This window comes from Phyllobates terribilis, unplaced genomic scaffold (genome assembly GCF_046119375.1).
Source record: "Phyllobates terribilis strain yellow unplaced genomic scaffold, ASM4611937v1 Scaffold_13__5_contigs__length_258822181, whole genome shotgun sequence".
Lineage (NCBI taxonomy): Eukaryota > Metazoa > Chordata > Amphibia > Anura > Dendrobatidae > Phyllobates > Phyllobates terribilis.
Genome location: NW_027362773.1, coordinates 76,075,610 through 76,219,788, shown reverse-complemented (window position 1 = coordinate 76,219,788; position 144,179 = coordinate 76,075,610). Strand labels below are relative to the sequence as shown.

At 47.7% G+C, this 144,179-nt stretch overlaps 2 protein-coding genes across 2 annotated transcripts; one reads left to right on the top strand and one right to left on the bottom strand.

Moving 5' to 3' along the window:
* Window positions 1–34,622: 34,622 nt before the first annotated feature.
* Window positions 34,623–95,983, bottom strand: PDHX (pyruvate dehydrogenase complex component X). Its single transcript, XM_073658130.1, has 11 exons — window positions 95,798–95,983; window positions 84,797–84,880; window positions 82,992–83,092; window positions 71,339–71,529; window positions 66,972–67,070; window positions 55,189–55,360; window positions 54,764–54,911; window positions 48,571–48,629; window positions 45,152–45,310; window positions 35,801–35,865; window positions 34,623–34,998 (listed from the first exon to the last, which is right to left on the bottom strand). The coding sequence occupies exons 1-11, from the start codon at window positions 95,922–95,924 to the stop codon at window positions 34,734–34,736; spliced, it is 1,470 nt and encodes a 489-aa protein (XP_073514231.1). The 5' UTR covers window positions 95,925–95,983; the 3' UTR covers window positions 34,623–34,733.
* Window positions 95,984–96,258: 275 nt separating this feature from the next.
* Window positions 96,259–126,685, top strand: APIP (APAF1 interacting protein). The gene is made up of 7 exons (XM_073658131.1): window positions 96,259–96,426; window positions 112,391–112,491; window positions 112,643–112,691; window positions 124,717–124,834; window positions 125,717–125,852; window positions 125,930–126,097; window positions 126,337–126,685. The coding sequence occupies exons 1-7, from the start codon at window positions 96,379–96,381 to the stop codon at window positions 126,434–126,436; spliced, it is 720 nt and encodes a 239-aa protein (XP_073514232.1). The 5' UTR covers window positions 96,259–96,378; the 3' UTR covers window positions 126,437–126,685.
* The last annotated feature ends 17,494 nt before the right edge of the window (window positions 126,686–144,179 follow it).

The following is a 144,179-nucleotide window of genomic DNA, read 5'->3' as shown; positions in this document are numbered from 1 at the left end:
GCACTTGTACTCGGTGCCTCCCACCTCAATCCACCTAATATTGGGGTTATGGCGAATTGATGAGAGCAGGTGCTCCGTCACTAGGATGTATAAGAGAGGGGACAGAGGACATCCCTGCCTTGTCCCATTGGTGATTGTGAAAGGTGATGAAAATGTTCTGATGCACCCCCTGGGCCTTGGGACACCCGGAGCCGGACCCTTTTTGGTGGATGCTGGTGGTTGTAGTCTTCGTGGCGGCGACCCTGTTCCGTGGCTCAGGGTGGTCAAACCAGTGGCGGAACTATTTATGTGGTTTTGATGTTTAAATGTCCGACTACGCCACCCGTGGATTGCGGTCAGAGTGAATCGCCGCTGCAGGGCAGACCGCTGAGGCTGGTGTTGTGGGTGCAGCAGAGCGTAGCATAACTTCCCACGGGAGGAGTATAGCCTCAGGGCAGTGTATGCGGAGGATGGGGGTGATGGTGCAGGGCAGCAGCAGTAACGACACGGAGTCAGTGATGCAGTCCAGGGCCTTTACTCACAGTTCTTATTATCCAGACCATGTCTGCAGGTAACAGCTGCCCACTTCGTACTGTGCTCACCAGGTGAGGGGCTCAGACAACTCCCAGATAACTTTGGAGCGCTTCACAGGACCCCCTTTGTGTGTCCTTTGTCTGGCCTTTCTTACCAACCCTTCTGTCTGACTGCCTCGGGCCTCCTCTTGGTAAACTTGGCGCCAGTTTCCCTGACCCTATGTGGTGTCTTCCTAGCGGGTGTAGCGAGGGGCTGCGCCACATAAAATGTCAGAGCCTCCGGTTTCTAGCTGAGGGTCGTTTCCTGCCTCCACTAGTTTCGGGGACCGGTCTCCCCCTTTGGCCTGACCCCTCCACGCAGGTGGATTCGGGCGTGCGGTGGCGACTCGCCCGTCCGCACCCCTGGGATCCCTTCATTCCTCGTTCCTGGAGCCTTCTCCGCTCCTCTTTCTTCCTTCTCCCTCTTCCAGGCCTGGGCCTCTGTTACTAGGCCCGCTTCCGGAGCAGAGCTCTTGCAGAGCCCCTGCTCCCTGCCACTTCTGCTCAGACTTCTCTGCACTGAACTAAGATGGTGCCCACCTTTTATACTCCCTTCTCAATGCACCCAGGAACTGCTTCCTCCCTGCTCCTGCACTACAGGGTTCCCCTTCCTCAGTGTTCCCTCCCCCCACTCCAGCCAGGGATAGGGACTGTCGTGCCCATCTCAGAGGCATATTGGTCGCCCTGCCCCACGGCAATGTGGTGTAATGCATGCAGGTGTCGGGTCCTGATCCACACTCCATCCTTACCTGAGAGTGAGATATCACACCTCTGGGTGAGGTGCAATACCTCTGTAGCAACCGAGCCCTCAGGGTGCTACAGTTCCATTTATCTTCAGCCTAGGTGACGTATTGTGATACAGGGCCGTGATTTTGGCTATAAAAGGGTCCCCTAGACCCCTACCCCAAGCTTTTTAAGAGAATCATATATGGCGTGCCAGGAGACTCTATGGAATGCTTTCTTAGCATCCAACGAGAGTATCTAATTACAAATTTTTAACTGCATCTAGCCCAGGAAATACTTTGTGCCTAGTAGCAGTGTCTGCTAGTCAGCGGATTATCCCGGCTGTTAAGCAAGCTACACCACCTGTAGTTTGGACACTTAATTTTTTCAAAGGAAATGCTTCGGGACCACGGGATACTCAGTGAAGAGCATCAGGAGGCACCCCAAGGCATAGGGGCTGGGACTGGCAGTAGGATGCCTTGCGGTGGACAGCCGAGCTCGATCCTTATAAAAGCTTTTTAACTGCAGCAGCTTTAGTGGACGCTACTGGAGCTGGAATTATGCGGCTGCTGGCATGAGACTTGCCCTCCAATAGATCCTTGTAAATGGATTTAAAGTGTATTCATTCAAATTAGAGAGACAATTTAAATTAAAAAGCTTAGAGCTGCCTCCACCACAGGGGGGCTCGCTCGACCCACCAGCGGACAGGCACCAGTATTGGGAGAGGGGGGCTGGCCGTCAGGGTTCACCGCGGCTCTGGCACAAACCCGGCGACATGGAGGTGGCACGGGCAGGAGCGGACTGAACGTGTCGGCTTCTCACTTTTTGGATTTTAGAAGGGCATGACATGCCTATATTTGTGTCTCCCCCTCCTTTTACTCCTCCACCTCTTTTCTTTTCGCATGACTATATGTACTTGTCACTTTTCCATGTGTTAGTTGTGTCTTCTGAGCAGTTTGTCAGCTTTTGGACACCTTTGAAGGTGTTTTCTATGTGTTTCTATGTGTTTTTGTTTGCCTGCCATTGGTTTTAACGGTGTTCGAAGGTGTTCGACGAACAGTTCGACGAACAGTTCGGCGAACACACGGGTGTTCGACGAACCGAACCGAACTCGAACACTACGGGGGTGGCTCAACACTAATCGCCAGTAATGGCTTACCCGTGCCGCAGATGGGGTTCAAGGAGATGACCATTAAAATTGGTAAAGTTGAACTGCCGGCACAGGGAGTAATTATTGTGGACATTGATCGTCGTGAAAGTCACCCTAAAATAACTGTGGGTACTAACGTAATTGAAAATTGTCTTTCAGAGGTAATTGTAATCTTACAACAGGTGGCGGTGAATGCTAGTTCCAGCCAACAGAGAGTCCTCAACAAGGAGATAAAAGCCCTGATGAGACGGCAGCAGGTAGAACTGTCTGGTGGTGAGATCAGTAGCGTAAGACTGAGTGACCCATTCCCCATTTCCATGCCTCCCAAAAGTGAAATGATGATCTGGTGTCGGACTGCAATCGGGTTGAGAGGTAGAGACTACCAAGCTATGGTAGAACCCGTGTACTCAGACAGCAGGCCCACCATTTTGACAGCCCGGGGGGTGGTTGATGTCCGTCATGGGAGGGTGCCCGTCCGCATCCTCAACATTGGGGAGAGGGAAGTACACTTACCCAGGTACGCTACACTCGCCAAACTGTTTGTTGTCGAACACAAAGCTATCAGGGCCGTGGAACCCTTGCCTCCATCTCCTCAGGCGGAGGGTAATGGCTCCCAGAAACAAAAGGAGGACTGGTGCCAGAAACTCCATGTGGGTGCTGACTCCACTCCCCTGCACCAAAAACAAGGAGTCTACCGGGTGGTACAGGAGTACGAGAGAGTCTTTAGTAAGCACCCGCTAGACTTCGGCAGAGTAAAGGGGATAGAACACCACATCCCCACAGGGAGCCACCCACCGATAAAAGAAAGACACCGACCTGTACCCCCTGCACATTATCAGAACGCAAAGGGCATGCTAAGAGAAATGAAAGAAGCTGGGGTCATTAGAGATAGCTGTAGCCCCTGGGCAGCCCCCTTGGTTCTGGTCAAAAAGAAAGACGGCACCATGAGAATGTGCGTGGACTATAGACAAATCAACCGTATCACCCACAAAGACGCATATCCGCTGCCTAGAATAGAGGAGTCTTTAGCTGCACTAAAATCAGCTAACTTCTTTTCTACTTTGGACCTTACAAGCGGGTACTGGCAGGTTCCTGTGGCAGAGGCTGACAAGGAGAAGACCGCCTTCACCACCCCGATGGGACTGAGTGAGTTCAACTGTATGCCGTTCGGGCTCTGCAACGCACCAGGGACCTTCCAGCGGCTGATGGAATGCTGTCTAGGGCACCGAAACTTCGAGACGGTCCTCCTTTACCTGGACGACGTGATCGTCTATTCGAAAACCTACGAGGACCATCTAAAGCACCTGGCCGAGGTGTTCGAAGCCCTGGCAGGCTACGGCCTGAAGGTGAAACCATCGAAGTGTCACCTGTTGAAACCAAAGGTCCAGTACCTAGGGCACGTGGTAAGCGCGGAAGGAGTGGCCCCCGACCCTGACAAGGTCACGGCAATCAAGAGCTGGCCAAGCCCCTCGAACATCAAAGAGGTGAGACAGTTTCTCGGGTTGGTAGGCTACTACCGAAGATTCATCCCCGGGTTTACCAAGATGGCAGCTCCAATGCAGGACCTCCTGATCGGACAGTCTAAGTCCAGAAGTCAAAAGCCACCCTTCAAGTGGGATAAACCGGAAGAGGAGTCCTTCCGCCAGCTAAAGATGGCCCTCACGGGGGAAGAGATCCTGGCCTACCCTGATTATGGCCAGCCTTTCATTCTCCACACAGACGCCAGTAATGTGGGACTGGGAGCCGTACTGTCCCAAAACCAACAGGGCAGAGAAAGGGTGATCGCGTACGCCAGCCGGAAGCTGAGGCCCACCGAGAGGAACCCGGAGAATTACAGCTCCTTCAAGCTAGAATTCTTGGCGGTGGTGTGGGCCGTGACGGAACGCTTCAAGCATTACCTGGCCTCCGCAAAGTTCACCGTGTACACGGACAACAACCCGTTGACACACCTGGACAATGCAAGACTGGGTGCCCTAGAACAGCGGTGGATGGCCCGTCTCTCCAACTATGACTTCGTGATCAAGTACCGGGCCGGCAAAACCAATGCCAATGCTGACGCCCTATCGAGGATGCCTCACTTACCTGAAGGTGACGAAGACCCAGAAGAGCTGGAGGAGGTAGAACTCCCCGCGTTTCACCGGTATGGAGCCGCTCAATACTCCCACCGCGTGAAGGAGGAGGATCTAACAACCGTGATGATAAATCCCCTACCTCACCACAGCTGGGCCGAGACCCAAGATAGTGACCCTGCAGTCTGCCTGGTGAAAGATCTGCTGACCCGGGAAGACGCCCGCATGGATCCGGATGCCCCAGAGGAAGCCAAGCAGCTATGGAAAGAGAAGAGCAAGCTGTTCCTCTACGAAGGCAAGTTGTGCAGAAGGATTGTCAACCACCGGACGCACGAGCTGACCTGGCAAGTCGTGGTCCCAAGGCGGGATGCAGCTATGGTCCTGGGGGCTTACCATGACAGAGCGGGGCACTTCGGTTGGAAGAAACTGGAGTTCCTGCTAAGAGGAAGGTTCTTTTGGGTCGGCATGAGAGGAGCTGTAGAAAAATGGTGCAGAGACTGTGGCCCTTGTCACCTGAGGAGGAAGGACCGCACCAGCCAGAAGACACCCTTGAGGCCCATCGTCACCACGCAGCCTCTTGAGCTGGTAGCTCTGGACCACGTCAAATTGGCTCCAAGCCGGTCTGGATACATCTATGCCCTGACAATCGTGGATCACTATTCCCGTTTTCTAATGGTGGTCCCGGTAAAGGACTTAACAGCCCAAACAGCGGCCAGAGCCTTCCAGCAATACTTCTGCCATCCACACGGGTATCCGGAACAGGTCCTGACAGACCAGGGTCCAGCGTTCGAGGCTGAAATCTTCCAGGAGTTCTGCAACCTCTATGGCTGTAAGAAGATTCGGACAACGCCTTACCACCCCCAAACCAACGGGATGTGTGAGAAGATGAACAATATAGTTATTGATCTCTTGAAGACGTTGCCCCTGGAGGAACGCAGCCTGTGGCCAGAAAAACTGCCGGACCTGATAGACCTATACAACAATATCCCGGTGAATGCTACAAACTGCACCCCGGCTTACCTGATGCGAGCTAGACCAGGTAAGCTGCCCGTAGACCTGGAGATGGGAGTTCTAATACCTGAGGACACCTCCCCGGATGCGGACTGGGATACGGAAAGGCAACTGCAGTACAAGAAGGTACAGGAGAGTGGGGAGAAGAGCCTGGCCCAGGTGAGAGAGAGGCAAGAAAAACTCTTCAATCAACACGCCCCTGCTGGTCCCCTAGAACCTGTTGAGCAAGTCCTGAAGCGGAAGAGAAGGCTACATAAGTTGGACGACCAGTGGGAAAGGGAACCCTACACCGTACTGCAGTCTGACCACGACAACCCAAAGGTGTGCGTGATCACCAAGGACGGAGGAGAAACCACTAGCACCGTCTCCAGAGACCACCTCAAAAGGTGCCCCGAGCAACTCCGTAGTGCAGAAGAGGATCAGAGTGACCTTGAACCCGCAGAGGACAAGGAAGAAATGATCAGCACCGTTCTCGGAGAGTTCCCTCAGTCCTGGACTCGCATAAATGATGCCATAGTGGTACCTGTCCTGCATTTCCTGCAACCGGCACAGCAACAACCAACACCAGAGCCGGAAGGTGAAGAGGAGCAAGCGGTTCCAGAGGCAGAAGAGCCTGTACCAGCAGCCCAGGAGAGTCAACCCTCTGCTGACAGTGAGCCTGCCATGCCTGCGGTAAGCCAAAGGACCCGCAGACAGCTGCCTGCCCTACCTGTACACCCAGCTGGTAGCTGTACCCCTAACGCTAGTGGGGAAAGCCAGGTTGGTCCACTACCAGACAGTGGGTTAAGGAGGTCAACCAGGAGCACAAAAGGGCAGATACCCGCTCGCTGGAGAATATAGGATGCACTAAATTGTAAATAACCCTGTTGCCAAATGTTGAATCGTTTGCAAAGTTACATGCATGTTTGGTAATACTCTGTTTCAGTTTCTTGCAGCTACCGTAAGGACTCAAAGGTTATGGACTTTTTATAACCGGGACCTTGTATGGACTGCGTTCGGAGCCTAACCCAGGAATGAACTAAGACTGTAAAGGACTTGGGGTAGGACAGACCCCCACCTGGTTAAGGCTCCCCGTTGTGCTGGTGATATGGACACCCGGTCACAGGCCACACTGTGACCTTAAGAACTCAATTTGTGCGTCGTCTGTCTATTAATGTTTTATTGTTATGCATATTGTCTTTGTTTATTGTTTAGTGTCGGAGTACTAAATTTCACTAGGGGGGAATGTGTCACCCTGGCCTGGATGCCACAAAATGTAATAAAGCTGTGTCTGAGAGCAATGGGGAGGTTCTCTAGTCAGGGGAACATTATCATGCAATGCCTCCTGTCTCAGGCCAGTAGGGGGAGCAGGCTGCCCCTATAAAAGCTGGTGCTGGGGGCAGGGTTAGAGAGAACTGGATTGCCTGTCTCAGCATTGAGACTTGTCCCAGAGCTGAACAGGGACAGACAGTTGCACTGCACCTAAGAGGAAGTGTGGCAGGAGGAGAGCCACAAGCCAGAGACAAGAGGCGAAGAGAGCCTGTCTTGGCAGATAAAAGACTTACTTTACCAGACTTTGGTGTCTGAGGCTGAGAGGATTCTACATCCTCCAGCAGATAACCAGTCCGCAAGGGACTGTATATTCCTTGGCCTAAGAAGCCTGGAGGCCCTGCCACAACCGAAGGGACCAGTAAAGCCGTACAAGGCTGGGAGCAGAAAGGAACCCACGTCGCAGGCCATACAGGCGAGAATACACGGAAAGCTCGGAAACGTGGGCTGTTACCCTATAACGAGGAGATAGCCAGAAGGAGCACAGAAAGCACGGTAGGCCTACACCCTCACCCTGACCAGGGCCAATTTCCCCGTTGCTCTCAGACATCCAGGTCCCCTCCTAGCCGGGACTGTTTATGGGTCAGTTTACCTGTTTTAGTAAAGACCCTGGACTGCAACCTGTTGTCTGTGTGCTCCTTGCTCCTCCAGCACTATCAGCACTGGGACTCTCACTACCATCACTCCCAACATCCATTATACTGCCCTGGGGCCGCACTCTTCCCGTGGGGAGTCACACTATCCTAGCTGCACACCTCATCAGCCCCAGCGGTCTGCATGCAGCGGCGGTTCCTAATAACCGCAATCCACGGGTGGCGTAGTCGGACATAATCATCAACACACAACGGACTACCACTGGCCTGACCACCCTGAGCCACGGAACCGGGTTGCCACTACTACTCCCATCGTTCCCCTATTGCCCGGATCCGAGTGCCCCACGGCCCAGGGGGCGAGTCATATATGCACCACTGGCCACCAGGGAATCATGTATATACAGCAATGGCCACCAGGGAATCATGTATATACAGCAATGGCCACCAGGGAATCATGTATATACAACGATGGCCACCAGGGATTCATGTACTGTATATGTACCTACCACTGGCCACCAGGGAATCATATATATGCACCACTGGCCACCAGGGAATCATGTACTGTATATGTATCTACCACTGGCCACCAGGGAATCATGTATATGCACCACTGGCCACCAGGGAATCATGTATATACAGCAATGGCCACCAGGGAATCATGTATATACAGCAATGGCCACCAGGGAATCATGTATATACAACGATGGCCACCAGGGATTCATGTACTGTATATGTACCTACCACTGGCCACCAGGGAATCATATATATGCACCACTGGCCACCAGGGAATCATGTACTGTATATGTATCTACCACTGGCCACCAGGGAATCATGTATATGCACCACTGGCCACCAGGGAATCATGTATATACAGCAATGGCCACCAGGGAATCATGTATATACAGCAATGGCCACCAGGGAATCATGTATATACAGCAATGGCCACCAGGGAATCATGTATATACAGCAATGGCCACCAGGGATTCATGTACTGTATATGTACCACTGGCCACCCGGGATTAGTGTGTATACCTTTTACCACCTTATAGAAATGCACATGCCTCTGGCCACCAGGGAGTCATGCACAAGCCACTGACCACCAGAGATTCATTATTATACTATTGACCACCAGGTATTTATGTATATAACTCTGATGACTAGTAATTCATATTTATGGCACTGAATACCTGGGATTCATTTTCTGCGCAGGTGTGGATATAATGCTGCAGGAAGAAGCTTCCTACATAAAAGAGTTAATAGTTTATTGTTATCATTTAACAAAATGAAAAGAAAATGAACAGAAGAAAAATCTAAATCCCATCAATTATTGGTGACTGACCATCTCCATCACCTGGTCGCCTCCGTCATCAGTATCTGGTGACCGCCTGTCACCTCCATCATCAGTGTCTGGTGACCGCCCGTCCCCTCCGTCATCAGTAGCTGGTGACCGCCCGTCACCTCCATCATCAGTGTCTGGTGACCGCCCGTCCCATCCATCATCAGTATCTGGTGACCGCCCGTCACCTCCATCATCAGTATCTGGTGACCGCCGGTCCCGTCCATCATCAGTATCTGGTGACCGCCCGTCACCTCCATCATTAGTATCTGGTGACCGCCGGTCCCATCCATCATCAGTATCTGGTGACCGCCCGTCACCTCCATCATCAGTATCTGGTGACCGCCCGTCCCATCCATCATCAGTATCTGGTGACCGCCTGTCGCCTCCATCATCAGTATCTGGTGACCGCCGGTCCCATCCATCATCAGTATCTGGTGACCGCCCGTCACCTCCATCATCAGTATCTGGTGACCGCCGGTCCCATCCATCATCAGTATCTGGTGACCGCCTGTCGCCTCCATCATCAGTATCTGGTGACTGCCTGTTGCCTCCATCATCAGCATCTGGTGACCGCCTGTCGCCTCCATCATCAGTATCTGGTGACCGCCCGTCCCATCCATCATCAGTATCTGGTGACCGCCCGTCACCTCCATCATCAGTATCTGGTGACCGCCCATCACCTCCATCATCAGTATCTGCTAGTTTCCCAGTGTAATTGTGCTCAGTGAGCAAACGGTCAGTGATAATAATTTACTTGATTATTACTCATAATTTATGATCATGGTGGGTCGGTAGTACATCCATTCAGATATAAAGCAAAGAGTTTTGTAAAAATGATTGAGGGGCTGTGATACCTGTCAATCATGTCAGGAGGAGGAGCAGCCAGCATGACTCTTCAGATGAGCAGCTCCACCCCCTTGACTCCTTACAGGTCATTAGAATGCCGCTCCTGCTGTTTTCTATTCACTCTTTCTATCTTATGTTGCATTGAGTAGAATTTACAAGGAAACCGCGGTCAATCTGTTACCGTTCCGGATCTGGATGATTTGGAGGCACAAACTATACAGACTGCGCAGAAGATTGGGGGCTCTGTATCCGGTGTGCGGTGGATCAGCGCTAATTGCTGATTGGTTGTTGTGATTGGGAGTTAGTAAATAAATCCCGTAGTAGTTATATCTCATCTACGACATTTCGTTCAGGGCCAGGACACAATTTCCCAACTCATAATTAGCCGCAGTCTGCAGAGAGAAGCAGCAGCTCCGACATAATTACAGGCTGCCGCCGCTCACATGTCGGGGGTCACATGAGAATAATCCGTCAACAGCAGAAACGCAAAGACCGAGCCTTGCTGATGACAAATAGGAGTAATTAGCAGCATTGGGTAATTGGATGGAGCAGCAGCGATTAGGGCAGAGCGGCGCTCCTATGGAAGGAAACTGACGACTGCTCCTTTATCTGGAGCGCGGTCCAGGATCAATTAGATTTTTTGCTGATTGTGCCTGAAACCCGGCGGCTGGAGATCGGAGGCCTCGTCACGATCAATCATAATTTACAGAAGTCGATAAAGTTCTAGATTGACCTAGACTGTCTCCTGGATTAGGTCACAATCTGCGGTTAGACAAAAAGATTTGCAGGATTCGCCAAAATTTTGGGTCATGTACAGTGTCAGACTGAAGCCCACCAGAGGATTTGATTCTGGGGGCCCACCTTTTTACCCCACTAAAGAGCCCCATAGTAGCTGCAAGGTTTGCACTATGAACTCTCCTGAAGGAGGAGCCAGGGCCCACCGGAGGATTCTCCGGTTCTCCGGTGGGCCAGTCCAACCCTGGTCATGTAAACTACTTGTGCCAACATTCGAATACTGGTATCATGGGCTCCTCTGGCATTTACAAGACCACGTGACACATCATGCCATTGTTGGGGGACTTGTAGATGCCTGGCTCCTCTTGGCGCTGGTGTTTTCTGGTCTTCATAAAAGTTGCCGTCCTCTTCTCACTCTTGGTTCACTCTGTGCCGGAGTTTTCTGCGCTGTGTAGCCTTGGCTGACGCACGTCATAAAGTCTCGACATCAATACATCCCAACGTGCATCATCCAAGGTGATGACTTGGGTCATCAATTCAGCAAACTGGCAGCCGTCTGGAAAAAAAGTCAATCACAAAAAATGTCAGTTGGATAGGCTTATTTCCAATGTGCACTGTTTGGCGGTCTTTTCGCTAGGTGGAACGGCTATTTAGGATATTATTTAGGCACTTTGTAGCATTGTCGTTTAATTGACTAAATGGTAGTACTATTTGGCCAGTGTATGGCACTGTTATTTGGACTCTGTATGGCGCTTATAATAGGGCACTGAATGGTTTTAGTGATGAGCGAGCATGCTCGTTACTCGAGATTTACGAGCATGCTCGGGTGCTCACCGAGTATCTTCAGCGTACTCGGGTGTATTGTTTTAGTCACTCTGTGCTCATGATGTGCGACTGTTTGACAGCTTTAATACATGTGAGGAATGTCTAAGAAAAAGGCCTTCCTCACATATATTAAAGCTGTCAAACAGTTGTAAATCATGAGCACAGAGTGACTAAAACATAACACCCGCACACGCCGAAGATACTCGGAAAACACCCGAGCATGCTCGTAAATCTCGAGTAACGAGCATGCTCGCTCATCACTAGTCTTTAATAATAGGGGGGCCCTGGAGCAGCTGCAAACCTTGCACACGCCGTAGTCACAGCCAAGGTATTACTATTTGGGCACCACACTGTATGACGCTTATAATTCAGCACTGTATGTAATACATATTTGCACTATATGACCAAACTCCACAGTGAACCCAGATTATTAATATTGTAAGGTATCATGAACCATCGTGCAACTTTAATCTAAAAATACGATGCAAAAAAAACCCCCACAAAAATAATAATTTTACCAAAAAATAAATACATTCTAAAAGAAAATTATTAGTAAATCCATTCCTTCTCTCAAAGCAAAACCCACATTGACTTAAAAGGTAAAACATTGAGATGAATCAAATAAACACTTAATTATTTGGAGGGTTTTACAGAGCGAGAACGAGGGGAAGGTTGCAGCTGCTGCGTTTTGAATGTTCTCGTATAAAAGCCCGGAGATCAATGGATTGATGATTTTGCCCTTTTTTCCCAGGGAAAAGCTGGCAGATTTCAGACATCTCCAGAATCCTGGCAGATATTCAAGATCTATTATTATATCTCTTCTTCTTCTTTTTTTTTTGAGGTCTGCCATTTCTGCAGAAGAATCTGGCAAGAAAAATGCGCGAATGTTCCAGACCCCCCAGAGGAGCAGCCTTTATACTGGCTTCAGAGGCACGAAGCCCGGGCCTGGGATCTATTAGCTGTTTTCACTGATGTAGAACACAAATGAGAGTTACATGAGGGTGCGAGGAGAAAACAAACATCCACTGTCTCCTGACCAAGACCAGCAGGGGCCACAGAGGTGTCCTTTTTATGTCCATATTGTGCTGTAAAAATCCGTTAACCATCATCTGATAATCCAGGACTTCACTTAGGTATTGTAGAGTCTGGTCCGTATTAACAGATTACCAAACCCCATAATTCATTCCGGACGTTCTACCTTCCAAGTGTTCCCCTTTACATCCCATTATTTAACTTCCAGTTTTCCCATTAAAAATTCAGCTTATATGTCACGGGTGTGTCAGGTTTAACAGACAGTCATACTGGATCCGGCTGTAGAAGGTCACTGCGCTTGGCCTTGCAAACACCTTCTTGATCCTTTCATCATCCCTCCCTCTCTAGGACCCAGTGGTGATCCTCACCTTGCTTGGGGATTAGACCTTTAGGACTCAGCGGATCTCCACCTTCTGCTGCTAATTAACACACCCTTGCTGGATCTTTAAATACACTCAGTTTCTCCAGAGAGTTGCTGGTGATAGAGTTAATTCCTCTGTTCAGGTCTGGAATTCTAGTAGTCAGCTAGATTCTCCTTGGAGCTCCTTTGTGGATTGTAGTCATGATCTCTCTGGTGTCTTCTCAAAGCTAAGTGTATCCCCTTGTCTGTTTCCCTTGTTTGTCTTCAGTTGCAGTGGGGCTGACTAGGCTCACCCCTTCGCCTCCCTACCTAGGGCCTAGCTTTAGGTTCAGCCAGGGCTAAGGTATCCTGCTCGGCGATAGGTGCAGAACCTATTTAGGGATGATAGGGGAGTCAGGGTGTCGCTACATCTGCTTAAGGGTCTCCACTCTCCCTTTCCCTAGTTGCTGGGCTTCCCCCCCTTTTCCTGACATTGTACGCTGGGTTCTTCCCATACCTAGCATGACATTATATAACCCAACCAATATACCAAGAAAGAATGGAGGCGTCCATTGAGCTCCAAAAATCTGGCGACCATGAAATTGAACTCATACTGCAGTTTTACCCCCAGCTGTCACCATAAACCACCACTAATTTACCAAACAAGTTCTAGGTCTAGAGTCCAAAGATTGCCAAACCAAGAATTTGGGTGGTTCCATACCCCAACATTATTCCCCCCAACCACCAACTCCAAGGACCCCCACTTCCCAAAGCAGCTATGACTCATGAAATACGTGGGCCCTAAGCATTGCAGTCTGATGCTGTCCCTGGGGACAGGCGCTGATGCTTGCGTGTGACTGTATCGGACAATATACAGTATGTGTCGATACAGCTTTATAGGTGATCGCGTCTTTTCTTTTAGACGCTAGATTTCTACACTCTGACAATTGGGGTATTTTTACCTTGTTGACACATAGTTCAGAATAAAAGACGCAGAAGTTTTTAGAAAACCACAAGTCAGAGGAAGTTGAAATTGATCACCTCTGTACAAAACTTCCTCCGCTACAAACCTACAGACCTCGTTGCAATAGCAAACATTCACCCAAATGCACTGAGCAAATATGTACATATCTGCTTTGTATCGACTTCCCTAGTTACCTCCTGCTCCAATCTTTTATAGAAAACCATAGTGAAAAGTGTAAAATGAGCAATGGTATCAGGAGGCAGATAAGAAAGAAACACGTACACGCTGATGGGCTGATTGGACTTGGTAGGGTAGCCACAGCGGAGAGACCCTAAAAAAAAGCAGATGCCACTAAAATGGACTTGGTGGGACCATAGAAAGGCCAATGGCAGAAATCACTTTCCTGATAACTTGCTACAATGTATCAGTATTTACAAACAAGTTTCAGTGTAAATACAAAGTATCAGACAGGTCCAAGCTGCTGAGCCCACAGAGGAATATGGAGACTGGATACAATTTTAGCAAGTTGTCAGCTATGAAAAGGATTAGGTCTGTAAAGTGTTCTCTATTTGGATGTGAATGGTAAGGAATTGAAATAAGACTGAAGAAAATATCATTATACAAAATTCCTCTACTGCGTTTTGAGTGTTCTCGTATAAAAGCCCAGAGATCAATAGATTGATGATTTTGCCCTTTTTTTTCCCAGGGAAAAGCTGGCAGATTTCAGACATCTCCAGAATCTGAAAAGGATTTTTCCACTTTATGGCAGAAAACTGCTGTTAAATAGTCACAAATTTTACAAATTTTTGCATTTTTTTGCACAAAATGTCGATGTCTGTTTGAGCTAATGAGTTTGTCGCCTCTTACGCCAGCGGAGTCTGGATCAAGACTAGCACATAAAAGGCCAATCTTGAATAATTCCCCCCATGTATATGTAAAAATGCCACAAATGGAGACCCCAACTTTTTGGGCTTCTTTATCCCCCATTTAGCAAGTAATGATAGCCGACGGAGTCCTGTACACAGCAGGAGATCAAATGAAGAAATTGCACAATTCAATTATTACTTCTCCATAGCAGCAGATCCTGAGGATAACTTCTGTGATCAGCTCCTAGAGTTCTGCATTTTGTCACTCCTCTGTTATTCCTCCTGTCAATGTGTAGTTTTCCTGCACACTGTGACACTAACCAGTCAGAATCGACTGCAAACTTTGTAGGGACATACCCTATTAATAAAGGGAATAGTAATACTTATCACTGTATTCGTACATTTCCAGGAGTAGTAATAGAGGGGAAACAAAGTAGAAATAAGAGATGCACCAGAATTGTCATTTTATGCAAAATACTAGTAATTCCTTAATGATTTGTGCATTAAACCGTGCGCTCGGCTGCCGAGGTTTGGATGTATTTGCACAGTGTATTCAGCAGCCATGTGACCGAGCATTGCTCACACTAATAAAATCAAGTGTCTCGCCTGTTTATGAGCGCCAAATGCAGTAAAGCATCTGAAATCCTACTATTAATACTGACACTGATTCTGTCCAGAGTCTGGAATCAAGGAAATAAGTCCCGCAGATTACAGAGATCTCTGCTGGCGGGAGCTGTGGCTAAAATGAAGAATACAAGCACAATCCCTTTAATCTGGCACTTTGGGACCTGCTAGGTCGCAGATTATCAGATTGACAAATAATGAAGCTTATAAAAGTTATCACTTGTGCTGAATTCTAAGACTTTTACCCCTTTTATATGTCACCAGTGGATGAGCCCCAATGAAAGGGCGCACATCCCCCGAATGTTGGCATCCGGAATCCTATAAGGAGGCAAAAGACGGTTATAAAGAGCGGAAAACACATTTCATCATCTCATATCTATTCCTGTTCTGCTCCTGGGAGGAACGCAGGTAAAATAATCCCACGTATAACTAATGAGGCATGTAATATTACAGGACAGCTCCATTATAGGTGTAATATTACAGGACGGCTCCATTATAGGTGTAATATTACAGGACGGCTCCATTATAGGTGTAATATTACAGGACGACTCCATTACAGGTGTAATATTACAGGACGGCTCCATTATAGGTGTAATATTACAGGACGGCTCCATTATAGGTGTAATATTACAGGACGACTCCATTATAGCCGTAATATTACAGGACGGCTCCATTATAGGTGTAATATTACAGGACGGCTCCATTATATATGTAATATAACAGGACGGCTCCATTATAGGTGTAATATTACAGGACAGCTCCATCATAGGTGTAATATTACAGGACGACTCCATTATAGGTGTTATATTACAGGACGGCTCCATTATAGGTGTAATATTACAGGACGACTCCATTATAGGTGTAATATTACAGGACGGCTCCATTATAGGTGTAATATTACAGGACGACTCCATTATAGGTGTAATATTACAGGACGGCTCCATTATAGGTGTAATATTACAGGACGACTCCATTATAGGTGTAATATTACAGGACGGCTCCATTATAGGTGTAATATTACAGGACGGCTCCATTATAGATGTAATATAACAGGACGGCTCCATTATAGGTGTAATATTACAGGACGGCTCCATTATAGATGTAATATTACAGGACGGCTCCATTATAGGTGTAATATTACAGGACGGCTCCACTATAGGTGTAATATAACAGGACGGCTCCATTATAGGTGTAATATTACAGGACGGCTCAATTATAGGTGTAATATTACAGGATGGCTCCATTATATATGTAATTTAACAGGACGGCTCCATTATAGGTGTAATATAACAGGACGGCTCTATTATACATGTAATATTACAGGACGGCTCGTGTTTGCGTGGGTTTCCTCCGGGTTCTCCGGTTTCCTCCCACACTCCAAAGACTGATAGGGAATGTAGATTGTGAGCCCCAATGGGGACAGTGATGAGAATGTGTGTAAAGCGCTGTGGAATATGTTGGCGCTATATAAAAATAAAGATTATTATTATTATTATTAATATTCCAAGACGGCTCCATTATAGGTGTAATATTACATTTTGGCTTTTTGGGGTCCCTTTTAGAAATTTACCATCCACTGACATTAGTCTTCAGAACTTCCCTACCTGCTCAGGGGCCCTGGGCCCTTCTGTATGAGACATAAAATAAGACGGTAAAGTCGGGTTATTTTCTGCTCGTTACTTGTTCTGTTGGTGCTTTATGTTCAGAACCTGGGATCAAAACAAAATGAGCCAATCCCTTGCAGTAAGTAAAGAATAATACTGCATGTAAGTAACATAGGGGACTAAGTTGACACTATTTGAGCAAAAATGCTTAAAAGCCATTCCACCACGACAAGGTGACCCAATCAGGATACCAGTCTATTTTGAGGTCTGCTGGTATATAGAGAGGTGAACTACAAGAATAAGGGACCATCCTGATTGGGTCACCTTGTCGTGGTGGAATGGCTTTTAAGCTTTTATGATCAAATAGTGTCAGCTAAGTCCCCTATGTTACTTAAATGCACTATTACTATTTACTTGCTGCAGGGGATTTGCTCATTTTGTTTTTATCCCAGTTTCTGTCTGTTAATGTCCACAGTGTGAACGTGTACCTATACTTTGCACTTATACCAACATGTGTTCCGGCTCATTTCTTTGGTTTTGGTGATTTATGTTGTTGGACTCAGTTTTTTTCATATCTGAATATGACGTCTCCAGCAAATCTATAATTATGTAGAAAGTAATAATATCAGTGAAATCAGACAGCTATAAGGACAGCGCGGTGATGTGGGAGAGTCTGCTCCATCCCGGGGACGGCTGAGTAATTACATGTGGGAGAGAAATGATGCAGTGTAATTGCTGGTTAAGAGCAAAGAACTCACAAAGTCCATGTAAGTAAGAAGCCGAAATCTCCCGGAGGGATAGAGGAGCTCCCTGCTGTCGTCTGGAGTCTCATAGGGTGCTGACTATATCATGGAGGTCTGCACATTAGAGGGGATGTGTCATCAGAAAATGAGCTTTTCGAAATCAGGTTTTTCTGTTAAATGTATTTTTTTTTTTTTCATTTTTGCCATTTTTTTACGTCACAATCTGTATAAAAAAATACACGTTACAATTCTCAGTCTGACTATGGGGACTTTTCTAGATTCTAACTTCAGGAAATCCACAAGTACATTAGCAGCAATGAGCAGACACATATCAGACATTGTCCAGGAGGGGGAGGAGGTGAGCTGTGACATCACCTATTGTGAATGGTGGATCCTCTGTTATCTACTGTATATAGAGGTGTTATCAGTCATTGTACAGGAGGAGGAGGAGGTGAGCTGTGACATCACCTATTGTGAATGGTGGATCCTGTGTTATCTGCTGTATATAGAGATGTTATCAGTCATTGTACAGGAGGAGGAGGAGAGCTGTGACATCACCTATTGTGAATGGTGGATCCTGTGTTAACTACTGTATATAGAGGTGTTCTCAGTCATTGTACAGGAGGAGGGGGTGAGCTGTGACATCACCTATTGTGAATGGTGGATCCTGTGTCATCTACTGTATATAGAGGTGTTATCAGTCATTGTACAGGAGGAGGAGGTGAGCTGTGACATCACCTATTGTGGATGGTGGATCCTCTGTTATCTACTGTATATAGAGGTGTTATCAGTCATTGTACAGGAGGAGGAGGTGAGCTGTGACATCACCTATTGTGAATGATGGATCCTGTGTTATCTACTGTATATAGAGGTGTTATCAGTCACTGTACAGGAGGAAGAGGTGAGCTGTGACATCACCTATTGTGAATGATGGATCCTGTGTTATCTACTGTATATAGAGGTGTTATCAGACATTGTACAGGAGGAGGAGGAGGAGGTGAGCTGTGACATCACCTATTGTGAATGGTGGATCCTCTGTTATCTACTGTATATAGAGGTGTTATCAGTCATTGTACAGAAGGAGGAGGAGGTGAGCTGTGACATAATCTATTGTGAATGGTGGATCCTCTGTTATCTACGGTATATAGAGGTGTTATCAGCAGCCATTTTTGTGGTCTTAAAGGGAAAATTTATTAACACATAAACAGAATGTCCCAGCCACCCAGGTGTATATTGTCATCAACAGGGGGCAGTACTGGAGCAATGAAAGGTAATGAAGTAAATATATGGAAATTAATACAGATTGTATGAGCCTGGCAAGTAAAACATTTTTTAACACACACGGAAGTTGTCATTTCCCATCCCTTACTACTTTTAGTTAAGTGTTTTGCAAGTGTAAGACTTAACAGGAAGGTAGGGGGCGCCAATGGGCATATGAGAATTGTTCCTCCAGGGCAAAGAAAGAGGTGTAGAGTTTGTGGGTGCAGAAGTTGGAGTCACACACAGGCTATAGGGCCGTCTGCTGAATCGCGATGCTCTGTACAATCAGTTCAGAGTCGGTTTACTGCTCCCCGCCATGTGTCTCCGCAGAAAAGTGGTTACACACATCCTCCCCGAACATCACTTCTGTACAATCTACTTTCAAAAACATTGAAACCAACATTACAAAAACATTTCTCTGTTTCTATATGTTATTCTTTGTTCTCGTCTCCGTTCCTCTGTTGTTCCTACTGGAAATATATTAAAAAAAAACGTAACGCCAAAATACAGAGAGCTAAGAAAAGAATCCAAAGATGCATCTGTTCAATGGATGGGGCAGATGAAGAATATCTTGCAGCGAGCGCCTCCAAGACTGAAATCATTTTAACTTTCCGTTGGTAGTTTCCATTCTTTGCGGCCACCATATTTCTTTTCCGCAATGACGGGATTGTTTTCAGTGGGTTTAATAGATTTTCTATACCTTCCCCTCCCCCTCCTGCAATAACAGGTCAGGTGTATTCCTATGTGTGTCACTTATATAACAACACGGAATATTGGCGATGTATCCTGACGGCGAGGAGGGGGCTGGAACTATATGATGCCCTTATGGATGAATCTTTAATGTATGACCTGAATCTTGAGTGCATGTCTGGTAATAGGCAGAAGATCAACATAAAGATCTGTATAACATATACAATATCGAGATGACAGGGAGCTGAAGCTGGCCAAACAAGGGAAGGGCAAGGGTCCGAAGGCAAAGCGTACCCCAAATGTGAGGTCAACTTTTCCATTTCACCTCTTCCTGATTCCAGTATCATAAACTAAGACATTTTACTCCATGCTCATGATCAGTGATGGCCCCAGGGGTTGGATCCATTAGTCATGATCCCAATGATTGCAACCCTACTTTGATGGCCAATGAAGGTCCTAGTGGATGGACACCAACTCACGAAATCATTGGGAGTCCAAGTGGTTGAACTCCTATACTTGTGATCAGTAGAGGTCCCATTGGTTGCCCCTGCATTCTCATGATCATGAGAATGCAGGTCCAACCACTAAGATCCTCACCTCACTCCATTCTTGTTAGTCGAGATCTTGGAGGTATGACCACCAACTCATGATTGTAGTTGGTGAGGAAACCAGTGGTAGCAACCCCATTCTCATAATTGATTAGGATCCCAGTGATTGGACTCCAATTTCTATTATTGCTACAGTTGTAACCCCAATCTTGTAATTGGGGAGGATCCCAGTGGATCCTCACCACTGGGATCCACTTGCAATTGGTGAGGATCCTAGTGATTGGACTCCAACTTCCATGATCACTACAGTTGTACCTCATTCTTGTAACTGGAGAGGATCCCAGTGATTGGACTCCCATGTCCATGATCACTGCAATTGTACCCCATTCTTGTAACTGGGGAGGATTCCAGTGATTGGACTCCCATGTCCATGATCACTACAGTTGTACCCCATTCTTGTAACTGGGGAGGATCCCAGTGATTGGACTCCCATGTCCATGATCACTACAGTTGTATCCCATTCTTGTAACTTGGGAGGATCCCAGTGATTGGACTCCCATTTCCATGATCACTACAGTTGTACCTCATTCTTGTAACTGGAGAGGATCCCAGTGATTGGACTTTCATTTCCATGATCGCTATGCTTGTACCCCATTCTTGTAACTGGGGAGGATCCCAGTGATTGGACTTCCATTTCCATGATTGCTAAGCTTGTACCCCATTCTTGTAACTGGGGAGGATCCCAGTGATTGGACTCCCATTTCCATGATCGCTATGGTTGTACTCCATTATTGTAATTGGTGAGGATCCCGGAGATTGGAACTCTATGAACAACCCTTACAGAATTACAAAAATGATCGGTGGTAGCCCCAATTCTTGGACCTCCCTTCACAGGATTGTCATGGGTCTCAGTAAGTTCTAATGATCGATGGGGGGTCCCACATTCTTCTAATTTATTGGAGGGGTTCTAGTACTCAGACCTAATTTATATAATTGGTAAGGTTACCAAAGTTTGGACTAAATATTAAAGGGGTGTTAAACTTTTTATGATCCTATTCATAGGTCCGGCAATCACGGATTACGGAAGAGACTGCTGGACCAGAATCTTGCAAATCCTTTTGCTTAACTATTAAGAAAGTAATGACGTCCTAGAGACTCAGGACCAAGCCTGTCCCACCCCTCATTCATGCTTTATGTGGACACAGCCTATTCATTTCATGAGAGATCATGTTTTGATGATGGATAGGCTGCTTCCCCCTTCCATCAATCTATGATCAGTGGAGTCCCCCTTTAAATTTCTAAAATGTTTATTATTTGTATGGTTTAGTGTCCGTTTTTCTTCAGAATTTCGATGACACCATAAGGGGTGTTGTCAATAACCCCTGGCGGAGAGGGCTCAAAATGTGACTAATTAATCGCTCCGTATGGCCGACACATTTCCTAATAACGGATTGCTTTCATATCCGTCCTGATTAGTTTCTGCCTTGGTGACCTTACAGCGGTGATCAATGACTCTGGTCAATACTGAGAAATGTCAGACGGATAATTACAGCGAACAGAGAGATGCGCTATAACTCCAAATGAGGATCCATGAGTCTAATGTGTCCTACTATGGTAACATTACAGGGAAATTAGGCTTTTTATTTATTTAATTATTGATCAGTCTCTTCAATACTTCCCCTTCCCCTCCCCCATTCTCGCAGAGGGTTTGTAAATAGTGTTTGACTATAGATTATTGACAAAGCTGCAGATCAAAACAGCTTCTAACACAGCACGAAACTCAGCAGCTAAAACAGAACTTATTATTCATAACTTTGCAAAGGCTGATCAATAATTAAATGTCTCAGAACGTTTTTTTTTATTTAAAGGGGTTGCTCACTTTGTTAGAAGAGTCCATCAAAAATAATTGATTCACAAGTTCCCACACTGCAGGCACACCTTAGCGATTAAGTAAGTGTTTAATTCTCCTGCAGTGCCTCCATAGGTGAGATTAAGCATTACACAGTCCCAACTGAACGCAGAGGGCTGTCCATGTAATGCCCAGAAGTGAAGGGTCCTCCAGGAAAAGACAGTTGCTCTTTGTTTTAGCTAATCAGGGGCTAACGATCGTGTTGTGACTGCACCCGGCCGGTGCTGGAGGGGAGCCCAGGATGGGGAACATGTATTACTGTAAGGGACTCAAAATGGGGAACATTATACCAGGATGCGGGGACATATATTAATGAAAGGGACCCAGGATGGAGGATATTATACCAGGAAGGGACTCAGAATGGGGAACATTATACCAGGATGCGGGGACATATATTAATGAAAGGGACCCAGGATGGAGGATATTATACCAGGAAGGGGCTCAGAATGGGGAACATTATACCAGGATGCAGGGACATATATTAATGAAAGGGACCCAGGATGGAGGACATTATACCAGGAAGGGGCTCAGAATGGAGGACATTATACCAGGATGGGGGGACATATATTAATGAAAGGGGCCAAGGATGGAGGACATTATACCAGTAAGGGGCTCAGAATGGAGGACATTATACCAGAATGCGGGGACATATATTAATGAAAGGGACCCAGGATGGAGGACATTATACCAGGAAGGGGCTCAGAATGGGGAACATTATACTAGGATGTGGGGACATATATTAATGAAAGGGACCCACAATGGAGGACATTATACCAGGAAGGGGCTCAGAATGGAGGACATTATACCTGGAAGGGGCCAGGATGGAGGACATTATATCTGGAAGGTGCCAGGATGGAGGACATTATACCTTGAAGGGGCCATGATGGAGGACATTATACCAGGAAGGGGCCCAAGATGGAGACATTATACCAGGATGGGGGACATTATACCAGGAAAAGGCACAGGATGATAGACATTATAACTGGAAGGGGCCAGGATTGGTGACATAATTCCAGGAAGGGGCCAGAATTGAGGACATTATTATAGGAAAGGGGTCAGGATTGAGAACATTATTACAGGATGGGGGACATTGTTACATGAGAGGGGGCGAACATGTATATCTTCACAGGATCTGGAACACTACAAGGGCCCATACATCCAATGAACATGCAGATGGGGGCCAGATCCAAATCTTACACTGAGGACTCTACTTACACCACTGTAGCTAATGATTGGTGATCCCGAGTAAGGGAATTTCATTAACTCCGAATATCCTTCTACGATATACATTGTATAACTTTATCCTGGACTGGCCTAGCCTATAGGCCAGAGCTACAATTACAATTCTGCAGGCTTCAGAGCTGAACTTTGAACATTCTTTTCTGGTTCAATATTTGCAAGGAGCTTTGGAAATTAGCAACCTTTAGGATATTAGGGGGTGTGGCTGTCATCAAGCTTGTTGACTGTTTCCAGTAGCACCCAGCAGAATTGTAAATACAGCTCTGGAATATAATACAGCGTGCCAAATTCTGCTTTCTCAGACAGAAGTAATTTGCTTGTAACTTGAACACTGATCCTTCTAACCTCTGCCTATAAGGACTGAGGAGGAATATGTTGAAATTTTAGTATGGGTGGAATCGGCCTCATATTCTGGAAAACGTACTCACTTATTACTGTCATTATTTTGAATTATGGGTATTAATTACTGTACAGAAGTAATGGAGTCAATTGGGAAATATGAGTGTCCCTGGGTGTAGTCCTCCTCAAAAATACTGTGGTGCACAGGTCCATGTGTGTATGTGGCTGTCCTAAGAAAATCAAGGTCTCCTATCAAGCTCACAAGAGCAGCAAGATGGCTAAATAGGGGCTTTTATTAGGTCCACGGCTGCCATCAGCACCCTCTGTCCTGGTTGTGGGGGAGAAGGGTACCTGAATGGCATTTAAGCGTTTTACTGGCAGTGACCGGAGCCAGGTCTGGTTGCTGCTCTTAGTGGTAGGTTCTGAATGTATAATATATCTGGTGCCTGCTCTGTACAGAGCGGGTTCAGCTCCTGAGCCCGCTCTATACATCCACATCTAACATTGGATGTAATAGTGCATTGGGAAGGAGTTGATGTAAGTCTCCCAAAATTGGCAAGTATGCCATCACCCGACCACTGGCTCAACTAAATTTACTTCCCGATACGTTGACTATACCTTATCTTCTTTTTTCTCCATGCTGCCCCTCTCAGATCTTTTTGAGTGTCTACATTTGTCATTGCTCGTAGTAATCTACGATTCCCACATGGTCTCGTTTTACTCCTAATAGTCATTATCCAGGGAATCATTGACCAGATCACTTTCAGGGTACCTTAGTCTTGAGGCCAGAAGAATACCTTGACCCTAACAAAAGTATTGGGCAGGGTGCAATAGGTTGGTTCTTGCAGGAATGAAACTGTTCCAGGCACCAAATAAATATGAATGGAGCCTTAACAACCATATCTGAGTGTCTGTATTTCGGCTGCAAAATCCGGACCCAATGGGGTAACTTGAAGCTTATGGACCCCAATGCAAAGTTTCCAACAGAGCCCCCATGTATTGAATAGTATTGGTCTTATCATATGGGCCAAAGGGATTTTTTGGGCTCTCTATGGCTCCAGGGCTCGGACGCCACTTCTTCACCCAATATAGCTGCGCCCCTGACCGAACAAATGAACGGGTGATCTGAGGAGGGAAAGGAGATAAGGCCATTAAGAGTTGCCGTCCAAGACCCTACACTCAATGGCAATCTTGGAGTATTTTTTTCTATACAACCTTCGCATATTATTTGCACCAGAAAAATCTGATTATACTTTGTGCAATGGACCAAAGATACAAACAAGACTCGTCCCAAAAGCTGACAATCCGGCTCTGTCTGTGCTAAATGGTCTGATGGCAAATTATTGATTCAGGGGAGATAAAAGCTCATTGACTGTGACGACGTCCAACAGTAAGACAAACACACGGGTAGGGGAATTCATGGGATTCCTCGGGCGCAGTTATATATCGTGGAGGTATTATTAGGAGGTCGTCGTTGTATAAGCAGCGGTACGAAAGGAATGGGGTGAGCGTCAGGGCTGTGGACGCCTGCACCCCATCACTACTGGGATGCCTGCCATCTATTAATGCTGATGGTATGCAGAGATGATGTAGTACTGGGCCCGCAGGAGGATGACGGGTCCGTATTGTCCCCCGGCGATGATCTTACTGTATACAGTGGATCCCGTCGTTCTATGATGTAAAACCGCATAACAAAGAAATGTTTTAAAACTGGAAACCGTATCCAAGGAAGCGAAACTCCGCAGCCGTGAGATGAGTCGACTCTGAGCTGGAACATGTGCTGGCTAAGACTCTCGGGGGTTTCCTCCTCTGACCACAGCTGTCTGCATCATTAGTGCAAGATATGGGCTTTATATAGGATGGGGTGGGAGATCGGAGAGCAGCTGGTTATGGTGTGTCATGTAGGGGCGCCTCAGACAGCTGTGAGAGACAGAAGGAGCAGAATATCAAAGAAATATTAAAGGAGAATCAATAACTGCACATATACGTGCAATGTCGACAGTTTTACAGTATTTAAGGGTATGTTCACATGCAGGGTTTTTTAACTTTTTTTTTTTTTAATGTGGATTTTGGTGTAGAATAGACTCAAAAATCCACATAAAAAAGATCTAAATGTGACTACAGAATCAATGGAAGCACGAAAAGCATACATCTAAAAAATATTTTTTAAATTGTTTTCGGCTGAAAATGACACATAAAAAAAATGCTCCAAGAACATAACCTAGCGGCTGTGCAGAAGTATTTTTCAGGTGGGAAGAAGAAGCTTTAAGAAACTAGGGTTTCTTTTCTTAAAACATCTTTTTTAGCGTTTTTTTGTTTGTCATTTTCTGAGCGTTTTTTGGCCATTTTTTTTTTCCTTTTTAGTTTTTTTTCTAGCTTCTTTTTACTGGTGTTTTCTGGATGTTCATATTTAACTCAATTGAACAGGTAAGATACCGTTAGCAGTTTTTGAAGCAAAATTGCTGTAAAAACGTTCAGTAAGACACCCGGGCGTATTTCGAGCCTTCCCATTGACTTGTATTATAAAGTATAGAGCATCTTCAGAGCGGAAAAAGTCTGAAGCATGGTCAGGTCACTTCTTTTAGCCTTTTCAGGTTTTCTAAGTCATCAAGTGGTTAAAAGGCGCTCAAAAAAATGAACATATGCATTTCGCCGTAAAAACAAACCAAAGTGCTGTTCATTCTTTTGGGCATTTTCTGAGCGTAATCCGCCTAAAGAAGATATTCACACAAACCCTAATATTTCTTCAGAGGTCAAATTTGGAGATTTTTTTTTGCACAATGTCTCAAGAATGGACATGTTGCTTCTCTTTCCACTTTTTTCACCCTGACAATTCAAGCTTACAAGCTGGTAGGAGCGTCGTACAAGCTGTTTCTGTACAGGTTGGTCGAGAGGACTCAGGTTATTTCATTTGCATGTTGCCCACAGTTTTTTACCCCTATGGGGGTCATGTACTGGGTCTAATAACATCGTTTGTTGCGTCCTCTTATTCAGCCATTGTCCAGCCCTTGGAGCTATGTTGGCCACCAGTACTTGGGTATATCTCCACTGGATTGATCTGTACAACCAACCCTGTCTCTCATCAGTGAAAAAAAAAATTGGCATTGTCTTACCCACTGCAAGTTCCTTCCTGAGCCACGGGGTTACTCCGGTTCACTTCATCCAAAATCCATATTTAATGAAGTCCATTGATACACAGAGATCTTATCATGCAACATGACCCGACCCGCGTATTACTTAAGTGCAATTAGCGGGTAGAACACGAGTCGGTCGTGGAACCGGTTCTATCACTTTTGCGTTGGCGAGGATTATCCAGCTATTGTTTTAAGAAGGTTCATTATCTTCTATCAATTACCCCGACACAACGTAAACGAAAGGGAATCTGTCAGGATGATTTTGCTCCTGAACCTATTTGTACAGCTATGTAGATCATAGAAAAACAATACTAATGATACTTGTATTAATCCGGTGTGCCAATGTTGAGAAATTGAGCTTGAAAACGACATGCAAATTAGCTTGTAAGTGCATTGGGGGTGTGTTGATACAGAGTGCGTGGACCCACCCCCAATGCACCTCAGGTTCATTTGCATGTAAATTTAAAGCTAAATTTCTCAGTGCTGGCACATCGGATTACTACAAGACATATTATTTTTATTGTTCTGCAACCTACACAGCTTTACCACTAATTTCAGCAGCAAAATCGTCTGGATAGTTTCATTCCTTATCAAGTGAATTTTGTAACTAATAGGCAGTAAAAGCAGCTCCTTATGGGACTTTAATGCAAAATACACCATAAGTAATGCATATTTTCCAACATTCTCTTTCCCCGGGACTACCCCTAAGCATTTACTTTTGGGAAGAATTTGCATAAACCCAATCTGGTTTTGGTGTTGGACTGCAGGATTATCCAAGCAAAATTGGGACTGTTGGCAAGTATGGTAAAGAAAAAATAATTCACATTTCATTGCAACGCATCCCTGCTGGTTAAAGGGGTCTTCAACAATCACAGCCTATAATATACTGTGGTGGTCTGACCAGCCAATCTGCACAATCAAGGGGCAAATCTATAGTACCAGGCCCAGTCACTTATTCAAGTATGGTTCTGCAATCTTAATCCACATCTGACCCCTTCCTGCTGGTTAAAGGGGTCTTCTGGGACTTTAGCAATGTGGGCCTACACTAAACAGTGGTGGTCTGACGTCTATCACCCTCATCGATCCGAACAATGGAGGGGTTGGTAGTTCAGCCTTAATCAAGCTGCAGTGCCAGGCACAGTCACCAATGCAGGCGAGCTGCGGTGCCTAAATGAGCAATGAACGGGACAACAGGATCACTGATGGCTAATGGTCCTAAATGTCAGAGAACATCTATTAAATATTGTTTTTTTTTAATTCTAAGGATAGTCCCTGGGTGCCAGATGTAAAAAGCAAGTTCTGCTGCAGTGCATTGCGGCAGGTGTAGTGTTCACACTGGCATTGTATAGTCAGCTCCTATGAGGTGTTATCGAAAGTGAGCCAACATAGTGCTATATTCCACTGTGCTGACTGGCGCAGTGGCGTAGCATGGGGAAGGAAGTGGGCACAGAGGCATTTGTCCTGGATGCAAAATTCTCAGGTGCGTAAAAAAAAACCAACAAAAAAAAACAATTTTTCTTTGCGCTGCAAAACCTAAAAGAATAAAAAATGTTATTTGTTTTTTTAATTTTGCACACCTGAGAATTTTGCATCCAGGGCAGGTGCCTCTGTGCCCACTGCTTTCCCCATGCTACGCCACTGAGCCAGTCAGTCACTATGTTGGATCACTTTCTATAACACCTCATAGGAGCTGACTATACAATGCCAGTGTGAACACTACATCTGCCGCAATGCACTAGAGCAGAGCTTGCTTTTTTGCAAAATAATAATAATAAAAAAATAAAATTCTTTTTAAAGTTTTGCAGGGCTAAGAAGCAACGTTACTAGCACCAAATATCCGGAGGCGTGTACAAGCCCTGGATCTCTGTGTGAACTTTGTCAGCGTCAATATGACGCCAATACAGTTGTATTGTGATCTCAGGTTGCTGGAGATCTACGACTTAAAAGATGTCAGCGTCCAGGTGCAGAAGTCACAATGACGTCGTCGCTGCACTGCGGCTCCTGTGCCGGCCGATGATGTCTGCGGGAGAGAACAGGACTCGGCCACTCAGATTAGGGGGCATCTTCTACGTCTGGAGGAAAGAAGGTTTAAACATAATCACAGACGGGGATTCTTTACTGTAAGAGCAGTGAGACTATGGAACTCTCTGCCGCATGATGTTGTAATGAGTGATTCACTGTTAAAATTTAAGAAGGGCATGGATTCCTTTCTTGAAAAGTATAATATTACAGGTTATAAATACTAGATTCCTTGATAGGGCGTTGATCCAGGGAACTAGTCTGATTGTCGTATGGAGTCGGGAAGGAATTTTTTTCCCCAATGTGGAGCTTAGTGTTTGCCACATGGTTTTTTTTTGCCTTCCTCTGGATCAACATGTTAGGCTATGGGTTGGACTAGATGGACTTAGACTTAGTCTTCCTTCAACCTTAAAAACTGTTACTATGTTACTTTAAACTAATTTCTTTTGCAGGCGGGTGGCACACAATGGCTGCATTATTACTTTTGGACGGGGCACTTGGGGGCATTATTTGTTGTAAGGAAACACTCTGAGGGCATTTTTGCTGTATTAGGAGGTACAGTACTTTCTTTTTCCCAGGCGATCAGTGCTACGCCAGTGAACTGGATTATAAAATAATAGTATGATGAAGTCACTCAGCAGTCTGCAAAGTGAGGCCGAAAAGTGGAGCCGCACTTATGTCCCCCCAGACATCAGATCCAAAATACACACCTTCTCAGTGACGTCACGACCGATTTTACTAAAGATTAATACATGAAAATTCCTGTAATTATTCATCTGATAATCCAGGACATTTGATAATCCGGCATCTGTCAGATACCATTTTTTTTTGTTATGTAAATTATTTCTTCTGTGCCATATTCCTGAAGCCGTATTCAGAGCTGAATTTTAATAAAATGAGTTGTCAAGAGGATATAAATGAGTTCAATGGAAAAATGTCTCCTTCGCGTACTGGAAAAGATAAACAGACCGGATTAAGACAGTCTGAAATTTCCATTAGACACCAAACGGGTTTCTGGAAATTCCTTGCTTGACTTCACATTGTTTATCTCTGTTATAATGCGGTAATAACTAGGGACTAGTACTCCCATCATTGTATGATCTGATTATAATCAGATAATTATGAGAGCTTTATCAAAGCTCTCAAGAAAAGGCCTCGTTGCCCATAGCAACCAATCAGAGATCAGCTTTCATTTCTAAATTGGCTCTGGAAAAATGATAGCTGCGCTGTGATTGGTCACTATGGGCAACAAGGCTGTTTTTTTTGGTAAAGAGGCCTAATGGGGAGAATTTATTAAGCAATGCTGTGTAGATTGAATTTGGCATAGACTTTTTACAGACATTATGAAACGTGGACCGGCCACCTGTATCCCACCTATAAGGCCGTTGCATTCAGGGAGGGAGACCAGGGGACAGTTCGGACATCATGGTCTGCGTTTCACGGATGTCTGAAATTGGGGTAAAAGACAAAATGTCTGTTACCCATAACGACCAATCACAGCACAGCTTTCACTTAATATTCTGCTGTCGAAAAACGAAAGCTGCACTGTGATTGGTTGTAATTTAGCAAAAAAGATTGTTTTAAGGAAAGTGAATAAAAATGGAAAACATACAAATCACCGTGTAGTAGAGCTTCATTTGTCTTTGAACTGTTCCCTTAGTTCAGCAATTTTTAATTCATTTCCATCCCTAAATTTTTTCTGCATTTCTTCATTCGGCCATCATGGCAACCGCTGGGCACAGCAGTAACCAATGCATCACCACAGCAGCCAGAAATTGGCTGCAGCGGTCACATGCATATATGACTGGAATAGGATGTACAGAGGCAGTCTCAACGCCTTTTACTGCAGGGATAACATCTTGTCAGTGGGGTGTGTGACCGCTGCAGCCGAACACCGCTGGTCACTTCCTGGCTAGAAGTGCAGTTCACAATGTAATAGCACTATTGCCTTGCCATCCTGGGGGACCGGTGATCGAATGCGATTGATGGCAACAGCAGCATGGAGTTTGCATGTTTTCCCAGTTTAATCCCAGGGCCTGTGCGCACGTTAAGTATTTGGTGCAGAAATTTCTGCACCATTTCTGCAACTCTTGGCAGGAAAAATGCATCATAAAATAGCTGCATTTTTGAGGAGTTTTTTTTACTTGCGTTTTTTGTTCAAGATTTTTTCCCCCACTCATCTGCAGCAAAAACACTGAAAGAATTGACACTGTAAATTTAAGTCGCCACCAAATCTGCAAATAAAAAATTAGCAACGCGTGCATGAGACTTCAGGAATCTCATTCACTTTGCTGGCACTATAAAATCCTTCAGGTTTTGTAACAAAACTGCAAGAAAAAAACATGACAAATCTGCAACATGTGCACAGGCCCTTACACTCATTGGCTTTTGTATGACATTGCCCCATGTGTAGGGGAATCCTCCTCCCAGCATCTGAACGAAGAAAAAGCAAACATTGAGGCATCTATTGAGCATAAACTGGTCTCAATGTTTCTGCCTTCTATGCCATAGGTCCTAAGTATAAGGCCACAATCACACGTTCAGTATTTGGTCAGTATTTCCCATCAGTATTTGTAAGCCAAAACCAGGAGTGGGTGATAAATACAGAAGTGGTGACGAGTTTCTATTATACTTTTCCTCTGATTGTTCCACTCCTGGTTTTGGCTTATAAATACTGATGTAAAATACTGACCAAATACTGAACGTGTGAACGTGGCCTAATACTGAGCCACAGTCTGAACTTATGTTAAAGAGAATTTTCTCTGCCTAATGATCTAAATTGTATTCTCCCCCCCCCCAGGAATACTGTACTGATATATTTTTATCTAACAATGCATATGGGTTAAAAAAAAAAAAAAGTTAAATCCAGAGTTTTTTTTGTTCCCATAAAACTCACATGAGCGGATTTTTGTATTAATTTGGTGGGGCTACATCACAAAGGGATCCTTCAGCGTCCACCTATGGATTTGATGGAGACACAGTGCCTGATGTGAATGGCGGTAATCTGAGTACTACTTTGTGGAATATATCAGCGCTATGCAAGCAAAATAAAATAGACCCATATTTTTTTTATGGATTTGTTTTGCAGATTTAATTATAAAATCTCCCTGAGCTCATAATATCACAAGACATGAGAAGTCCCCATTGTCCATACAGGTTCGCTGCGGAAAATTTACGCAACTTGTAGATGAGCTTTTTCAGATCTCATTAATTTAGCTGGTACTGTATTATGCCACAAATTTCCCACACCTTGTACAATCGCTCTTGATTAGTGGGAGTCAAAACTCCACTATAATAACAAAATGGGATGTACGGCCCTTCCAGGCACATTGTCCCATACATAGCTATTGTGCCAAAGCATGCCGAGAAGGGGACCACCACTGATCACTAAGGATAGTGTCGATGCTGCAGAGGACTCCTTTAAACAGAAAATCTGGGTTTAGAATAAGTGGGGCTCACTGAAGATAACCTAATTTCTGACAGCAAGCAGAGATCTTGAATGTGGTGTGGAATTGAAATGCAAAAGTATAACAAAAAGCTGCAGAACTTTTTCATTTTTGCAATGAAAAACAATTCTACGGCACACTTCTTTGGCCATCAGTTTCCTTAGGCAATGTGCACAAAGGAATTTTTCTTTTCTTTTTTATTCTTTATAAGCTAGTCCACTAAAAAAAAAAAAAAACGCTTGAAAAATCACTCAGAAACCACTTGAAAGACTCTTGTTCTTAATATCTACTGCGAAACCACTTTGCGGTTCATATCTTCAGTCTTTTGAGCAGCTTTTTCAGCAACAGTTTTGGGGGGAAAAAAAACACGTCTGTCACTTCTAGGAAGCGTCTCCTGGCTCCAATCTAGGCACCGTCCGATTAAAAGGCTGCAAAAAAAAGCTCATTCAACTCTTCAGAAAAGAAAATACTGCATCAAAAACAAAGGAACTTTTCCTGACGTGGTTTCCACTAGAAAATATTGTTTTTGAGCGCCCCCCCAAAAAACTCAGTGTGCACATAGTATTGTAGCAGAAACTTTTTTTCTGATCTGGGACAACGTACCAATTTGTAGCCAAATCCGATATCCTAATCAGACCGACCAAGACCCCCATGTATGGACTATAGGCAGAAGGAACAGAAGTATCACCTACTGAAGTCACTGGCTGCAAACTGCAAACAATGACTTCAGCGTAAAGCGAGGGCACCGATCCAAAGAGCTAATTTATTCTGAACAGGATGTCATCTCGATGATAAAAATAGCAGATGAGGAAAGTAAAGCATCTGTATTAAGTCAAACAGTAAAAATGCATTCCACATGGATGGAGCCATTCACTGCCGGCTCCGGTTGAGTTCTGCACAGCAAGCGCCCCCATGAGATGCACCGGAGGACGGCTCATACCGTGCACCATGGGACTACGTGTCCCCTCCTAAATCTAGCGGATGATGTGTTTGCCACCATGAGCGTCCACTCAACTGGAAATATTTAGATATTTTGCTAAATTTACAAGTTAATGTTCCACATTGGGGTCTCCGAGTTCACCTGAGCTCATGGTGGCAACGGCATTGGGAACCCAAGTCGGACAGCGCTATAGATGCATTCTACGTCAATGGGTTTTCATGCTTTGTATCATCCATCCCTTGATTATAGAGGAAGGAGATGGCATTACCAATATGAAAAGTTATTACCAATCCCAGGTCTCTGAATGTCCTGTTAACATGGTCAGTGCTGTACTCAGCTATCTCTGGCAGTCCCCCGTTGAATTAATAGAGCTGTGCTGCGCATGTGCGACCACCAATCCATTCCAATGGGCATTCCAGAACCCAATTGGCGGAGGTGGTTGGACCCCTAGAAATTAAAAAATTAGCACCTATCCAAAGGCTCGGTGATCACATGTAGATGTTGAGAATTACTTTTTGAAATCAGAGACCCATAGATTGCCATCCCGAAGAGTTAAAGGGTGTGTTGTACGGAGCCACTTCTGAAAACGCTCCTTCTTTGGGGAGTTTTCGGAAGATTTTTTCATTTCAAAAAGTGGAATTGAAGCAGAGTTTTTTTTATTTTTGCAGCCTTTTTTTTGCAGATTCCATCAGGAGCCGCTTCAAAGAACTGACCTGAATTTTAAATTTTCCCCGCCAGGTGTTTTTTAAAAAAAAAAAAAAAAAAAAAACCCTACAAAAATCAGACAAACTTTAACCAAATAATGGCTGAAAACTTGACCTCCACCCCAGTAGTGCACATGGAGGTTTGGATATGCTGACGTATGGTGCGGTAGTTTCTAGTCACTATGGGTGTCACAGTGGATGTCCTTAACATACTGAACATGACAATTACATTGTGCATTAGTCTACACGCTCTCATGAATAACGCTTAATTACTTCCACCCATTCCTCGCAGTAACAAACACTGTAAAACGCTTATGTAATAGCACTAATAAGCGGCAACCTGCGGCAGTCAATCAGAGACGGGCTTGATTGGTTGAGTGCAAATTAAATTAATTAAAAGAAAACTCGACTATAGTACAAAGCACCATTAAGCCTGAAAAACAAACCACAGACTCCCCGACCTTGTGATTTTCCAAATATTAAAGGGTTTGCTTACTTTTGCAACCCATTTTTGGTATTGCTTTGACTCTTCTAAAATAAAAGTTGAAGCAACATTTGCTGATCATCAACACTACCGTTTTGTGCATGCAGTTCTATGCAAGTCTGTGTGTCTCCATGGTTACAGACTACAAATAAACCCTGCGTAGTCTGATCCTGCAGTCCAATGTTACTCCTTTCTATTTGCTTTGCCAGAAAATGGGACAGAAGGAGGGGAGGAACCATAAATGAAAAGGTCAGACTACACAAAGGGGTCGTTTGTAGTCTGTAACCATGGAGACACATGGGTATGCAATAGAGCTGTATACACAAAACAATAAAATGCTTCAATTTTTGTTTTTCACATCGAAGCAATACATAAAAAAAAAAAGTACACCCTGTTAATATGTAGAACATTGTACACTTAGGCCGGGTTCAGGAGGGCGAGTACAAGGACTGCAATGCCCGGACTGCCAGCAGGTCTCCTGACCCAAACTTTGCAGACTCAGACGCCAATGAGGCTGAAAGTTCAGGTCGGGAGACCCGCGGTCAGTCCGGGCAGGTCTCCAATGAATATGAAGAGACACACACTGGTTTATAATAAGTTAATCTGCTTTATTAATCCATCCTATACACGGTTTGTTCGCTGGCAGGGAAGTACGGGGATACACGGCGGTTCTGGGGCTCCATATGAAGTGCATTCGCTCACAGTAGAGCGCAGTTAATTGGGTTTTCCAGGTTGGTTCGGAAACGTTCCAGGAATATGGAAGCCAGTTCGTCGTCGATCAGGCGGCCGTCGCTGGACAGTGTAACATTCATCAGCTCCTTCTGGGAGAGCTCCGGGTTTCCTTCTTCATCTTCAGCTAGAACCAACTCGGTCCGGGAGCGTCCCACCGCCAGAATGCAGGACTGCGGGGGGTTTATCACCGCACTGAACCCGCTGATGCCAAACATGCCGAGGTTAGAGATGCTGCAGGCGCCATTATTATGGATTTAAAAAAAAAAAAAAAAAATCATTAACATGAGACACAAGATATGAATGAGGTGTAGAATACTTAGGGAAAGTTTGACGTCCAATTTAAGTGACACAGTCATATAAAATAACAAAATTCGACAGTACTCACCCTCCCCGGCTCCGCTCTCTATATTTTGCTCACATCAACGCTGCAGCCAATCACTGAGGTCAGGGGCTGCAGCGGTGATGTGAAATCAAACTCGCAGCGTTGGAGAGCCTTCTAATAGGAGTACTATCGGATTTTGTTATTTTAAATGACCAGAAACATTTGGGGTCCACTTTTCTCTTCATTAAACCTCTGTGTTGTCATGGTAACAGACTACAGACGGACTATGTGTAGTCTGATCCTGCATTCTTCTGTTATTTTGTGCCCTTATAGAAGAGAAGGCAGAGTGTAACACATGAGGGCTCGTTTTGTGTACACAGCTCTCATGCACAACTGTATCTTCATTACAGACTGCAAACAATAGATTTTGATTTTAGACTCCGCAGAGGTGTCAATGGTGAACCTAAACCTTTAATGGGGATTTCTGGGCATAAGGGCATATTTATGCAATCGAGGGGTGACCCCCAACATTATAACTCCGTTTATATTAAAAGCAGATGTCCAGGATTAGGAGGTCTACTCCCTGCCTCCGCCCCCATAAATTTTGCCATTTCTGTCCATGTCCAAATCAATATCAGAAATACATTTGTCTAAACCCAAACCGTCCCATCAGTAATGCCCGAATTCTAACAGATCCAGAATAACCAGTACCTGAACGATCCCCCCTGGTATTCTTCTGGTAACAGTTTTCCATTTCTTGCTTTCTGGGCCAAAACCTAAGGAAAGAGACAAAGTATAAATAAAAATTGAGTGACCCGACATCAGATCAATCACCTTAATCTCATATTGAATAGTTAATTAAAGAATAACCGATGTTAAAATTTTATTTCCGAAATCAATAGTTCACATGAAAATAAGAAACTTTGTAATATGTCTTATGGGAGAAATCTGCTTCTTTCTCCTCTCCGGGACTGAACATTGACTCTCATTTCATGGGTAAAATCTGTATTCCGTGAGTATAGATTGCCCCATTAGTAAAATAGGAAATGACAGTTAGTGCCAATAAAATTCTATGGAATTAGCAGCGGAATGTTTGTCGACCTCTAGCTCCTCCCTCTATAGAATTTAAAATTCTATGGAGGGAGGAGCTAAAGGCCGACACAGACAGAAGAGGGAGGAGCTAGAGGTCGCCAAACATTCCGCTGCAAATTCCATAGAACTTTATTAGCACTAACTGTCATCTCCTATCTCTGCAATGGGAAAAGCTGCATATTCTACCTGAGAATTGAGAATATTGAAAAAGAAAGTCCAGGAGGAGAAAAAAAACCAAAACGATTTCTCTTATAAGATAAATTAAAATGATAGTTGTTCTTTAAAGGCGATTTCCAAGATTAGGATATTGATAGACCCATAATCAAGATGAAATTAATGTCTTTGAATCTGGAGATCCCAACGATCAGCTGATTGAAGGTGCTTTCCTGCTAAATTGCTTACCAGGCACAGCACCATACATCCTGCAGTGGCTGTGACAGGTATTGCAACACAATAGCATATTTCCGACCACTGCAAATAGACAGGTATTTCCTCCATAATAAAGGGATGTTCCAATCTCAGTGTTTTAAGATCTTACATTGAACAGCATGCAGTAAGCTTCACATAGTAGTGGCTTGAGTTTTCTCATATCAAATCAACTTTGTAGGCGGATTTTGAAGCACTAAAGCATATGGACGACTTCGCTATACTGTGTTATTAAAAGCTTTTGCACTGTTGGCTTTTACAGGCTCTTTGTTTTCCTGAACATCACAGGATGAGTTAACTGAGAATCGGTCAGTGGGCTCATTTTTACAGAGGGTTTGTAATTCTCTTTTATCTAACCTTTTCTGAGCTCCTGTAGCTTATTTATGACATCAAAGTTAATCTCAACTTTGATGTGGTCATAAATCATTAGAGAGGAATTTAGAAAATGTCAGATACAAGAGTAGAAATGAGCAAATAAAATTCACATGACCCTGGTTCAGTAGTCCGTGGTGCGGCCACCTGTCGACATCCTTAGCTCTTCCGATTAGCTGTCCTGGTGCCACATCATCGTTGCGACATGGTAATAAAACAAGGCACTGACAGGTAAGCCGGGGGTCCACAGGTTTCTTTTGCAGTGACAACAGACTACATAACTTGGCCGCCGGATCGGGGTCCTGTGAACTTATTCACTTATCTCTATAGAGGAGTTGTAAACTCTCCCCATCAGTCTCAGTTGACTCATTCTGCAGCCAACAATGTGCCTGTAAAAGCCAAAACGGTGCAAAATGTTTAATGAAACTCAATAGAAAAAATTGTTTTTAGTTTATAATACCTGCATTTAAGTAACAAAAAAAAAAGTCTCTAAAAGTTTCCAACTTCTTAAAGGAGCCAGCAGTCATTACAAGTTTATATAATTTCGGAAGCGCTGTCTTGTTACCCCAGGACGGCACTATAGGTGCCTGGATTTACACATCTGTCACAGTGACGCACCAGTAATCAGCGAGGTGACATCTGTGACACTATTTATACAGCCCAAAATGTCTCGACTCTGCAAAAGTCTCATCCTGACAATGTATAACACGAGGAAGGTTTGGCAGCTGCTGGCGCCCGTCGCAGACTAAGCTCTGTTGCTCTGGGACTCGGTCAAGCTGCTACATCTGTTAAACATGGTGCTGCGGCTGCTGCCAACATGGGAGGGTGAAGTGCGCGGTGCTAACAGCTCCCCCGCTGCCCAGGTCCACACCGCTGCGCATCGACCCGGAGCAGAAGAGAGCAACCACGGGGAAAACTGGATGCAACGCCATATATTCCAGCGACGGGAACAATCGTGTCATTCTTCCAGCCCGGGAGGAAGCGCAATGTGCGTGCAAAATTGCAACATGTCCCCTTTAAGGGCTGATACTGAGAATGGACATGTTTTCACGTTATTACCCCCTATCCACTGCATAGACGATAACTTCCTGATTGCCCCAAGATCGGGGCTCTGGAGGCCCAAGAACCAGTCTATTAATGTTATAGGTACTATGCATTTTATTGAGAAACAGCGCCACTCCTGTCCACAGGTTGTGTGGGGTAATGCATTTTATCCCCAATTACTTTGGCTGCAATACCGCACACAACCTGTGGATAGCAGTGGCGCTATTTTGCTTTTTTTTCCCATTTATGAACGCTGATTCATCCGGTGAGTAGGCGATATTATATCATGTACTTATGTAATTATTAGATTAATGCAAATCAACTCATTGTAAAAAGGCATAATTGCACCACGGCCTCGTTATATCATCTCATCAGATCTTTAAATAGTTAATATATACGGGATAAAGGGGGTCACCGCTGCCGACATGTGACTGGTATCAGCGAGCGGCAATGTGAGCACACGTGTAGCAGTGCTGACCGCCGAGTACAGCCCATCGATGCTGCCACGACTGTACAATGGGCCTAGATGGTCTCTTCACTGTCAGACAGGTTGATCCAATTTGACAACGTGATAAATCGACAATCTGCAAATAACTATTTAAAAATTATTTCTCCAGTCCCCACCCCCCAAAAAAAAAATCCTCCTAAGTCAGTAGGTGTCTTCCAACTGTATAACCTGCCGTCCACTGCCTGTTGTCAAGTGTAATCCCCTCTAACTGCAGAGATGTGGAGACGGATTACAGAAAGTGGGGGCTGAGCAGGGGTCCGTCTTTGTCTCTCTCTGCCGGACGGGGGGGGAAGGCGGTCATTGTCTCTCTCTGCCTAAAGCGGCGAGGGGTCTTTGTCCATCTCTGTGGGGGAGGGGCGGTCTTGGTCTTTTTCTGCCAGATGAGGGGGGCCGGTCTCTCTCTGCCGGGGGGAGGACTTTGTCTCTCTCTGCTTAAAGCGGTTGGGTGGCCGGGCTTTATCTCTCTCTGCCAGACCAGTCTTTGTCTCTCTCTGCCGGACGCGCGCGGAAGGGAAGGGGGGGTTGTCTTTTTCTCTCTCTGCCAGAAGCGGGGGGTCCTTGTCCATCTCTGCCGGAAGCGGGGGAGGCGGCCTTTGTCTCTCTTTGCCGGACGCGGGGGCGTTCTTTTTCTCTCTCTGCTGGAAGCGGGGGGTGTCCTTGTCCGTCTCTTCCGGAAGTGGGTGAGGCGGTCTTTGTCTCTCTCTGCCAGACGCGGGGGGGGGGGGGGGGGGGGTCGGGTCTTTGTCTCTCCCTGCCAGACGCGGGGGGGGGTCAGTCTGTGCCAATCTTTGCCGCAAGCGGGGGCCGGTCTTTGTCTCTCTCTGCCAGAGCCTGGGGGGTGGGGGGGTAGGGGAGGGTGGCAGTCTTTGCCTCTCTCTGCCAGAAGCGGGGGGGCTGGTCTTTGCTCCAGCTCTTCAGTTAGTCAAACTGTATAATTGGTGTAAAAACAAGTGGGCTTTCAGTTCAAGACAAGCAATGCCTATTGGGAAGTGAGGAGAAAGGAAGTTCCAGCACCTATAGTGCTGGCAGAATGCTGAAGAGTAAAAAATGAAGAAAAGAATGGATGACAAGTTACAGCGCACAAGAAGAGGAACTTCTGTGTACCAAAAGCAGTTTACCTTTTAAGTGGATGAGGGCAGGTTTTATCCAAAAGTACAAGTACTCTTTAACCACACTGCTATGACTGGCTCTCCAGCAGTGCCCAACCTAATCTGCCTGGTTCATAAACAGAATACTAAAAATACGGTGCAGACAGACCATTAAATCAGGAGAAAAAAAAAAGGAATTGTTTTTTGTGGGGGTTGGAAATCTAAAAACAATGCCGATAAGTTGGGAGACCTCCTGTTTGGGCACTACGATGGCTGAGTAGTTTTAACTCTATAAATGTCCAACAGTGATACTTAAGGACTGTGCACAATGGAGCGACTGATGGAAAGGCTCTTCTTTTATTAGTTCGCGGTCTGATAATTGATTGTGAAGGGCACATTCCTTGGATCAGCTCCTCACCGATCGGCTTTTACAGGGAATTCCTCGCGTCCCTCCCGCAGTAACGCATGGCATCATCAGATCAGGATTCTCCGCACTCGGATCTTTCGCTCTTCCTAATACAGAGGTGTATTCTTCTCGTTCTCCTGGCTGCGGAGCAAAGTGGACGCTTATTGAATTTATCACCCAAGACGTTCTCCGCTCGGACAATGGAGCATTTATTTGACTTGAGTCTCGGAGCGGAAACTTGAGGAATCACATGAGCTGTGTATTTTTTTGTTTTTTTTTAAAGGACTGAAATACATTTTTTTTTTTCCTCTCATATTTGACTTATACAACGTTTTATATGGGGACCACACCGACCCTAAATGTCGACATAGTAAACATAAAGCTGCGTGTAACTGACGGTGAAGAAAAGAAATCAACCATTATAGACCGGTCAGCGGGGTTCTCTGCATTAGACAGAGAGAAGGATCTGCAGCCCTCGGTTAGTTGACTCATCAGTCTTGTTTCTATATGACCATTATATGACTTGTATGTTGTATTTATCTCCAGTTTTCTCCTCTGCAGGCTGTCTCTAATTTTCAGTTGTCTCTGAGCTAGTGGGTGGAGCAGCTGTTACGTCTCCCATACACAGCACACACAGACATGAGGGATTCTTGCTCTACTGTCTCTATGTAGCACATGTTCAGAAGCCACAGCAGGAAGACATTATACAGCAGTACTGAGCAGTGTAGCTGTGAATCCAGCATTGGGGTGAGAGAAACACCTACTAGAAAGCAGCAGCATCTATTTTGGTGCCTGTTTCACTCTGCTACTCCTCTCCCTGTACACTTCAACAGGTTAACAGACAGCTGTAATCTGATCTCTCAGTCAGTTTTGTTTTGACCAAGATGGACTATAGAGGTGATTCAGTTCAGAAAGCAGCTTAAAAGTGGAAAAAGAAGCAGATATCTCCAACAAGATATATTACAAAGTTTCTCTTGTACTATTGATTTATGCAAAGGCTGCGACCGTTCAAGAGTCTTTGATATGAGACTTTTTCACCAAGTCTTGGAATGAGGGTGTCATGGTGTGTGGTGAAATATCAGACCCCTTACCATTGCTTGGAAGAAAAACTTGGCGTTTGGAAGGGGGTCTAGAAACCTTTTGTTACATCTCACTTTGATAAAGGTTGAGTTTTCTCGAGTTTAAACCCGTTGATTTCTGGAATGGTTCCTGTTAGGCTATGTTCACACGTTGCGTTTTTGCTGCGTTCTTTTTCTGCAGGCAAAACCTGCTCTCTTAGCAGAAAAGAAGCTGCTTAAAAAAAAGCAGGTTTTGCTGCATTTTTCAGGTACATTTGTCTCTTGTGCATGCCGATACAGTTTAGCTTTTAATCTGCATTAAAAAAAAAAAAAAAAAACGTAGCAAAAATGCAGCGTGTGAACATTGCCTTATGTTGACACAAAGGTTTTGGACCTTCTGAAATATCAGGAGTTTTGCTTTAAATTGAAATTTCCTACATAATTTTTTCACTGACCCGGACTTTATTCACCCTCTTAAGATAGTACATTGTTCAGATTCCCTGATTTGGAGGGAGCCTGTCCCTGGTGCTGTGTTCCCTTTAATTTAGTACACAGCAACGCTGCTGAGACCGACCTCCGCTGTGGGTGGTCAGGAAGGACACTAATGACCATCCTATGGGGCCAATAGAAAGGTCACTGCTCCATGTGTACAGCCTTCATATGAAGAACGACTGGAGTTCGTATGTAACCTCCGTCCTCGGATTTCCAGATGCTCAACATTGTATATACCGTCTGGCAGTATATATTATATATTTTATATATATATATATATATATATATATATATATATATATATATATATATATATATATATATATATATATATATATATATATATATATATATACACACACATATACACACACACGCACCCGCGCACACACACACACACACACACATATATATCCCGCAATGAACAACATCTGATTATACAACGCAGCTGCAGCAAGTGACTGCAAATTAATATTGGGATAGTAGTGATGATCGTCAGGACCGTACACAATCATATATGTCCCTCTCCGAACCTCCTGCAGTGGAAATGGTAGTGTAATGGTGTATTGCCGCACATGCTCACCTGGGTCTTTGGGACTTGCGTTCTTGTGATTGGTGGTGGTCCCAGCGATCACACACTTAGGAATATTTGTGGTTTACGAGACATCCCCCATTACGTCTCGGGGAAATTTTCATGTCGTAAAAAAACCCACGCAATAAAAACACTACAATGAAATGTGAAGAGGCGCTGCCCATCCCGGGTGAGGGAGAGGCACACAACGCCGCACATACTGTTTGAACGAGTCCCGGCACGGCAGGGGCGGACGCCCATTGCGAGAGGCACAGATTGCATCCTTTGAAAATGGCCTGGAAAACACAGTCATAAGGCCCAGACGCACCCTGCTCCAGGTAAAGGTGCGGCTCAGCACTTACACAAGCGTCGTGGTCAGGGCCCCGGAGCGTGAGCTCATGGGCTTTTATAGTGATCCTTCATTATGTACATCAGAGAGAAAACTTCACATGGCACCAAACACTCTCCAGTCATCCTAGAGCCGACCCAGTGAGGGACGCCGAGACAGAACCGAATTATATTATCAGATCCCTGCTTGCTGTTAGAGATTGGAAAGATTCATGTCCAGATGCAAAAAAAGGAAAGAAACCTGCCCTAACATGATACAATTGTATCCATTCTGGACTCTGATTTGTTACAATGTATTGCAGTAATGATAGCGCCCGGACTGGATACTACAGTAGCAAACCCTCAGCTGTCACACTGATCTGGCTTTTGTAAAGGGAGCTTCTCATCTCATAAAGTAATGATGGAGAAGGGGATAGGAGAGAGGTTGGGGGTCCGGAGAATGGGATCCCTTTATTAAAAATTACGGGTGTAGAGCTGCGCCTTATAAGCTTTCCCTGCACGAAAACTGCAGCTGGGGAGGAGAACTTGCTCATAGACCCCTTTATTCTTAAGTTTGGAGGGTCTCAAAAGTGACACTCTCATCAATCAGAAAGTGATGGCATATACAATCACTTTAAAAGATGGAAATATCTGCTTTAAAGGCATTTTCCCCATAACTATCTACAGGACACTCCCCCCATATTATGGACCCCCACCTATTCCCCAATTCAAAGAGGACATCAGATTAGCTTCAACGGGAGGTGATGCTGGTTGGTGACATCGGATCACCTCTCCTTTGAGCCAGGGACCCTTTCCGTTGATGGGTGGGAGTACCGGATCAGACATCTATGGCATATACCATAAATAATTCAGACGCTAACAGCTTTTTACGTCAGCATTGTTCCAGATTATTGGACACTTACAGAAAAATTATTTTTCTAAAAACAAGTGAATGGATTATTAAATGAATCCTGCCATCTTAAAGGGGTTCACAAACTTTTATCAGCGTGGTCTTACTACAACACAATCAGAGACAGGTAACCTGTGACTGATATGAAGGCCGGGGCTGTCAGCCGGACAGGACAGGCCATGCTAGGAACTGCTGCAGGACCACACGTCGTCTACAGCCACGTCCCACCATCTCCAGCTACGACGCTCTGTATAACAGTCTGACCCCTCTCCCAGGGCAGAGAAGGGAGAGGTGACAGTGATGACATCTAGGGGTCCCAGCAGTGAAATATCACCATACCAGGGGTGCGGTGAGCAGCGCGGGCCGGGGTATACAGGGTGACATCATGGAGAGGGCTTGAAGATAATCTAGTGTGAGGAGGTGGAAGGGCCGGGGCTGTAGAGAAAGAATATTATAAAAAACAAAATAGACCCTTTAAGTAAAAAGGTCCTAAAGGCCTGAATGGGAGCCAAATACAACGGTATATGAAGTGGGGTGTACAAAAGAAGAGGGGTGCTAGAATGGTTACAACTAACTCTGTGGAACAACAGAGGGTTATATCACCCCAGTATTAAAGGGGTTGTCCATCCTGTAATATACTCCGGAGCTGCACTCACTATTCTGCTAGTGCAGTCACTGTGTACATACATCACTGATCCTGAGTTACATCTCGTATTTACTCCAGAGCTGCACTCACTATTCTGCTGGTGCAGTCACTGTGTACATACATTACATTACTGATCCTGTACTGATCCTCCTGTATTATACTCCAGAGCTGCACTCACTATTCTGCTGGTGCAGTCACTGTGTACATACATTACATTACTGATCCTGTACTGATCCTCCTGTATTATACTCCAGAGCTGCACTCACTATTCTGCTGGTGCAGTCACTGTGTACATACATTACATTATTTATTCTGTACTGATCCTGAGTAGGACCGCCCACTGGACTCTTAAGCCCAGAATAAGTGTAAATTTTTATTACCAATATACTGAACTATTTCCAATAAACCTCATCAATCTGCTCAGGTCAGTAATATCTTCATACCCGGCGTTGATCCCCTCATTGATTCGATGATATAATCTGGCGCCGAGACATAATCGTGCATAGCTACATACAGAGGGGCAGCGTCAACCCCTTCATACCAGCTCCATAGACCATCTGCTATATGTCTAAATAATCAGAACGATGAGTGCTGGGACTTGTAGTACCACAATCTAAAACCTCCATCTTTTTTTTTTTCCGCATTAGTGTTGTTATGGCTTCCTAAAAATAATCCGGGAAGTGTTGACATCACAGGGTGTGCATTAATGAGCAGGGCTGTTCCCGGGATGATGCACAGACTTAATTCTGACCTGCAAAATCTCTGCCTGGTCTCAGAGGACGGCCGTACATTAGACTACATGTGCCCTTACAGAGGCATTGGAATAGCGATCGCTAGAACACGGTCCGATCTATGGGGGCCACATAAGCCCAGGCCAATCATGCGGCCCTTTCTTTTCCTAGCATCAAGCTGTGCGTGTGGGGGGGGGGGGGGTGGATGCCAGCGACCAATCAGAAATCAGTTTTCATTTTTTAAACACCTCTGGTAAAATGAAAGCTGCGCTGTGATTGGTTGCTATGGGTAACCAACAGTTTTGTTGCTCCATACACCAGGCCCGTGGTTTATGACTTATATTTCGCAGGAGACCACCATGGCCGTGCCGTGACTCCCTCCTCATGTTACCTTAGCGGTGTCGGCGATTTCTTGTATTCCCTTGATGCCGGCTTGCTTTATTATAGGAGTGATTAGGCCTCGGTCGGTTGCCACGGCGATCGAGATGTCAATGGACTCCAGCTGCCTTGGTCCTTCGCCGTTCCAAGTGACGTTTACCTCAGGCATTTGCTGGGGATGACAATAAAAAAAATACATTACATGGTGTCAAAAAAAGATGATAGTAATGTGTTACCCTCCTCACCTACTGTCGACAGGTTACCAAAAAGCGTAGGCCCGGAGGGGGCGATAATGGTGGTATGGCATTATGTTCAGTAGAGAGGGGGGAATAACTGCTGCCAAGATGCCAGGTACCAAGGCAACAGTGAGCAGCGTTGCTATGTCATGTCTGACAGGCTGGTTGCTAAGGAAACAGCCTAGCAACTGCAGCCTTATCAAAATGGTGACCCTAGCAACCATCAGTCTCGTATCATTTTCCTTGATTTAAAGGGGTGGTCCATGGCTGCCAGACCAAGCCAGTGCAATCTAAGTCAAATGTCGGCATCCTGAGTGGCTCTTGTGATTACTAGGCCCCTGTGACATCACGACATCGCTTGAGGCCTACTTACTAGGCCTCACATGACAACATGGCGTGCATAACAACGGCCTAATGAAAGAAAGAGGAACTGTATGAGCAGGGTCACACTACACTGGTCTGGAGGCCACGGACTACTGGATCACCCTAACAATTCAATATGATTGACGTCCCCTTTAAGTGACAGCCTAGTGGTTTGGGGGCCGGGAGACATGTTTTTTTTGTTTTTTTTATTAGGAACAGTTTTTTTTCTTTTTATATCTAATTATATTTCTAAAGATAAGCGTCGCCAGAGTCATTTTAGCAGCCGCTCATCGCTCCAGCTGCGTGATGGTTTCCCAGACTTGTACATCTTGCAGACGGCCATTTACGCAATTTAGGGGGGCTGGATTTTTTTTAGTGGGATTTTCTAATTCCTTGCACAAAAGTTATATTGCAAGAACTAAAAAAAAAAGCCATAAAATGCGTAATGAATGCACACCCCACACAGCCTCCATATGGGCGAGTCCCTGTCCGCAGCGTCTGTGCTACCGGAGCAGCAGAGGGGACACAGCGCCGGACGCCCGGGAGCGAGCTCGACGGAGCAAGTCAACTGGAAACTCCCCGAAGATTAAGTTTTAGAAATTACAATAATGGCAGAAGGAATATATATTGGTTTCCCATGTCAGTGCTATGAATTTTCCACGGACAGTGGAGAGATATAAAGGGGTGGTGGTGGCGGTGTGGGGGTCCAGAGCGGCGGCTGCTCGGGGAGACGCTGCGAGCAAATCTGCATGTGCTCAACATCCGCCACTACCCAGAGGGAGCTGCCACCTGTGCTTATACTACAACTCCCACAATCCGCACTTATAAAGATAGCTCCGCTCCATAGGTCGTAAAAGAGGTAAATCAGAAGCAGGTGGAGGGGCCGGACTCCCATGTGCATAGCAGGGCTGCTAGATATAACAGTACCTATATATATAAAACAGTATATAAAGAAACAATATATATACATTTCATACAGCACATTAACTAAATGCATATGTTTTCACAACTCTGCAGCCAAAGCTATGTATTACTGAAAAATACTTTCAGTTAAGCCCGCTGAGATTCAGGATGCAGATTGCAAGATCCTGCAGAACTGGAAATTAACTCTGCAAATCAATATACCGTACATGACTTTGTAACTTTATACATCCATTATTTACTTATACCAGTTCTTAGAGCTCAGGAAAAACTAAGAAACTTGCTAAGAGCAGCCTAAATATCAGCTCCCTGCACTGTGTCTGGCTTTAATATAGGACTTGTAACCTGCATTTTACTCTGTTTTTAATTTCCAGTTGTCTCTAAGGTAGTAGATGACGACTGACTGCTCTGATGTCTCCTATACATTGCACGCACAGACATGAGGAATTCCTGCTCTCCTGTCTCTGATCAGCATTAGGAAAAAAATTATACAGTGGTACCGAGCAGTGTAGCTGTGAATCCAGCTCTGTGGCCAGAAAAAGCACTGACTAGAAAGCAGAAGCATGGAGAATGTTATACAAAACTAGCGAGCAGTGTAGCTGGGAATCCAGCGCTGGAGCCATATAAAGCACTGACTAGAAAGCAGCAACACATGGAGGATATTATACGGAACAGAGCAGTGTAGCTGGGAATACAGCTCTGTGGCGAGATAAAGCAATGATCAGAAAGCAGGAGCATGGAGGATGTTTTACAGAATTACTGAGCAGTGTACCTGTGAATACTGTGCTGGTGTGAGATAAAGCACTGACTAGAAAGCAGAAGCATGGATGATATTATACAAAACTACTGAGCACTGTAGCTGGGAATCCAGCGCTGGGGCCATTTAAAGCACTTACAGAAAGCAGCAACATATGGAGGATATTATACAGAACTACTGAGCAGTGTAGCTGTGAATACAGCTCTGGGGCGTGATAAAATACTGACTAGAAAGCAGCAGCGTGGAGGAGGTTATACAGAATTACTGACTGGTGTAGCTGGGGATCAAGATAAAGTGCTTAATAGAAAGCAGCAGCGTGTAGGACATTATATAGAAGTACTGAGCATTGTACCTGTAAATCCAGCTCTGCGGTGACATAAAACCTTAACTAGAAAGTGGCAACACAGTATATGGGTATCTCTCTGCCTTTCTCTTTCCCTTTATTCACCTCCCCTCTCCATAGACTTCAATAGTCAGCTGTAATCTAATCCCTCCTTGACGAGACAAGATGGATTTTTGTTTCTGAGTGAATGGTGGGTTCGGGAGGTGAAAAAGTGGCTCATAAATGGAGGAAGCAGCAGGTTTTTGTTTCTTTTATTCGCTTGTACTACTGATTTATGGAAAGTTTGTGATTTAAAGTAATTCCTTGTTAATCTAATTTTCCATTCTAATCGCAGGTCACAGCTCGCTGCATGAGTATTCTTCGTTGCATCAGGAAAACATTAATTGATGGCGACAGGTGCACTTTAAGTCAAGCAGATGTCTACGTGATAATTAGGGAGGCAAAATCTCTGCCAGGCTGGAAGTTGCCTGATGTAATAGTATGTAACACAAATCTCATCCTCTGCCCTGTTCACACACTACAGATGTGCCCCGGCCGGGCACCCGCCCTGCCCCTGCACTGCAGATGCTGTAATCCTACCTATATGACTCCGCTCTGTAATCCTCCACAGCCCGGGGCACAGGTCCCGGATATATGTGCAACGCTCTGCACTCCAGTCTTCACCTCCCAACACGTCAAGATCAATGCAATGTGAAATAAAATACATTTTAGCACAAGTTTTTGGTCTAATTCCATAGATTTTACAGATTACTGGATGTTTTGTGGGGGCACACGTAGGGTCCTTAGCACTGTCCCGGATAGGCTGGACTTACTTTGAGAGTGACGGCCGTGGCTTTGATGATGAAATCGTTCACAGAGACCTTAATGTTATCTAAAATTGGTGGATAAAAAAAAAGAGAAAAAATATATTAATAACATCAGCAGCCTCTCCCTAACACTCATAGCTCGGCGGTCACAAGCTGGGGCACCTCCGCCCATAATCTAACCGGACGGCAATCAAGGGTTTTAGTCGTTCTGGGGCAGACGGTCATTTTTTGTTTCATGAATACAATACTATGAATGCAGTAAAGACTGACACGCCACCAGTGCAAGAGTTTATTATTCTGAAAACATTGGAAATATATCGTATACAGTTTTATTATGGAGTTCAATGTATAAAATGTATGAAGTGAGTGCCCTCTAGTGGTCGCTGACAGAAGACAGGATTGTATCACTTCCTACTTTGTCTAATGCAGGGGATTTGGAGCTCGGGTATCAGAAAGCACACACTCAACGCTAAAAATATATTAATATATCTGTAACTGGGATCTCGTGAGTGCAACCTAGTGTGTGCTCCTGCCGAAATCTGAGACGACACCGATCCCGGCAGTACGGTTACGGCCAGGCATGTACCTATTCTGCAGTGCTTTACTATGCAGTTACAGTCATGGGCGAAAGTGTTGGCACCCTTGGAATCACACCTGAAACCAGATAAAAAGTGAAGACGTTGACTCAATCTTTGCATCGTGTGTCTCTATGTATCACACTAGGCATGGAGAACTGAAAGAGGAGAAGAGAACTGTCCGAGGACTTGAGAACCAAAATTGTTGAAAAATATCAACAATCTCAAGGTTACAAATCCATCTCCAGAGATCTTGATGTTCCTTTGTCCACGGTGCACAGCATAATCAATAATCAACCCATGGCCCTGTAGCTAATCTCCCTGGATGTGAACGTGAAAAAAATTGATGAACGGTTGCAACACAGGATAGTTCGGATGGTGGATCAGCAGCCCCAATGAAATTCCAAAGTTCAAGCCGTCCTGCAGGCTCAGGGTGCATCAGTGTCAGAGTGAACTATCCCTCCACATGTGAATGAAACGCTATGGCAGGAGACCCAGGAGGACCTCACTGCTGACAGAGACATGAAAAATCTAGACTGCAGTTTGCCAAAATGTACGTGAGTAAGCCAAAATCCTTCTAAAAAAGCATCTTGTGGACAGATGAGACCAAGATAGAGCTTTTTGGTAAAGCACATTATTCTACTGTTTACCAAAAACGTAATGAGGCTTACAAACAAAAGAACACAGGACCTACAGTCAAATATGGTGGAGGATCAAAAATGTTTTGCTACTTCTGGTACTGGGTGCCTTGAATGTGTGCAAGGCATCACAAAATCTGAAGATAACCAAAGGATTTAGGGTGGCAATGTAGTGCCCAGTGTCAGATAGCTGGGTTTGTGTCCTTCCAGCAGGACAATGACCCCAAACATACTTCAAGAAGCCCCCAGAGATGGAAGGAAACAAAGTGCTGGAGAGTTCTGAAGTGGCAGCAATGAGTCCGGATCTAAATCCCATTGATCACCTGTGGAGAAGACGCCTTCACATATTAGAGACCTGGAGCAGATTGTAAGAAGAGTCCAAGAATCCAGCGGAGAGAAGCAAGAAGCTGATGGATATAGGAAGCGACTGGCTGCAGTTATTTATTACAAAGGGTGTGCAACCAAATATTAAGTTGAGGGGGCCAACAATTTTGACTGGCCCATTTTTGGGGTTTTGTGTCACATTATGTCCAATTTGCCTTTTCCTCTTTTTTGTGTTGTTCCCAATACTCACACGTGTATGACAAAATATATGGAACTGCAATAATGTTCTGGGAGAAATACTTCATTTTCTGGAACAATTTCAAGGGTGCCAACACTTTCGGCCCTGACTGTATATAAACAATATGTAGATCTGCTTAGGACACTATTTGGTATCCGCCTGGTGAATGGCGGCCTAAGTAGACGTTAATGGCCAGACGACCAGGAGCGTCACTGTGCAGAATTTTTTTTTCACTGTATATAGTATTGTCACATACATAACATATGCCTGTAAAAAAATAAATATAAATGAAAAAAAAATTAAAAGCAACTAAAAAGATCAAAATAGCCCCAAAATTATTAAAAATTTGCACGTAAAAAAAAAAATATATATTTTAAAATATGAAAACCTGATTTAAGGATTAATGATAAGATTCAGAAAATCCCTTTTTTTTCGCTTTTGGAGACGAGATCTAAGAACGGGACTGATCCTCCAGCGGCAGAAGGGTTAATCCTGTAATCTCTAATCTCAGCAGAAAAGAACATTGCTTCCCTTGGTCCAGTTACACAATGCTGGTTTAATAATCTCCCGTCCGTCCTTGCTGCCTCCACCAGCCCGGCTCTGCTGTGCACATCCTGCCCAGGAAAAGCAAAGCTGCCAGTGCCAGCGGCGGCGGGTGGGAAACCTCCTTTATTTAGTAGCTGTCATCCTGAGCCAGTGACCTGCTCTGGAGCACTGATAAATGACTGGAGGAGCTGACAGAGCCCCGGGGACTGCTCAGGAGGAGTTGCCAGAGGGTCTTCAGTCACCAGTAATGAACTCTTAAAGGGCAAGTACTGCACAGAAGTCCCTTTGGGGAAACAATCCCCCCATCCCCACCCTCCCTTCCATTTTGTTGCTGCAAAACCATGTCATTCAGGAGTCTGGGAAAGCTGGGTGGCTGCCTATATGGAAATGATCGCCTTATCAATGAGTACCACGCTTTCCTGGACTCCTGAAAGGAAAAATAGCTGCATGGGATCGGCTCAGGACTCTAGAAAAAGATGGGTGATGCCCGATGTGGAGCTTAAAGGGATTATTCCCATCTTCATAAATGGGGTATTGTTAGATAGTTCTTGTAAACACAATCAGTTTTGCAATTTGCTGCTTGTTAAAATTTCCATCTGTTCTTGAGATGTTAATGCTTTCCTTTTGTTTACAGCTCGTTCCCTTGGAGACCGACCACCGCTGACAGGCAGCAGAGCATGCGCAGAGCTCACAAGCTCTTTTCTATTGAGCTGTTTTTAAGCGCCGTTCTGAAGCTGGCCAGGGCCAAGGATAGGTGCTGTTACCTCCCCAATCATGATCAGCTACAGCGCAGTGCTTACAAACTATAGTCAGCAGCGGTGGTCGGTCTCCTAGGCAACGAGATGTAAACGTTAATATCTCAAGAACGGCTGTAAATTTTAATACCCAGTAAATAGCAAAAGTGCTCGATTTTACAAGCTCTATCCGAGTGAAGTTGCGAATAACCCTTTTAAAAGGGGTATTACCATCGTAGCCAGGTATGGCATAGATGCAGGTGCCAGGGAAACGGGGTCCGGTCATATGCTGTCAAAGATGGAGAGGTGCAGCTCTCTCTATACATTTATAGGGAATCCAATTAATGGCTTAAAGGGGTATAAGGCATTTTTGACAAATGTACGACGCTGTGGTGTCCGGCTCTCAGACAGCTGATTAGTGGGGGAGTGCCGGGTGTTGGACCCCAGATCTGATATTGATGAGCCATCCTAAGGATCAGTCCTCAATCTCTAACCAGTGGACAACCCCTTTAATTCCACACTTCTGTAATCCAGGGACGTCAGACGTTCTAACCTGATGCCTCACCGTTGGAGAATGTGTTTTCCCTCCAACGTTGGGGGGTTTACAGAATAAGATTTTCCTGCAGTTTGCGCTATTCCGCCTCTAATTACACCTCTCAGCTCCACGGAGTCTGGGAACGTTGGCCGCGTCCCGTGCTCGGTGCCCAAATACGTCGCAGAGCTAGGAAAATATCCGGAGCCCGGGCGGTTAAAGCTTCCATTAGCAGCGAGGTCGTGCCCCGAGCTGAACACATGGATTAGACATTCACATTAAACGGACCTATTTTTATTAATCTGATGGATTTTTTTTTTCTTCCAGAATAATCTACAATGTATAGAGGCAAATCTGTATTAATATTAACCCCTCGTGCAGTCGCCCCTTTAAAGGAGAAGTGACCCAATTCCAAATTTTAATTGCTAAACAAAACGTACATTTTTTCCCTTTGTACGACATTTGAGAAAACTTCTTCTTAAAGGGGAATTCCAGCAATAAATGACCTTTATAGAGACGTGTTACAAAAACCACAGGGGTGGAAGCCTGCGTGGGTCACCGGCCATTACAGAGAACACAGAGTCATGTCTTCTTGATTACTTCTGAGGAGGGTAGTGGGGGAGAGATACTGCTGGAGTCAGTAGCCGGACGGCCAGAAACAAGACCGATCTTAGAGAAAGGAAAAGTTCCGGCTTCAATAATTGCGAAAGGTATTGGATTAAAAGAACTCCATCATGAGGGTAAACACAGCAACGCGTTTCGAACACACAAACTGTGTGATATGTCAAAGAACCCAGTTTGTGTGTTCGAAATGCGTTGCTGTGTTTACCCTCATGATAGAATTATTTTACTCAAATAGATTTAACAATTATTGAAGCCGGAACTTTTCCTTTCTTCAGTCTACAAGTCGTCCCTTGATTTCAGTGCTTCAGGACGCCAGGAGCCTGGGTGAGCTGGTTTAACTACCTTCTCTATATATTGCAAGACCAATCTTAGGTTTATAAAAAAGGGAGCAAAATCCTGACTAATAATTAGAGAAGAATACTTTTTTTTTCTTTTTTAAAAATGCATGGAGGAAAAGAGGGAAAGGAAAGGAAAAAAGAGGGAAAGGAAAGGAAAAAAGAGGGAAAGGAAAGGAAAAAAGGAGGGAAAGGAAAGGAAAAAAGGAGGGAAAGGAAAGGAAAAAAGAGGGAAAGGAAAGGAAAAAAGAGGGAAAGGAAAGGAAAAAAGAGGGAAAGGAAAGGAAAAAAGAGGGAAAGGAAAGGAAAAAAGAGGGAAAGGAAAGGAAAAAAGAGGGAAAGGAAAGGAAAAAAAGAGGGAAAGGAAAGGAAAAAAGAGGGAAAGGAAAGGAAAAAAGAGGGAAAGGAAAGGAAAAAAGAGGGAAAGGAAAGGAAAAAAGAGGGAAAGGAAAGGAAAAAAGAGGGAAAGGAAAGGAAAAAAGAGGGAAAGGAAAGGAAAAAAGAGGGAAAGGAAAGGAAAAAAGAGGGAAAGGAAAGGAAAAAAGAGGGAAAGGAAAGGAAAAAAGAGGGAAAGGAAAGGAAAAAAGAGGGAAAGGAAAGGAAAAAAGAGGGAAAGGAAAGGAAAAAAGAGGGAAAGGAAAGGAAAAAAGAGGGAAAGGAAAGGAAAAAAGAGGGAAAGGAAAGGAAAAAAGAGGGAAAGGAAAGGAAAAAAGAGGGAAAGGAAAGGAAAAGAGGGAAAGGAAAGGAAAAGAGGGAAAGGAAAGGAAAAGAGGGAAAGGAAAGGAAAAGAGGGAAAGGAAAGGAAAAGAGGGAAAGGAAAGGAAAAGAGGGAAAGGAAAGGAAAAGAGGGAAAGGAAAAGAGGGAAAGGAAAAGAGGGAAAGGAAAAGAGGGAAAGGAAAAGAGGGAAAGGAAAAGAGGGAAAGGAAAAGAGGGAAAGGAAAAGAGGGAAAGGAAAAGAGGGAAAGGAAAAGAGGGAAAGGAAAAGAGGGAAAGGAAAGGAAAAGAGGGAAAGGAAAGGAGGGAAAGGAAAAGGGAAAGAGAGAGGGACACATTTTGGAAGTGGATCCTGAAGGAATCTGCACTAGGTATTGTCCAATCAAAAGGATGAAAAAAACAATTCAAGGAATGACAAATTCTTCCAAAACAGGAGTGGTCTCAGCATGAAAAACTTGTAGGGGGTTATAGTTTGTCCGAATTTATCCTGCCCAATTTTTTTTTAAAGGGGTTGACCCCTTTCAGATAATATTCTGCAATGGCTAAAGGGTGTTAAAAAAAAAAAAACTGTACTGTACTCACCTTCCTCAGGTCCACCGGGTCTCTGTCCATCGCTGCTTCTGGTGTCTGGCACTGGCGTACATGGACAGCGTGGCAGCCAATTAGTGAGCTCGACAGCTCTGCCAGTGTAGATGGAACGCCCCCTTCAGAGCAGCCGAGTGCACTGATTGGCTGCTGCACTGCAAATGCCAGACACTGGGAGTAGGGGTTGAGACTCGCCATTGGACCTGGGGAAGGTGAGTACAGTTTTTTTTTTTTTTTTTTAACAAACTGCAACCGGGGCAGAACGTTATCTAAAAGGGGACAACCACTTTAAGAAATGTAAGTGCATCCATTCTGCACCAATCACACGGTGGAGCTGCAGCCCGGTCACTGACCTTTCGCCAGCTCCTTCCTCAGTTTGAGGACGGCTCGGAGGTCGCAGTCCGTGCTGGCGTAGGTGTGCGGGATGGTGGATTTAGATTCCGTCAACCTCTTGGCGATAACCTTTCGGACGTTACTGGTTGGTATTTCAGTAAATGTTCCCTTGAAGCCAAAAAAAACAAAAACAAGGTCATTAAAGAAAAATATTCACCCGCAGCAAAAACGTGGCGGTCGGCAGACGCCTCTGGCACAAATAGATTTAAAGGGACAGTAAAAACTGCGCTCATCAGTCCACAGCACCAGACAGCAACTGCTGGAGGAAATTGTGCCGTCATGCAACCCCATTTTGGGGTGTTTACTACAGTTAGATGCAGTTAAATACAATAAGTATTTTACAACATGCCATAAAGCAGCTTCCTTATAGTCTATGACTCCTTACCGGAGCGAGGGGCTTTCCAGGTATGGACATTGGAGGGTCTGATGGGCGTTGCAGGCCGCCTGCTGGAGGCGCTGGCTGTTGTGGCGCCACCTTTGCTGGCTGTATGGCAGGAGATGACGGCGCCACTATTTTTGCAGTTTCGCCCTTTTGTGATACAACTCGCAGCGCATCCCTGTAAAAAAAAAAAAAAAGACGACAATCAAAAACCGCAATACCGGTAAACATTATCCATTAGACCAATAATGAGTAATTAAAGGGGATGTCTGACCCTTTAAATACGAGACTCCCTTTAAAGAATTATACGGCATCCATTATAAAGTAGAGGAGTGTTATTTGCTGGCTCTGTAATAAGACGAATCTGGACGTTTGACAAGTTTTGCAGCTCCTCGCTTGACAGCGCAGGGCCTGTCTTTGGGGCCCGTTCTTTCTTGCCGTCTGTCGGTAAATCTGCGCCATTATTTTCGGATTCTTCATTTTTGCTTCTCGAACGTCAAACAGTAAAACAATGATTAAAAGTAGCAGAATCCGCGCTGCATCGCACCGCCACCTGCAGGCGACGGGGAGAAGCGCAGGGTCTGATGTCTCACATTTATAGATGCATCTCTGAGATGGAAGCGGCTTTACTGATTGTACCGGCTGTATATTATTACACGGCTGCATGTACCGAGGGAGATCCGACACTGGATCTACAGGAATCTGTGAGCAGCAGTCACTGGATCTGTGGGGAAGCTGGTGACCCACGATACTACACCGATATCTAATCCAGGGCTCTGCCATAGAGGGAGGAGATGATCAGCCTGAGGCTCCTGGCCTTACGAAATAATGTTTCCCTACAGTGCACAAGTAACAATGCTGCCATACTGTTCCCGATCCAACACAGCAACCAACTTACCAAACAAATGTTACCATACCGAAACCAAATAATCCATATTGTGAGTCCATATCACTGTCATGATGCGACCAAATAAAGCAAATAATAGTGTCCAACTAGAAGCACCCTGCTGCACGACGCCATCTGGCGGCACCTACTGCACTACACCATGCGGCGGCAACCTAGTGCACTACACCATGCGGCGGCAACCTAGTGCACTACACCATGCGGCGGCACTGGTCTGCACGACGCCATCCGGCGGCAACCTACTGCACAACTACGCCATCCGGCCGCAACCTACTGCACAACTACGCCATCCGGCCGCAACCTACTGCACAACTACGCCATCCGGCCGCAATCTACTGCACAACTACGCCATCCGGCCGCAACCTATTGCACAACTACGCCATCCGGCGGCACTGTTCTGCACGACGCCATCCGATGGCGACCTACTGCACAACTACGCTATCCGGCGGCAACCTACTGCACAACTACGCCATCCGGCGGCACTGTTCTGCACGACGCTATCCGGCGGCAACCTACTGCACTATACCATCTGGCGGCACTGTCCTGCACGATGCCATCCGGTGGCAACCTATTGCACAACTACGCCATTGGGCGGCACTCTGCTGCACTACACCATCTGAATGCACCGTACTGTACGGCGCCATCCGGCAGCATCGTACTGCACGACGTCATCCGGCGGCACCGTACTGAACGACGCCATCCAGCGGCACCGTACAGCATGATGCCATCCAGCGGCAGCGTACAGCATGACAAATCTGGTAGCACCCTGCAGAACAATGGCATCCAGAGGCGCACCCTGCCACACGACGCCATCCGGCGGCACCCTGCCGCACGACGCCAACTAGCAGTACCATGATGAAACACCAGCTAATATACAGTCCATATAATAGAAACTACTACCAGGATGTGTAGAAGATGCCTGCAGAATCCTCATCACCGTGCAGATAAATCTCCAGTGTTAAGCTGAGCTGGCTTCTGCAATGCACAGAGAACTGCAGACGTTTGCCCCCCAATTACCGCTCCACCCCAGGACCCCCGCACCCGTCACACTGCTGCATTATTAATGTACACATCCAGGAACGTCATCAGTCTCCCATTTATAAATCCGCCGTCCGTGTGGAGCGTCCTGTAATCACTGACATTCTCGCTGGTTCAGGCCACGTGTCACATTAATGATGTCACGTACAGGATGACCCCCCTGGGCAGGTGCTGGGCAGCGGGCATCAATGCCATCCCCTCGCCCACCCGAGCCTACAGGCCATAGTCACCGAAGAGCAAATACGCCGGGTGCGACCCTGTCACACCGGATGAATGTGCCGCGCGGGGTCCTGGACGCCTCGGGGGAGGGAGCAGAGATTTACATTATATATATAAGGGAGTTTTAAGTCATTTTCTTTTCATACTTTTATATACTTTCTTTTGTTTTCCTTCCAGCATCCGGTCGGCTCGATCTGTACAATTTGTGATGCGAATTTAAACGAAAGAATTCTCACCAATTCCCCATTGTCATCACCCCGCTCCTATCACCCAATCCTACCGGATATCGAAATCAGAGCAAAGTGCGAGCACAGAGAAGACAGACTTCAGATCAGATCTGTCTGTGAGGCTTGTGGGTGCAGCAGGAGCCCGGCCCCACAGCTCTGCAACAACGTAAGACAAAGGCTGCCCCACAGCTCTGCAACAACGTAAAACAAAGGCTGCCCCACAGCTCTGCAACAACGTAAAACAAAGGCTGCCCCACAGCTCTGCAGCAACTTAAAACAAAGGCTGCCCCACAGCTCTGCAGCAACTTAAAACAAAGGGTGCCCCAGAGCTCTGCAGCAACGTAAAACAAAGGGTGCCCCAGAGCTCTGCAACAACGCGAGACCGAGGCTGCCCCAGAGCTCTGCAACAACGCGAGACCGAGGCTGCCCCAGAGCTCTGCAACAACGCGAGACCGAGGCTGCCCCAGAGCTCTGCAACAACGCGAGACCGAGGCTGCCCCAGAGCTCTGCAACAACGCGAGACCGAGGCTGCCCCAGAGCTCTGCAACAACGCGAGACCGAGGCTGCCCAGAGCTCTGCAACAACGCGAGACCGAGGCTGCCCCAGAGCTCTGCAACAACGCGAGACCGAGGCTGCCCCAGAGCACTGAAACAACGCGAGACCGAGGCTGCCCCAGAGCACTGAAACAACGCGAGAGCGAGGCTGCCCCAGAGCACTGAAACAACGCGAGAGCGAGGCTGCCCCAGAGCACTGAAACAACGCGAGAGCGAGGCTGCCCCAGAGCACTGAAACAACGCGAGAGCGAGGCTGCCCCGCAGCTCTGCAACAACGCGAGAGCGAGGCTGCCCCGCAGCTCTGCAACAACGCGAGAGCGAGGCTGCCCCGCAGCTCTGCAACAACGCGAGAGCGAGGCTGCCCCGCAGCTCTGCAACAACGCGAGAGCGAGGCTGCCCCGCAGCTCTGCAACAACGCGAGAGCGAGGCTGCCCCGCAGCTCTGCAACAACGCGAGAGCGAGGCTGCCCCGCAGCTCTGCAACAACGCGAGAGCGAGGCTGCCCCGCAGCTCTGCAACAACGCGAGACCGAGGCTGCCCCGCAGCTCTGCAACAACGCGAGACCGAGGCTGCCCCGCAGCTCTGCAACAACGCGAGACCGAGGCTGCCCCGCAGCTCTGCAACAACGCGAGACCGAGGCTGCCCCGCAGCTCTGCAACAACGCGAGACCGAGGCTGCCCCGCAGCTCTGCAACAACGCGAGACCGAGGCTGCCCCGCAGCTCTGCAACAACGCGAGACCGAGGCTGCCCCGCAGCTCTGCAACAACGCGAGACCGAGGCTGCCCCGCAGCTCTGCAACAACGCGAGACCGAGGCTGCCCCGCAGCTCTGCAACAACGCGAGACCGAGGCTGCCCCGCAGCTCTGCAACAACGCGAGACCGAGGCTGCCCCGCAGCTCTGCAACAACGCGAGACCGAGGCTGCCCCGCAGCTCTGCAACAACGCGAGACCGAAGCTGCCCCGCAGCTCTGCAACAACGCGAGACCGAGGCTGCCCCCCAGCTCTGCAACAACGCGAGACCGAGGCTGCCCCCCAGCTCTGCAACAACGCGAGACCGAGGCTGCCCCCCAGCTCTGCAACAACGCGAGACCGAGGCTGCCCCGCAGCTCTGCAACAACGCGAGACCGAAGCTGCCCCGCAGCTCTGCAACAACGCGAGACCGAGGCTGCCCCCCAGCTCTGCAACAACGCGAGACCGAGGCTGCCCCCCAGCTCTGCAACAACGCGAGACCGAGGCTGCCCCCCAGCTCTGCAACAACGCGAGACCGAGGCTGCCCCCCAGCTCTGCAACAACGCGAGACCGAGGCTGCCCCCCAGCTCTGCAACAACGCGAGACCGAGACTGCCCCCCAGCTCTGCAACAACGCGAGACCGAGGCTGCCCCCCAGCTCTGCAACAACGCGAGACCGAGGCTGCCCCCCAGCTCTGCAACAACGCGAGACCGAGGCTGCCCCCCAGCTCTGCAACAACGCGAGACCGAGGCTGCCCCCCAGCTCTGCAACAACGCGAGACCGAGGCTGCCCCACAGCTCTGCAACAACGCGAGACCGAGGCTGCCCCACAGCTCTGCAACAACGCGAGACCGAGGCTGCCCCACAGCTCTGCAACAACGCGAGACCGAGGCTGCCCCACAGCTCTGCAACAACGCGAGACCGAGGCTGCCCCACAGCTCTGCAACAACGCGAGACCGAGGCTGCCCCACAGCTCTGCAACAACGCGAGACCGAGGCTGCCCCACAGCTCTGCAACAACGCGAGACCGAGGCTGCCCCACAGCTCTGCAACAACGCGAGACCGAGGCTGCCCCACAGCTCTGCAACAACGCGAGACCGAGGCTGCCCCACAGCTCTGCAACAACGCGAGACCGAGGCTGCCCCACAGCTCTGCAACAACGCGAGACCGAGGCTGCCCCACAGCTCTGCAACAACGCGAGACCGAGGCTGCCCCACAGCTCTGCAACAACGCGAGACCGAGGCTGCCCCACAGCTCTGCAACAACGCGAGACCGAGGCTGCCCCACAGCTCTGCAACAACGCGAGACCGAGGCTGCCCCACAGCTCTGCAACAACGCGAGACCGAGGCTGCCCCACAGCTCTGCAACAACGCGAGACCGAGGCTGCCCCACAGCTCTGCAACAACGCGAGACCGAGGCTGCCCCACAGCTCTGCAACAACGCGAGACCGAGGCTGCCCCACAGCTCTGCAACAACGCGAGACCGAGGCTGCCCCACAGCTCTGCAACAACGCGAGACCGAGGCTGCCCCACAGCTCTGCAACAACGCGAGACCGAGGCTGCCCCACAGCTCTGCAACAACGCGAGACCGAGGCTGCCCCACAGCTCTGCAACAACGCGAGACGGAGGCTGCCCCACAGCTCTGCAACAACGGAAGAAGAAGGCTGCCCCACAGCTCTGCAACAATGCGAGACGAAGGCTGCCCCACAGCTCTGCAACAACGCGAGATGGAGGCTGCCCCACAGCTCTGCAACAACGCGAGACGAAAGCTGCCCTTCAGCTCTGCAACAACAGAAGATGGAGGCCGCCAACAGTTCTGCAACAACGGAAGACAGAGGCTGCCCCACAGCTCTGCAACAAAGGAGACAAAAATGGGGGCTGCCCCACAGCTCTGCAACAAAGGAGACAAAAATGGAGGCTGCCCCACTCTGGAGAGCCGCAGTCATCTGTAAGAGGAAATGGGACATATCAGGAGGAGATCACCTCCCGCACGTTCTCTACAAGCCTTCCATAAAACAACAGGGCAGACAAAGCGTTAAAATGTGACAAATTTATCAGAGTGGCTCGTACCAGGGGTAAATCTGGAGCAACTTTTTGAAAAGACGCAATTTACAAATCTGGCTTAGTTTGCTTAAAAGATAATCAGATGTCGATATGCCTGATCCTTGCTATCCCATAGATATAAGCAGGTGTTGCTATGCCTGATCCTTAGTACACCATAGTTATAAACAAAATGTCGATGTTACTGATCCTTAGTACCACACTGAGATAAGCAGATGTTGATATGCCTGATCCTTAGTACCACATAGATATAAGTAAATGTTGATATGCCTGATCCTTAGTACCACATAGATATAAGTAAATGTTGATATGCCTGATCATTAGTACCCCCAGAGATAAGCATCCCATGGAGAAAAGCAGATGTCAATGTACCTACTTCTTCATACCAAATAGAGATAAGCAGATGTTGATATGCCCGATCCTTAGTACCCCACAGAGATAAGCAGAAGTCAATATGTCTGATCCCTATTACGCTATAGAGATAAGCAGATGACGATATGCCCGATGGTTAGTACCATAAAGATAAGCAGATGTTGATATGCCTGATGTCGATATGCCCGATCTTTAGTACCCCACAGATATAAGTTGCTGAGATCTCGATTCACATAAATAGGAAAAATTCACCGGATTCTAAAAATACATTTCCATCTCATTAAGAATTCATGTGTAAGTAACGTCGGCCCCCCGGGGGGCTCCCGATTTAGAAAGCTTTTCGGCGTGCAGGAACCTCGCACCCATCTGCAAAGCAAACGCTGCGCGATTTATGGCGGATTTGTCTATCTCCTCACTTAACCCCTTCACGGACCGAAACGCGGTGAAAGCTCCCATCCCATCCCAGCGGCCCCCCCCCCCCCCCGGAGACTTCTGGGATGGAAGGGGTTACGGTGGGCGGTTGTGTAGAATGAAAAGTGACAGCTACAAGAACGTGGAGGTGATGAGTAATGCGAGGGCCGCGGCTGACGCTAAAAATAAAAGGCGTAGCAAAGAAAGAAAAAAAAAATGTCTGTTTCGAGGGATCAAACGCGCTGATTTCCGACAAGGCAAAATAATAAGGAGCGCTCGCCGCGGTTACAGAGCTCCGCTTCCCAATTAAAGCGTTGGCATGTTGCTACGGCAACAAGAACCCATTACTCGCCTTGTACTAAGCCCTGCGCTCGGTCGGGGGAGGGGCTTAGAAGGTAATCAGTCGGCCTCAATTAAAGGTTCTTGGGGTAATTACCCAAAAATGAGGATTCTGGGAGGAACGAGACGCAATCAATCCTCCCTTAGTCCTCGCGTCCCAAAGTAGAAGGATATAATGTAAAATCTATAGGACAACATGTCATCCCTTTAACGCGACCCTAAGCGGGCGAGGGGAGAGCGCGGAATTGGGGGGATACATTTTACGGCTTTTGGTGAACATACCAGTTTAATATATCCAGGGACTGTTCCAATTCTATGCTTTTTTTTTTTTATGACTGGGCACCTCCTCTTCATCTGCATTCTGCCAGCACTACAGGTGCCAGAATTTTCATTCTGGAGTTGTAGGAGGGGTATATTTTACGCCTTTTGTTGAACATACCAGTCTAATATGTTCAGGGACTGTCTCAATTCTTTGCTTTTTTTTTTTTTTTTTGACTGGGCGGCTCCTCTTCATCAGCATTCTACCAGCATTACAGGTGCCAGAACTTTCATTCTGCTCATTTCCAGGCATGTATTGCCCCAATAGTGTCCCACATTATAAAAACCACTCTTACAACCTGCCACAGTGAAGAGACTACAATAGTAACCCCTCATAACAAAGACCACTGTAACAAAGACCACCACTGTGGTCCAATAACTAAGACAGCCAGTGTCCTGCATTATAGACAGTCCAATAATGCTCCTTATTAGTGCACCCCCATAACAGACTGCCATAATAGTGCTGCAATAACAAGGATTCTGTATTGCATAGACCACCAGGGTACCCCCATAATAGAACCTGGACCACCTACACAAGCGAGTAAAATATCAAACCCTCTTCCAGCCTAGTCCATCAAAGAAGGAGCTATTACTACCCGAAGCCCCTTTTATAGTGTAGGCCACCCCGGTAAAGAAAATAACCTTACACCAGATAGTAAATTATCAACCGCTCTTATCTTAGACCCTCTAAGGGAGCATTACCCCCAGACCACCAGGGAATATAATATTAATCCAGTCATCTTGCCTGGACCATGCAGACTGGAGGAATTATCCCACATTAAAATTTCACCCTTCTTGTCTAGATCTTCAGGAAAGGGGCATTACCCTAGACCACCAGGGACAATACAAACCTTCTAGAGTATCCAGAGGGAGAGAACTTAAATACTGAGTAAATAAAATGTCCAATCGGTCACACGTCCATAATGAAATGCCCCTGCTGGAGGCTAGGATACAGAGACCAGCGGCTGGGGACATGGAAAACAGGGGCACAGGAGTGGCAGGGGACCGGTACAGTGAGCACTGCTCAGAAATACGGGATAGTCTTATGCAAAGTAGTAAAATATTACCTCCTCTTCCATTCTAGACCACCAAAGACGACTGCATTACTCTAGACCACCAGGGAACATAATATATTCTCCTCTTCTAACCTGGACCACCCAGATGTGGGGAATCGCCGGACACCAGAGAATAAAACATGTACTGGTATTTTACCCCAGACCCTGAATAACCCTAGACCACCAGGGAACATAATATATTCTCCTCTTCTGACCTAGACGGACGAAAGGTGGGGAATCGCCCGACACCAGAGAATAAAATATGTACTGGTCTTTTAGTCGAGACCCTAAGTAACCCTAGACCACCAGGGAACATAATACATTCTCCACTTCTAACCAAGACGGACGAGATATGGGGAATCACCCGACACCAGAGAGTAAAATATGTACTGGTCCTTTACCCCAGAACCTGAATAACCTTAGACCACCAGGGAACATAATACATTCTCCTCTTCTAGCCTGGACCACCTAAATGTGGTGAATCATCCCCAACACCAAAGAGTTAAAGATAAACAACTCTTCTGCCCCAGACCCTGCAACACCCTAGACCACCAGGGAACATAATATATTTTCCTCTTCTAACATGGACAGACAAGATGTGGGGAAAAGCCCGACACCAGAGAAAGTAAAATATGTACTGGTCTTCTACCCCAGACCTCGCATAACCCTAGACCACCAGGTAACCCAATATATTCTACTCTTCTAGCTTGGACCACCCAGATATTGGGAGTTGCTCTAAAGCAAAGCTTAAATATTTACTGGTCTTCTGCCCGAACCCTGAATAACCCTAGACCACCAGGGAACATAATAGTCTCCGGTTCTAACTTATACCACCCAGATTTTGGGAATTGTTCTTAAGCAAAGAGTAAATATGCACTGGTCTTCTGCCCCAGACCACCAAGAAATAAACTATTAATCCCTGCATAACCCTAGACCACCAGGGCACATAATGTATTCTCCTCTTCTAACCTGGACCACCCAGATGTGGGTAATCGCTCGACACCAGTGAATAAAATATGAACTGGTCTTCTACCCCAGACCCTGCATTACCCTAGACCACCAGGGCTTTTACTATCAACCCCTCTAGTATTGTATAACCTAGAAAGCCTCAATTACACGTTTCTTTTCTGTTCTTTAACCTCATCCCAGTATCTGCCGTACATGTTCGGAGGATGTCGGGCGTCAGTCTATGGAGCAGTCTCGGGGGCAGAGGGTTTTTTTTGCGCCGCACCTCCCCCTAGATTGGGGGGCGCAAACAACAAGCCCTCCGCTGGTCCATCTATGGAAATTAAAAAGAGAAAAAAAAAAAGTTTTGGGTGTTAAAAATTGTGACAAAACTATGATTTCTGTCTCTCGGAAGAAGGGAAGGAATAAAAATGAAAACGGAAAAAATAAAAAATTGTGAAGGGTTAAACTTTGAAAGCACTTTACGGGGTGAATGTGTAGACGTATGGAGGGGGCTCCGGCCCCCCGCGCTGTGCCGTTCGGCTTCGGGCAGAACATGGGGACGTGTCATGCAGATCCCCAGCCTTCTCATTAGGAGACATGTCCGCGGCGCTGTACCGCTGCTTCCATCGCTCCTTTCCTGCAGGCGAGTCATTAGCACCGCGACGAGATTCAGTTCCGAGCCGACAGATCTAAAAATACCGCCAAACCCATCAGCGGCGGAGAGAAGAGTCCGCATCCTCCCAGAGGAAAAGGGATAAACGCCGGATTGTTTATCTGCCCATCATGAAAGATTTATCCGTGTGTTATGTGGAGCCGCCCTTTAACCTTATCCTACACCCAACGTCCCGGTGACAGAAATACTCCCAAGCGTCTGTGTGATTGGTCCGGATGCTCCGGCGCTGGTACGGCGGCGTGCAGAAGTGTTATACCCCGGGCGCCCATCAGTAGTAGTATTACACAGACCGCCTGGCTCCAGGGGGGCGCACAAATCCTACTGGAAAGGCAATGACCGCACTCAGCTATGTCAGTGACATCAAAAACTTCAATCCTTTACACAGTGGCCCCAGACTGGGAGCCCCCCATGTGTTGCTTGTGGTGGTCTGCTCAGGTAAGCACATACCCATGGTGCCGTGGGGCCCCTGCTCTGCCACTCATTCTCTTGCGGGCCGTAGCCAGCAGGACGGTGATGGACACATACAACGTTGGCACAATAATGTCACCGCAATAAAGTCTGGTCAGTTGTTACTTTTTGGGGGGCACTCAGGAGGAAATATTACGATATAACGGGGGAGTAGAGCCTTAGCCGCCCAGTAAGGGGGCCGCTGGGGCCATAGCCGCCCTATAAGGGGGCCGCTGGGGCCATAGCCGCCCTATAAGGGGGCCGCTGGGGCCATAGCCGCCCTATAAGGGGGCCGCTGGGGCCATAGCCGCCCTATAAGGGGGCCGCTGGGGCCATAGCCGCCCTATAAGGGGGCCGCTGGGGCCATAGCCGCCCTATAAGGGGGCCGCTGGGGCCATAGCCGCCCTATAAGGGGGCCGCTGGGGCCATAGCCGCCCTATAAGGGGGCCGCTGGGGCCATAGCCGCCCTATAAGGGGGCCGCTGGGGCCATAGCCGCCCTATAAGGGGGCCGCTGGGGCCATAGCCGCCCTATAAGGGGGCCGCTGGGGCCATAGCCGCCCTATAAGGGGGCCGCTGGGGCCATAGCCGCCCTATAAGGGGGCCGCTGGGGCCATAGCCGCCCTATAAGGGGGCCGCTGGGGCCATAGCCGCCCTATAAGGGGGCCGCTGGGGCCATAGCCGCCCTATAAGGGGGCCGCTGGGGCCATAGCCGCCCTATAAGGGGGCCGCTGGGGCCATAGCCGCCCTATAAGGGGGCCGCTGGGGCCATAGCCGCCCTATAAGGGGGCCGCTGGGGCCATAGCCGCCCTATAAGGGGGCCGCTGGGGCCATAGCCGCCCTATAAGGGGGCCGCTGGGGCCATAGCCGCCCTATAAGGGGGCCGCTGGGGCCATAGCCGCCCTATAAGGGGGCCGCTGGGGCCATAGCCGCCCTATAAGGGGGCCGCTGGGGCCATAGCCGCCCTATAAGGGGGCCGCTGGGGCCATAGCCGCCCTATAAGGGGGCCGCTGGGGCCATAGCCGCCCTATAAGGGGGCCGCTGGGGCCATAGCCGCCCTATAAGGGGGCCGCTGGGGCCATAGCCGCCCTATAAGGGGGCCGCTGGGGCCATAGCCGCCCTATAAGGGGGCCGCTGGGGCCATAGCCGCCCTATAAGGGGGCCGCTGGGGCCATAGCCGCCCTATAAGGGGGCCGCTGGGGCCATAGCCGCCCTATAAGGGGGCCGCTGGGGCCATAGCCGCCCTATAAGGGGGCCGCTGGGGCCATATCGCCCTATAAGGGGGCACTCGGGCCATATCGCCCTATAAGGGGGCACTCGGGCCATATTCACCTTATAATGGGGCACATGTAGATGCTGACCAGCAAGGCCGCCACAGAGGCCGCATACAGACCAGTCATCGGCCTTTTCCTAGAGGCCCGGTGGGCAATGTCAGCTATGAAGGATGACAGGCAGACATGACAGTGAGGAGACGCTTGCAGCAGCGCTGATCGGCACTTACTCTTTTGTGATGATTCCCCGAGGGCCGGAGGGGACGACCGTTTTGGAATCGATGCCGTGCGTGTCCAGGATGTGTCGAGCCGCCGGACTCATGCGGAGCCTGAAATTAGAACAACATGAAATTTATTGATGAAAAGATAAAAGTGCGCGGCCCCCCGAGCCGCGGCCGGTACACGTGGGTCTGTTTATCTCCTCTGCTCCGTTTTTGACGAGTTAAAGGGGAATTACACTTTCATTCAAGCTGATCCCGTAAGCAGATTAGTGTGTGTTCGCCGGCCCCACGCCCGGGTCTGCGGATTAATTACAAGAGCAGCAACACCAGATCCCGGGGATCCATAGTAAACACAACAGTCATTTCCCTGTAGATTTAGATGCAAAACAGAAATTCCATTCACTGACAGCAAGCAGAGATCCTGATGACAATGAGAACTACAACATATTGCAGGTCGCAGCCACTGCCGTTCTGTGTCTGCAGCTCCTGTGCAGAACAATGCAACGCAATACATTTCATGGACTATAAACTTTTCAGGAGAGGCAGAAAAGTATAAGAAGTAACATGGCGGCAAATCTGGAGGGTCCGTCCGCTCTACTGACACATCTGGTTTAGGAAATTCTAACCATCTCATCTTAGAAACTTACACTCTGTTATTCCTCCTGGAAGCAGATTAATAAATTGACAGTTGCACAGTACTTTACTCCTGGACAATAGGGCGGGTCTCGAGACACGGCCCAATGAAGGCTGTCCAGAGGAGGAGGAGGAATAACAGACGAATAACGGAGGAGGAGGAGGAGGAGGAAGAGGAATAACAGAGGAGGAGGAATAACGGAGGAGGAGGAAGAGGAATAACGGAGGAGGAGAAATAATGGAAAAGAAGGAGGAGAAATAATGGAAAAGAAGGATGATGAATAATGGAGGAGGTGGAATAACGGAGGAAGAGGAATAACGGAGGAGGAGGAAGAGGTATTAACGGAGGAGGAGGAAGAGGTATTAACGGAGGAAGAGGAATAACAGAGGAGGAGGAATAACAGAGGAAGAGGAATAACGGAGGAGGAGGCAGAGGAATAACAGGAGGAGGAAGGGGAATAACAGGAGGAGGAAGGGGAATAACGGAGGAGGAGGAGGAGGAGAAATAACGGAGAAGAAGGATGAGGAATAACAGAGGAGGAAGAGGAATAAGAGAGGAGGTGGAATAACGGAGGAGAAGGAAGAGGAATAACGGAGGAGAAGGAAGAGGAATAACGGAGGAGAAGGAAGAGGAATAACGGAGGAGAAGGAAGAGGAATAACGGAGGAGAAGGAAGAGGAATAACGGAGGAGAAGGAAGAGGAATAACGGAGGAGAAGGAAGAGGAATAACGGAGGAGGAGGAAGAGGAATAACGGAGGAGGAGGAAGAGGAATAACGGAGGAGGAGGAAGAGGAATAACGGAGGAGGAGGAAGAAGAGGAATAACGGAGGAGGAGGAAGAGGAATAACGGAGGAGGAGGAAGAGGAATAACAGAGGAGGAGGAAGAGGAATAACGGAGGAGGAGGAAGAGGAATAACGGAGGAGGAGGAAGAGGAATAACGGAGGAGGAGGAAGAGGAATAACGGAGGAGGAAGAGGAAGAACAGAGGAGGAAGAGGAAGAACAGAGGAGGAAGAGGAAGGAAGAGGAAGAACAGAGGAGGAAGAGGAGGAACGAAGGAGGAAGAGGAAGAACAGAGGAGGAGAAGGAAGAAGAAAGAAGGAAGAAGAAGAACATTTCCAAGAGGAATAAAGGGAAAAACATAATGCAAAGTTCCCAACAAAAAACACTTAAGAATTGTTACTTTTTGGGGAGTGGAAGTATTTCCCGATTGTGACAATAGGCAGAAGACAAGTCGTTATTGTAAATCTCTGATCACTTTGTGTAAAGCCTCTGTGCAGATCTCTGTGTACTGATGAGCAGGGGGTGAATACGGAGGAGTCGCCGCCCTCCTGACTTGTCTGTTCTAGTAAACATTTGTATTCTCTGTGAAATAACATTTCTAGAGCATCTACGGTGGAAACAACTATGCTGTCCCTCTGTTATTCTTCCTGGAAATACATGAAAAAACTGACAATTAGATCTTATTTCACCCTTTGATAATGGGGTATGACGTTATACACCCTGATACGGTGTAATCCCAGGAGGAATAACAAAAAGTTCTTTAAAAAAAAAATGCTTTATTATTGTTCATTTCTGGGGAATACATAAGAAGCCAATGCCAGAGGCTCGTCCTGAATAATACCAAGAATTACATCCAAGTCGATACACGTCTACACGGAAGAATGAAGACACATGAAGACGGATTAGAGCGCGGAGCAGTCAATACCTCGCGAGAGACGCCGGTGAATTAATGAATATCAAGTACGTGGCTGCGGTCTCCTTAGACGACGCACCTGGACACAGACTGCTCAGGATGCACAGCAGAGACGCCACCAGTGCAGCATAGACGGCAGACACGAGCAGTCACGCAGCCGCCACCGCCGTGACCTTTCCAGCGTGATTTTCGTGTTGCTTCGTCTTTTCGGTCGCCCCTGGCGAGCGCAGCTCTGTACTCTGGCACTGAGGATAATGAACTCCGAGACAGCTGGATGCATGTCATTAAGGGCGCACGCTCCAGAGCGAGCAGCTGGCTCCGGGCCGCAATTAAAATCCGCACTTGTGATTCTCACACGTCCGAGCAGAACGCCATGTAGCCGACATGTGAGAGCCGGGAGAGCACACGCCGCCATACTAACAGCCGCCATACTATCGTTCTTCATCTACAGCCGGACGGGGGCTCGTTTATTGTTTGGATCGACACCGTATAATTCACTAAAAACTGCAAAATGGTTAAAAATAAAAGCAATTGTTTTCTGGGTTCCGTTTTTACGGCGTTCACTTTATGGTAAAAATAACAAGGTGATCGGATTCTCCAGATCAGTGAAATTACGGCGACACCAAACTTGTAAAGGTTTTTATGGTATCATTTTTATTTACTTTTTTTCTTTAGAATTTACTGGTTTTAAAAGATTCTGGGCCGCGATTTTTCGATTTCTGTAACTTTTAGGTTTTTCCATCGATGGAGCAGTGTGAGCACTGCTGGTTCTTGCAGGGCGAGACAATGTTTTTATAGCATTTTTGGGGAGGTGCGGTGGCCAAAAAAACGGCAACTCGGCTTTTCACTTTTTTCTTCTTTATGGGTTAATTCATTTTATACTTTGATAGTTAGGACTTTTAAGAATGCAGCGGTGATCATATGTTTTTAGAATTTATTTTTCTGCTTATTCTCTAAGTTTAATTTTTTATTGTTATTTATATATTTTTTTTTATCATTTCCAATTTTTTTTAGTCTGCCTAAGGGATTTGACCCTACAACCTACATTTCATTACTTGTATTTCAAGGCAGAATCAAGATATGATTAGGCCCCTAACACCATAGTGCTCCGCTGCCGGGACCCCCCAGCAAACAGCAGTTATTTGGGAGGGAAACCTTTTTATAAGTGTAAAATTTATCTGCAGTGCCCCTATAGGTGAATTGAGGCATTACACAGAGTCCATTGAAATGAATGGGTGTGTGTGTGATACAGGGGAAGAGACGCTCTTTTATAACCGCTCTCCACTCTGGCCAAAAAGATGAGGATCCTAAACAGAGGACCCCCAATAATAGAGGATCCTAAACAGAGGACCCCCAATAATAGAGGATCCTAAACAGAGGACCCCCAATAATAGAGGATCCTAAACAGAGGACTCCAAATAATAGAGGATCCTAAACAGAGGACCCCCAATAATAGAGTATCCTAAGCAGAGGACTCCAAATAATAGAGGATCCTAAACAGAGGACCCCCAATAATAGAGTATCCTAAACAGAGGACCCCCAATAATAGAGTATCCTAAGCAGAGGACTCCAAATAATAGAGGATCCTAAACAGAGGACCCCCAATAATAGAGTATCCTAAACAGAGGACCCCCCAATAATAGAGTATCCTAAACAGAGGACCCCCAATAATAGAATATCCTAAACAGAGGACCCCCAAAAATAACGCCAAATCTATTAATAGGCTGCATGAAAAAGCACAACTCGGCCACCAGCAATCAATGCCAATCTTCTGCCCCTACAGCCAGCACAAAATTATCATGGTCCGCTCTTCTGAGGCTGGCTTTGGTCCGTTAGGGTCCCAAACTTCCCTGCGTGACCACCACTCCATTCACTTCTATGGGAGCTATGCACTGAAATGAGTGGCGATCACACATGCACACTACCGCTTCATTCACAAAGGGGGCTTTGGGACTTTTGGGTTTGGCTTCCAACCGTAAAAATAAATAATGCTTTCCAAAAAGAAAATTAAACAAATGTTTTGAAGACAGAATAAAAGGAGACCTACCTTAATTTTCCAGGTTGTGTCGGGGTCTTCTGTGGTTTTATAGTCACATCGGTAGTGGCGGCGGCGGTGGTGGCACTTGCCGGAGGAGGACTCTGAGCACTGGGGATCTCCACCTGGGTCCAGTCCTGTCCTTCATCCACCAGAAGAGCGATCAAGGACCCGAGTCGCACGTTCCTGCTGCCTTCCTGAGCCTGCCAGAAAATAAAGCATCATCACCATGAGGAACCTACTATAACGTGACAACTCTTCTGGGTGAACCCCTGACAAGATATTAAAAGGGAACCTAGTTGGGGGCTACAGAAGAGCCGCAAATCCCGCCATGTTCTAACTCCTCGTACACAATTAGTTGCTATGTTTTTTTTTATTTTACTTTTATTTTTTTTTAGCTTTTTCTCAGACTCAAAATCTGGATTTAGATGAAAGAGATTTATCCAAATATTGTGAAAGACGAAAAATCAGGAGCCGCATTAAAGCCCAGAGAGCGGTGAACGGGGCGCTAATGCTGAAACTGCAAATCCTCCAAATGATATTATAGGAATTTCTAGAAAAATCTGTCGCTTGACACAAGTTCAAAAACAGATTGAGACGCCGGATGGAGAATGATAGATTTTTCATGGCGCGGTGCGAAAACAGGAGGGTAGATAGAGGGATGGATAATAGATAGATAATAGATGATAGATAGATAATAGATAGATAGATGATAGATAGATAATAGATAGATAGATAATAGATGATAGATAGATAATAGATAGATGATAGATAGATGATAGATAATAGATAGATAAATAGATAGATGATAGACAGATAATAGATAGATAGATGATAGATAGATAATAGATAAATAGATAGATAGATGATAGATAATAGATAAATAGATGATAGATAGATGATAGATAGATAATAGATAGATAATAGATAGATAGATGATAGATAGATGATAGATAGATGATAGATAGATGATAGATAGATGATAGATAGATAATAGATAGATAACAGATAGATGATAGATAAATAGATAGATAGATGATAGATAGATAATAGATGATAGATAGATAATAGATAGATAATAGATAAATAGATAGATAGATGATAGATAATAGATAAATAGATGATAGATAGATAATAGATAGATAATAGATAGATAATAGATAGATAGATAATAGATAGATAGATGATAGATAGATAATAGATAGATAGATGATAGATAGATAATAGATAAATAGATAGATAGATGATAGATAATAGATAAATAGATGATAGATAGATAATAGATAGATAATAGATAGATAATAGATAGATAATAGATAGATAGATGATAGATAGATGATAGATAGATGATAGATAGATAATAGATGATAGATAGATAATAGATAGATAGATGATAGATAGATAATAGATAGATGATAGATAGATAGATAATGGATAGATAGATAATAGAGAGAGAATAGATAGATGATAGATAATAGACAGATAATGGATAGATAGGTGATAGATAGATAATAGATAGATAATAGATAGATAGACAGATGATAGATAATAGATAGATAATAGATAGATAGATAGATCATAGATGATAGATAGATGATAGATAGATAGAGGGATAATAGATATATAGATAATAGATATATAGATAATAGATAGATAATAGATAAATAGATAGATAATAGATAGATAGAGAATAGATCATAGATGATAGATAGATGATAGATAATAGACTGTTCTCCTCTGTTCACTGTCCTCTGCCTCGGTTTCGCTCCCGGCTGTACATTGTACACTGTACGTTGCATTATCCATGTGATGTCCTCAGATCTCGGCTTATGCTCGTCCTCAGGATTTTGTGACGATGCGAGGACACCGCTCCTGAGCACTGACCCTTCTTACAAGAAGGTGAAAAGTCCGAGACTGATATGCGTCACAGTTTCGTCCCTAAAAAATGCCTCAAAACTAATTCTGAAGGGTCACAACCTGAGCGCTTATTTTCTTAGTTTCTGGACACTTTTACAACCATTTTTATCTAATGCTCTAGTGGAGAATCAGTCTGTGCCTTCAGCGCCTGTGCAGAGTGATGCGTTTCCATGCCAACAGACTACAAACAAACCATGTGTAGTCGGCGCCTGCAGCTTCGTGTTATTCCTCTCAATCTCTCCCTGCTCCTCGATAACAAGAAGGGGTCGGCGCGGGAGGTTTAGAATTCGGTTTGTAACCTGCAATCAACTGATATAAAACTACGACTCCCAACATGGCTATCAGGGCGAGCCTGGAGTTGTAGCCTTGTAGCAGGGACCCAGGGACCACTATCACACAGTGAGCCATACTGGTCAAAAGTCAGACTCATGAGCCTTTTGCATGAGCTGATGATCATGAGAGTGTTTGCTTTCGAGAATTAGTCTATGTAAAATGGTCGTAGACTAAACTCTAAGTGAACAAGAGATTGTACTAATGGCCACCCCCACAGGGACGCACGGTGCCCCCAAAGGGGGACGCATGGTGCCCGCCACCCCCAAAGGGGGACGCACGGTGCCCGCCACCCCCAAAGGGGGACGCACGGTGCCCGCCACCCCCAAAGGGGGACGCACGGTGCCCGCCACCCCCAAAGGGGGACGCACGGTGCCCACCAGCCCCAAGGGGGACGCACGGTGCCCACCAGCCCCAAGGGGGACGCACGGTGAACATCAGCCCCAAGGGGGACGCACGGTGCCCACCAGCCCCAAGGGGGACGCACGGTGCCCACCAGCCCCAAGGGGGACGCACGGTGCCCACCAGCCCCAAGGGGGACGCACGGTGCCCACCAGCCCCAAGGGGGACGTACGGTGCCCACAAGTCCCAAGGGGGAAGCACGGTGCAGACCACCCCCAAACCTCCCGGTGCAGGGCGCAGACTGAATCTCACACACATGAAAACCATCGATCATTGCACAGCTCGACGGCTGGAAGAGATCTGATGAATAGTGGCTATTGACCCGCACACGGCGGCTGAGAATTCATGCCGTTATCCAATACCGCCTGCGGTGACTCGATTAGACCGGCCGCACTCCGCAGAGCCGCTATCAATTACACGCAGAAATCAGAGAAGGCAGGAGTGAGACGACACGGAGGGAAATGGCTGTAATCCTTCCCGGGAGACAGGAGTCGCTCTGTGCAGCGTCACGGAGAGAAGAGCTTGTGCCGGAGATGTAATCACGGGGTCAAGTGCAAAAAAGAAAAATCCCTCTCACCTATACGAGTGCTACATCAATAGGCGCGACAGACCCGTGTCTGAGTGCCATAGTGGATGTCAAAGTGTACGATCCGCTTAATAACCCCAGAACTGCTACAAGAAGTGGCGCGTACTCTATAAGGCCAAATTCACACAAGATCGGACGGTTTTGCATTAATGAGATGCATCCGATTTTCCTCTGTTACTGGTCAGTGCGTCACCTGCTATTTTGGTGGGGAAAAATAAAAGTGATGGCGGTTTCCGATGCTTCACCGAGGAACCAGTTGGGGTTTATCAAAATGATTCGTAGGACTTTGGTCCAGAAACAACATTGGTAGCCGGTGGCCGCCAGATCGGAGCCTTGCAAGCCTCCTCCCACCTGCCGGCATCCCCGATGCCTCTTCTGACTACTAGCCTCGGCGTAACGTCACGCCTGCACCATGCTACAACGCTGCGCAGGGACTACAGATCAGAAGAACCACCGAGGATTCTGGCAGGTAGAAGGAGGAGGTCCAAGGGCTCTAGTCCAGAAGCCACGGACCACGGTGGAGGGTCCTGAGAATCATCATCTCTGTCAGTCGTGAGTGCTGTCCATGCGAGTCTGACGTGAATCTGTCTGATGCGAGTGCTGTCCGATTGGTCTCTGCACACTTGCACGTTTTCCATTTTTGTGCACTATCGGCCATGTGAAAAGGGCCATAGACACACATATTGCATCCGCATGCAATCCATGAAAAGAGGAAAAAAACAAAAAGTGGATAGTGCATATGTGGAGACACGGGGGTCAGTGAGTGCTCTCCCTCCAAAGATAGCAACACAATCACTAAGTGCTGATATAAACAGCAGCCATTCACAAACATCAATTCAAGAGTCAAAGTTCAGACAATATGAACAATAGGTAAACAGCAGCCATTCAGCAATTCACAAACATCAATTCAAGAGTCAACGTTCAGACATTGTGAATTGCTGAATGGCGGCTGTTTACCTATTGCTCATAATGTCTGAACGTTGACTCTTGAATTGATGTTTGTGAATTGTTCATAAACATCAATTCAAGAGTCAACGTTCAGACATTATGAACAATAGTCTATGTTTCTTGACCTACTGCAAATATAAGTCTGGCATAATTAAGATTAAATGTGGCGTTGTCACAGCGAAACCCGGACATGTGAGTGGAGTAAAAACCGGCTGTGTATGCACAGATTTGCCGGGGAAGGGGGGCCCATCTAAAGGTGCAAATTTGTGGATTTTCCACATAAAATCAGCAATAACAATGCCCGCTGCTTGTTTCTCTTTCCCAAGGATGGAGTAAACGGGCGCCCAGATGGGATCGCAAAAACACACTCACAAGGCGGAAGTTCAGCTGTCAAAAGTTTTCCGGTCCCACAGCTTGAGATTGGGCTATATATGTAATATACCATACACAAACCCTAGAGACGCCAATCCGGAGCCCCCACTGCAAGCCCTGGACCCTCTCCGTGTGTTACAGAAGAACGGCCAATTTTCCAGGAGCTATTACATTGGTGACGGTCTTCTAGCAGTCAATGGATTACATGGAAATAAAGCGAGTGCCTGGCTGACAGCAGGGATCATTCCTCTTCTTCACGGCATTTTACTAGGGCAGGAGTTTGTCCTCCAGAGCTGTCTAATGTCTGATCGCATCGACCAACATGTCAGCCGGAGACCTTCTCCTAGAGAACCCAGGAGCGCTCTCTCGGCCGAGCGCAGAGATGTCCATCGGCTGAACAACTGGCCGAAGCATCATCTGTCTGACAGGCCGGCTTCATAAGTCCGAGCTTCATGGTCCATGTACGGACTCAGCAGTGGGTGTCCTGCCCCAAACTCAATACCTTCATGGAGGCGCCATACCCTGGCACAAGGCGTGCCCGCTGCTCAGCATGTCTGATTTTCCCCGGCCCGGGGTCTTTCCCGCAGGAGGTGGTCACTGACGCTACGAGCGCTCCGCCTGGCAGACCGGTCATGATGGAGTTATCCGCCGAGTCTATTCAAACAATGAGATTTTCCTGATAACTTTCACACATCGGATGATAAAAAAACCCAATAATAATACAAAAATATCAAAACGCCGTGAACATCGAGCAGCAGAGAATGGGAAGAGCTGTCGCCACATCGCGGAGGTGTTGGATCAGCGGAGCGCACTCGCATCTGCTTCTGTAACTCGTTGAAGATGTATGAAGATCTGCCGCCACCGACCACCGTGTAGTATGAGCTTCTGCAGCAGCTGAGGTGTACTATGAGCTTCTGCAGCAGCTGAGGTGTAGTATGAGGTTCTGCAGCAGCTAAGGTGTACTATGAGGTTCTGCAGCAGCTGAGGTGTACTATGAGGTTCTGCAGCAGCTGAGGTGTACTATGAGGTTCTGCAGCAGCTGAGGTGTACTATGAGGTTCTGCAGCAGCTGAGGTGTACTATGAGGTTCTGCAGCAGCTGAGGTGTACTATGAGGTTCTGCAGCAGCTGAGGTGTACTATGAGGTTCTGCAGCAGCTGAGGTGTACTATGAGGTTCTGCAGCAGCTGAGGTGTACTATGAGGTTCTGCAGCAGCTGAGGTGTACTATGAGGTTCTGCAGCAGCTGAGGTGTACTATGAGGTTCTGCAGCAGCTGAGGTGTACTATGGGGTTCTGCAGCAGCTGAGGTGTATTATGAAGTTCAGCAGCAGCTGAGGTGTACTATGAGGTTCTGCAGCAGATTAGGTTTATTATGAGGTTCTGCAGCAGCTGAGGTGTATTATGAGGTTCTGCAGCAGCTGAGGTGTATTATGAGATTCTGCAGCAGCTGAGGTGTATGATGAGGTTCTACAGCAGCTGAGGTGTATTATGATGTTCTGCAGCAGCTGAGGTGTACTATGGGGTTCTGCAGCAGCTGAGGTGTATTATGATGTTCTGCAGCAGCGGAGGTGTATTATGATGTTCTGCAGCAGCGGAGGTGTATTATGAGGTCCTGCAGCAGCGGAGGTGTATTATGAGGTCCTGCAGCAGCTGAGGTGTATTATGAGGTCCTGCAGCAGCTGAGGTGTAGTATGATGTTCTGCAGCAGCTGAGGTGTGTTATGATGTTCTGCAGCAGCTGAGGTGTGTTATGATGTTCTGCAGCAGCTGAGGTGTATTATGAGGTTCTGCAGCAGCTGAGGTGTAGTATGAGGTTCTACAGCAGCTGAGGTGTATTATGAGGTTCTCCAGCAGCTGAGTTGTGTATTATGAGGTTCTGCAGCAGCTGAGGTGTGTATTATGAGGTTCTGCAGCAGCTGAGGTGTGTTATGATGTTCTTCAGCAGCTGAGGTGTATTATGAAGTTCTGCAGCAGCTGAGGTGTAGTATGAGGTTCTGCAACAACTGAGGTGTACTATGGGGTTCTGCAGCAGCTGAGGTGTATTATGAAGTTCTGCAGCAGCTGAGGTGTATTATGAGATTCTGCAGCAGCTGAGGTGTATGATGAGGTTCTACAGCAGCTGAGGTGTATTATGATGTTCTGCAGCAGCTGAGGTGTACTATGGGGTTCTGCAGCCGCTGAGGTGTATTATGATGTTCTGCAGCAGCTGAGGTGTATTATGATGTTCTGCAGCAGCTGAGGTGTATTATGAGGTCCTGCAGCATCTGAGGTGTATTATGAGGTCCTGCAGCAGCTGAGGTGTATTATGAGGTCCTGCAGCAGCTGAGGTGTATTATGAGGTCCTGCAGCAGCTGAGGTGTAGTATGAGGTTCTGCAGCAGCTGAGGTGTAGTATGAGGTTCTGCAGCAGCTGAGGTGTGTTATGAGGTTCTGCAGCAGCTGAGGTGTATTATGAGGTTCTGCAGCAGCTGGGGTGTAGTATGAGGTTCTGCAGCAGCTGAGGTGTAGTATGAGGTTCTACAGCAGCTGAGGTGTATTATGAGGTTCTGCAGCAGTTGAGGTGTATTATGAGGTTCTGCAGCAGCTGAGTTGTGTATTATGAGGTTCTGCAGCAGCTGAGGTGTAGTATGAGGTTCTGCAGCAGCTGAGGTGTAGTATGAGGTTCTGCAGCAGCTGAGGTGTAGTATGAGGTTCTGCAGCAGCTGAGGTGTAGTATGAGGTTCTGCAGCAGCTGAGGTGTAGTATGAGGTTCTGCAGCAGCTGAGGTGTAGTATGAGGTTCTGCAGCAGCTGAGGTGTAGTATGAGGTTCTGCAGCAGCTGAGGTGTATTATGAGGTTCTGCAGCAGCTGAGGTGTATTATGAGGTTCTGCAGCAGCTGAGGTGTATTATGATGTTCTGCAGCAGCTGAGGTGTGTATTATGAGGTTCTGCAGCAGCTGAGGTGTGTATTATGAGGTTCTGCAGCAGCTGAGGTGTGTATTATGAGGTTCTGCAGCAGCTGAGGTGTACTATGAGGTTCTGCAGCAGCTGAGGTGTACTATGAGGTTCTGCAGCAGCTGAGGTGTACTATGAGGTTCTGCAGCAGCTGAAGTGTGTTATGAGGTTCTGCAGCAGCTGAGGTGTGTTATGAAGTTCGGCAGCAGCTGAGGTGTATTATGAGGTTCTGCAGCAGTTGAGGTGTGTTATGATGTTCTTCAGCAGCTGAGGTGTGTTATGATGTTCTTCAGCAGCTGAGGTGTATCATGAGGTTCTGCAGCAGCTGAGGTGTATTATGAGGTTCTGCAGCAGCTGAGGTGTATTATGAGGTTCTGCAGCAGCTGAGGTGTATTATGAGGTTCTGCAGCAGCTGAGGTGTATTATGAGGTTCTGCAGCAGCTGAGGTGTGTATTATGAGGTTCTGCAGCAGCTGAGGTGTGTATTATGAGGTTCTGCAGCAGCTGAGGTGTACTATGAGGTTCTGCAGCAGCTGAGGTGTACTATGAGGTTCTGCAGCAGCTGAGGTGTACTATGAGGTTCTGCAGCAGCTGAGGTGTACTATGAGGTTCTGCAGCAGCTGAGGTGTATTACGAGGGAGCACAGAGCGCCTGTGCTTGGTTTGATCAGTCATTTTGTGTTTTCCTTTTAAGTCCCAGAAAAATGGAACAGTTCAGGGACGAGTCCATGTGCCCAAAAGTCTCATCTCTGTAGATAAAAGATGGCCACCTCTGGTTCCATCTCCCTCTTCCCAGTACCATTAGGAAGAGCAGCTCTGGAGAACAAACTGCTGCTCGGCCATGTGAAATACTGCGACAGTGAGGAGAGCTCACGGCTTTTCAGGAGGAGACGCACTTTAGGATTTTGTTTTTTAGGAAACGATGAATCGTGGATTGTGTTTCAGAACAAGATGTGACGGCCGCGCGGCTGCAGGAGATGTAATCACTTAATAAAGGACATTCATTATTAAAGGGCCAGAACGGCAGTGCAGCGCGGAGAAATGTCACCGAGGAGGCGGCGCGGAGCGAGGATCTGCGGCTTTCATTACAGCGACATGAATTATATAAACGTGAGGACGACGCGGCAAAACCAGGTGTGAATGACGCCCATATACTTACAGCAGGCTCATCATACCCGCCCACGAGAGCCCAACCAACAACCCCAAGTGTTCACCCGACCCCCCACACGACCAAGAGCGCCCAACCAACAACCCCAAGTGTTCACCCGACCCCCCACATGACCACGAGCACCCAACAACCCCAAGTGTTCACCCGACCCCCCACACGACCACGAGCGCCCAACCAAGAACCCCAAGTGTTCACCCGACCCCCCACATGACCACGAGCACCCAACAACCCCAAGTGTTCACCCGACCCCCCACACGACCACGAGCGCCCAACCAACAACCCCAAGTGTTCACCCAACCCCCCACACGACCACGAGTGCCCAAACAACCCCAAGTGTTCACCTGACCCCCCACACGACCAAGAGCGCCCAACCAACAACCCCAAGAGTTCACCCGACCCCCCACACGACCAAGAGCGCCCAACCAACAACCCCAAGAGTTCACCCGACCCCCCACAAGACCACGAGCGCCCAACCAACAACACCAAGTGTTCACCCGACCCCCCACATGACCACGAGCGCCCAAACCACCCCAAGTGTTCACCCGACCCCCCACATGACCACGAGCACCCAACAACCCCTAGTGTTTACCCGACCCCCCACAAGACCACGAGCGCCCAACCAACAACCCCAAGTGTTCACCCGACCCCCCACACGACCACGAGCGCCCAACCAACAACTCCAAGTGTTCACCCGACCTCCCAACCAACAACCCCAAGTGTTCACCCGACCCCCTACACGACTACGAGCGCCCACCCAACCGTGCAATACAGTGATTTACGACTTACACTGTTTACCTCCCGGACCAGAGTGAGTAATAGAGGGGGGTCCTATAGTCAGGACCCTCAGAGTCCTTATTGGAGGAACTGCTTAACGTAACCTATTTCAAAGGGAAATGCGCGGCTTCACCCTTCTCCGATGGCTCCATAGGGAAATGGAAAAGTAGCGCTGAGAACAGACTGCAGAATTGCTGGAGGCCGACGAGGCGGGAGGGTGGCTGACGGACGGGGAGGCCGACGAGGCGGGAGGGTGGCTGACGGACGGGGAGGCCGACGAGGCGGGAGGGTGGCTGACGGACGGGGAGGCCGACGAGGCGGTAGGGTGGCTGACGGACGGGGAGGCCGACGAGGCGGGAGGGTGGCTGACGGACGGGGAGGCCGACGAGGCGGGAGGGTGGCTGACGGACGGGGAGGCCGACGAGGCGGGAGGGTGGCTGACGGACGGGGAGGCCGACGAGGCGGGAGGGTGGCTGACGGACGGGGAGGCCGACGAGGCGGGAGGGTGGCTGACGGACGGGGAGGCCGACGAGGCGGGAGGGTGGCTGACGGACGGGGAGGCCGACGAGGCGGGAGGGTGGCTGACGGACGGGGAGGCCGACGAGGCGGGAGGGTGGCTGACGGACGGGGAGGCCGACGAGGCGGGAGGGTGGCTGACGGACGGGGAGGCTGACTGACGGACGGGGAGGCCGACGAGGCGGGAGGGTGGCTGACGGACGGGGAGGCCGACGAGGCGGGAGGGTGGCTGACGGACGGGGAGGCCGACGAGGCGGGAGGGTGGCTGACGGACGGGGAGGCCGACGAGGCGGTAGGGTGGCTGACGGACGGGGAGGCCGACGAGGCGGGAGGGTGGCTGACGGACGGGGAGGCCGACGAGGCGGGAGGGTGGCTGACGGACGGGGAGGCCGACGAGGCGGGAGGGTGGCTGACGGACGGGGAGGCCGACGAGGCGGGAGGGTGGCTGACGGACGGGGAGGCCGACGAGGCGGGAGGGTGGCTGACGGACGGGGAGGCCGACGAGGCGGGAGGGTGGCTGACGGACGGGGAGGCCGACGAGGCGGGAGGGTGGCTGACGGACGGGGAGGCCGACGAGGCGGGAGGGTGGCTGACGGACGGGGAGGCCGACGAGGCGGGAGGGTGGCTGACGGACGGCGAGGCCGACGAGGCGGGAGGGTGGATTATGGATCCAGAGGCCAACAAGGTGGGTGCCGGCAGGGAGGCCGATGAGTTGGGTGACGGATGGATGAGGTGGAGGGTTGGTATCCAGGACTGTAAGGCCGATGGTCGGAGACAGAAGGGGACACTATCTTGCACATCTGTTTGTAGTGACGCCCCCTCGGCATCAGAGCCGGGACAGATAGGTGGGCCGGTGGACTGTCGGAAACATTTCTCCACCGTACGTAGCGCCATATAGTGCACAGACACAGTGGCCATGCTGATTTACACTGACCCCGGTAGCCACAATAATGGCCGCCCCTCTACGTCCCATTATACGGCAGATTATAAAGTGCTGTCGTCCCCGGTGGTACGCGGCTCTCCCCGCACGGCTATCCCTGTATTAGCAGGACAGTGTATGGAGCCTGGAAGGCAGTAAGGGGCTGAGGGACGGTGCTGATAGCATTGATCGGGCCGTGTGTGCTGGATCAGATTGTAATGGGTCTGTGTCACACAGATCGGGGCGTTATGTGGATAACCAGACACCAGATGTCACCGGGGGGCGAGGAAGACTGCCATCACGAAGGCTCTGTACACTGGTGACGAGTGCGACTGTGCAGACAGCAGCAACCACAGAATCCACAGACCGGCCACATAATAAGTCCTCTGCAGACCCCACATCAGCGCCGACCACAGCAATGTCCGGAGGTGACGCGGAAGTGCAGCAGAGGTGACGTGGAAGTGCAACAGAGGTGACGCGGAAGTGCAACAGAGGTGACGCGGAAGTGCAGCAGAGGTGACGCGGAAGTGCAGCAGAGGCGACGCGGAGGTGCAGCAGAGGCGACGCGGCGGTGCAGCAGAGGCGACGCGGCGGTGCAGCAGAGGCGACGCGGCGGTGCAGCAGAGGCGACGCGGAGGTGCAGCAGAGGCGACGCGGCGGTGCAGCAGAGGCGACGATCCCAGGATTTATAGCACAGTTCTCCGATCGCTGGGGGTTGCAGTAGTTGGACCCCCCCAGCGATCACAAAGTCGGCACCAGTCCTATGGACAGGGGGTAACTTTAAATTCTGGGAAAAACCCCTTACCATAATTTTGGCTAAAATTCCCTCGTCGCTTGACTCCATAGTGACCACGGCCTTGTCGGTCTCGATTTCGCACAGGGCGTCTCCGGCGTTCACAGTCTCACCTGCCAGAGAGTGAAGAGGGACACAAAGTCTTTTTTTTAAAAAAAAGTTGTATCGACAGAGGAGCACAGGGGGCACCTGCCCATCAGCTGAGGATTGGTCTTCAGTATCGGATCGCTGGGGGTCCGACACCCGGCTCCCCCCATCCATGAGACGTTTGCTGAATGTGCAGTGATCTGAACTCCCCCTGCCCCATAACCTCCTCGCTTGACGCCTTCATCTAAAAGGAAAAACCTGAGTGTGAGGGGTTAAAAATACAATTAGAAAAAAAAACAAAAACAGGGAAACCAAGAATCCTAACACTTTATGTTAGAGCGCCCCCTGCTGGCTGATCACAGATCCAGCCGTAGTAATAGCTGTAGTTTTACATGGGACTACTGAGATTTTACATAGGTCTGTGTGCAAATCACAAGGCTCGAGGCTGAAGAGAAAGAAGAAAACTTAGAGGGAAAAGTCTTATTTTTAGTAAATAAGGTTCATACCCCCAAAGTACCTTGTTTTTTCCCTAAACTTGGGCTCGACAGACGCAGCCGACCCCGACGTCAGGAAGAAGGTTCCTGCAACCGCTGTCAGTGAAAGGGAGATTAAAGGATTGCAACGACTTCAGCACAAAGATCACGGAGAGGGGTCAGACATACTGGCAGGTAGGAGGATTCTCGCCCACCGGACCGCCCGCCTCTGGTTCGCCCGTCCGACAGACCGCCTCAGGTTCGCCCGCCCGACAGACCGCCTCAGGTTCGCCCGCCCGACAGGCAGACAGACCGCCTCTGGTTCGCCCGACAGACAGACAGACCGCCTCTGGTTCACCCACCAGACAGACAAACAGACCGCCTCTGGTTCGCCCGCCCGACAGACAGACCGCCTCTGGTTCGCCCGCCCGACAGACAGACAGACAGACCGCCTCTGGTTCGCCAGCCCGACAGACAGACAGACAGACCGCCTCTGGTTCGCCCGCCCAACAGACAGACAGACCGCCTCTGGTTCGCCCGCCCAACAGACAGACAGACCGCCTCTGGTTCGCCCGCCCAACAGACAGACAGACCGCCTCTGGTTCGCTCGCCCGACAGACAGACCGCCTATGGTTCGCCCGTCTGCTGATACCAAAGTGGCCGCTGCTTCATAGTCCTACAAATGTTTTTGCTCCATCATCAGTGAGTTATTACCTAATACTTCTCACAGCTGAGGACTTGATACAATTGGCCCACAAGAGGGGGTCCGGCCTTGTGGTCGCAGGGTTATACCCATATGAGGGGGTCTGACCTTGTGGTCGCAGGGTTATACCCATATGAGGGGGTCTGACCTTGTGGTAGGAGGGTTATACCCATATGAGTGGGTCTGGCCTTGTGGTAGGAGGGCTATACCCATATGAGTGGGTCTGGCCTTGTGGTAGGAGGGTTATTGCCATATGAGGGGGTCTGGCCTTGTGGTAGGAGGGTTATACCCATATGAGTGGGTCTGGCCTTGTGGTAGGAGGGCTATACCCATGAGTGGGTCTGGCCTTGTGGTAGGAGGGTTATTGCCATATGAGGGGGTCTGGCCTTGTGGTAGGAGGGTTATACCCATATGATGGGGTCTGGCCTTGTGGTAGGAGGGCTATACCCACATGAGGGGGTACGGCCTTTTAAAAAAGGTCATCAACATGGAACATTTATTTTTTTTCTAGGGGTGGTCCCAGAAGCCGCGTCCGGCGGTCCGCCTCCTCTCACCTTCCTTCTTCAGCCACTTCACAATGTTTCCTTCCTCCATGGTGGGCGACAGCGCCGGCATCAGGACCTGGACAGACGGCGCCCCTGTAAGACAGACAGACGTCATCAGGAACATCAATGCCCCCCAAAGTGATAAGTAAAATATACTCATATAGGGACCCGCAGAGTATCGCAGCTATGATAGAAAGGGGTCAGGACACGCAGAGCATCGCAGCTATGATAGAAAGGGGTCAGGACACGCAGAGCATCGCAGCTATGATAGAAAGGGGTCAGGACACGCAGAGCATCGCCGCTATGATAGAAAGGGGTCAGGACATACAGAGCATCGCAGCTATGATAGAAAGGGGTCAGGACACGCAGAGCATTACAGCTATGATAGAAAGGGGTCAGGACACGCAGAGCATCGCAGCTATGATAGAAAGGAGTCAGGACACGCAAATCATCGCAGCTATGATAGAAAGGGGTCAGGACACGCAGAGCATCGCAGATATGATAGAAAGGGGTCAAGACACGCAAAGCTATTTACTATTCTTATTCCCAGGGTTGCTTCTCCTTTGCTGGTAACACTTATTTGACCATCTCTGCGCTCCCTTGTTCGCGCCCCAATAAAGAGACGATAACGCCCAGTTACTATTTTCTTCATCCATTTCCAGGAGGAGCAGCAGAGGAACAACAACTAAGCTGCAGATCACTTTTGTATGTGCAGAATATCTGACTGATGACAGAGGAGCGTTTACCCCAGGGGACGAGACCACCGCCCCATCGGTGGGGCTTTTTTGCGGCTGATGCGGATCTGACGGACTCAGATAACGGGATTGTTTCTTGGCAGGACGGAGCCTGTAATTGGCGCCCGATCCCCCGGCCCGGCCCCTGTGGTTACGCAGCCATGTGCCCCCCCCCCGGCTGGCCGCTGAGCCAAGTGTTATACCCCAGAAAGACAACGATGGAATTGGATTAGGGGGATTAGATGTAACAAGTCTTAGCAGGTTAAAAGCCCAGGATCTGCAGGATCGGCACATGCTGTGTCAGGGGAGCGTGCGGGCGACCTCTCCCGGTGTCACTGACCTCCCCCCTAATTGTGCCGGACACCTGTCCTCCATGACATTGACCTCTGAGGATTACAGCAGCCCCTGACCTGGAAACCACCAGGGGGCGCCCTCCGCTGGAGATGTCCCGGAACAGTCACTATATTACATCTGCTGCATTGCAGGGGTCTGTACCGGGAGGCCGGGGGGCATCACCACAACATGGACTATTGTGCAAATTAGGTTTTTATGTCATTTTCTTTTTTTTTTTATCATTTTGGTGAAGATTCTTATTACAGAGCAACATCAGTGATCCTGCAATTCTCATACTGACCACTGGGGTCATATCAGACTCCGGTCCTTCAAGAAGAGTTGTCAGCAGGTTCATTATCATCAGAGACAGGATTACAGGAACTGATAACACATCTATATACAGCACAGGATCCACCATTCACAATAGGTGATGTCACAGCTCACCCCCTCCTCCTCCTGTACAATGACTGATGACACCTCTATATACAGTAGATAACAGAAGATCCACCATTCTCAATAGGTGATGTCACAGCTCACCTCCTCCTCCTGTACAATGACTGACAATTCCTCTATGTACAGTAGATAACACAGGAGCCACCATTTACAATAGGTGATGTCACAGCTCACCTCCTCCTCCTCCTGTACAATGACTGATAACACCTCTATATACAGTAGATAACACAGGATCCACCATTCACAATAGGTGATGTCACAGCTCACCTCCTCCTCCTCCTGTACAATGACTGATAACACCTCTATATACAGTAGATAACACAGGATCGGTGTGAAAAATGCAACATTTCCAGTTTTATTTAATACAGATTGGTTGTTTTTCCTGTGTTGTGACTTTTGCCAAAAATAATAATAATAAAAAAAATCCATTTACCACACACAGCTGATCTGAACACTAGATCACTTTTCTGATAAAACGTTCTTATCCCCAGAGGAAATGTCTGAGAAATGAGAGCGCCACCGCTGGACACTGGAGGAATAACGTGAGCCGGCCGGAACGGAGATGGGGAGAGTTTACTACAAAAGAAGTTTTACAACTTTGCACAAAAGCCCGTCAGTCCTAAGAGGGTGCAAGGAGGGGACCCCATTCTTCAGAGTCACCTCTGGGGCTTCCACCTGCCGATCCTGGTAACATCATACTTGACTTAAAGGGGTATTCCGGAATTCAGGAGAGGTGACAACTGCTCGCTCTGCAGGGGTCCCACAGCTCCCCTGATTATCCCCTTTTTGCGCTTTAAATATCCGCCATCCGTTTCCAGAGAAATGGGAGAATTTTTATGGTCTTTATGTATCTAGTACTTCTTTTACCACATTTTTGAGAGTAGTGACTGTGTCGGGGGTGCCGTGCCTTTAAGACGAGAAGCGGCGGACAATAAAAAGCAGGAAAAGTTTCACTCGCTCCTGGCAGGTGAATGAATGGCTGCACCCGTCAGGAGGATGCAGAAGGATCCGGTGATGGTGCCGGTCACAGTGTTACTCTGTCACTACAAGTTCTTCCGTCAATGAATGAAGGGACGACCGCGCAGACTTGCAAAATAAAAAATATCTGATTTTTTCGCAGGGTAGCGGTGACATTCTGCGCAGGCTGGGAATTGCACGCTGTTATGGGGGTGCGCTGTTATAACTTCACCTTTCTTTGCCCCCCTCCCACAACACTCCCCTGTTCTGGCGACCCACCGAGGACTGACCTCATTAAATCACATTCCCCACAGGGAGGAGGTAAAGCTAACACAGGGAACCTCACTGACATACAGTGGTCAGACTGTGCCATCTAGTGGTGATAAAGTGGCATTACGGGCAGTTCAGATTAATACAGGATTATGATAATATCTCTGCTCGTTTACAAAAAAACAGAACCCGGCCGATCCACAGGCCGAGGAACAACAAGGACTCAACCACACTCACTTTAAATTTGCTGGCGAGAACAGGAAAAAAAAAACAGGAATAAAGGGAGCTCTGCCAATAGGAGACACCAGAGTGTTGCAAAAAAGAACCTTTTTTTGGTAAATTAAATCTGTCAGATTTGGCAAACATTTTGAACATTTTCGCAATTTTTTTGAAACTTTGCATTTTCAGGCCCTTAAATCAGAGAGATATGTCACACAAAATAGTTAATAAATAACATTTCCCACATGTCTACTTTACATCAGTAACAAGTTTGGAACCAAATTTTTTTTTTTGTTCGGAAGTTATAAGGATTAAAAGTTGACCAGCGGTTTCTCATTTTTACAATAAAATTTACAAAACCATTTTTTTAGGGACCACATCACATTTGAAGTCACTTTGAGAGGTCTACATGACAAAATATACACAAAAGTGACACCATTCTAAAAACTGCACCCCTCAGGCTATGTGCCCACGATGCAGAAATGAAGCAGAAAATTTCTGCAGCATTTCTGCATCTCCCTGTCAGAAAAAACGCATGCAGATTGTGCATGCGTTTTTCCTGCAGAATACATGCGGATTCACATGCGTTTCCGCATGCAGATTGACAAGCGCTTTCCAGGCGATAGCATCACTTGGAAAGTGCTTGACAACTAGGTCACACTGTATAAATCCATGCAAACGGCATGGATTTATACAGTGTGAACCGTAAAAATTAAAACAAATAAAGCTATACTCACCCCCGAGGCCCCGGCTTGGCTGCAGCGCTGCTTCCTGGCTGGTTCCCGGCTGCCGGCATATCGCGAGACAGAGCGGTGAAGGGCCTGCGGTCACATGACTGTGACGTCACCGCAGGTCCTCAAGCGATGCCGGCATTCAGAGAGAAGACGCCGGACAGGTGAATATAAACTTTATTTTTTATTTTATTCTTTTTTTACAGGTACAATGGTACCCAGGTCTGGATGAGAGTCTTCTCTCCTCCAGAACTGGGTACCATCCGCACATAGAGACGCATAGAAGCCGCTTGTAAAAATGTACAGTCGCGGTTTCTATGCGTTTCAATGCAAGTCAATGGCGGGAGTTCCGCTGCGCTTCTGCAAAATTAATGGACATGCTGCGGATTTTTGTACGCAGCATAAACGCTGCGGAAAAATCCGCAGCATATGCATAGAACATGCGGAATCCCCTTGGGGACCATGGGGTGCGGATTACCTAGCGTTTCACAAGCGTTTACTCTGCAGAAATTCAGCAGCATAAACGCTTGAAAAACGCTACGTGGGCACACAGCCTCAAGGTGCTCAAAACCACATTCAAGAACTATATTAACCCTTCAGCTGCTTCACAGGAATTTTTGGAATGTGGAAGAAAACAATGAACATTTAACATTTTTTTTCACAAAAATGTTACTTTAGACCCAATTTTTTTTTATTTTTGCAAGGGTAACAGGAAAAAATGGACAGCAAAATTTGTTGTGAAATTTCTCCTGAGCACGCCGATATCCCATATGTGGGGGAAAACCACTGTTTGGGTGCACTGCAGGGTTCGGAAGTGAAGGAGCGCCATTAGACTTTCTGAATGTAAAATTTGCTTGAATAATTAGCGGACGCCATGTCGCGTTTGGAGAGCCCCTTATGTGCCTAAACAGTGGAAACCCGCCACAAGTGACCCCATTTTGGAAACTAGACCCCATAAAGAACTTATCTAGATGTGTGGTGAGCACCTTGAACCCCCAGGTGCTCCACAGAAGTTTATAACATTGAGCTGTAAAAATAAAAAAAATCTAACTTTTTCCACAAAAAATGATCTTTTAGCCCCAAGTTTTTTATTTTCACAATGGTAAGAGGAGAAAATGAACCCCCAAAAATTGTGCAATTTCTCCTGAGTACGCCAATACCCCATATGTGGGGAAAATACAGTGTTTGGGCGCACGGCAGGATTCAGAAGGGAAGGAGCACCGTGTGACTTTTTGAATGCAAAATTGGCTGGAATCGAGAGCGGACGTCATGTCACGTTTGGAGAGCCCCTGTGTGCCTAAACAGTGGAAAACCCCACAAGTGACCCCATTTTGGAAACTAGACCCCTCAAGGATTTTATCAAGGGGTATAGTGAACATTTTGAACCCAGAGGTATGACACAGAATTTGATAACATTAGGTCATCATATTGAATAAGTTGTCATTAGTCTTGAGCGCAAGTGCTCGCTACTTGAGTTTGCATCAGGTGCTCGGGTATGCACCATGTATCACGGGTGCTGGAGTGACATGCTCGAGTCCCTGCCCCCCCGCATGTTTCACGGCTATTAGACACCCCAAAAAAAAACAATATGCGGGGATTGCTCGTGCATGGCAGGCAATCCCCGCGAGTTTTTTTTGGCTGCGAAGTATATGGGAGGAAACTCGAGCACCCGCAATACTCAGTGCATACCCGAGCACCCGATGCAAACTCAAGTAGCGAGCACTTGCGCTCAACACTAGTCGCCATATTGTCATCATTTTTTTTCTTTACTTTTGAAAAAATCCCAACCCCAACCCTAGCCCTAACCCCAACCCCAACCCTTAATTTATATCTTTTTTTATGTTTTGACGCTTTTACGCAATATAAACTATTTCATAGAAAAAATAATTTTTTGCATTGCTTTATTCTGAGAGCTATAACTTTTATTTTTCGGCCGATGGAGCTGTTTGGTGGCTTGCTTTTTGAGGGACAAGATGACGTTTTCAGCGGTACCATTTTTATTTACATTCGTCTTTTTGATCGCGTTTTATTCCACTTTTTGTTTGGCGATATGATGATAAAGCATTGTTGTTTTTTTTTTTTTTTTTTTTACCGTGTTCACTAAAGGGGTTAACTAGTGGGACAGTTTTATAGGTCAGGTCGTTCCGGACGTGGCAATACCAATGTACTTTTATTGGTTTATTTTTTTCCATAATAATATTTATTTAAGGGAACAATATATTTAGATATTTTTTTTTATATATTTTTTCATTTTTTTTCACTTTTATACTTTGTCCCACTATGGGACTTTTATTTTTTGCAGGCTGATCGCTTGTATAGCGTAGGGATGCAGCAGCAGCATCCTTATGCTATACAGGCTGTCAGCCCTGCAGACACAAGTTACCGTAGATACATCGTGCACTGTGCATGATCTATCTAACTTCCTGATGTCTGATGACCCGGATGTAGTCATGATGACATCAGGTCACAATGGCAATGATTGGGACCCCGCGCTAACAGCTCGGAGTCTCTGATTCAAGGTAAGAGGGACGCACTTACCTCTGCATGCCCTGGAAATGCTGCGATTGAATTTGATCGCAGCATTTCGGGGGTTAGTGTGCCAGGAGCAGTGCGGGACCGCTCCCAGCACATAGTACCGGGTGTAATCTGTGAGAATTAGCTGACACCTGGCAGCAATGGCGGGCACAATCACTGAGGCGCAATAATACGTACCTGGTCAATAAGGCCCAGATCACAGGTACATATTATTACGCCTCACGTCAGAAAGGGGTTAAAAGCTAATAATAAGTGGATCCTGTATTATCGACTGTATATAGAGGTGTTATCAGCCATTGTACAGAAGGGGAGGAGGTGAGCTGTGATATCACCTATTGTGAATGGTGGATCCTGTGTTATCTACTGTATATAGAGGTGTTATCAGTCATTGTACAGGAGGAGGAGGTGAGCTGTGACATCACCTATTGTGAATGGTGGATCCTGTGTTATCTACTGTATATAGAGGTGTTATCAGTCATTGTACAGGAGGAGGAGGAGGTGAGCTGTGATATCACCTATTGTGAATGGTGGATCCTGTGTTATCTACTGTATATAGAGGTGTTATCAGCCATTGTACAGGAGGAGGAGGAGGTGAGCTGTGATATCACCTATTGTGAATGGTGGATCCTGTGTTATCTACTGTATATAGAGGTGTTATCAGTCATTGTACAGGAGGAGGAGGAGAGCTGTGACATCACCTATTGTGAATGGTGGATACTGTGTTATCTGCTGTATATAGAGGTGTTATCAGTCATTGTACAGGAGGAGGAGGTGAGCTGTGACATCACCTATTGTGAATGGTGGATCCTGTGTTATCTGCTGTATATAGAGGTGTTATCAGCCAATGTACAGGAGGAGGAGGAGGAGGAGGAGAGCTGTGACATCACCTATGGTGGATCCTGTGTTATCTGCTGTATATAGAGGTGTTATCAGTCAATGTACTGGAGGAGGAGGAGGTGAGCTGTGACATCACCTTGTGAATGGTGGACCCTGTGTTATCTGCTGTATATAGATATATTAATAGCAAAATAATTAACACTATATAAAAAAAGGTCCGTATCTCTGGAACCTTGAAAAAACAACAGATTACTGAGGGGAGCAGTGGGAATAAAATAAGAGCAGTTACCGGCCTTTGGACGGTTGTCTCGTGAGATATCACCTTTATCACCAGACACCCCCTCTGCAGCGGCCACTAGTGGTGAAGTGAAGTTTTGCACAACGGCCAAATCACTTGGTCTGTAAGAGGTGAAGCTGGGGGGACGGCACCCAAATTATTTATATATAGATAAAAAATAAAGAAAACACAAGTTTTCTCTTTGCTCAAAGGCAAATTCTACCAGGAAGTTTTCCCTCGTGTAACACAACACCCAGGATATCAGACATGAGCGAAACTCAGCAAGAAATGCAGATTATTATTTTCCTATAATAACAAAAGCTGACAAGACATTTACTAAAGATGTTTTACTCATTGTGTGACAGGCGGAGGCTGCAAACCGGGAAATGTCAGCGAGGACCGACACGTGCGGCTGGTGAGACGGGACCCAAAGCAACAAAAATACAGTCCTGGGGCGAGGGGAACCTGCCGGACCTGCCGCCGGGGAAGGGGAACCTGCCGCCGGGGGAGGAGGACCTGCACAAGTTCATTGTGTGATGCTTTTTCTATGTGAACAGTCCACTAGGTGGCGCTACAGACTTTTAGATTTAGCAGAGACTTGCGTGATCTGGTCTGATCCTCAAAAACGGATCAGAATTGTACGGGCATCGAGCTTAAAGGGGTCGTCCAGGACTTTGAAGCTGAGGATAATTAATCGGAGGTCACCAGGTGTAACCAGTGTACAGAGGGGGGACAGCAAAGCGCCACACACCGGGTCGTGGCTGTTCTCAGTACTGCAGCTCAGATGCCATTCACTCCCATAGGAGCTGAGCTGCAGTATCGAGAACGACCACTACATGGCTGATCTAGCAGAACAAGGGCGTGTTTTTTTGCAGGACGCCTTTTGCAGACTTTACCATATAATGTATTGGGGGAAAAAATGGAAAAAAAATCCAGTTGGAATGAAATACTAAAAAAAAGTCTGAACTTTTGTAAGAAAAAGAGTTTAGAAGGAGGAAGATGAGAATGAGCTCACTGATGGATTCTCAGTTACCTCATTTCGCAGCCAGTATTTCACACTGTTGTCCTGAGGCTACTGAAGGAAAATTATGCAAAATTTTTAATCAAAGCCAATTACAAAAATGAACTATTTTATTTATTTATTATTATTTTTTTTTTAGACAAGAATGCATGTATTTAAGTAAAATTATAAAAAATATGTCCCTAAAAGTGAACACATCCTTCTTTAACCCTTTCAAGACATAGGACTTAGACATGTCCTATGTCAGGAACATGAGACAGGCTCGGGAGCAGAGCCCGCTCCGCACAGGGCCGGAGCCGGATGTGGCAGTCCTCCTCCGCTCTGCTTAAAGGGGTGGTCCGAAGTCCAAAGTAATTTTCCTCCAAAATCCCAATCTGTTTAGTGCCCAAATCTAAACTATTTTCTAATATACTTGAATTAAAAATTCCCTGTCCTTCCCTCACTACTTTTCTATTTTTTTTTCCTACTTCCTTTTTGATGAATCCTCATTGAAGAATCCCAGTGCATGCTGGGATACTCAAACGAAGCGTCATCAGGGGGCAGAGGCTGCGGTCACTGCTGTAGCCCCTACTTGAAATGAAGCGTCATCAGCGATGCTCATTTCAGGGGCCGGGCTAGTCCCTGCGTGATGTGCACATTGACAGTGCGCTCTCGCGCTGACTCAGATCTCGCCGACTCTCACACTGTCAGAATATCCGGCAGTAGAAGCCCCCGCAGGTGGTCTCTGCACACTGGGTATTTTCACAATGCACACTGACAGTGCGATCTATTGCCGGCTCATTACTACTGATCTGAGAGAGCGCACTGTCACTGTGCACTGAGAAGAACACTGCAGAGTGACAGCAATTGACAAGAATCCGTCGGAATTGACAGCTGATGCATGCGCAGTTAAAAAGGAAGTCACTGATGACACTTTGGTTCAAGAAGGGGACAGAAACTGCAGCAGTGCCCCCTGATGACAATTTGTTTGACTATCCCAGCATGCACTGGGTATTCTCAAACGAAGTGTCACCAAAGAGGAAGAAGAAAAAAAAAATAAAGCGGTTAGATAATGTAGTTAGAGAACAATAGGGAGTTTTTAATTAAAGTGTATTAGAAAATAGATGAGATTATGGCATCAAATAGATACGGATTTAGGATTAAAATTAGTTTGTGTTTAGGACCATCCCTTTAAGGAGTTCTTCTATGATGGTGAAGACGACTTGGGGCTTCTAAAAAGCCAAACACAAGTCAGACAAGAGAAAATCTGGACAGGACCCAACACCACAAAGAACCAATATATCGACGACATTCGGTGCCGTCCACATTATTGGAGAAACAGAAAAAGGGAACATCTAATATCCGTGCAGGAGAGAAGGAGGATTCAGACCCTGCAGATAAAGGTGGCGCCATCGTCCTCCCGAATACAACGGACAGACAGCTGACGGATCTACAGCGCGCCACCAAACTGGGCGAGGACCCAACTCCAAAATATACGAGGGAGCTGAGATGGGTAATCAGACGCCGGGGTGCGATCCCACAAACCTTCTGGACTTTGTGCCTCGGAGAGGAATTCTCTTTCTGCTTCCCAGATTCATAAGCGGCAACCGAGGGAAGACGATCATCTCCGGGGAGGGAACACTCACAAAATCTCAGGATGAGTGGAGAACATCCTTAAGAAAGGCAGCCGGCTATTTACACCACGGACATATTGTAAAAGCGATCTACAATAGGTCTCCTCCTCGAGGTGCCATCGTAGCCACTATGCACCTGGAATCCCTATACTCTGACACCCCACATGAAGATGGACGAGAGCCGCCTGCGGGTTTCCTAGTGGGATCCTTCTGAGTCTGTATGAAGAATCAGCAGATTTATCCTCACACAGAGCTTCTTCTCTTTCGGTGAGGAGCGTTATCTACAACACACTGGAACTGTAATGGGCAGCAAAATGGCACCCGAGTATGCCAACTGTTTGAGGGCTAAACTGAAAAATTATTTGTCTTTAGGAACCGGCGCAATCAAACCCTTGGCCTATTTCCGTTACATCGATGACATCTTAATAACCTGATGGGACCTCAGATGGAACAGCTGAACAGACCGGGGCGCAGATTCCCGAAGAGAAGCTCCCCCCGCGCGCAGACCGGGGACGCAGCTCCCCCCGTGCGCAGACCGGGACGCAGCTCCAGGACTATGAAAGTCGTCACATTAAAAGGCAACTTCACATCACAAGAACAGCGGAGGGTCTGGAATAAAAGCGTCAGTCTGTGATCCCAATGACTCACTACAAAACCGGAGGACTCTGCTCCAGAGACAGGAGGGCGTCAGGAGTCTGATCTTGGCTACGATTATGTGCACATAATCGTAGGAACCAATCAAATTCAAGCTTTCATCTTACAGAAGATTCTGAGAATACAAGCACCGATCCAATTGGCTACTATTATGTGCACTTGGCCATAGCAACCAATCAGATTCAAGCTTTCATCCTACAGAAGCCCCTGGGAGAATATAAGCAGCGATCCCATTGGCTGCGATGAGTAACGCGTCTGCAGACGAGCAGCCATGAAATAGAATTAGTTCCTTCCATCCAGTTGTGGAACTAGAAGTCCCAGCACCGCCCCGTCACCCCTGACAGCTCAGAACATTTCATTGACGGCGCAATCTTACCCCACTGTCTCTCAGTCGTGTGAAGGAGCCTGAAACTACCAGCAGCACCACCCGGACCTGGGCTCCGGAGACTCGCAATAAATGACCTGACGATTCCTCGGCAGCCAAGTCTCAAGGAGGCCGCCATCTTCCGCAGGTCCCTGACAGGGGCTGCCCGCCGCGCGCCTGACAGAAGATCACACAACGGCCGCCGTTCACAAAACGCGACCTGCTGCGGCTGAAACCGCGGCTTGTATCAACGGCAGAAAAACCTCAGACGATTTTAGTTAAAATTTGAGACAGATTTAAAAACACAAATCTGAGTTTCAAACACTAGAAGTGAAACGGTTACACCTCGCTGTATAAAAATATGTCTCCTTGTGATACAATGGAAGTCTACGGCCGGACGCCATTTTATTGTAGACCAAGTACGATCCTACACGATAGAATTGGCGGCGGAGGCTTCGGGGACAAATGAGGAGGGGAATGGCGGCGCCTCCAGTGTGAGGTCAGATCCTCAGTAGTCAGCAGTGAGTGACAGCACAGGAGCCCCGGAGCCGGGGATGTAACACCGAGCACGGGAGCCGCGCATTCCCGGAGCCATGTACTACTGCAACGGGGACGTGTGCAACCAGACGGACAACGCCAAGGTGCAGTACTGCCGCCTGCCTGTCACACGGGGTATTGTTACACCGCTGACTGCGACACACGGTTGCTGTATCCTGCGCCCGACCCGACTACGGCGACACCTCCATTGTAGTCCATACTTTGTCCATGATAGACACTTAAACATTTTGTTTTGCCGTTGTGTCCTGGGGAGCAACCAGTGAATGTTCCGATTTAGCTACGAATTTCCCCCCCAAAAAATGTTTTTGAAATTACATTAATTGGGAAACAGTAAAATGTGATGAACGGCGTCAAACTGCGTTATATCCAGAAAGGGGAGAAGAAACCTCTGTATACTCAGCTTTCCTCTGCAGTTCCCTGGTCTCCCTGCTCCTCTGCAGCTCCCCCTCTCTGCTCCTCTGCAGCTCCGCCTCCCTCTCCCTCTCTTTTGCTCTTTTTATCTCCCTTTCATTTACTCTTCCTTCCTTCTCTCCATATCTATCTGAGGCCTGTGATGGGCGTCACAGCATCACTTCGGAGGGCCGCACTTGTCCTGATGTGCTTTGTACCCGTACGTGACCTCGTGAAGCCAATCACCGGCCTCAGACAGACCTCACAACGGGAAAGAGGAAAGATCGACGTGAAGGACTGAGGAGCATTTAATGAGCGGGTGCAAGGGCCATTGTGAAGGGAGGGGGAAGAGGTGAGCTGTGACATCGCCTGTTGTGACTCTTTGGATCCTGTATTATCAGCTGTGTAGAGGTGTCACCTGTCATTGTAATCCTGCCTCTGCTGATAATGAGACTTCTAAAAGCTCTTTCTGAAAGGACAGGAAGTATGAGCCTAAAAAAGACCCAGTGGCCAGTGAAAGAATTGCTCATGTACTAATTTTTTTTTTTTATTATTATTTTTGGCAAAGATTTTGATATGAAAAAAAAATGACAAAAATAATTAAAAAGACAAGTAACAAAAGAAACTTGTCACAAGAGTCAATGTCCTCCCCTTTATAGCTCATGCAGATGTCCGAGCACGGCCCACAATGCACTGATGGTCCGCGGGTCTCAAGGCCTGCGCTCGACAGTCTCATAGGCATATATGCAGCTGTCACGATTGGGTCGACAGACCCCCGGACTGTCAGTGCATTGTGGGTCGTGCTCGGCCTGAGGTTCACAGATGAGCCTTAATTGAACAGCTAGAGTCGTCTCCAAAAAGTCCACGATCTGCAGACTACTGTTTCTGGCTTCCCCCATCAGTGCAGAGCAAGCGGACCAGCTGCTTTCTTCCAGCTGAAGGAAATCTAATTTACATGTACTTCTCCCAGGAGCAAGCTCGGACTGGGGCACCAGGACACCGGAGAATTCTCCAGTGGGCCTCTGTCCTCGGCAGGACTCACAGGGCCCGCTGATTAACATGGCCGCCGGTGCACCTGCATCGGGCCTAGAGGTGCAGGGGGGCCATTGCAGTGCGGTTGATAAGAGCAATCTGGCCTGAATCTCCGGGGAGCTGATGGCCAGATTTTCCTCATCGTGTGCGACGGGCAGGGAGCGATCCCTCCAGGAGAAGGTGGGGGGGGGGGATGATGATAGTGGAGAAGGTGTGTGTAGGGGGGATGAAGATGATGGTGGGGGAAGAGATGATGATGGAGGAGGTGGGGGGGAGATGATGATGGAGGAGGAGGAGGTGGGGGGGAGAGATGATGATGATGATGGAGGAGGAGGTGGGGGGGAGAGATGATGATGATGGAGGAGGAGGTGGGGGGGAGAGATGATGATGATGATGGAGGAGGAGGTGGGGGGGAGAGATGATGATGGAGGAGGAGGTGGGGGGAGAGATGATGGAGGAGGTGGGGGGAGAGATGATGATGGAGGAGGTGGGGGGAGAGATGATGATGGAGGAGGTGGGGGGAGAGATGATGATGGAGGAGGTGGGGGGAGAGATGATGAAGGAGGTGGGGGGAGAGATGATGAAGGAGCTGGGGGGAGAGATGATGATGATGGGGAGAGATGATGATGATGGGGGAGAGATGATGATGATGGGGGAGAGATGATGATGATGAAGAAGGTGGGGAGAGAGATGATGAAGGAGGTGGGGGGAGAGATGATGAAGGAGGTGGGGGGAGAGATGATGGAGGTGGGGGGTGAGATGATGATGGAGGAGGTGGGGGGTGAGATGATGATGGAGGAGGTGGGGGGTGAGATGATGATGGACGAGCTGGGGGGGAGAGATGATGAAGGAGGTGGGGGGAGAGATGATGAAGGAGGTGGGGGGAGAGATGATGAAGGAGGTGGGGGGAGAGATGATGATGGAGGAGGTGGGGGGAGAGATGATGGAGGAGGTGGGGGGAGAGATGGAGGAGGTGGGGGGAGAGATGATGATGGAGGAGGTGGGGGGAGAGATGATGATGGAGGAGGTTGGGGGAGACATGATGATGGAGGAGGTGGGGGGAGACATGATGATGGAGGAGATGGGGGGAGACATGATGATGGAGGAGGTGGGGGGAGACATGATGATGGAGGAGGTGGGGGGAGACATGATGATGGAGGAGGTGGGGGGAGAGATGATGGAGGAGGTGGGGGGGAGAGATGATGGAGGAGGTGGGGGGAGAGATGATGGAGGAGGTGGGGGGAGAGATGATGATGGAGGAGGTGGGGGGAGAGATGATGATGGAGGAGGTGGGGGAGAGATGATGATGGAGGAGGTGGGGGGAGAGATGATGATGATGGAGGAGGTGGGGGAGAGATGATGATGATGGAGGAGGTGGGGGAGAGATGATGATGATGGAGGAGGTGGGGGAGAGATGATGATGGAGGAGGTGGGGGGGAGAGATGATGGAGGAGGTGGGGGGAGAGATGATGATGGAGGAGGAGGTGGGGGGGAGAGATGATGATGATGGAGGAGGAGGTGGGGGGAGAGATGATGATGGAGGAGGTGGGGGGAGAGATGATGATGGAGGAGGTGGGGGAGAGATGATGATGGAGGAGGTGGGGGAGAGATGATGATGGAGGAGGTGGGGGGAGAGATGATGAAGGAGCTGGGGGGAGAGATGATGATGAAGGAGCTGGGGGGAGAGATGATGATGGAGCAGCTGGGGGGAGAGATGATGATGATGGGGGAGAGATGATGATGATGGGGGAGAGATGATGATGAAGAAGGTGGGGAGAGAGATGATGAAGGAGGTGGGGGGAGAGATGATGAAGGAGGTGGGGGGAGAGATGATGAAGGAGGTGGGGGGAGAGATGATGAAGGAGGTGGGGGGTGAGATGATGATGGAGGAGGTGGGGGGTGAGATGATGATGGACGAGCTGGGGGGGAGAGGTGATGAAGGAGGTGGGGGGAGAGATGAAGGAGGTGGGGGGAGAGATGATGATGGAGGAGGTGGGGGGAGAGATGATGATGATGAAGGAGGTGGGGGGAGAGATGATGATGGAGGAGGTGGGGGGAGAGATGATGATGGAGGAGGTGGGGGGAGAGATGATGGAGGTGGTGGGGAGAGATGATGATGGAGGAGGTGGGGGGGAGAGATGATGATGATGGAGGAGGTGGGGGAGAGATGATGATGGAGGAGGTGGGGGAGAGATGATGATGGAGGAGGTGGGGGAGAGATGATGGAGGAGGTGGGGGGGAGAGATGATGATGATGGTGGAGGTGGGGGGGAGAGATGATGATGGTGGAGGTGGGGGGGAGAGATGATGATGGAGGAGGTGGGGGGAGAGATGATGATGATGGAGCAGCTGGGGGGAGAGATGATGATGGGGGAGAGATGATGATGATGGAGGAGCTGGGGGAGAGATGATGATGATGATGGAGAAGCTGGGGGTAAGAGATGATGATGGAGGAGCTGGGGGAGAGATGATGAAGGAGGTGGGGGGAGAGATGATGATGAAGGAGGTGGGGGGAGAGATGATGGGGGAGGTGGGGGAGAGATGATGATGGAGGAGGTGGGGGGAGAGATGATGGAGGAGGTGGGGGGAGAGATGATGGAGGAGGTGGGGGGAGAGATGATGATGATGATGGAGGTGGGGGAGAGATGATGATGATGGAGGTGGGGGAGAGATGATGGAGGAGGTGGGGGGAGAGATGATGGAGGAGGTGGGGGGAGAGATGATGGAGGTGGGGGGAGAGATGATGGAGGAGGTGAGGAGAGATGATGATGGAGGAGGTGAGGAGAGATGATGATGGAGGAGGTGAGGAGAGATGATGATGGAGGTGGGGGGAGAGATGATGATGGAGGAGCTGGGGGGAGAGATGATAATGGAGGAGCTGGGGGGAGAGATAATGATGGAGGAGGTGGGGGAGAGATGATGAAGTAGGTGGGGGGAGAGATGATGAAGTAGGTGGGGGGAGAGATGATGAAGGAGGTGGGGGGAGAGATGATGGAGGAGGTGGGGAGAGATGATGGAGGAGGTGGGGGGAGAGATGATGATGGAGCAGCTGGGGGTAGAGATGATGATGGGGGAGAGATGATGATGATGGAGGAGCTGGGAGGAGAGATGATGGAGGAGCTGGGGGGAGAGATGATGGAGGAGCTGGGGGGAGAGATGATGGAGGAGCTGGGGGTAGAGATGATGATGAAGGAGGTGGGGGGAGAGATGATGATGAAGGAGGTGGGGGGAGAGATGATGATGAAGGAGGTGGGGGGAGAGATGATGATGAAGGAGGTGGGGGGAGAGATGATGATGGAGGAGGTGGGGGGAGAGATGATGATGGAGGAGGTGGGGGAAGAGATGATGGAGGAGGTGGGGGGAGAGATGATGATGATGGAGGAGGTGGGGGGAGAAATGATGATGGAGAAGGTGGGGGGAGAGATGATGGAGGAGGTGGGGGGTGAGATGATGATGGAGGAGGTGGGGGGAGAGATGATGATGATGGAGGTGGGGGGAGAGATGATGGAGGAGGTGTGGGGAGACATGATGATGGAGGAGCTGGGGGGAGAGATGATGATGATGAAGGAGCTGGGGGGAGAGATGATGATGGAGCAGCTGGGGGGAGAGATGATGATGATGGGGGAGAGATAATGATGGAGGAGCTGGGGGAGAGATGATGATGGAGGAGCTGGGGGGAGAGATGATGATGATGGAGGAGCTGGGGGGAGAGATGATGATGGAGGAGCTGCGGGGAGAGATGATGATGATGGAGGAGCTGGGGGTAGAGATGATGATGGAGGAGCTGGGGGAGGGATGATGAAGTTGGTGGGGGGAGAGATGATGATGAAGGAGGTGGGGGGAGAGATGATGATTGAGGAGGTGGGGGGAGAGATGATGGAGGAGGTGGGGGTAGAGATGGAGGAGGAGGTGGGGGGAGAGATGATGATGGAGGAGGTGGGGAGAGAGATGATGATGGAGGAGGTGGGGAGAGAGATGATGGAGGAGGTGGGGAGAGAGATGATGATGGAGGAGGTGGGGAGAGAGATGATGATGGAGGAGGTGGGGAGAGAGATGATGATGGAGGAGGTGGGGAGAGAGATGATGATGGAGGAGGTGGGGAGAGAGATGATGATGGAGGAGGTGGGGAGAGAGATGATGGAGGAGGTGGGTAGGAGATGATGATGATGGAGGAGGTGGGGGGAGAGATGATGATGGAGGAGGTGGGGGGAGAGATGATGATGGAGGAGGTGGGGGGAGAGATGATGATGGAGGAGGTGGGGGGAGAGATGATGAACGAGGTGGGGGGAGAGATGATGATGAAGGATGAGGTGGGGGGAGAGATGATGATGAAGGAGGTGGGGGGAGAGATGATGGAGGAGGTGGGGGGAGAGAGGATGATGGAGGAGCTGGGGGGAGAGATGATGAAGGAGCTGGGGGGAGAGATGATGATGATGATGGGGAGAGATGATGATGATGGAGCTGGGGTGAGAGATGATTATGATGATGGAGGAGCTGGGGTGAGAGATGATGGAGGATCTGGTGGGGGAGAGATGATGATGGAGGAGGTGGGGGGGAGATGATGATGATGGAGGAGGTGGGGGGGAGATGATGATGGAGGAGGTGGGGGAGAGATGATTATGGAGGAGGTGGGGCGAGAGATGATTATGGAGGAGGTGGGGGGAGAGATGATGGAGGAGGTGGGGGGAGAGATGATGGAGGAGGTGGGGAGAGATGATGGAGGAGGTGGGGGAGAGATGATGATCATGGAGGAGGTGGGGGGAGAGATGATGATTATGGAGAAGCTGGGGGGAGAGATGATGATGATGAAGGAGCTGGGGGGAGAGATGATGATGATGGAGGAGCTGGGGGGAGTGATGTAGATGATGGAGTAGCTGGGGGGAGAGATGATGATGAAGGAGGTGGGGGGAGAGATGATGAAGGAGGTGGGGGGAGAGATGATGATGAAGGAGGTGGGGGGAGAGATGATGATGGAGGAGGTGGGGGGAGAGATGATGATGGAGGAGGTGGGGGGAGACATGATGATGGAGGAGGTGGGGGGAGACATGATGATGGAGGAGGTGGGGGGAGACATGATGATGGAGGAGGTGGGGGGAGAGATGATGGAGGTGGGGGGAGAGATGATGATGATGGAGGAGGTGGGGGAGAGATGATGATGGAGGAGGTGGGGGGAGAGATGATGATGGAGGAGGTGGGGGGAGAGATGATGATGATGATGGAGGAGGTGGGGGAGAGATGATGGAGGAGGTGGGGAGAGATGATGGAGGAGGTGGGGGGGAGAGATGATGGAGGAGGTGGGGGGGAGAGATGATGATGGAGGAGGTGGGGGGGAGAGATGATGATGGTGGAGGTGGGGGGAGAGATGATGATGGAGGAGGTGGGGGGAGAGATGATGATGGAGGAGGTGGGGGGAGAGATGATGATGGAGGAGGTGGGGGGAGAGATGATGGAGGAGGTAGGGGGAGAGATGATGGAGGAGGTGGTGGGGAGAGATGATGATGGAGGAGGTGGGGGAGAGATGATGATGGAGGAGGTGGGGGGAGAGATGATGATGGAGGAGCTAGGGGGAGGATGATGATGATGGAGCAGCTGGGGGAGAGATGATGATGGGGGAGAGATGATGATGATGGAGAAGCTGGGGGTAAGAGATGATGATGGAGGAGCTGGGGGAGAGATGATGAAGGAGGTGGGGGGAGAGATGATGATGATGAAGGAGGTGGGGGGAGAGATGATGGGGGAGGTGGGGGGAGAGATGATGATGGGGGAGGTGGGGGGAGAGATGATGATGGAGGAGGTGGGGGGAGAGATGATGGAGGAGGTGGGGGGAGCGATGATGGAGGAGGTGGGGGGAGCGATGATGGAGGAGGTGGGGGGAGAGATGATGGAGGAGGTGGGGGGAGAGATGATGATGATGGAGGTGGGGGAGAGATGATGGAGGAGGTGGGGGAGAGATGATGATGGAGGAGGTGGGGGGAGAGATGATGATGGAGGAGGTGGGGGGAGAGATGATGATGGAGGAGGTGGGGGGAGAGATGATGATGGAGGAGGTGGGGGGAGAGATGATGATGGAGGAGGTGGGGGGAGAGATGATGGAGGAGGTGGGGGGAGAGATGATGATGGAGGAGGTGAGGAGAGATGATGGAGGAGGTGAGGAGAGATGATGATGGAGGTGGGGGGAGAGATGATGAAGGAGCTGGGGGGAGAGATGATGATGGAGGAGCTGGGGGGAGAGATGATGATGGAGGAGCTGGGGGGAGAGATGATGATGGAGGAGCTGGGGGGAGAGATGATGATGGAGGAGCTGAGGGGAGAGATGATGAAGTAGGTGGGGGGAGAGATGATGATGAAGTAGGTGGGGGGAGAGCTGATGGAGGAGGTGGGGAGAGATGATGATGGAGGAGGTGGGGGGAGAGATGATGATGATGGAGCAGCTGGGGGTAGAGATGATGATGATGGGGGAGAGATGATGATGATGGAGGAGCTGGGAGGAGAGATTATGGAGGAGCTGGGGGGAGAGATTATGGAGGAGCTGGGGGGAGAGATGATGGAGGAGCTGGGGGGAGAGATGATGGAGGAGCTGGGGGGAGAGATGATGGAGGAGCTGGGGGGAGAGATGATGATGATGAAGGAGGTGGGGGGAGAGATGAAGATGAAGGAGGTGGGGGGAGAGATGATGATGAAGGAGGTGGGGGGAGAGATGATGGAGGAGGTGGAGGGAGAGATGATGGAGGAGGTGGGGGGAGAGATGATGGAGGAGGTAGGGGAAGAGATGATGGAGGAGGTGGGGGGAGAGATGATGATGGAGGAGGTGGGGGGAGAAATGATGATGTAGAAGGTGGGGGGAGAGATGATGATGATGGAGGAGGTGGGGAGAGATGATGGAGGAGGTGGGGGGAAGTGATGATGGAGGAGGTGAGGGGAGAGACGATGAAGGAGGTGGGGGCAGAGATGATGATGAAGGAGGTGGGGGGAGAGATGATGAGGGAGTTGGGGGGAGAGATGATGATGAAGGAGTTGGGAGAGATGATGGAGTTGGGAGAGATGATGATGGAGGAGGTGGGGGAGAGATGATGATGGAGGAGGTGGGGGGAGAGATGATGATGGAGGAGGTGGGGGGAGAGATGATGATGGAGGAGGTGGGGGGAGAGATGATGGAGGAGGTGGGGGGAGAGATGATGGAGGAGGTGGGGGAGAGATGATGATGGAGGAGGTGGGGGGGAGAGATGATGATGATGGAGGAGGTGGGGGGGAGAGATGGTGATGATGGAGGAGGTGGGGGGAGAGATGGTGATGATGGAGGAGGTGGGGGGGAGAGATGATGATGACGGAAGAGGTGGGGGGGAGAGATGATGTTGATGGAGGAGGTGGGGGGGGAGATGATGGAGGAGGTGGGGGGGAGATGATGATGGAGGAGGTGGGGGGAGAGATGATGGAGGAGGTGGGGGAGAGATGATGATTGAGGAGGTGGGGAGAGATGATGATGGAGGAGCTGGGGGGAGAGATGATGATGGAGGAGCTGGTGGGAGAGATGATGATGAAGGAGCTGGTGGGAGAGATGATGATGATGAAGGAGGTGGGGGGAGAGATGATGATGTAGGAGGTGGGGGGAGAGATGATGATGGAGGAGGTGGGGGGAGAGATGATGATGGAGGAGGTGGGGGGGAGAGGATGGAGGAGGTAGGGGGAGAGATGATGATGATGATGAAGGAGGTGGGGGGAGAGATGATGATGGAGGAGGTGGGGGGAGAGATGATGGAGGAGGTGGGGGGTGAGATGATGATGGAGGAGGTGGGGGGAGAGATGATGATGGAGGTGGGGGGAGAGATGATGGAGGAGGTGTGGGGAGAGATGATGATGGAGGAGCTGGGGGGAGAGATGATGATGATGAAGGAGCTGGGTGGAGAGATGATGATGGAGCAGCTGGGGGGAGAGATGATGATGATGGGGGAGAGATGATGATGATGGAGGAGCTGGGGGGAGAGATGATGATGGAGGAGCTGGGGGGAGAGATGATGATGATGGAGGAGCTGGGGGGAGAGATGATGATGGAGGAGCTGCGGGGAGAGATGATGATGATGGGGGAGAGATGATGATGATGGAGGAGCTGGGGGTAGAGATGATGATGGAGGAGCTGGGGGAGAGATGATGAAGTTGGTGGGGGGAGAGATGATGATGAAGGAGGTGGGAGAGATGATGATGAAGGAGGTGGGGGGAGAGATGATGATGGAGGAGGTGGGGGAGAGATGATTGAGGAGGTGGGGGGAGAGATGATGGAGGAGGTGGGGGGAGAGATGGAGGAGGAGGTGGGGGGAGAGATGATGATGGAGGAGGTGGGGAGAGAGATGATGATGGAGGAGGTGGGGAGAGAGATGATGATGGAGGAGGTGGGGAGAGATGATGATGGAGGAGGTGGGGAGAGAGATGATGGAGGAGGTGGGGGAGAGATGATGATGGAGGAGGTGGGGAGAGAGATGATGATGGAGGAGGTGGGTAGGAGATGATGATGATGGAGGAAGTGGGGGGAGAGATGATGATGGAGGACGTGGGGGGAGAGATGATGATGGAGGAGGTGGGGGGAGAGATGATGATGGAGGAGGTGGGGGGAGAGATGATGAACGAGGTGGGGGGAGAGATGATGATGATGAAGGATGAGGTGGGGGGAGAGATGATGATGAAGGATGAGGTGGGGGGAGAGATGATGATGAAGGAGGTGGGGGGAGAGATGATGATGATGAAGGAGGTGGGGGGAGAGATGATGAAGGAGGTGGGGGGAGAGATGATGGAGGAGGTGGGGGGAGAGATGATGGAGGAGGTGGGAGAGATGATGGAGGAGGTGGGGGGAGAGAGGATGGAGGAGGTGGGGGGAGAGAGGATGAAGGAGCTGGGGGGAGAGATGATGATGGAGCAGCTGGGGGGAGAGATGATGATGACGATGGGGGAGAGATGATGATGATGGAGCTGGGGTGAGAGATGATTATGATGATGGAGGAGCTGGGGTGAGAGATGATGGAGGATCTGGTGGGGGAGAGATGATGATGGAGGAGGTGGGGGGGAGATGATGATGATGGAGGAGGTGGGAGGAGAGATGATTATGGAGGAGGTGGGGCGAGAGATGATTATGGAGGAGGTGGGGGGAGAGATGATGGAGGAGGTGGGGGGAGAGATGATGGAGGAGGTGGGGGGAGAGATGATGATGAAGGAGGTGGGGGGAGAGATGATGATGATGAAGGAGGTGGGGGGAGAGATGATGAAGGAGGTGGGGGGAGAGATGATGGAGGAGGTGGGGGGAGAGATGATGATGGAGGAGGTGGGGGGAGAGATGATGGAGGAGGTGGGGGGAGAGAGGATGATGATGGAGGAGCTGGGGGGAGAGATGATGAAGGAGCTGGGGGGAGAGATGATGATGGAGCAGCTGGGGGGAGAGATGATGATGATGATGGGGGAGAGATGATGATGATGGAGCTGGGGTGAGAGATGATTATGATGATGGAGGAGCTGGGGTGAGAGATGATGGAGGATCTGGTGGGGGAGAGATGATGATGGAGGAGGTGGGGGGGAGATGATGATGGAGGAGGTGGGGGGGAGATGATGGTGATGGAGGAGGTGGGAGGAGAGATGATTATGGAGGAGGTGGGGCGAGAGATGATTATGGAGGAGGTGGGGGGAGAGATGATGGAGGAGGTGGGGGGAGAGATGATGGAGGAGGTGGGGGGAGAGATGATGATCATGGAGGAGGTGGGGGGAGAGATGATGATTATGGAGAAGCTGGGGGGAGAGATGATGATGATGAAGGAGCTGGGGGGAGAGATGATGATGATGAAGGAGCTGGGGGGAGAGATGATGATGATGGAGGAGCTGGGGGGAGAGATGATGATGATGGAGGAGCTGGGGGGAGAGATGATGATGATGGAGGAGCTGGGGGGAGAGATGATGATGAAGGAGGTGGGGGGAGAGATGATGATGAAGGAGGTGGGGGGAGAGATGATGATGAAGGAGGTGGGGGGAGAGATGATGATGAAGGAGGTGGGGGGAGAGATGATGATGAAGGAGGTGGGGGGAGAGATGATGAAGGAGGTGGGGGGAGAGATGATGGAGGAGGTGGGTGAGAGATGATGGAGAAGTTGGTTATAGAGATGATGGAGGAGGTGGGTGGAGAGATGATGATGGAGGAGGTGGGTGGAGAGATGATGATGGAGGAGGTGGGTGGAGAGATGATGATGGAGGAGGTGGGGGGATAGATGATTATGGAGGAGGTGGGGGCAGAGATGATTATGGAGGAGGTGGGGGCAGAGATGATGATGGAGGAGGTGGGGGCAGAGATGATGATGGAGGAGTTGGGGGAGAGATGATGGAGGAGGTGGGGGGAGAGATGATGGAGGAGGTGGGGGGAGAGATGATGGAGGAGGTGGGGGGAGAGATGATGATGATGGAGGAGGTGGGGGGAGAGATGATGATGGAGGAGCTGGGGGGAGAGATGATGATGATGGAGCAGCTGGGGGGAGAGATGATGATGAAGGAGCTGCGGAGAGATGATGATGGAGGAGCTGGGGGGAGAGATGATGATGGAGGAGCTGGGGGTAGAGATGATGATGGAGGAGCTGGGGGGAGATGCTGAACGAGGTGGGGGGAGAGATGCTGAACGAGGTGGGGGGAGAGATGATGATGGAGGTGGGGGGAGAGATGATGATGGAGGAGGTGGGGGGAGAGATGATGGAGGAGTTGGTTATAGTGATGATGGAGGAAGTGGGTGGAGAGATGATGATGGAGGAGGTGGGTGGAGAGATGATGATGGAGGAGGTGGGGGGAGAGATGATGGAGGAGGTGGGAGGAGAGATGATGATGGAGGAGGTGGGGGGAGAGATGATGATGGAGGAGGTGGGGGGAGAGATGATGATGATGGGGGAGAGATGATGATGAAGGAGCTGGGGGAGATATTATGATGATGATGGAAGAGCTGGGGGTAGGGATGATGATGGAGGAGCTGGGGGAGAGATGATGATGAAGGAGGTGGGGGGAGAGATGATGATGGAGGAGGTGGTGGGAGAGATGATGATGGAGGAGGTGGGGGGAGAGATGATGGAGGAGGCGGGGGGAGAGATGATGATGATGAAGGAGGTGGGGGGAGAGATGATGATGGAGGAGGTGGGGGGAGAGATGATGGAGGAGGTTGGGGGAGAGATGATGGAGGAGGTTGGGGGAGAGATGATGGAGGAGGTTGGGGGAGAGATGATGATGGAGTAGGTGGGGGGAGAGATGATGATGGAGGAGGTGGGGGGAGAGATTATGGAGGAGGTGGGGGGAGAGATGATGGAGGAGGTGGGGGGAGAGATGATGGAGGAGGTGGGGGGGAGAGATGATGATGATGGAGGAGGTGGGGGGAGAGATGATGGAGGAGGTGGGGGGAGAGATGATGATGGAGGAGGGGGGAGAGATGATGATGGAGGAGGTGGGGGGAGAGATGATGATGGAGGAGGGGGGAGAGATGATGATGATGGAGGAGTTGGGGGGAGAGATAATGATGGAGGAGGTGGGGGGAGAGATGATGGAGGAGGTGGGGGGAGAGAAGATGATGGAGGAGGAGCTGGGGGGAGAGATGATGAATGAGGTGGGGGGAGAGATGATGAAGGAGGTGGGGGGAGAGATGATGAAGGAGGTGGGGGGAGAGATGATAATGGAGGAGGTGGGGGGAGAGATGATAATGGAGGAGGTGGGGGGAGAGATGATGATGGAGGAGGTGGGGGGAGAGATGATGATGGAGGAGGTGGGGAGAGAGATGATAATGGAGGAGGTGGGGGGAGAGATGATGATGGAGGAGGTGGGGGAGAGATGATGGAGGAGGTGGGGTGAGAGATGATGGAGGAGGTGGGGGGAGAGATGATGATGATGATGGAGGAGCTGGGGGGAGGGATGATGATTGTGAAGGAGCTGGGGGGAGAGATGATGATGATGGAGTAGCTGGGGGAAGAGATGATAATGATGATGGGGGAGAGATGATGATGAAGGAGCTGGGGGAGAGATGATGATGGAGGAGCTGGGGGGAGAGATGATGATGGAGGAGCTGGGGGTAGAGATGATGGAGGAGCTGGGGGGAGAGATGATGATGGAGGTGGGGGGAGAGATGATGATGATGAAGGAGGTGGGGGGAGAGATGATGGAGGAGGTGGGGGGAGAGATGATGGAGGAGGTGGGGAGAGAGATGATGGAGGAGGTGGGTGGAGAGATGATGGAGGAGGTGGGTGGAGAGATGATGGAGGAGGTGGGTGGAGAGATGATGATGGAGGAGGTGGGTGGAGAGATGATGATGGAGGAGGTGGGGGGAGAGATGATGGAGGAGGTGGGGGGAGAGATGATGATGGAGGAGGTGGGGGGAGAGATGATGATGGAGGAGGTGGGGGGAGAGATGATGATGGAGGAGGTGGGGGGAGAGATGATAATGATGATGGGGGAGAGATGATGATGAAGGAGCTGGGGGAGAGATAATGGAGGAGCTGGGGGGAGAGATGATGATGATGGAGGAGGTGGGGGTAGAGATGATGATGAATGAGGTGGGGGGAGAGATGATGATGAAGGAGGTGGGGGGAGAGATAATGATAATGGAGGAGGTGGGGGGAGAGATGATGGAAGAGGTGGGGGAGAGATGATGATGGAGGAGGTGGGGGGAGAGATGATGATGGAGGAGGTGGGGGGAGAGATGATGATGGGGGAGGTGGGGGGAGAGATGATGGAGGAGGAGCTGGGGGGAGAGATGATGATGGAGGAGGTGGGGGGAGATGATGATGGAGGTGGTGGGGGAAGAGATGATGGGGGAGAGATGATGATGGAGGAGCTGGGGGAGAGATGGTGATGATGGAGGAGCTGGGGGGAGAGATGATGAAGGAGGTGGGGGGAGAGATGATGATGATGGAGGAGGTAGTGGGAGAGATGAAGGAGGAGGTGCGTGGAGAGATGATGATGGAGGAGGTGGGGGAGAGATGATGATGGAGGAGGTGGGAGGAGAGATGATGATGATGGAGGAGGTGGGGGGAGAGATGATGGAGGAGGTGGGGGGAGAGATGATGGAGGAGGTGGGGGGAGAGATGATGGAGGAGGTGGAGGGGGAGAGATGATGATGGGGGAGATATGTCAGTGATGGAGAATTATTTGGACACTATATGCTGTTAATATCTGGTCTGGTCACTGTGTTGTGGTATTTGTCATTTGTATGTGGTACTATTCGGTCATTATGTGGTGGTAATATGTGGTCTGGTCATGGGTGTCACTGTATTTCTCCCTTGTATGTAGTATTATTCGGTCCCTATGTGGTGGTAATATGTCGTCTGGTCACGGGTGTCACTGTATTTCTCCCTTTTTTGTAGTATTATTCGGTCTCTATGTGATGGTAATATGTTGTCTGGTCACGGGTGTCACTATATTTCTCCTTTGTATGTAGTATTATATGGTCACTATGTGGTGGTAATATGTGGTCTGGTCATGGTGTGATGGTATTTCTCCCTTGTATGTAGTATTATTCGGTCACTATGTGGTGGTAATATGTTGTCTGGTCACGGGTGTTGCTATATTTCTCCCTTGTATGTAGTATTATTCGGTCTCTATGTGATCGTAATATGTCGTCTGGTCACGGTGTCACTGTATTTCTCCCTTGTATTTAGTATTATTCGGTCACTATGTGGTGGTAATATGTGGTCTGGTCACGGTGTGGTGATTTTTCTCCCTTTGTGTAGTATTATTCGGTCACTATGTGGTGGTAATATGTGGTCTGGTCACTGTGTGGTGGTATTTCTCCCTTGTATATAGTATTATTCGGTTACTATGTGGTGGTAATATGTGGTCTGGTCATGGTGTGGCAGTATTTCTCCCTTGTATGTGGTATTATTGGTGTTGGTACAGTGGATTGTGTTGTGTATGGCGGTCATTTATTTTCTCTGATATTAATTAGGAGAAGATTCTTTATTTCCATTAGTGATTAAATACTTGTGACAAGATGCACTTACAGGGGTTTTCCGGGGAAATCAAGTAATCACCTTTCCCACAGGTGATAAGTTATTGATTAGTGGGGGTCTGACTGCTGGGACCTGCACCGATTGGTAGAATGTGGAGCTTTTATCCCCATTAGACTGGAGCTGATGTGCGACTTGACCACTGATCCATTCATTCCCTCAGTGGCTGTTCTTGTTTTTTTTCTGGAAGCCCCCAAGAGAACGAATGAGGCTATGGTCAGACGTCCCACCTGCCGCTGCATTTTAAAATGGGGATAAGTGTCCTGACGGGGATAAAACTTCCTCATTCTTCCGATCGGTGCGGTTTCCAATGTTCGGACCCAAACGATCAATAAGTGATCACCGATCCTGTGGATCCGACTGATCGGTGATAACTTGTTTTAACCAAAGAACCTCTTTACTGCAAACTACCGTAATTATACATCCCAGTTATGGTGGCGCACAGTAGATGCAGGAGCCGCCTGTGATTTACAGCCGACGCTCCACTATAACGGGGATAACAGGTATTTGCATATAACTGAAGGGTGGGCCCCGAGGATCAATTCCTCCTGTGGGCCCCCGACACCCCAGTCCGACACTACCCAGGAGGCTTTGCATTTTCCAGCTTTGTCTTTGATTGTTTCTTGTAGGAGAAAGGACACCCGAGAAACCTGATCCCGGAGCTGTGCAGACAGTTCTACAACCTGGGCTGGGTGACGGGAACCGGAGGCGGCATCAGCATAAAATATGAGTAAGTTGTGAACTTCTCCCCATATTACCAGAAAGTCACTCTGACCATACATTACTGACTGTCTAATTTCTTACCATTCAGTGTGCGCAGCTCCTATGCAGAACTATGTGATTTCATTTCTTTTTAATCTTTTTTCTTTTATTGTTACTAGGGATGAAATATACATTGCACCCTCAGGAGTCCAAAAAGAAAGGATTCAGGTATGATAATTCCAGACCCAGTAAGGCCGATCCACAGCTCCGACTGATCATGGAGGGTCTGACCATCAGCAGTTTTCCAAATCGTATAAAACAACAAAATGCACAGTCCGCCAGAGAGCGATACAATTCTGGTTTCTTTGTGCTACCACTAGGGGGAGCTGTGTGTATACGGATTTATACAGCTGCCATTGAACACAATAATAACTCTGTCTTCGCTAGGCTCCCTCTAGTGGCGGTTGCTGGCGGTCACATTTTGCAATTCCCATCTTCATAAACAGGTATTGTCAGATAGTGCTTGTATGTACCAGCAATTTTCCATGAAGATTGAGGAACCTTTTAAGGCTAAGCCCAACCTAAAGGATTATTCATAGCTGATATATTATGATTATAAATGTTTTACCTTTTTAAAAAATAAAAATTATCATCCGTAAAAGTCCGATCTATGAAAATATAAAGTGACTTAACTAGTGATGAGCGAGCACTAAAATGCTCGGGTGCTCGAAGCTCGGGTCGAGCACATTGGAATACTCGGGTGCTCGACCCAAGCAACGAGCCCAATTTAAGTCTATGGGAAACGCGAGCATTTTTCTGTTGGTCCCCCCCCGGCGGTCTACAGAAGGTCAAAAATTGCCCAAATCGATGAGAACGGTGCTCAATTAAACGTCAGGCAGGCAGAATATATGGGCAGACAGGCAGGCAGGGTATATAGGAGGGTGCATGAAAAACATAGCAGGGCACTCAGAACACACTAGTGCCCTCCGATTTTCATGCACCCGTCTCTTTAACCACTTCGCACCAGAGCCTGTTTTTGCCTTCGTGACCGGGCCAATTTTTTCAATTCTGACCACTGTCACTTTATGAGGTAATTACTCTGGAACGCTTCAACGTATTCCCCTGATTCTGAGACTGTTTTTTCATGACATATTGTACTTCATGATAGTGGTAAAATTTCTTCCATATAACTTGCGTTTATTTGTGAAAAAATCGGAAATTTGGCGAAAATTTAGAAAATTTTGCAATTTTCAAACTTTGAATTTTCATGCCCTTAAATCAGAGAGATATGTCACACAAAATAGTTAATAAATAACATTTCCCACATGTCTACTTTACATCAGCACAATTTTGGAACCAAAATTTTTTTTTTGTTAGGGAGCTATAAGGGTTAAAAGTTGACCAGCGATTTCTCATTTTTCCAACAAAATTTACAAAAACATTTTTTTAGGGACCACATCATATTTGAAGTCACTTTGAGGGGTCTTTATGACAGAAAATACCCAAAAGTGACACCATTCTAAAAACTGCACCCCTCAAGGTGCTCAAAACCACATTCAAGAACTTTATTAACCCTTCAGGTGCTTCACAGGAATTTTTGGAATGTGGAAAAAAAAAATTAACATTTAACTTTTTTCACAAAAATGTTACTTTAGACCCAATTTTTTTTATTTTCACAGGGGTAACAGGAAAAAATGGACCCCAAATTTTTTTGTGCAATTTCTCTTGAGCGTGCTGATACCCCATATGTGAGGGAAAACCACTGTTTGGGCGCACTGCAGGGTTCGGAAGGGAAGGAGCGCCATTAGACTTTTTGAATGTAAAATTTGTCTGAATAATTAGCAGACGCCATGTTGCGTTTGGAGAGCTCCTGATGTGCCTAAACAGTGGAAACCCCCCACAAGTGACACCATTTTGGAAACTAGACCCCTTAGGGAACTTATCTAGATGTGTGGTGAGCACCTTGAACCCCAAGGTGCTTCACAGAAGTTTATAATATTGAGCTGTAAAAATAAAATTTTCACATTTTTCCCACAAAACCGTTTTTCATCCCTTAATTTTGCATTATCATAAGGGTAATAGGATAAATTGCACCATGAAATTTGTTGTGCAATTTCTCCTGAACACGCTGATACCCCATATGTGGAGGCAAATTACTGTTTGGGCACATGGCAGGGTTTGAAAGGGAAGGAGCGCCATTTGACTTTTTGAATGTAAAATTTGTTTGAATAATTAGCAGACGCCATGTCGCATTTGGGGAGCCCCTAATGTGACTAAACAGTGGAAACCCCCCACAAGTGCCACCATTTTGGAAACTAGACCCCTTAGGGAACTTATCTAGATGTGTGGTGAGCACCTCGCACCCCCAGCTGCTTCACAGAAGTTTATAATATTGAGCCGTAAAAATAAAATTTTCACATTTTTCCCACAAAACCGTTTTTCATCCCTTAATTTTGCATTATCATAAGGGTAATAGGATAAATTGCACCATGAAATTTGTTGTGCAATTTCTCCTGAACACGCTGATACCCCATATGTGGAGGCAAATTACTGTTTGGGCGCATGGCAGGGTTTGAAAGGGAAGGAGCGCCATTTGACTTTTTGAATGTAAAATTTGTTTGAATAATTAGCGGACGCCATGTCACATTTGTGGAGCCCCTAATGTGTCTAAACAGCGGAAACCCCCCACAAGTGCCACCATTTTGGAAACTAGACCCCTTAGGGAACTTATCTAGATGTGTGGTGAGCACCTCGCACCCCCAGCTGCTTCACAGAAGTTTATAATATTGAGCCGTAAAAATAAAATTTTCACATTTTTCCCACAAAACCGTTTTTCATCCCTTAATTTTGCATTATCATAAGGGTAATAGGATAAATTGCACCATGAAATTTGTTGTGCAATTTCTCCTGAACACGCTGATACCCCATATGTGGAGGCAAATTACTGTTTGGGCGCATGGCAGGGTTTGAAAGGGAAGGAGCGCCATTTGACTTTTTGAATGTAAAATTTGTTTGAATAATTAGCAGACGCCATGTCGCATTTGGGGAGCCGCTAATGTGACTAAACAGTGGAAACCCCCCACAAGTGCCACCATTTTGGAAACTAGACCCCTTAGGGAACTTATCTAGATGTGTGGTGAGCACCTCGCACCCCCAGCTGCTTCACAGAAGTTTATAATATTGAGCCGTAAAAATAAAATTTTCACATTTTTCCCACAAAAAATCTTTTTCATTCTCTAATTTTGTATTATCATAAGGGTAACAGGATAAATTGCACCATGAAGTTTGTTGTGCAATTTCTCCTGAACACGCCGATACCCCATATGTGAGGGAAAACCACTGTTTGGGCGCACGGCAGGGTTTGAAAGGGAAGGAGCGCCATTTGACTTTTTGAATGTAAAATTTGTTTGAATAATTAGCGGACGCCATGTCACATTTGTGGAGCCCCTAATGTGTCTAAACAGCGGAAACCCCCCACAAGTGCCACCATTTTGGAAACTAGACCCCTTAGGGAACTTATCTAGATGTGTGGTGAGCACCTTGCACCCTCAGCTGCTTCACAGAAGTTTATAATATTGAGCCGTGAAAATAAAATTTTCACATTTTTCCCATAAAAAATGTTTTTCATCCCCTAATTTTGCATTATCATAAGGATAACCGGAGAAATTGCACCATGAAATTTGTTGTACAATTTCTCCTGAGTACGCCGATACCCCATATGTGGGGGAAAACCACTGCTTTGGTGTACGGCAGGGTTCGGAAGAGAAAGGAGCGCTATGTTGGCTGGGATAGGCAGCAGACACCATGTCACATTTGAAGAGTCGCTGACATGCCAAAACAGCAGAAACCTCCACAAATGACCCCATTTTGTAAACTACACCTCTCAAGGAATTCATCTAGGGAAGTAGTGAGTATTTTTTAATTTTTAAATTTATACCATTGGGCAGTGAAAAAATCATAATTATATTTTTACCACAAAAAAATGTTTTACCCTCAGATTTTACATTTTCACACAGGGCAATGGGTAAAAATGGTGCCGAAATGTGTCACACAATTTCTTCTAAAAGTGTCAATACCCCATATGTGGCTGTATCGTACCGCTTAGCCATACGGTGAGATCTGGGGGGGACGGAGTGCCATTTGACAATTGGAGAACAAATTATTGTAGAATAGGCATTTGGATTTGGGAGCACAAAATTTTCTGAATTTCTTTTGGGGGGCAAGGGTCATTTTGCTTTTCCAGAGCCTTTCTGCTACCAGTAACTTGGAAGTCCCTTATATTTTTAACAGATGACGGACCTGAGTGGGGACTAGCTTTTTTTGAGGACTGAGTTGAAGCTTTTATTGGGAACATTTTACGTAACATTTATCCGGCGCTCTAGGCTGAGCACTTACATCGGGGTTTCCATCTAAATTTCCAAGTGATGTAATTCAGATGAAACCCCTGCAGGATCCATTCACTGTAATGAGGCAGCAGAGTTACTCTGGACACCGTCTTGCCTCTGTTTAGCGCTGTCCTTTTTTTCAGAAGTGCACAAAACTGTGGCCAACCGCACTTTTATGCACGCCTAAAACAAATGACACCGTGGGATCCCAGGCTAGACGGCGTCCACAGTGGCCTATATCTGTCTCATTACAGGGAATCTTCCGTCATGGGTTCCGGCTGAATCACGTATTTCAGAGATTTACACGGAAACTCTGGTGTAAGTGCTCAGCGCAGAGCACAGGATAAATGTGTGCCGAGCCATACTGCGATCTTTGGGAGACATAATAAACAAATCAGTAGCAGGTGAAGAATTGGTTTTATTTATTTTTTACGCCGTTCCTAGTGTGATATAACTGATTAGATTACTTTATTCTTCGGGTCGGTGTGATTACAGAGATACCAGATTGATATCGGGTTTTTATGACTGACAGCTGTCACACACTAAAAGACGCTTTTTTTGCAAAATCTAGTTTTTGCATCACCATATTTTGAGAGCTATAATTTTTCCATATTTCGGCCGACAGAGTCATGTGACGGCTTGTTTTTTGCGGGACGAGTTGACATTTTTATTGGTACCATTTTTGGGGACGTGACATTTTTTGATCGCTTTCTATTCCGTTTTTTGGGAGGTAAAATTAACAAAAACAAACAATTCAGGAATTGTTTTTTGATTTTTTTTTTATGCCGTTCTGCGTGTGGTAAAAGTGATCAGGCAGCGTTATTCTTCGGGTCAGTACGTTTACAGCGATACTACACTTACTGTATTTTTTTTATGTTTTGGCGCTTTTACACAATAAAACTATTTTATAGAAAAAAATATTTTTTTTGCATTGCTTTATTCTGAGCGCTATAACTTTTTTATTTTTCGGCTGATGGAGCTGTATGGCGGCTTTTTTTTGCGTAACAAGATGACGTTTTCAGTGGTACCATTTTTATTTCTATTTTGTTTTTTGATCGCATTTTTTTCCACTTTTTGTTTGGCAATATGATGAAAAAGCATATTTTTTTGCTCCGTTTTTTATTTATTTTTATTACGGTGTGCACAGAAGGAGTTAATTAGTGTGACAGTTTTATAGCTCGGGTTGTTTCGGACGCGGCGATACCAAATATGTGTACTTTTTTTGGTTTTGTAAAAATATACGGATTTATTGGTTTAATATTTTATTTATTTTTATTTATTTTGTGATTTTTTTATTAATAGTTTAAAAACTTTTTTTTTTACTTTTTTTCACATTTTTTCTTAGTCCCTGTATGGGACATTAATTTTTATTTTTCTGATCTCTGATCTCATGTAATGTAATAGACATATATTACATTACATGAGATCTTCCCTGACTGTTTCAGTCAGAGTCTCCTGTCTGGCTACAGCTGCAGCTGAGCCAGACAGGACACCATATATGGCAGAGCTGGAGGCGGTCATGTGACCTCCAGCTGCCATAGCAACCCCAGGTCCTGGAAGGACTCTGAGGTCTTCGGAGAGGTAAGTTGACGACCCCCTCTCCTCCTGCTGTCTCCTATATGCCGCGATCACTATAGATCACAGCATATAGAAGACAGCTAAGGGTTAACATCACTGGGACCTGATCTAATCAGGTCCCGATGATGTTCCCTGTCAGAGCTAACGCTCTGCACCGGAATCGCAGCGCTTGCAGGACCCTGGGGGTCCTGAGCGCTGCGAGACCACCCACCATTTTTAAACGTCGGCGCTGCACAGAGCCCAGCAAGCGCCGACGTTTATCTACAGTGGGCAGTCGGGAACCGGTTAAAAAAGCCGGCCGGCAATTCAGCAGCGGCATACACCGGTACCCGACAATTTAGAACAGAAAGAATAAAGCATCACACATAGGTTAGATAGAAACATGTCAGTCACATATATAAGAAGTACAGTGACAGTGTTGGTTACTGTACTTGTCATTTAGTGTTAAAATAAAGGATTTATTAAAAAAAAAATTGGCCTGCGGTTCCCCGTAATTTTAGTCTCTAGCGGAGGTTAAGCAGACGGCTGGGGCAGATGTTTGAAGCCTGGGAAGGGGGTAATACCCACGGAGCTTCCCAGGCTACTAATATCAGCCCCCAGCTGAATACCTAGCCTTTACTAGCTATTAAAATGGGGGACCCCCCCAAAAAAATGATGTGGCGTCCCCCCTTTTTTAATAGCTATCAAAGGCTAGGCAGACAGCTGGGGGCTGATATTAATAGCCCAGGAAGGGTGCCATGAATATTGGCCCCCTCCCAGGCTAGAAACACCAGCCGTCCCAGAAATGGCGCATCCATAGGATGTGCTAATTCTGGCACTTAGCCTCGCTCTTCCCACTGCCCTGTAGCGGTGGCAGGGGGTAATAGGGCTGGGGTTGATGTCAGCTTATAATGCCAGCTGACATCAAGCCCAGGTTAGTAATGGAGAGGCGTCTATAAGACACCCCCATTACTAACCCCATAGTCAAAGTTACAAAAAAAAGCACAACACCCAGAATAAAGTCCTTTAATTGAAATAAACACACAATTCTTTATTGTTCTAAATTAAACCATACTTACCATCACGCCCATTCCAGCTGAAGCCAACGATCTCCTGCAATAAAAGAAAAATAATAAAGCAACCTCATCCTTGCCTTTCCATGGTTCCCAGGACGGCTCCAGCTCTGCTAGATTCACATGACAGGCTGGACCGCAGCAGAACGCTGCCATCCAGCTTGCCATGCCGCAGACACTGAAATAATTTAAAAAAAAATACGTGGGGCTTCGCCCTATTTTTGTGTCCAGCCAGGTACAACTAGGCAGCTGGGGGCTGGAATCAGCAGCGCAGGGAGGCCCAAGCTTTCTGGTCCCCCCCCGCTGCAAATTGCAGTCCGCAGCCACCCCAGAAAATGGCGCGTTCATAGAAGCGCCATCTTCTGGCGCTGTACCCAACTCATCCAGGGCCCTGGTGCGGTGGCTCACTGGGTAATAAAGGGGTTAGGGCCAGCTTGGTATTATCAGCTGGCCCTAAGCCTGAAATTCATGGGGTCACGCCAATATTAGACATGACCGCCATGAATTTCTAGTAAAGTATTTAAAAAAACACAAACACCCAGAATAAAGTCCTTTAATTGAAATAAACACACAATTCTTTATTGTTCTAAATTAAACCATACTTACCATCACACCCATTCCAGCTGAAGCCAACGATCTTCTGCAATAAAAATAAAATAATAAACAAACCTCATCCTTACCTTTCCATGGTTCCCAGGACGGCTCCAGGTCTGCTACATTCACATGACAGGCTGGATCGCAGCCGAAAGCTGCCATCCAGCTTGCCATGCCGCAGACACTGAGAAGCGCAGGCATGTTCCTGAGTTCATGTCCAATGAACTCAGCTCACCTCATGCGCGTCACTCAGGGCCGGCTCCAGGTTTTTCTGGGCCCCGGGCGAAAGAGTCTCAGTGGCCCCTTTAACACATACCACGATTCATGATGCAGAGATACAGCGGAGAAATATATATATATATATATAGTACAATGCAAAGATTTCACTTCTTACATTACATGAGTGATATCTATTGTAAATTCCACAATAGCTCAGAAACCGGTGAATCGCTCCACACAGAATACTGGCCCCCATATAAGGCTCCATACGGAATACTGGCCCTCATATAACGCTTCATACAGGATACTGGCCCCCATATAACGCTCCACACAGAATACTGGCCCCCATATAACGCTCCATACAGGATACTGGTCCCCTTATAAAGCTCCATACAGGATACTGGCCCCCATATAACGCTCCATACAGGATACTGGTCCCCATATAACGCTCCATACAGGATACCGGTCCCCTTATAACGCTCCATACAGGATACCGGTCCCCTTATAACTCTCCATACAGGATACTGGCCCCCATATAATGCTGCATGCAGGCTGTTACCCCCCACATAATGCCCCATACAGGCTGTCCCCCCCTTATAATGCTCCATGCAGGCTGTTACCCCCCACATAATGCCCCATACAGGCCCCCCCCCTTTTAATGCTCCATGCAGGCTGTTATCCCCCACATAATGCCCCATACAGGCCCCCCCCTTTTAATGCTCCATGCAGGCTGTTACCCCCCACATAATGCCCCATACAGGTTGCCCCCCCTTATAATGCTCCATGCAGGCTGTTCCCCCCCACATAATGCACTATGCAGGCTGCCCCCCCTTTATAATGCCCCATGCAGGATGTCGTCCCCCCCTTTATAATGCCCCATGCAGGATGCCCCCCCCTCTTCTCTTTATAATGCCCCATGCAGGCTGTCCCCCCCCCCCTCCTCTATATAATGCCCCATGCAGGATGTCCCCCCTCCCTTTATAATGCCCCATGCAGGATGCCCCCCCCCTTCTCTTTATAATGCCCCATGCAGGCTGTCCCCCCCCCCTCTATATAATGCCCCATGCAGGATGTCCCCCCCCCCTCTATATAATGCCCCATGCAGGATGCCCCCCCCTTCTCTTTATAATGCCCCATGCAAGCTGTCCCCCCCCCTCTATATAATGCCCCATGCAGGATGTCCCCCCCCCTCTATATAATGCCCCATGCAGGCTGTCCCCCCCCCTCTATATAATGCCCCATGCAGGCTGCCCCCCCCTCTCTATATAATGCCCCATGCAGGCTGCACCCCCTCTATATAATGCCCCATGCAGGATGTCCCTCCCCTCTTTATAATGCCCCATGCCTCCATACATTAAAAAAAAAAAATCAAATACTCACCTCCCTTCTCCTCACCTGCTGCCGCTGCCCGCTGCTCGCTGCCCGCTGCTCGCTGCTCAGCTCCGAACTCCAGCGTTGTCGGCGTCTTCCCGTTCAGCGCTCCCTGTGACGGCTCAGGGGAGGGCGCGGTGTAAAGACGTCACCGCGCCCTCTGACCTGAGACGTCACAGGGAGCGCAGAGCAGGAAGACAGCGGATCTGCGGAGGCACGGGGAGAGGTAAGTATCGGGCTGCCGGGGCCCTGAGCAAGCGGCGGAGAAGGGCGGGCGCTGACACCGCTCTCCTCCGCCCACAGCCCGGCGGGGTGCGCGACCGCCAGTGGGCCCCTCTGCCTGCTCAGGGCCCCGGAATTTGCCCGGGTGCGCCGGGTGCTGACGCCGGCCCTGGCGTCACTGACAGCGTGGGAAAATTCTCCTGCGCTTGCGGTGAGCGTGAGAGAATTCTCCTGCGCTCACGGCAAGCACAGGAGAATTCTCCCACGCTGTCAGTGAACTCGGCTCATCTGGATGCCGTCACAGCCAGACACTGAGGAGCGCAAGCATGCCTGCGCTTCTCAGTGTCTGCGGGATGACAGGCTGGATGGCAGCTTTCGGCTGCGATCCAGCCTGTCATGTGAATGTAGCAGAGCTGGAGCCGTCCTGGGAACCATGGAAAGGTAAGGATGAGGTTGGTTTATTATTTTACTTTTATTGCAGGAGATCGTTGGCTTCAGCTGGAATGGGCGTGATGGTAAGTATGGTTTAATTTAGAACATTAAAGAATTGTGTGTTTATTTCAATTAAAGGACTTTATTCTGGGTGTTTGTGGTTTTTTTTAACTTTGACTATGGGGTTAGTAATGGGGGTGTCTTATAGACGCCTCTCCATTACTAACCTGGGCTTGATGTCAGCTGGCATTATAAGCTGACATCAACCCCAGCTCTATTACCCCACTGCCACCGCTACAGGGCAGTGGGAAGAGCGAGGCTAAGTGCCAGAATTGGCGCCTCCTATGGATGCGCCATTTCTGGGGCGGCTGACGGCTGGTGTTTCTAGCCTGGGAGGGGGCCAATTTTCATGGCACCCTTCCTGGGCTATTAATATCAGCCCCCAGCTGTCTGCCTAGCCTTTGCTAGCTATTAAAATAGGGGGGACCCCACGTCATTTTTTTGGGGGGGGTCCCCCATTTTAATAGCTAGTAAAGGCTAGGTATTCAGCTGGGGGCTGATATTAGTAGCCTGGGAAGCTCCATGGGTATTACCCCCTTCCCAGGCTTGAAACATCTGCCCCAGCCGTCTGCTTAACCTCCGCTAGAGACTAAAATTACGGGGAACCCCACGCCAATTTTTTTTTTTAGTAAATTCTTTATTTTAACACTAAATGACAAGTACAGTAACCAACACTGTCACTGTACTTATTATATATGTGACTGACATGTTTCTATCCAATCTATGTGTGAAGCTCTATTCTTTCTGTTCTAAATTGTCGGGTACCGGTGTATGCCGCTGATGAATTGCCGGCTTTTCATGTTTCACTGTGAGCACTGTTCCCATCGATTTGGGCAATCACTGTAATGCCACAACCATCATGGCTGTGGCATTACAGTGAGTGGCAGACAATCCCTGCATGATTGGTGCTCTAAATAGCGGCAAACATGTAGGGAGAGTACCGAGCAGTGGCGAGCATGCTCGCTCATCACTAGACTTAACCCATAAGGTAGAAGATGTAAAGAAAAAAAAAATCAAAAATGTCAGAATTGATGTTTTTCATTCACCACATTTCACCCAAAAAACGCATTAAAAAAGCTCGGAAAACGTCATCTGCGCCCAAAATGGTGTCAGTAAAAATCTGCAGCGCAACAAAAAAATATCCCTCGCACGGCTCCATCCATAGAAACTATAAGAGATGCACAAGCGATATCTTGGGGGGGGGGGGGTAAAGAAGTTTTTAAAAAGTTGTAAAATAAAGAAAACTGTACAAGTTTGGTCTCGTACTGACCTGGAGAATCGTGGTGAAACGTCATTTCTAGCGCACAGTTTATGCCGTAATAAAAATGGCGGAATTGCGTGCTTGTTTTTTATCACCATTTAAATGCTACTTGGAACTTTTCCCTTTTTCTGTCTCTTTACGCTCATCCTGCATGAAAAACAAGACTGAAAAAAGGAGGAAATGAGAATGCAAAAAAACATTTATTTTATAGTGATATTAGGGTTTTTTGTTTTTTTTTTTGTTCTGTTTTCTTTTTTTCCTTTTTTTTCTTTCTTTTTTTTAACCCCTACTTCGCCGGCTGTTTGCAACTCTGTCCTCATTAGCATACGATGCCGGCAGCACATCAAGCAGAGGACAGTTCTAGCTACAGAGGGTGACAGCGCTAATCCGTGGTGACAGGGTCAGCCTGGACGGCGGCGCGGCCTCCAGCCACGAAATTTACATAGACGCTTCTTTTACTAAAGCGATCAGCGTCAGAACGGCGTCATCTCAGCCTGTGCAAGAGCAGAGGACGAGACCCCCTGGCTGCGGGGGACGACCCGGCGCCTTGCTACTCCCGTACAGAACAATACACGGCCCGCCTAATCGCTTCTTGAATATTTTCCATTTTCAGCTGTTGTTTTCTGCTTCCACGGCAGCCGGCGGGGGGCGGCCGATCACCGCCACACGTCACATCATTTATGGCGATTGCAGATTTTATCACCCGGTGTCCGGAAATCCACATTGTTTAAAAAAACACGATAGAAATTAATTATCCCATTTAATAAGCAAGTAACGCAACTCCGGCTGCTCCAGGACTACCACTGCGGCTGGGGATGATGAGACTTGTAGTGCCGTATCATACAGAATTACTGGGATCTGTAATTCCACAATGGCGTCTGTGGCTGCAGGGCGACCATTACTCGTCCCCCATAAACTATCTAATACCGATGGATTGCAAATCCGTTTCTTAAAGTGGGTTATGTCATCATTAATTAGAAAGTGATGGAATATCTTAGTTTCCGATAGCCATGACCCTTTAATTCTTTGAACTATTCCCTATAGGACCAGCCGTAACGCCGTGTTCTCTCTTCCTGCAGCCGGATGACCTGTTTATCTGCGATATCGATGAGCGCGACATCAGCTGCCCCCCACCATACAAGAACCTGAAGAAAAGTCAGTGCACCCCTCTGTTTATGAACGCGTACACCATGAGAGGTAAGCAGCATGGATCAGCTGGTGCTGTACAGACACACACAGCGGCGGTGTAAGATGTCACAGCTGTAGATACCGCGGCCCGGCCGCCGCCATCTGCTCCTCCATGGTCCGTTTCTGATGTTCACCTGCCTATCGGTGGACGGGGGTCAGCATGGGGGCGCTCCGACCGGTCTGTGGCTACAAAGCCTCCTACACTGCAAGCTGTAGCGCTGTATATGTTCTGACAACTTTCTGCCATAACCAAAACCATAACTTTTTCAGCAATTTGTGCTCTAATAGCTCTTGCTCTTCACACATTAATGACACTTTGTAGATCATGACCCTGTCTCTGGGTCAATAGTTGTCCTTCCATGCTTACGTCTGGTGGGTGGTAACCACTGCATCCGCGTGTCGGGAGCACCCCGCAAGACCTTCTGCGTGTCGGGAGCACCCCGCAAGACCTTCTGCGTGTCGGGAGCACCCCGCAAGACCTTCTGCGTGTCGGGAGCACCCCGCAAGACCTTCTGCGTGTCGGGAGCACCCCGCAAGACCTTCTACGCACTGGGAGCAGCCCAACAAGACCGGCTGAGTGCTCAAGACTGACCATGTACCAGGAACACCCCATTGATACCGAGAACGCATTCAGATGGGGCTTCTCAGACGCCCGTTCTCAGGAATGATGGGGATCCCAGTAGTTGGACCCCCAGCGATTGGGCACCTCCAGTCTTTAATTTGGGGAAGGGACCTACTGGCTGTTGTAGACTGTATTACGGCATGTCATGTGCGTGTATATACGTATATGTGTGCAGAGAACATTACAGGAGTCTGCGCTTCAGATTCATCTCTGCGCTGACACCACAAGTACATAATTGCTCATATTCACATAAATCCCTCATTTTCCAGGTGCCGGAGCCGTGATCCACACTCACTCTAAGGCCGCTGTTCTCACCACGCTGCTGTTTCCAGGGAAGGAATTTCGGATCACGCACCAAGAAATGATTAAAGGGATTAGGAAGTGCAGCAGCGGGGGATACTACCGGTAATGGCGGATGCGTCTACTTACTGTCCACAGCAACAGCAATGCCCTGTATTCAATACTGTTTTCCCCCTCCCCAGATACGATGACGTGCTGGTGGTCCCCATCGTGGAGAACACCCCTGAAGAAAGAGACCTGAAAGATCGAATGGCGAGAGCCATGGAAGAGTATCCCGACTCCTGCGCGGTGCTGGTCCGTCGTCACGGGGTCTATGTCTGGGGAGACACTTGGGAGAAAGCCAAGACTATGTACGCCTATGTATATAATATCACTGCCCCTTAAAAGCTTTATTAGGGCATTGTGAGGATGTCCCTCTATCAGAAGTACCATCTGTTAATGGGGGCACGTTTTTCAACATAAATGCCTGTACTGTACTGCTCGTTCTTTGCGGGGATGTGTACTTGTCCTTTTTGCTCACCATGCAGAATGCTTTTCCATGTGGTCGATTGGACACTTTTTCACCATCGCTTTTTGTCTTCTGTCCCAGGTGCGAGTGCTACGATTACCTGTTTGACATTGCAGTGCAGATGAAACAGCTCGGCCTGGACCCCGCCACTCTTCCTGTAGAAGAAAATGGGATTGTTTAACCTCCAGCCCCTTCAAGAAGAGGAACGCATCAGTCTCAGCACAAGACACCAGTGAACTTTCACAATCACAACCCCCTGACGTCCCGTCCACCGCTCGTTCCTCACTGTGATTTTATTTGTAGTTACTGATTGTCCAGGACTTGGCCTTTGCTTGTTTTAATCCATTTCTCAGCAAGAACCGTCAGTTTCGCCTCCTGTTGTGTCTGGAAATCCGGGCAGGGACATTTTTAATAAACTTTGAGAGCGGTCTGTCTGTTGGTGCTGGCTGTGCGCAAAGGGAATGCCCCCAATGTTCTCACAGTCCGTAAAGTGGTGTAAGGTCCAAGTGACACCTGGGCACGGCCGGATCCTAGTAAATGAGCTCAACCCAAGGGGCAGGACCATCCAGAACCACCAGGGGGTACAAAAGTTCTGATTTTGAACCACTGCTTAAATTAACCCCTTTCACACCACCAATGGATGTAAATATACTTGGGGGCTGCTGGCTCCAACAGTAGTGGCCGGAGCTGAGCTCCAATCGCTGCTGTTAACCATTTAGATGCTGATGTGAATTTCTGCAAAGGGGATTTAAATGAAGCAGTTGTTAAAGGGTTACAATTGCTGCTATCTTGGCCACCAGCCAAGCTTCACAGGCAACTTCCATTTGCTGCAGCAAGTCCGTAATAGTCCGATCTATCAAAATATAAAGTGAATTAACCCATATGGCCAACGCCGCAAAGAGAAATATAATTGAAACGCCACAATTGCAGTTTTTCAGCACATTATATGGTAAAATGAGAGATGTGATTCAAAAGTAAATCCTGCAAAAAAACAAGCTCTCGTACAGCGATGTGGATGGAAAAAAAAATAGTTTATTGTAAATTCCTTTATTGTCTAGGATAGTGAAATGTTTCATAGTAAAATCCCTGGTGGTCTCCGCTAGGGAAAGGCTTCGTAGTAACTTTAACACCTGAAGAGATGAACTGGAATATAAGGTGGCGTGCACGCGGCATGTAAGGGCATGTTCACACTGGCCACTAAACAGACAAAACCCAAGATAGAAACGTAATAAGCAAATACCCTGCAGTAAATAAACAGCAATAGTGAATGAGAATTATATAGGGTGCTTGGTTCACAAAATTTTGATCAAAAAATGAAAAAACAGTGTTGGGTTTTTGTGCATAGTAACGCTCCCTGGTGATCTCGGGTAGCGAAAGGCTTCGTAGTAACGTTCCCTGGTGGTCCCAGGTAGCTAAAGACTTCGTAGTAACGCTCCCTGGTGGTCTCAGGTAGCAAAAGACTTTGTTGTAACGCTCCTTGGTGCTCTAGGGTAGCGAAAGGCTTCACAGTAAAGTCCCCTGGTGGTCTCGGGTAGTGAAAGGCTTCACCGTAAAGTTCCCTGGTGGTCTCGGGTAGTGAAAGGCTTCACCCCTAAAGTTCCCTGGTGGTCTCGGGTAGTGAAAGGCTTCACAGTAAAGTTCCCTGGTGGTCTCGGGTAGTGAAAGGCTTCACAGTAAAGTCCCCTGGTGGTCTTGGGTAGTGAAAGGCTTCACCGTAAAGTTCCCTGGTGGTTTCGGTTAGTGAAAGGCTTCACCGTAAAGTCCCCTGGTGGTCTCGGGTAGTGAAAGGCTTCACCGTAAAGTTCCCTGGTGGTCTCGGGTAGTGAAAGGCTTCACCATAAAGTTCCCTGGTGGCCTCAGGTAGTGAAAGGCTTCGTAGTAATGTTCCTTGGTGGTCTCCGGTACTGAAAGGCTTCACAGTAAAGTCACCTGGTGGTATCGGGTAGTGAAAGGCTTCACCGTAAAGTTCCCTGGTGGCCTCGGGTAGTGAAAGGCTTCGTAGTAATGTTCCCTGGTGGTCTCGGATAGCGAAAGGCTTCGTAGTAATGCTCCCTGGTGGTCTCGGATAGCGAAAGGCTTCCTAGTGACGTTCCCTGGTGGTCTCTGGTAGAGAAAGACTTCGTAGTAGCATTCCCTGGTGGTCTCGGTTAGCGAAAGGCTTCGTAGTGATGTTCCCTGTTTGTCCAGTGTAATGAAAGGGTTCATAGTAAAGTTCCCAGGAGGTCTCAGTGAAAGGGTTCATAGTAACGTTCCCTGGTGGTCTCGGATAGTGAAAGGCTTCACAGTAAAGTTCCCTGGTGGTCTCGGGTAGTGAAAGGCTTCACAGTAAAGTTCCCTGGTGGTCTCGGGTAGTGAAAGGCTTCACAGTAAAGTTCCCTGGTGGTCTCGGGTAGTGAAAGGCTTCGTAGTAATGTTCCCTGGTGGTCTCAGGTAGTGAAAGGCTTCACAGTAAAGTTCCCTGGTGGTCTCGGGTAGTGAAAGGCATCGTAGTAATGTTCCCTGGTGGTTTCGGGTAGTGAAAGGCATCGTAGTAATGTTCTCTGGTGGTCTCGGGTAGTGAAAGGCTTCACAGTAATGTTCCCTGGTGGTCTCGGGTAGTGAAAGGCTTCGTAGTAATGTTCCCTAGTGGTCTAAGGTAATACGGGAGATAATTTTATATTCCCTGGTGGTCTAGGGCAATAAATTGAAATTTCTGATTGCTTGTGGATCACGTTGTAGGAAACGAGGACTGAAAACCATTGGCCACTCCAGCGCCCCTCTGTGTGGGCTTTGCTGGTGACGGCGTTTACCCCATATATTTCGGGATGTTCTGGTGAAGTCCGGCTCCTATACCAAGTCATCTCTATGAACACGGTGATGGCTTTGTGCCATTGCGGCCGGTGCTGTTAGTCCGGTGTTTGCATCGTGGGTTTAGCAGAATATACGACGGCTCCGTTACCGGTTTAATAGAAATCTGTTACAAAGTTACAGCGTATCATATACATTTTTGTTTCATTGTTATTTGTACATTTTAGTATTGGTGATGTTTGTGCCGCCACCGCCACGAGGAGGAAGCGGGTGACGGTGATGGATCTTTTTAAGTCACATTCAATGTCCTATAAATAAATGATCACTTTAAATTCTTGGAATATCCCTTTAAGAGCTCACCTCGAAGGCTTTGTTTTATAAGGTATCCAAAGCTTTCAGGTTCCAAAATATAAGAAGACCCCCAAAAAGGACCTAATTTTGTAAAGGGCGTCCCTCGAGGAATTCATCTTGGCTTGTGCACATTTTGGGCGTTTTCCAGAAGATATCTCTTTAGCGGAGGGAACAGAGGTGAAAGTGCGGAGGGCTAACATCACGGGGATGATAAAGTGCAGCAATATCCGGTCATGGTGCGGAGATAGTGGGACAACAACCTACATGCCGTGGTCACTACTGACCGTGGCATCTAAGCGATTGAACAGTTGGGTTTCTAAGGAAAGAGTGACATTCCTGGCCTGGCGTGCCACTATGAGGAGACTGAACAGTTGGGTTTCTAAGGAAAGAGTGACATTCCTGGCCTGGCGTGCCACTATGAGGAGACTGAAACACCTTGCATGCTCCTCTGGGAAATGAAATATGCAAATTGTCTCTTCAGAGACGAAGAGGACATGAACTCTAGCGCCACCTATTGGAAGTAGCAACCCTACAAGTCATTATCGACCCTATAACGAGCCTTGTAATACGGCATAGGATAAAAGCCAAATCAGAATCTCAATTTGCAGTCACGGTGTTTCGGGATCTTACCCCTCATCAGTGCAAAGTATGAGATCTGATTTGGCTGTGTGAGAGGCTAAGACTGGGATTTAAGCGGTAAGGTTTCTCCTTGTGGAAAGTGACATGCCAGGTCTGGCATGCCAGTATAAGGAGACTTAAACCAGCAGAAGAGATGAAGGGGTGGCAATAAAAAAAATCCTTCTTTATTACGGGAAATTAAAATATAGGAGGCAGGGCAGTGGGTGTTGCAATGGACGAAGGCCGTCCGACACTTCAATGGGTCCAAGAATGAGGAGACTTCTAAGTCTTGGGCCTCTCCGTTCCTGAGACATGGCCTCTTCCGTGTATATAAATCTAGTCTTTTATCCAACTGCGCGTGGTCCTGAAGAAAACACCCACTGAAAAGAGATGATGACTGCGCCCACTTGGCTAAAAAGACTGGATTTATATACAGGAAATAAGGGGCTATATCTCAGGAACGGAGAGGCGCAGGAACAAAAGAAAAACATCGCCGGATTCAGGAGAACAGCGGCATTTACACCGGGTAATAAAAATTATATATTTATGATGAAAGTCCTGTTTAAAGCAAGAAGCAGAAACACTGAACATGGAGATGGTCATGTTTTTCTTCTCTTTTGAGACACTTTCCAGCCTCTAGACTTTCCCTCACAACAATTGAAGTGTGAACTGCGCCATAACCTCTGGATGAGATCAATCTTGAAGTCAAAAGCTCCAGGATCCATTTTTTCAAAACCTTAAATGTGACAGTGTTCTGGAAAAAATCCCATAGGTCATGTTTTCTTTCTTTCAGAGGCTGCTTGGCTCTCTGTCAAGTTTATGGTGGCCCAAAGTTTTACAAGTTTTGGCATCAACTTTGCTCATCTATAAATTATTTCCAACCTGTCACCTCCACCCAACAATACAAACTGGAGCTCAGCTGCGACTGTCATCCATCACACAAGGTCAACAAAGCCGGGAACATCGACAGGCGGCTAAGTGGAGAGCTGGCACAATGCATTTAAGGACGGACCAAGGGGTACATTTAAAGGGATCTGGTCTTGTGTATCCACCAACAACACAAGTTCAGGGCACAGGTGTACCTTAAAGTTCCTGAGCCCTGACTACCTTGCATATATAATACTGGGGGCAGAGGAGACTTTGAGTTGTCAGGAACCAGATCCTGGATGCAACTTCTGCCTCTGCACCTCCTATAGTTATACCTCTGATCCATCATCTTAGAAATGTAAAATTGGGTCAGAGGACTATCGTAAGGCTATATCTAGATTATAGACCACATTATGAGGGTCTAAATTCTGTTTATTAACAAAATTTACAAAATGCTGTCTGTAATAAACCAATGGAACAAGAACATTGGAAGTAACTCAATACAGCTAATATAACAAGTGGTTTAACTTTTACTGACTCCAGCTGTTTCAGAATTATTCATGACAAGCACCTTTAGTGCATAGTAGAGCCCTTCTAGCTGTTATGACTTGCTGCCCTTCTACCTTTTATGACCTGCTGTCCTACTGGCTGTTTTGACCTGGTGTCCTTCTAGCTGTTATGACTTGCTGCCCTTCTACCTTTTATGACCTGTTACCCCTTTGGCTGTTATGACCTGGTATCCTTCTAGCTGTTATGACCTGCTGCCCTTCTAGCTTTTATGACCTGTTGCCCCATTGGCTGTTATGACCTGCTGCCCTTCTAGCTGTTATGACCTGCTGCCCTTCTAGCTGTTATGACCTGCTGCCCTTCTAGCTGTTATGACCTGTTACCCCGTTGGCTGTAATGACCTGGTGTCCTTCTAGCTGTTATGACCTCCTGCTAGAAGGAGATTTTATGACCTGTTGCCCCATTGGCTGTTATGACCTGCTGCCCTTCTAGCTGTTATGACCTGCTGCCCTTCTAGCTGTTATGACCTGCTGCTCTTCTAGCTTTTATAACCTGCTGCCCTATTAGCTGTTATGACTTGCTGCCCTTCTAGCTGATATAACTTGCTGCCCCACTGGCTATTATAACCTGCTGCCATTCTAGCTGTTATGTCCTGCTGCCCCACTGACTGTTATGACCTGCCCCACTGGTAGTTATGACCTACTGCCTCAAGGGCTGTTATAACCTGCTGCAGATTTGATATATAGCCAGACACTGGCTTCTGGCACTTGTCCTGAGTTATCTTAACTCATTCCCCATGGGCAATGGCCTCCAGCTCACTAATAATCTTGGGTTGCCAAAAGAGTGGTCCAAAAAAAAGTAAAAGTGGCATTTTATGCTGAATTTGGAGCAGACACTTATTGTATTTATTGTTTTGAGCCATTTTAATTGTTCTCGTTTGGTTTATTGCAAACCACAGAAAGTTTGTAACTTTTACTAATAAACCTGATTTTCCTTGGGGGGGGGGGGGTGTGAATAATTTTGATTGCAACTATAAGTGCCATCCACGTGGCAACTCCAACAATTATCCTTCGTAAAGATGTGTTTGCCATAGTAACAAACACTTCCCGATCCTCACGTCCCTTCCAGGCATCTAACATATCCTGCTGCAGAGGGCAAAATGCAAATGGCACAGTCTGGGCACCGCTGCCAAGTATTGGAGAAGAGGAAAACTCAACTGAATGGGAGCGAGATGTGATTTATGTCAAATTAGGAAACGAGCGGTGCTCACAGGAGGGCAGCGGTCAGGCCAAGCTTCCATTGTAGCACCAGGTCTGCACCAACTTTAATTTGTTCCCCTCGCGGCACGACCATCTGGCAATAAAGCCTTGCCATCGATTTTTGCAGTTTCAACTTTTGCAGCACAAAGGGGCAAATACATTGCAAAATTTGTGTAATGCAAGGAGATTTTGCAAATTATTTACTGCATATTTGTAACCAAATTCATTTTGGAAAAAAAAAGATTTCCTTCCATACTTCTCACTTGTTTTATTTGCTCTCAGTTTAGCTTCGGCATGTGGTTTATGGGACTGTGTATTATTTTAGACTTTAAATGGTTCCTGAGCTTTCAGAATTCTTGATCCCATTTGAAAGATAATGTGATAAAGAAACAATTTGTAAATCACATTAATTATAGAATATGGCGTCTTAACTCCAAAAAAATTCCTCCAAAGTGCCGGCCACTATGGTTTCCATTCTGAGTAACTTGCTTTGTGCTGCCTGTTGTCAAGTGCAATCCTCCTCTAGCCGCAGAGATGCTGAGCCTGTCTTTCTACAGGAAGCAAAGGCCGGTATTTGACTCTCGGCTTCTGCTCTCCTTCCTGTGAAGCTACATATAGACATAACAGAGATGCGGGAATACACTTTAGACAAACTATCGCACAAATGTATACTGGGAAATGAGGGGAAAGAAAGTTCCATCACCTATAGTGCTGACAAAAACATAGGACAAGACTAGCACTCCTACAGTATTAAACTAATTCCCAAATACAGTCGGGGTCTATGCGTTTCGCCTAACTAGTTGAGGAAAGATCCTAGTCGGCTTAGACTCCTCCCTTCCTAATCTTTTTGATTGACAGGTCAAGATCTGCCGTCAACTATAGTGGGGCAGGAAGAAGCCAGACCTGCCTTGGACTAGTTAACCAAGACATATAGTCCCCAAATGGTTGTTTTCGGGTTAGTGATAATATTTCTATCATACTCCTGGTGGTCTAGATGGGTTTAGCAATTTAAATCTAATATTCTTAGTGGTTCAAGATAATGAAGGAGTGATAATATACATGATATATTCAGGTTATGGGTCCATGTCTAATATCCCTGGAGGTCTACATGATCAATATATTATCTAGGATGGTTTACATGTTAGTGGTGGTCTTTATCATTTCTTCAGTAGGTCTAAATGGATTATAGAGGTCCGAACTTGCTTGACATATAAGCAAATAGAATGTAGCACTCATGTTCTTTTCTCCACTAGGTGGCATCATGTATATGGGGAAATATCTGTGTGCGTGTATATACATTGTATATATATCCAGACTGCAGGTCTCAGCTCCGTCCACAGATGTTCTGTAGGATGTAGATCAGAGAAGCCTCTTCAGAAGAGTCCGATGCTTTGCTCTTCGCCATTCTTTGATGTCTTTAGTTATGTTTTTGAGTCATTATTATCCTGCTGACCTGTGATCAGACTGAATTTTCTGAACTCGGCAGCACATTCAGCTCCAGAATAAATTGATAATCTTGAGATTTCATTGTACCCTGCGCAAGTTCAAGACCCCCTGTGCCAGATGCAGCAAAGCAGACCCAGAACATAACAGAGCCTCCACCATGTTTCACAGCAGGTACAATGTTCTGTTCTTTGCTTCATTTTTGCGTCCGTGAACATAGAGCTCCAGTTTTGTCTCATCGGTCCACAAGACGTTCTCCCAGAAACTTTGTTGCTTGTCAATGTGCATCTTGGCCAAATTCCATCCTCGCTTTTTTTATGATTTGCTTTCAGCAGTGGTTTCATCCTCGGTCGTCTTCGATGAAGTCCACTTTGGCCAAGACAGGATGGTGCGACCTAATAGTCCAAATAGAAAGACTGGGCTCACTAGACACAGTAGGTGCCAAGAATCAAAAATTACCCTAGTTACCCTATGACCATTGCCTGTCATTCCTAAGCTCCTTATATTAAACAGGTAAATCATTGAGGGACCCTCACACTTTAGATATATGGACTATATGCTATAGACACCTAGTGGGGTGTTATCTCATTTCAGCTACATAGGGTAACTCCCGGTGTAGTATACTGGTTGTGGCCATATTCTACTATTTCACTGACCATTTGGTATGTATAAAAAATTTTTTCCCTAGATCCCTGATTTTCCACAAACCCTATGTTTTTTCCCCAGTATCATAAATTTTTTTACTATAGGATATCCCACACTCACTAGTCGCAGCAAGTTCTGACCATATACTTCTCAACTCTTCATATGGGTATTATAATTTTTATATGACTATTACCACAATGACATTAATATAGGATCATGACCGATATTCATTTTCACTATGCACTGATATCACAAATTTTGCCTTTTGACCTTTTTCTCCTATCCCATGTGTGTATACATAGGCGGATTATAATGAGGGCAATCTGGGCTACCGCCCGGGGCCCCGGGGGGCCCATGGCCAGATTTCCCTCATTATAATATGTGCGGCTCCGCGGCACATACCGGCAGTCAGAGGCGGGGGGCTCCTGGACCGCTCCCTCAGCAGCGGCGCATGGCCGCTGCTTCTTCGGCTGGGCCAGCACTGCTGCTGTTAACTTCCCTGTGTGCTGGTCCGGCCGCATCACAGCTAGGAGACACAGCCCTGTGCGCGGCCGTGTCTGCTAGTGTGACGTCACGCAGTACGCGCCCGGCACTGCTACTTACCACCGGAGAGGAGATGGACGACTGGAGCCGATCCAGGGGATGGTGAGTGAGTGAGTGCGTGTGTGATTGAGTGAGTGATTGTGTGTGTGTGTGTGCAGGCAGATATCATTGTGTGATGTCTGTTTATATGTATTTTTGTGTTTCAAATGTGTTTATGCGTGTATGTATATGTCTGCATATGTTTCTGTGTGTGCCTGACTGCGTGCGGCCTCCCGCTGTATCTGGGGGGGGCACCGTGCGGCCTCCCGCTGTGTATAGATGGCTACGTGCGGCCTCCTGCTGTGTATAGATGGCTACGTGCAGCCTCCTGCTGTGTATAGATGGCTCCGTGCGGTCCCCTGCTGTGCATAGATGGCTACGTGTGGCCTCCTGCTGTCTACAGATGGCTACGTGTTGCCTCCTGCTGTGTATAGATGGCACCGTGCGGCCTCCTGCTGTGTATAGATGACTACGTGTGGCCTCCTGCTGTGTATTGATGGCACCGTGTGGCCTCCTGCTGTGTATAGATGACTACTTGCGACCTCCTGCTGTGTATAGATGGCACCGTGCGGTCCCCTGCTGTGTATAGATGGCTACGTGCGGCCTCCTGCTGTCTATAGATGGCTACGTGTGGCCTCCTGCTGTGTATAGATGGCTACGTGCGGCCTCCTGCTGTGTATAGATGGCTACGTGCGGCCTCCTGCTGTGTATAAATGGCTACGTGTGGCCTCCTGCTGTGTATAGATGGCTATGTGCGGCCTCCTGCTGCGTATAGATGGCTACGTGTGGCCTCCTGCTGTGTATAGATGGCTACGTGTGGCCTCCTGTTGTGTATAGATGGCTGCGTGCGGCCTCCTGCTGTGTATAGATGACTACGTGCGGCCTCCTGCTGTGTATAGATGGCTACGTGCGGCCTCCTGCTGTGTATAGATGGCTATGTGCGGTCTCCAGCTGTGTATAGATGGCTACGTGCGGCCTCCTGCTGTGTATAGATGGCTATGTGCGGCCTCCTGCTGTGTATAGATGGCTACGTGTGGCCTCCTGCTGTGTATAGATGGCTACGTGCGGCCTCCTGCTGTGTGTAGATGGCGCCGTGCGGCCTCCTGCCGTGTATAGATGGCTACATGCGGCCTCCTGCTGTGTATAGATGGCTATGTGCGGCGTCCTGCTGTGTATAGATGGCTACTTGCGGCCTCCTGCTGTGTATAGATGGCTACGTGCGGCCTCCTGCTGTGTATAGATGGCTATGTACGGCCTCCTGCTGTGTATAGATGGCTATGTGTGGCCTCCTGCTGTGTATAGATGGCTACGTGTGGCCTCCTGCTGTGTATAGATGGCTACGTGCGACCTCCTGCTGTGTATAGATGGCGCCGTGCGGCCTCCTGCCGTGTATAGATGGTTACGTGCGGCCTCCTGCTGTGTATAGATGGCTATGTGCGGCGTCCTGCTGTGTATAGATGGCTACTTGCGGCCTCCTGCTGTGTATAGATGGCTATGTGCGGCCTCCTGCTGTGCATAGATGGCGCCGTGCGGCCTCCTGCCGTGTATAGATGGCTACGTGCGGCCTGCTGTGTATAAATAGCTACGTGTGCTCAATATTAAGTCATCCAATTAATGTAAGGCTATGTGCCCACGATGCAGAAATGCTCCGGACTTTTTTTGAGCGTTTCTGCATCTCCCTGGCAGAAAAAACGCATGCGGATTGTACATGCGGATTGTACATGCGGATTTTACATCTGTTTTTCCTGCCAGGGACATGCGGATGTGAAGCGTTCTTCACATGCATTTCCGCATGCGGGTTGACAAGCGCTTTACAAGCAATTTTAGCATCACTTGGAAAGTGCTTGACAACTTGGTCACACTATATAAATCCATGCAAACAGCCTGGATTTATATAGTGTGACCGTAAAAGAATGGTAAAAAATAAAAAATAAATATATAATTACCCTCTGATGGCCTGCCGATGTCAGCGGTTTTGTGACCCGTCACATGACTAAATGACGTCACGGCAGGTCCTTCAGTCCACCGCGATCTGCCGGCAAGCCAGGACGCATCGGATAAAGACACCGGGAGCCATCAGAAGGTAAGTATGATATTTATTTTTTATTTTATTCTTTTTTTACAGGTTCTATGGTACCCGGGTCCGGAGGAGAGTCTCCTCTTCTCCAGACCCAGGTACCATCCGCACATTGAAACGCATGGATTCTGCATGTACAGATGCAGTGATGCGGATTCCATGCGTTCCAATGCAAGTCAATGGCGGCGAAAACGCCGCGCTTCTGCAAAATAATTGGTAGTGCTGCGGATTTTTCCGCAATGATAATCCGCAGCGGAAATTTCCACAGCATGTGCACAGCAGATGCGGATTATCATTGGGGAACATGGCAGACCTTCTACCAAGCGTTTTTTAAGCGTTTCTGCAGCGGAATTGCCGCTGCGGAAGCACTTAAAAAATGCATAGTGGGCACACAGCCTAAAAAAAATTATTATAATTAATATTGTGCCAAATTAATTTCACGTGAACTATCACATGATCTATCACAGGAGATCATGTGACATGTGATACATCAGGTGTGTGGAGGGTTGGGGGGGGGCCGCGCCTTCTAAACTGCCCGGGGTCCTTGCTACTCTTAACCAACCCCTGTGTGTATATATATTATTATCTATGATTACAAGTTCTCATGATGAAACAGCTTTAATATTGACACATTATGGGTCCTTTTTGGGGGGAATGTCTGCTGTTTCACATTCTATATTTACTCTCTATAGATATACCTATGTTGTTTCGATGATGTACGTACATTGTTATTGATACTTTTGTTTTTTGCTGTTTTTTTCACATACTTTGGAACTAGTTTCTGAAGCCCCTGAGGAAAACCCGTGTGGGTTGAAACGTTGGGCAGAAATCTTCCTTTAAATTGGACTTTGCTGTATGTACATCGATAAAAGGACATACATAACCTTTGATCTCAATGCTATTGTGTTTTTTGAGTGCCAGAACCTTACTCTGATCTAGGATGGTGAGACCTGACACTGATGGACCTTGAACTTCTACTTTACCGCTAATCTCTTTGAAAGTTTTTCTGGCTCTTTGGTTCCCATTCGTATTATCCGTCTCTTCAGTTTGACATCACTTTTCCTCTTGCGGCCACGTCCAGGGAGGTCGGCAAAAGTCCCATAGACCTTAAACTTCTGGATAATATGTGCAGCTGTTTGGAGACGTCTTATAGCCTTCACCTTTAACATGTTTGTCAATATTTGTCTTTTTAATCTCCTGAGACAAGTCTTTCCTTAGCTTTCTTTGTTCCTTGCTCAGTGCGGTACATACCATGATACCAAACAGCACAATGACTACTTTTCACCCCTTAAATAATTGACTGAGTGATTACAAATTTGTAGACACCTATGATGCTAATTACAGGACGCACCTTAGTTTCACATGTCCCTATGGACAAATTATTTTCAATCTTTCCATAGTTTTTTACCAGGCCATTTTCATCAGTTTCTTTTTTTTCTGTTTTACCAGAAGATACCAACAATCCACAGCCAATCATGAGGGACTATTGTTACTGCCTGTATAAAAGCAGAGGCAGGGAATGCAGCAGCAGTTTTGTGACAAACCTGCATAGTCAAAGAATGTCACAGATCACAGCTCAGCAATGGAGATAGGGAGAGAAAGCCATAAAACACTGAAAATACTATACAGATAGTGTGTGACAACATAGCAGTGAAGAATGGTTACCATCCATTTCCGCATAGCCATATATGTGTTTTCACATTACTATGGCTGTGATAGCGTTAAATATCTTGAATGGAGTTGGATACACTCCTAGGCTGAAGCACAATAATTAACTGAAAAAAGAAGCCGCTGTGTCGGACGCTTACAACCGGGTGAGGAAGAGCCAAACTGTTCTACAAAGGTGAGGTTGTGGAAGACAGTTACTCGTCACAGTTCATACACCATGACAAGAATGAGCACAATAACAAGACACAAGGTAGTTATACTGCATCTGCAAGGTGTCTCCCAGGAAAAGATGTCACAGCAGACTGGGATTTCTATATGTGCTGTTCAAGGTCCTTTGGCGAAGCGCCAAGAAATGAGTAACGTTGAGGACCGCAGACGCAGTGGACGGCCAAGAAAGCAGATGAAAGACACTCATGCTTTCCATAATGTCCAGCAGTGCCATCAGCACCAGCAACCAGTGGGATCCATCTAATGTTCGGGGATATCTGGCCAGAAGTCATCTTAGATGTCGGCCAAATCTCTTATGAAGCAGAAGGATCTCCGGGATCGGCGATTGGAGGGGCCAGAGGTTCTTCTGCTTCATATGAAAGTGCCAGTAGTATAAATATCTCATGGTAGGTGAGGGCCCTGTGATATTTTTTGCATTGGGGCCCATGAGATTCACATTACACCTCTGCCCAACGAATTATGGGGTCAGCTTAAGCTTTGTTCTTTGGGCCCCCTTGGGCAGCCACATTGGCTCACTGGAAGGTCCATTTTTTTTTGCACATTTTAATTATCATCTGCACCATTAATAATTATTAATAGTAATACAATAAAAAAACTTATGACGCTCACTGAAGAATAATGAAGTTGCAAATGTGCACCAGCAGGGGGCAGAAGAGCACAGGTTTGGCTTCCAAACTTTTTTCTTTTTCTTTTTCTCCAGGATTTATTCTGTCAGCCCCTTTCCTGGGGGATGAGGAACGTTAGGAGAACGGATGTAGCATTTGCACACAGCAGCATTGTGCTCCGCGCAGATCCTATCTCTTTTATTTATAATGATGCTCGCAATATATTTATATTTTTTTCAGACTTCATTGAGCAAATATGTACTTTGGGATTTGCATAAATAGGACTGTTGTAAAGTACGGGAAATTAAATTCACAGAGCTTCTGCTCATTAATTCCTTAATCGCTTATTATAGTCAAGGAGTAATATATGTACCCCAAATTGTATCATGTAACATGAAAAATAAGAAAAATATTAAAAATTATAGGTATCGTAAGATGGCGACAAAAACCTAATTTATTACGTTTTTTTGAAGCCACTAAAGTAATAAAAATAAAGTTTTACATCTCCATAATCGCACCCACCCGGAGATTCAAGGTTTCCTGGTTATGTTTTACCATACAATGACACACAGTAAAAAGAAAACTCAAAAAAAAAAACCCACTGGTGAAAATGTATTTTTTCACCATTTCACATCACTTGGATTTCTTTTTCCTATTTTTCAGGACTTTATATGGTAAAGAGAATGGCGTCATTCACAACGGCAACTCGTCCTGCAAAAAAATAAAGCCCTAAGACAACTGTGTGGATGGAACAATAAAAAAAAGTTATGGCTCTTAGAAGAAGAGGAGGAAAAAATGAAAGTGGAAAAATGAAAAAAAATTTAAAAAAAATGGTTGTCATTAAGGGGTTAAAGGGAACCTGTCTGGATAATTTTACCACTTTAGCTCGTGCTGCGGCTGTATATGATATTGTAGTAGTCCCATGATCCGGTGCTGAGAAATCAAGCTTTCAAACCACATGGAAATTAGGCTGGAAATTCATTGGGGGCATCACTGAGCACTTGTACTGCCCTAGACCACCAGGGATACACTACCCGCCCCTAAGCCACAAGCGATACTGGAAGTATCCTCCTTACTGCCCTAGACCACCAGGGATCCTTACATTAATTATTTCACTGTCATAGACCACCACAGATACTAGATCTAATACCATGCACTGCCCTAGACCACCAGGAATACACTGCACTAAGCCACAGGCGATACGGAAAGAATCCTCTTTACTGCCATAGACCTCCATGAATACTGACTAGAACCCCTTTACAACCCTAGACCACCAGGGTTCCTTAAATTAATTACTTCAATCCCCTAGACCACCAGGGATACTAGACCTAACACACTACACTACCCTAGACCACCAGGGATACTAGACCTAACACACTACACTACCCTAGACCACCAGGGATACTGACAATAACAACGTCACTGCTCCAGACTACGACATATGCTGAATTGAACCTCTTTACTGTCCTTACATTAACTACTTCACTGCCCCCAAACCCCTAGGGATACTGACATTAACCGTCTCACTACCCTAGACCACCAGGAATATTGACATTTATTCTTTCACTGCCTCTGAGCACTAGGAAAGCTGAAACAAACCCGTTCACTGCACCAGGGATGCGGAAATGAAAGGGATTGTCCACTAATTCTAAACTCTTTTGTAATGGGCCCCATGGTGCTGACACCAGTCTAGTGGGTGTTATTTTTTTATTGTTTGCTTTCTTAACATTTCTGGCCCACCCTGGATCCATTGTAAAAAGTTTACAAGTTGTCGACAACCACTTGTAAACTTTTCAAGAAGACCCCGATTCCATCGCAAGGACACTTATTGGGCTTCCTGCTGTAGTTTTGATGAATGCTGCTTTACCTGCTGCATCTCTTCTAGTCCTCTCAATGATAAGCTCCTAGTATGTAGTCTTTGATATTTATGATCTCCTACAAGAATCACCCCCCCCCCCTCAACATTGATAGGCGGCTTTCAGTCCATGTATTGTAAGGGAAGAAAGCTGTCAATCAATTGAAGGGATGGGGCTAGATAGAGCTCAACATGGAGAAGACTACACTGTGTTCCAAATTATTATGCAAATAATATTTTCTCAGATTTTCCCAAATTACCTATATGAATTGCAGACATTGTAATTTTCCAGTCAAATAACTATTCGAGTACAATTGAAAGGTTTTTGTACAAACTGCCTATGATAACAGTATATTTTTAAAAAAATAAAAAACTCAAACTGCACTCAAAATGCATGTTCCAAATTATTATGCACAGCAGAGTTTTCAACCTTTTCATTTTAATAAAGAACGAAAAAATGGTCATTTTTGAAATTATAAGCATTAGCAGGTTATTACAAACTGAAATAAAACAGTTTTCAACTCAAAACTTTATTCTAGGTGATGTTACATTTGCACATAGGACCCCTTGTTCGAAAGGAGCTTCTGAACTCTCTCGTCCATTGAATTTGTCAGGTTTTGGATGGTTTCTGCTTCAATTGTTTTGCATGAGGACAGAATACCCTCCCAGAGCTGTTGCTTAGATGTGAACTGCCTCCCGCCATCATAGACACTCCTTTTGATGATGCTCCAGAGGTTCTCAATGGGGTTGAGGTCAGGGGAGAATGGGTGCCACACCATAAGTTTGTCCCCTTTTATGCCCATAGCAGCCAGAGATGCAGATGTGTTATGTGCAGCATGAGACAGGGCATTATCATGCATGCAAATGATCATGCTGCGGAATGCATGGTTCTTCTTCTTGAACCATGGAAGGAAGTGCTGTTTGAGAACCTCAGCATACATTATGGAGTTCATCTTTACCCCTTCAGGGATCCTAAAAGGGCCGACAATCTCTCTCCCCATGATTCCAGCCCAAAACATTACTCCACCTCCTCCTTGTTAGCGCCGTAGCCGTGTTTGCATGGGATGTCCATCAACCGGCCATCCTCCACTCCATCCATCTGGACCATCGAGATCATTTCATGCATGATAATGCCCCGTCTCATGCTGCACATAACACATCTGCATCTCTGGATGCTATGGGCATAAAAGGAGACAAACTTATGGTGCGGCACCCATGCTCCCCTGACCTCAACCCCATTGAGAACCTCTGGAGCATCATCAAAAGGAGTGTCTATGATGGCGGGAGGCAGTTCACATCTAAGCAACAGCTCTGGGAGGGTATTCTGTCCTCATGCAAAACAATTGAAGCAGAAACCATCCAAAACCTGACAAATTCAATGGACGAGAGAGTTCAGAAGCTCCTTTCGAACAAGGGGTCCTATGTGCAAATGTAACATCACCTAGAATAAAGTTTTGAGTTGAAAACTGTTTGATTTCAGTTTGTAATAACCTGCTAATGCTTATAATTTCAAAAATGACCATTTTTTGTTCTTTATTAAAATGAAAAGGTTGAAAACTCTGCTGTGCATAATAATTTGGAACATGCATTTTGAGTGCAGTTTGAGTGTTTTATTTTTTTTTAAATATACTGTTATCATAGGCAGTTTGTACAAAAACCTTTCAATTGTACTCTAATAGTTATTTGACTGGAAAATTACAATGACTGCAATTCATATAGGTAATTTGGGAAAATCTGAGAAAATATTATTTGCATAATAATTTGGAACACAGTGTAGCAGGGATGCAGCAGGTAAAATAGTGATTTTATCAAAACTGCAGCCAGCAGCCCAGTAAGTGACACATCGCTGGGATCACAGTCTTAGTCCCTTTTTTCAGATTTGGAAAGATCCCCTTTAAGAAGGTAAGTTTCCATAACGCTGAGTGTACTTAGACGTTTCCTATACCTCGACTGTAAATGAGCTGCTCTATTGTATGTAAACTATCTCCTCTACTGCTTTGCATGAAGCAGGAGACTTTCTTATGGGACAATACTTGTGCTTCTGTGCAATTGTTTCTTCTAGCAGGAATAGGACAAATTCTAGGAATTACTTGCAGGAAGAACAGCTGGTGGGTTACTTCCAACTTCACGACTCTTTTTTTTAAATTTTTCTTGCCCCCAATACATTAGAAATAAAAAATTGAACAACTTTATAATAGATCTTTATTGAAAATGTCCTATCATTCTGTGTCCACAGCACTTATAAAAAAAAGTTATGCATCTCCATAGTAACAGACTACAAAATGAACTCGCGTAGTCTGATCCTGCAGTTATTCTCCGCTCCATCTGTCCTTTACGTCTTACAACTACCGAATGTATTTCAGCAAAAAGTTGGGGAAAAAAAAGAAAGGAGAAGTGAGTCTGGGGGGATCAGACTACATAAAGGTTTTTGT

Excerpts from the sequence above, each read along its gene's own strand:
- APIP (XM_073658131.1), top strand. The coding sequence starts at position 96,379 with ATGTACTACTGCAACGGGGACGTGTGCAACCAGACGGACAACGCCAAG. Across the intron at positions 125,853-125,929 it reads AGCAGCGGGGGATACTACCG|ATACGATGACGTGCTGGTGG; the intron begins GTAATGGCGGAT and ends CCCCCTCCCCAG. Across the intron at positions 126,098-126,336 it reads TGGGAGAAAGCCAAGACTAT|GTGCGAGTGCTACGATTACC; the intron begins GTACGCCTATGT and ends CTTCTGTCCCAG.
- PDHX (XM_073658130.1), bottom strand. The coding sequence starts at position 95,924 with ATGGCGGCCTCCTTGAGACTTGGCTGCCGAGGAATCGTCAGGTCATTT. Across the intron at positions 67,071-71,338 it reads ACACAACCTGGAAAATTAAG|GCTCCGCATGAGTCCGGCGG; the intron begins GTAGGTCTCCTT and ends TTCTAATTTCAG. Across the intron at positions 48,630-54,763 it reads GAGGAAGGAGCTGGCGAAAG|ATAACATTAAGGTCTCTGTG; the intron begins GTCAGTGACCGG and ends CACCAATTTTAG.